Source organism: Dreissena polymorpha, chromosome 3 (assembly GCF_020536995.1).
Source record: "Dreissena polymorpha isolate Duluth1 chromosome 3, UMN_Dpol_1.0, whole genome shotgun sequence".
NCBI lineage: Eukaryota > Metazoa > Mollusca > Bivalvia > Myida > Dreissenidae > Dreissena > Dreissena polymorpha.
The window spans coordinates 30,871,667-31,015,845 of NC_068357.1; the positions used below are offsets into that span (position 1 = coordinate 30,871,667).

The 144,179-nt window shown below is 33.6% G+C and overlaps 5 protein-coding genes, 1 long non-coding RNA gene and 1 other non-coding gene across 7 annotated transcripts; 4 read left to right on the forward strand and 3 right to left on the reverse strand.

Moving 5' to 3' along the window:
- Positions 1–7,118: 7,118 nt before the first annotated feature.
- LOC127872122 (scavenger receptor cysteine-rich type 1 protein M130-like) lies at positions 7,119–15,823 on the forward strand. Its single transcript, XM_052415449.1, has 14 exons — positions 7,119–7,206; positions 7,481–7,513; positions 8,088–8,141; positions 8,971–9,133; positions 9,291–9,451; positions 9,692–9,865; positions 10,297–10,459; positions 11,049–11,203; positions 13,112–13,268; positions 13,407–13,576; positions 13,733–13,879; positions 14,173–14,332; positions 15,502–15,662; positions 15,819–15,823. The coding sequence occupies exons 7-14, from the start codon at positions 10,446–10,448 to the stop codon at positions 15,821–15,823; spliced, it is 969 nt and encodes a 322-aa protein (XP_052271409.1). The 5' UTR covers positions 7,119–7,206; positions 7,481–7,513; positions 8,088–8,141; positions 8,971–9,133; positions 9,291–9,451; positions 9,692–9,865; positions 10,297–10,445.
- A 168-nt stretch (positions 15,824–15,991) lies between these two features.
- Positions 15,992–16,979, forward strand: LOC127872952 (uncharacterized). Its single transcript, XR_008045853.1, has 3 exons — positions 15,992–16,133; positions 16,516–16,679; positions 16,830–16,979. It is a non-coding gene; the product is annotated as an uncharacterized LOC127872952 (long non-coding RNA).
- Positions 16,980–21,485: 4,506 nt separating this feature from the next.
- On the forward strand, positions 21,486–24,423 carry LOC127872123 (CUB and sushi domain-containing protein 1-like). Its single transcript, XM_052415450.1, has 8 exons — positions 21,486–21,576; positions 21,792–21,959; positions 22,201–22,368; positions 22,693–22,869; positions 23,243–23,410; positions 23,558–23,725; positions 23,859–24,035; positions 24,248–24,423. Exons 1-8 carry the CDS (start codon positions 21,486–21,488, stop codon positions 24,421–24,423), a joined length of 1,293 nt encoding a protein of 430 aa, XP_052271410.1.
- A 4,214-nt stretch (positions 24,424–28,637) lies between these two features.
- LOC127872125 (tyrosine-protein kinase CSK-like) lies at positions 28,638–32,216 on the reverse strand. The gene is made up of 6 exons (XM_052415451.1): positions 32,145–32,216; positions 30,395–30,581; positions 29,998–30,117; positions 29,593–29,747; positions 29,039–29,161; positions 28,638–28,796 (listed from the first exon to the last, which is right to left on the reverse strand). The coding sequence occupies exons 1-6, from the start codon at positions 32,214–32,216 to the stop codon at positions 28,638–28,640; spliced, it is 816 nt and encodes a 271-aa protein (XP_052271411.1).
- Positions 30,837–104,760, reverse strand: LOC127873517 (uncharacterized). Its single transcript, XM_052417399.1, has 22 exons — positions 104,520–104,760; positions 44,911–44,979; positions 43,590–43,690; positions 43,259–43,354; positions 43,001–43,111; positions 41,871–42,009; positions 41,009–41,163; positions 40,047–40,185; positions 39,552–39,666; positions 37,579–37,686; positions 36,974–37,182; positions 36,273–36,439; positions 35,698–35,839; positions 35,042–35,226; positions 34,466–34,637; positions 34,160–34,283; positions 33,593–33,772; positions 33,354–33,390; positions 32,955–33,079; positions 32,437–32,602; positions 32,145–32,198; positions 30,837–30,927 (listed from the first exon to the last, which is right to left on the reverse strand). Exons 1-20 carry the CDS (start codon positions 104,591–104,593, stop codon positions 32,489–32,491), a joined length of 2,562 nt encoding a protein of 853 aa, XP_052273359.1. The 5' UTR covers positions 104,594–104,760; the 3' UTR covers positions 30,837–30,927; positions 32,145–32,198; positions 32,437–32,488.
- On the forward strand, positions 31,282–31,363 carry Trnas-aga (transfer RNA serine (anticodon AGA)). Its single transcript has one exon. It is a non-coding gene; the product is annotated as a tRNA-Ser (tRNA).
- Positions 104,761–122,548: 17,788 nt separating the features above from the next.
- Positions 122,549–140,472, reverse strand: LOC127872126 (uncharacterized). Its single transcript, XM_052415452.1, has 9 exons — positions 140,386–140,472; positions 135,489–135,588; positions 134,800–134,982; positions 133,027–133,322; positions 131,653–131,864; positions 130,355–130,457; positions 129,888–129,987; positions 128,194–128,310; positions 122,549–126,436 (listed from the first exon to the last, which is right to left on the reverse strand). The coding sequence occupies exons 1-9, from the start codon at positions 140,470–140,472 to the stop codon at positions 126,360–126,362; spliced, it is 1,275 nt and encodes a 424-aa protein (XP_052271412.1). The 3' UTR covers positions 122,549–126,359.
- Between the last annotated feature and the right edge of the window lie 3,707 nt (positions 140,473–144,179).

Sequence of the window (144,179 nt, forward strand, 5' to 3'; positions counted from 1 at the left end):
AAATAAGAAATGATCATCAGCCACTTCAATGCCCTGGGACCATCCACAGCGGTCCACCACATGCTCGACGACGACGAGTCTTGAACGATGAACGACTGATATGGTTGAAATGTAACATTAAATTGAATTGTGTCGTACATGTATCTCATTTGTATTAGAAATGTAATTAAATTAAATCAGCATGCGGAAAATCTGAATGATAATAATGTGTCGTATTAATATTGTAGTGTGTCAAAAATGTGTTATATTAATATGTGATTACTCCCTCATTATTGTTTTAAATGACATGAAATATTCAAATATATATATTGCATCCATGTTATACTTGTTGCTAAATAAAACGGATTACAAAGTAAATCAGTTATTATTTTTTATTGAACCGATTTGTTTAGGCAAAAAATGATATCAGTTATTTTGGCCGTAAAACCCATTGTTCCATTTTTTTTTAAATAGCATTAAACTTAATTGAAGAGCTTACATTGATTCCGCCATAAATCATTACTTCTTATTACTATTATGTTATTTTAATAAAAGCACCAATTAAAAAAACAACAGTATTGCGTTATTTAAATCGTAAAATTAACCAAAAATTTCCTAACAGAATTCGTTTTTCAGAGGTAGCTCATTCATTTCCCTTAATTCTTTACCTTAGGCATAGCATTAATTACTCAACTCAAAATTAATCCACAGTTTGCAAATAAATGCCTCTAATGTTATTGTAAGCCGATAAAAGGTGTCATTAACACCTCGTTGTAGGTATACCTCCTCTATAAAATTAATTTACCGAAACCTCCACGGCTTTTACTATATAAATCAATTTACCGAACTTGTCATTGTCCGAAACCTCCAGCACCCTTCCACAGAAATGATGCTGATGATTATTCTACACGATGATGAATTATTAGATATATTTCTAAATTCCATTTCCACCAACAATTCGGTTATTCAACTACCAGTTCACATGCTTCATACACAGTTGAAAATAACACTATTTCACTCAACAACCGTGACACATGTACTCAATTTTTCAACTTTTCGCAATTAAAATAGTCTTCTACTGTTATTGTTGTTGTTGTACTTTTGAAAGTAGTTCGAAACATGGCGACCATTAACCCAGAGATTGATTTATGAAATAAATCGTCTGCTGATCCAGAGTGGTCTAGCATAGACCACTTTACGGTACAATTGGATTGGAAAAATATACAAACTAAAAACGATTCGTGGTTCAATTTAAACACAGGAAGCCTACTTTTGCAAAGAATAAGCCTAACCGTTAAAACACGACCGCACTAATCCCTACTTCTAGACACCATTGTGGTGTTTATTTCGGTTAGCTCTTCAGTGGGTTTTGCCTGCAATTTCAGCAACTAATAAAAACGACACTTGACTAATACACACTCACATGAGCATCGACTGTAAACCTTGTCAGGATGGCACGGTCGTCCTCGGCAGTACACTCTTCGAGGGAAACGCTCGTCCGCTATCGTCGACGGCTGCACACCACCGATCCTCCTGGGAATACCTACCCTACGCACAGGCTAAACCTCCCGGGCAAGACACTAAGTCACAGGCTAATACTTACGCCACAGGCTAAAACACATACACAGGCTCAGATCCACAGGCTTATACATACCGGCACACACCTAGGCTCCTGGAAATACTCACCTCAGGTAACACATCTGCACACGTCCGCGGACACGGTAGCAAGAGAGCAATGGTCATCCCATCAGGCATCTGCGTCCATCCCATTGGCTCCACATCATGCAGCATGGCCCCGTCACATGAACGACGCAAGCCGGGTACCACTCTGCAGGGGGCGTGGCACTGGCACTACACGATTATGATTGTTCATAACTAGACATTAAACGTGTAGCAGTTTATTCTAGGATGAATATATTAGTACATACTGAGGTTTATTAGGTATTTTGTAAGTAACGATGTACAAACTTACGCCTGATGCCCAGTTTCTATTTATTTCTAGGCAATTAGATACCTAAAATCAACACTTTCAATCGGAGCATTTACTTTATATTTCAGCTAATGCACATGTATAAATAATGCAATTGTCATCATAATTCTCTAGAAGCAACGTTATAATATTTATATTGCAGCTTTGGTAAGAACGGATTTTTTTAAAATTAATATTATATATGAATTTCGAAAAGTTATTCACCCCCTTAACATTAACAGTCAGACAGACAGACAGACAAACGGACGGACGGACGGACGGACTTACAGACAGACAGACAGACGGACTTACAGATATACAAACAGACAGACAGACATATATACAGACAGACAGACAGACAGTTTATTTAAGACTTATACAACAGTACATCGTCGTCATACTCAAATATACAAAATATTTTCTTAAAATTTACATGGTAGAAATATTATGTCAACATCAGCCAGATTTATTTTAAAAACGCGCTTCGCCTCCTACCATTGGTCGCGTTTATCCAATCTCTATATCACGATAGGTAAATGGGATAGCAGTTAATTGGCGAAAAGTTATACCTGTATCGGCAGTCTTTGTGTTGGCATAGAAAGAAGAGAGACGTTTTATAGAAATATTAAACACTTCTTTTTGTATTGGAAGTATATAAAAATAGTGAGTCAAAACTGTTTGAACTTTTGGTATTTATCAGCGACATTTTTCAGCATTAATGTTGGGGCTTCTTTCGTTTTGGACATGTATTTTTATTACATTGAATGTCAGATATCATGCCGTTAGGCATAATACTATATTATGTACTTCAGATTAAGATATTAGGATTGTATTATCAAATATTTTGGACTGATATAAAATAACAAAATCATATTGTATAGATTCTTATTAAATTAAAATACACTTATGAGTATGGTATGTTTTATTGTCAATGTATGTAGAAAGCAATGTTTATAAAATACATCATATGATGACGAAGGGATCAAATAATTGCCGAAAACTAAGTTATGTACAGTAAACGAAAGCTCGAGCGACAATATAATAATTGTGCAACACCGTTGGGCAAGTTGAAGAGTATCCAGCGTCACATGGTTTTCTTACAATTTATTAGGCATATATTATGGTTCTGTTCACTAGTTATATACTAAAAATCATCGGGGCTTTCATGGTAGTAAACTTTCTTTGAATTAAAATCAGATCACATGTTCTTGATATGTACAACCTCCAAAAGGTTTAACCTTATTTCCGCGCTAATAATGATATGAATGATGTTTGCTGTGTACCTGTGAACAATCCTCTGACATAAAAATTCATGACGTAAGTTAATTTATTTTTTTATTCAGTGTTATTTATGTATAGTTTTTTCTTTGTTTTATGACATTTGTTTTAACAAATTCCTTTCCTTTTGACATGTACATTATTCAATTGGTATTAGCAAAGGACCGCAATTCTTTCATTTTATTATGATATAGGTGCTTTCCATGGTTTTATATGTGCACATGATTGGCAGTCCGTTAAGAACAATATAACATAGTTTATACCAGACAAAGGCAATATGGATCATATAAATGCAAAGATTGTGCAGAAAAGGAAGAAGATTTTTTGGTGCAAGGAACATCAAACAACAAAAACTACTCATAATGGAATTGTTAAGAAAATGGCCGTTGTTATTTTAAAAATTAGTGGGACATGTAGAAACATTTCAGGGTGTTCATTTTGTTTAAAATGTGTATTGCCGAAAAGAACAATATCGAACTCAACATCGCTAATAATTCTGGAGATATTTTACATTTATGCACATAGTATGACGTTAAAATGAAGACATATGAAAACAATGTGATAATTCGATTCAATATCTAAACATGGGAATAGAGGAGAGTCTATGTTTTTCGCGTAAAGGTTTTAATTCAGCCTCCTTCAATTTAGACCTCAACCGCCTATGCAGTAGTTGGAGAAAACGGTTTCTTATATAAAATAACTGTGTTATTTTTTTATCAAACTCATTTTAAGCTTGGATTAAAATATATTCAATGATTCACTAGTTTTACCTCTTCTGATTAGATATTCCATTTTTGAGGGATGATCACGATTCGAATGTGCGTAAGTCATTCGCATTCTGGAGATACCTAGTTGAAGCTCCGACATTTTCAGGTACCATGTACGTCAGGTACTGAGCAGTAAGGGAATTATGCATTGTGTAAAACAGTATCAGATTTTGTGTGTCGCGTTGATCTTAAAGTGGTTCCCGGTTAATTTTTGTTGTAGCCAAGTTTAATGAAGTAATTTTGATGTTCGTTAAGCAATTTGCGCTGCTTCAGCGTGAAGTCTGTCAAGCTCATGTTTTTCTGCTAGAGTGCATGTTAAATATTGTATTAATGATCGAATACATAGCGAATAATTTGATTCACTTGATTTGCAGTCAAATGTTTGCGCATAATATTTATTCGACTCCATGCGTAATCTGTTATATATTTATAATGAATATGCCAATTACAATCATTCGAAAGTAAATCATATCATATGATTTTGCTCACCACACTCGCCAGTGTAAACATTTTACGTTAGAAACTCAAGCTTGGCGTAATGATAATATCCAAACATACCAATATATACAGATTGTATTTGGTTTGGCGTTAAGAAACGCGAAATATCACATACTTGTTTGCATTATTTTTGACACGTTTACACAACACTTCTCTTTTATTTGAATGTAAATGTCGTAATTATGCACCGTGATTTGACAAAACATTCATTCCGGCTCTATAAAGAAGACCTCCAAGTAAATCTGAGTATTCTATACTGTCGAATTAGAATACTGTTGCATTACATGGTAGATCGTTTAATTTGATGCCAGTTTTAACCAAGAGTTAGTTAATGCAAGCATAAATGTCGGATTATGACAAAAGCAACGAATGTTTAGCTGTCTTTAGGAGAGTGAGACATATAATGAGTGATAATAAATCGGAATTATTTAATATTATTATGAAAAACTTTATCTTTTATTTAAGATAAATTTTAACTTTAATCATTTAAACGCATATTTTGCATTTTGGTCAGATTTTAAATGAATATCTAAATACGGCGTGTTCTTTGCAGCTCATAACTGCTTTAACTAGAAAATACTACAAGAATACTTGTTACATATACAATGAATGCTCTTTTATTAAAATAACTAATCGGGTTGTGTTTAATCAAGCTTTAACAAACAATAACAGACGCATATATTTTATTAGAAACTTTTAGATAATATGACTGTATTTTATTGAAGAGTAATCAATATTGTACATGTGTCAATATGATATGCTTTTGGTTGTTCTGTTAATCAGTTTATGGTCCCATGACACTTTAACTGCAAATATGATATGTGTTGTCTTTTTAACCACCGTCATACTGTTAATCAGTGGAACATCACACAATGGGCTTAATAAATACCATAAACATTGTTTTAATATGGTACGTACATTGTGTTTTACATGACTTATCTCTGTTTTATATACAGCTTAATTTAGTTTTATCTTTATAACGTTCGAATGGTTAAACTTTAGTTAAACTCGAAAAAAAACTTCACCAAAACACGATTGTATCGATAGCTTTAGGCTTATTGAAACGCTATCGAGTCCTATTCGTGGGTAGAGCCAGTACTTAGTGTCTTTGGGTGAGATCTAAAGACCGCCCCACAGGGCGAATGCAAACCGTGTCCTCCCGGTTACTTAGGGGACATCGTATGCACTACGCTATTAATATCTTTATATATAAGATAACAAATAACCTTATTCCAAACAATCATATTTGCGCCGTCTCTTCTATGAAAAAAAGAAACACAAAGTAACAAATACAATATCGCAAAACTAAAATGCGCAACAAACAAGCATCCTATAAGACATCATAGTCTATTCAATATCAAGATTGGCAAGAATCCATAAATAGCATTGTATGATAAACGTGATTGTAATTGGTAAATTATTTATTTATTCCAGTCATATCACAAACGCGATCGAAACTTTGCCGTATTGGGACCAAAACCAGATCCTAAGTTCAATTACAAAAAGCAAGCGTGAACACCCTTGCTTAGATTACGAAACCTGCTTTGAAAATGTGACTTTATTATACTCGCCTTAGATCACATAGAAGGTCCGGTCCATTAACAAACACGGGAAACAAGGCTCTATACAGTTTTCCGATATGGCTGTATGGATATCCTTTTGAATACCCTTGAAGTCACTTTAATTCCCAATCAACACAACACTTGCTCAGAACGTTTGAACAATACACATCTCGACCGACATCGAAAAGGGTTCCGGTTTGTTGAAAAACATGGCCGTCAGAGGGCGGGGCATTATTCCAAATATACACGTGGTGTAACATTGTGAACACTCTCGAAATCACATTGTTTATCCAATCATTATGACACCTTCTAGGAAGAGTCTTCTAATGATAGTTTAGCCTAGTTTTAAAAATAGTTTCTTACTTTTTATAAACAATGACCTTCAGAGGTGGGGCAGTTTTCCTCATATTGCTATCTTAACATATTGAGGAAACTTTCCAAGAAAAGAAAGTACATGTTTATAACCATATTTTGAGAAACCTACCTCTCTTTTGGTCTTGTCATAAGGCAACCGGCAAGGCGACTTTATCATTGGAGGTGTTTTATCTATTTTGGCACCGTATGTCACAATATTGTATATGGCTATTACATGATGTTTGATTGCATGCATTTAGAAAGTATACAGCATTTAAATCGTTCATTGTTTCATGCATTTGCATGGAGATGAAAACCATATTACATAGGTAAGATAAGGTCACAATTAGTGTGCTTCCTTGTAGATACTGATAGTATAATGCTATAATCATAAATGTGTTTCTTTTTATAGATGTTTGGAATGTTTGTCGATGTTTAAAACAACATAATATAATTGTTCAAGGAAATTAATCAATCGAATTAAGTACAAATTACGTCGATGAAAAAGAAAAGTTGATTTTTCCTTATTATATGAGTATTTATCATTCAAAATGATGTTTTCAGTAATTAATATCATAACCACACGCTAACCACCTGTGATAAATAGTCGCCTTTAAGAATGCATATTATAAACACCCCAAATGGTATGTGTATACACAACTTTCTTATTTAACGGACTTTTAACCACGTATGTTTTGTTATTTTAAACTAGTTACATACATCAACCGACAATTTGTTAAAACAACAATGAAAAACCGAGAGTCAAGATGGCAGCGTTAATTATTAACCTTCGCGTTTGGTAAGTATTTACTTTATGTTTTATCGTTAATGCTAATTATGTATTTCTATTAAGGAGGGATTTGATATTAAATTTCCGGTGCAAGTATGTCAAAGTTATGTCCAAGTTATTCTAACTTTTATCTTTCATTTTATAATAGTTGAGTAGTGTGTAACGCTTTAATCATTTACATAAACAATAACAAGTTTAACAAATCAATTATTTCAATCGAATTGCATTACATCAATAATAAAATATTGATGCATGCATAATTGTATTTTCCTTCTCCCGTCAGCTATGCTGTGGAAGCATCAGATTGTTTTTGCTGGTATGTATGTAGGTAGTCTAATTTATATGCATTTAAATGTGTGTGTGTGTGTGTGTGTGTGTGTGTGTGTGTGTGTGTGTGTGTGTGTGTGTGTGTGTGCGTGCGTGCGTGCGTGCGTGTGTGCGTGCGTGCGTGCGTGTGTGTGTGTGTGTGTGTGTGTGTGTGTATTGGTTTTTATCCAAGAAATGTTACATACCAACGTATCAATATAAATGAACATTGGTTGCAATTATAATGCAATTCAAAAAGCATTTATCACAGTAATCCATTTTATACACGCAACCACAATACACTTACAATTACAATATTTTCGCAAACAGGCAATGTGGTCGTAATATGAAACAGTGTTTTTTAAGATAAAATATACATATATCCAATAATAAAATAAGTTTTACATTTTGCAGATGATATCACTGTTATTATATGTGTGATCGTCAATTCGGTAGTAGTTAAGTACTGTGTATTGTAACAATTATTATTCAAAAAATATCAGTATAAGGAGTTAATTACCTCAATCGAAATGTATTACATCAATAAACAATACTAATGTGTGCATGATTGTTTTTTATGTCAGCTTTGATGGTGGATTGGACTGTTTTTTCCGAAGAATCTGGAACAGTAAGGCTATGTAGGTATTCTAAACTTGATACATTTTAAATAGTGCGTCTTTTTTATCTGAAACAAAAAGCAACGCCACGAATCAATATAAATGAGCATTGACTGCAGTCATTACTCAGTGCAATGTCGCTGGTGTAGGGGGGGGGGGGGGGGGTGGGGGGGGACACATGATAACTCAACTTAATGTTGTTTTACATCCATTTTATTGCAGACGTAGACCAATATAGTCAATGACGGAAAAGACCTAAACAAAACAATGACAATAATTTACAAACATAATAAAACAACCGATACTACGAAATATGAATGGACAAATGAACATCACATTAATTAAAACAATTCACACACATTTCATATTTCAATAATACACCATGTTTAATAAATGAAAACAGTTGAACAACTCACCAGGTTGGAATACAATGAAGACAACGCGGATGGACTTGCGTCCACTAGACGGTCTTGGCAAATGCAAGCGTGGTCAGTAATTTCATAATGAAATCAACAGTTACATTTGAATGATCAATGACAATCTTGCATCGGATCAATTCATTATTATGATTGGGCATAACAACTATTGTATCAGCCTGCATGGGTGTACAAACACTATAGAGAGGACAGAATGTCCACAAACAAGTAAAATGTGTATTATATGAAAAGGGAGATAACAAATTGACCTGTACTACATCAAAAAGCAAAATCGCAATACGCCATTTATACTCGTAAATACATAACTATAACAATGGCCTAAAATTTCACCATGCAGTTTGCTTATAATATGGAACTTGCTTTAACATGAATTATATATGTTCTTATAATACAAATTAGTTATACTTTTGTAGATAATTTCACTGGCAAAGACATCAGATTGGTTGGTGGAAACAGCGAATTGGAAGGACGAGTAGAAATAAGTATTAATGGCGTTTGGGGAACGATTTGTTGGGACGGCTGGTTTGACTTTAATGACGCAGATGTCCTTTGCAGAATGCTTCATACAAATCTGAGGTTAATTTGTTACTTATTACTAACGATCGTTCAAATACAATATAGATGTTCCATCTAATAAAAGTGATTGTTTTACAAATGTTTACATTAACATATGTACTTACTTTTTAATTTTAATGACATAATAATTTATTGTAAATGGTGTATCTCCTAAAAGTGCTCTAGACTACTACACAGATGGACGATACGGATACGGTAATGGTCAAGTATTTTACCGTACTTTGTCATGTAATGGATTAGAAAAAACAATCCACAACTGCTCTAGTTCAACAGGTGAATCGTGTTCCCATTCGAGCGACGTGGGCTTGATATGTACAGGTACACAACACTTTATTCGTAAATCGTCATTATGTGTGCTAGTCATCATAATTCAACGTAGGTTTCATTTTAATAATAGGGATTATTCTGCAGGAATGGCCGTTGAAGGATTTTCATAAACACTTGTCACAAAAGTAAAGGTCATTAAAGCCGAAAGAAGGCCATTGTCATAACCATTTGGAATTTCTATTTTTACTTTAGACATTTTTATAATAAATATTAACTTCATGTCAACTGAAGGTTGTTCACGTCTGACACAACGTCATTATGGATTGCTCGAACAAGTCAATGTCACAAGCAGTGGTGACGTATGCACTGGCAGATGCAGCAACGGGTCCTCTTATTTTCAATTCTTATATCGATGTTCACTCAACGGCACGTGGGAAGAGTATGGTACACGATGTGGACCTTTAGGTATTTCGTCTTTGAAACTGAATCATATATATATATATATATATATATATATATATATACATATGTTATTATCCTCAATGCCAACATTTTTCAAGTTTTCGATTAATATTGTGTGCGAATGCTCAACCTAACGATACAAGATATGCATGTTGATGTTTTGTCGAAAAATAATTATTTAAATTAACCACAAAAGTTGTGTCCACATGTCCACAATGCTTTTTGTTTATATTTTTAAACAGACATTTAAATATATGTGTTAATAATGTTCCAATGTTGATAAAGACTATGCAAACTTAACTTAATTTGCAATCCTTATTTAACATAAATGTCAAAGCGTATTCAACAACTTTGGCAGGTTTTTCTTAAACTCTTAAAACAGTCAATAAACATTCCGAGTTCATTCATTTAAAATGTGGCTTATCAATTTACAGCCGTAAAAGACGTTCGATTTGTTGGTGGAGTCGGCCTGTATGATGGAGGAGTGGAAGTGCTTGTTGGGGATACCTGGGGTCCGGTGTGTGGAAGATCGTACAACAACAACCAATAGTATTACTCTCTCGAAGGCCGTGTGTTTTGTAAGATGAAGGGGCTGCAGTAAGTTGATTTTTTAAAAGTTTGATTTGTTAAAATTGTAATAGAATCGATGACTGTCAAGCGTGTTATGTATATGCAAAATGGTTATTGGCATGGTGCAAACTCAATTACTATTGTATCTACAACTTGTTTTATTCATATTGTATACACAATCATTGAAGCTTAACATGTAAATTATTGTTATAATGCACACAAGTGCATATTTCTAATATCAATGTCACCATTACATTTACACAGAACACCATAAACATAAGTTCATTAGTGGTTTAAGGACTAAGCTCATACAAAAAATAACTGTATGTCTGTTAAGTTCTGTATCGAAGTTGACCAATTATTTTATTTGTTTACAAAAAAAATGATAACGAATCAAAACATAATCGATTGCCTGTTTAAAATGTATGCAATGGCAATAGAAGATTTGGTATTATCTTTAGTGAGGTATAATACTATTTTAGCTTTTAAGGTCATTTTGATGAATCCACCATGCCTATGTCTATTTCAAATGTTCTTTTCCTTACAAGCTTAATAACATATTCGATATTCTTAAAAAGATATTAATAAAAATTATGCATATCCAATATCAATTTAGATTTGCATCTTATAAATACTATTGGCGCTACAATAGTACAATGTCAAACGGATTTATTGGAAACCTCCAGTGTTCTGCAAGTGCATCCGACGTCAACTTGTGCAGCTATACAACAATCTATTCATGCCAATATCAACTAGGGGTTGGCTGTGATGGTAAGTTTAAATAAATGATTTTAATATAACAATTTAACACGAGGTATCCCTCGGTTTTCTATATAAACTATTATTTCATTGCATGCGTTTTAAATAAATACTGTTTGTGGTATGGCATATATGATTGTAGGTAAGCTTGATAGGAAATTCGTGAAACAAATGCTAAATCCTACATTTTGTGGACAATTATGTGTCTTCTCTCGAATTTGACGTGTTCAATGTTATGGGAGTTATTGTGAAATATTTGAACAATTATATGTTCCCGTGTTTGTACATTTTTGAATCAGGCAAACAAAAGACTTTAAAACATCAGATATATTTGTATTTAAACTAGGGATGTCAACGAATATCCGAATATCCGAATATTCGGTCACGGACCGAATATTCGGATACAGTTTTCCGAATCGAATATTCGGAAGAAAAAATCGAGTAATTTCAAAGACTTTGTATTCGTAAAATTTGCCTCAAACATTGTCAAAAAAGTTGTTCCTCGTGTCATAATGTTTATTCCGGTTGGCACGATAATGCGTCGCTATGTTGATGACAGTATACCGGTCATAAATCCCGCTAACAAAGCCAGACACTTTGTGTCAAAATTATGATAGGTGCAAATCGCGTCGGCAATCAAAACACCGACCTGCACTTGATCCAATGACTCGAATTACATTTAAAATTATCAAAGATTAAATGAGTAAAGGAAAAGCCAACTTTGTGTAAAAATCAAATAAGACCGTATGGCAATTAAAACACCGACCCGTCTTGATCTAATAACTCGAATTACATTTAAAATGATGAAAGATTAAATGAGTAAAGAAAGAGCCGACTTGGTGTGAAAAACAAAACAGATCGTGTGGTTATAATCACGTTGTCCAATCAAAAAAGCTTTTACAAAATAATTTACTCAACCTCTAATGAGTATTTGCGTATCGTATGGTCAAAACATTCATTAATTACTCAATATTCAATCAGGTATTATACTTAAAGAAATGTTTTTGGTATTGCACCCTCATTTAATTGAAAATATTATTTATGCTACACGCATAAAGTAAATATCTGTTCAAGCAAAATGCCACCTACGCCTTCCGCTGCTTGGAAGTATTTCACGACATCATCCGATAAGAAGTCACCGATCCAAGTGTCTTTTAAACGTGGCAACTTTGAAAGACTGAATGTTTAGCCTGTTAAACAGGTTTAAAGTGTGTTGTGGCTATGTACATAATTCGTTTAAGTTCAGCTTTAATTATATGTAGATCTAACTGTTTTGTCATGCAATTATTTTGTCGTCATGTAATATTATGTTTCTCGTTCTATTGCTGATGTACGATATTAATAGTTTAAAAACAGTTTTTGTCATTCAATTTTAACAATAAAAAGTAATCAACAAAATCAACTTCGAATTAGCGACGGCAACGCTGTGTCAATATTTAGTCACTTCCGGTAAAACGAAAGTAGAATTCATGGAGTAATGGTACGGTAAACAAAGTTGACTTTTTTCTAACAGATGTTGACCGAATATCCGAATATTCGTTCGGAAGGGTGACCGAATATTCGAATACCGAAATCGGTATTCGTTGCCATCCCTAATTTAAACGTATTAGATTTTTTGTTATAATATCTTTACTGACAACTCCACAAAACTTATAAATATTTAAGATTGCAAGACTACAATAATTATTGTGAACATTATTCAAGAGTATATTGTTGATCTAATGTTTACAGTCAATTGTCGTATTAATTATCATAGTATTTGATGTTTTTTTACATTAGAAATGTATCATCTCATATCAGCACATGTGTTTTTTGTGGTGTTGTATACAGATTCGTAAAACTATTTCGGTATGAATATTTAAACAATGTGATGGCGAATTGAAGACTGTTAGGTTATATTGATAATTATTATTATTTCAGGCTTTCCTTTGAAAATAAGCTCAATTAGTTTGGTTGGTGGATCAAGTGCACGTGATGGTCTTGTAGAAGTGCGAATTGAAAACACTGTTGGCACAATCTGCCAAGATAATTTCGATTATAACGATGCACAGGTCCTCTGCAAAATGATCGGATCGCAGTAAGCTTTGAATGCACATGGCGTATCATTAAATATATATTCGTTCTGATTAAAATAGTTTCAATTATTTATCCAACATCGAATGCAAAATGCAATTTGTTTTCTTTCAAAATTAATTATAAGCACTATGAATTACAGTGCCGCTTCTAATTTCTACGTTGACTATCATTATAACACCACCGGCCGCCTTCCAATGATACGAGACATTCAGTGTACTGGACAAGAAAGTCACATAAGTAATTGCACATACAGAACTACCCACTATGACAACAAATGTGTCGATGGTGCAGTAGCACTTGTTTGTACAGGTATAGTACATGAAAAGTGTAAATCGTACGTGTATACATGCGAATACGCATGCTATTTAATAACTGACAATGCCACTTTCATGGTTATAAATAACTGACTTTAAGTAATAAAATGTCAAAATGAAATGTGTTTAAAACTAACTGTATACAATTCAGACTGCGGTCAAGTAAACGTTTCAAATGGGCAAATAACTTCATACAATGACACGTCGAGAACGTTAACAATTCGATGTCATACTGATGACCCAGCCTATGTTCAATACATATGTGGAAACAACGGAATATGGAATAAAACTGCCGAATGTAAGCAAAATATTCACAATTATTTCAAGCAACGCTTTGGTATGTAAACGGTTAACACGTTTGCAATTTACTGTTACGAATGATAATAATAATAATACAGAATCGATCTTGAACAAAGTTAAATGCATAATAAGTTAAACCATTCGTAGTATATCCCAATAAAAATTGTATTGTATCAATGACAAATATTTACATCATTGTTTCGCAAGAAATGTCGTCATTCGGTTATTTCTCGCAAAAATTGGTTATCGTTTGAAATGTTATCAATACACATTACAATATTTATTTTAAAGGTATGCCAGTAAATATCCAAGACATTCGCCTAATGAACCAAGCATTATATCTGTATCAAGGCACAGTAGAGCTTAAAATCAACGGTACATGGGGCACCATCTGTGACGGCATGTTTGCGAAAGAAGAAGCAACCGTTTTATGCAGAATGCTAAATGCTAGGTAATTCCCAATTTAACAGGTTGATGAGACTTGTTAATGATGTGATAATTTCGTTCAAAAACGTATGGACCTGGAACATAACGAATACCCTTTCAAAAGAATGGCATCTATGGATCAATATGTAAAATACGTCGAATCCGGATATATAAAATTTTCTCTCGCCACTTTCGTTGGCACTCTTCAACTTTTAAAGTTTCAGGTCACTGACGTTTCGGTAGCTTTTTAAATCATTTTTGCATGTGAAGGTTTACCACTACAAATGGTGGTCATGTCGGTATTCCCAAGTACAAAATAAAAGCTAGGCAAAACATAAGTCATTTTCATCATTTCGCTTGCTTTTCTCGCCATTAGAACTTCTGTTCTTAAATTTGTTCGAGTTATCTACAGTTAAGCGTTTCTAATGAAATTATATGTTATGTGCGCTGTTTGATTATTACTTTCTGATCATTGTACCAACGGGTTTCCTTTAAAAATTAATGTTTAATTAATTTTCAATGGGTATTTCTGCAAAGTTCATTTTTACTGTGTGTATGAATTACCGATCAGACATTTTAGATGCTCATGGTAAGAAGTGACGTATACAAATGTTGAGACCACTATGATGTACAGAATCGGTTGACATTTCGCCAGCTTAATGCCAATGTCATTCTTAAATGTTCAATATTTGAGTTTCTATTTGCCTTGCAGTTGTGTTTTTTTTTTCATCCGCTCCATATATCAATAGTATTTCAAGGATTTTAATAACGCTTTGCTGTTTGAGCCCGTCTGAAGCCGGTCACGCCAACACTTAGTCCGTATTACACTCAGAAATTGGATGCTTGTGTCTGTATTTTCATGCCCTGATAATAATTTAAAAAAAGAAACGATAGTAATTCATTGCAGTCCATAGCTTTTTCATGTTCCATGGTTGTGAAGAAGCAGATTTAAAAATGAAACTTAACTGAAATAGAAACGGTTATATAAAATTCTCAGAAAAAAAGTCGCGACACATTTTAAGGTCACACTGACTACGGCTGTGGATATAGCTGTCCTTAAGTTTGGCGTGTGATAAAAGTTCAAATTGAATATTCATTATAAATAGTGTTGTGTTATTAATAAATGATGAAAATAAAGTTATTAATACAATTGCCTTTACATAAATATATTATTTTACTATATTGCTTCTGCAGTTACTATTCATACACGCCAAATGGAGGGTACGGTCGAGGATCTGGTACGATCCATATGGCCAGCTTACAATGTTCGGGTTCTGAGATGGACGTCGGCAGCTGTTCGTTTCACTCGCAACACAACTGCTCGCATTCAAACGATGTTGGCATTCAATGTACCTGTATGTATTTGTTTGTCGTTAAGGTCCATATTACACAGGCGGTTCTGTAATATTATTTATTAACACTCAATTGTATGCAAAACTGATATTTGGTTAATATAGCTATATTCGGCCTAATAGCATACACTTCATTTAAGTATGTTTGTGTATTTAAAGATTGATAATGTTCTTTCTTTATGTTCTTTAATTAATGGTAATTGTTTGTATATAAAAATTATGTATTAAAACATGTACTTGATAACATAACATCCAGTAATTATCATCATGAGCTAAACATTGTATACTTTATATAAAAAATATATTTGTCATTTTAGTTTCCAGCCTGAATGTCACCGATATAAGATTGTCTGGTGGTTCAAGCAGGTTCGACGGCCGGGTGGAACTGTTTGCAAAAGGAGTTTGGGGCTCGGTTTGTGCCAACAATTTTTCTCCAGCATATGGCAAGATGCTTTGTCAAATGATGAATTTAACGTAAGTGTGATAAAAAAATGTGTTTAATTCAAAAATAATGTTTCTCCGAATAATTAAAATCATATTTTGACGTTCTAACTGTGTTAAAGCCATAAAACATGAAATAGTAGATAGATGAAATTGTTCTTACTTAAATCATCATTTATAATGATACATGTCCACACACATAAATCGAAAACCACAGTATCAAGTATATTTAAAACAAAAACTAAAACGCGGGTAGTCCGCAAGCATACGTATATTTTTAAAACAAAAGGTCACACGAATAAAAGTTTGCGTAAAATGGATACTGTTTAAACAGTTCCAGTCATAAATAGTGTTTTGATTGATGGTTTTAATTATTAATTATAATCTTCAGTGTAAAATTAGCGTTTCGTTACAGATATATTAATCATTACTGCTGTTCACTAAACGGAAATGGGGCGTTACTTCTGCATATAACAAGTTGCCCTAATACATCAAATCATATCAACAAGTGTGTGTATAAACCGCTACCATCGTATTGGCTTTGTTCGCCTTCAAACACGACGTCTTTGGTTTGCTCGGGTATTTATCGTTGTTTTATATAGCTCATAAATTTAAAAATGCAAAACATCGGTTTATGCCGATTATCAATCAACTCTTAATTTATATTATAGCGATAGTTTAGCTATTCAAAACCAAATAACTTTATGCAACACGTTTTTCTTTTATCAGAATGCCCCGCTCTGCTTGTGTCTGGTGGTTCGTTGTCATACAACACAAATGGCACCATTGCCACACTGACCTGCAATGCCGGATTAACTTCAAATATCACCACATTTGTTTGCAAGGCAGGTCAGTGGTCACAACAGGCAGCAATCTGCCATCTATGTAAGTACATATGTACAGTTCACCTTTTTTTCTTTGTAAACGCACATTTTCTTATCAATATGATATTTCGCCATGATGCAAGTTCAGTTTTCATTTCATCGTAATCAAGAGGAATGAATTATTCTATATTATCAGACTATAATAAAATATTCCTCAACATTATCTACATAAACATCATCTTCATCAACAGTATCACCATCAGTCAGTTCCTTATAAATAATAACACATAGAAAAACTAGGAGTGGCTGTTTGTATTTGACAAGGCTTTTACAAATAAATGCAAACAACAATTATTCTGACGACCGTATGTCTTCAATGTGCATCAGAGATCGACCTCAATGGCACCACAACGTTGAAGAGTCTTGAGAAGGCCAAAATCTTTCTCATCGATCTAAGAAATAAAACAATACTAAATCAATTATGTAGAACACGTCCTTGTACGCATCATTAAACATGCATATGTGTTGCATGCAAAAAGTACACTGTTATTTACACATCAGACGTCAAGCCTAGACTTAAAATCATTCAAGTACAAAATTTACCTTCACCATTTAAAAGCACAAGCCCACGGACGCTACGGCCCAAACAACACACACGCCCGTCGCCAATGCCTAAAGCGCACACAGGATGCCTCGAATGTCCAGTCATCACATCAAATGCAAAGAAATCTGCAAAAGAATCAGCTATTACAATATTGTGAAAATTAAATTATTTTCTAGAAAACCATGTAACTAACACCTGGGTACATTCATTTCGCACATCAACACAGTAAACAAACATCAAATGCGTCCCGCACGCATCCCGGACATCAACGGAAAACAAATAAATTACCCAAGCCACAACATCCACAAACCCATACCATAACATAGTGAAGTTAATTCAGAAGTATTCGAATATAATATATATGCATAAGACGAACATTTACAACAACTGCATTAAACCGACATCTGCATTAAACCAGTCACACAAAAACGAAAAGATAAGAATATCAGTTTTAAATTGTAGAAAATAAGAATAACTTGTTGCCTATAACTTTCAGTATATAACAACAATTATAACAATATGAAAAAATACAATAAGACGGATATTTAAACATTCTAAATATTTAATAAAATTACACGAAGGAGTATCTCCAGGACGCGTGAGTCTAAAGTATGATACACATCACTTATTATTGCAAATCGCATTAATGCAAAATAAGGAGAAAAGAATTGAACAGATAATTAAGAAACCATAGCTGCTTTCGACTTAGTTAAACATTCATCCATTTACCTCATCAGTTAAGGAATCGGTTCGTGTTAGGATCCCATCTCACATTAACTAATACACTTGTATCATTCAATATAACAAGTTAAGTAATGTAACCGATTATTTTAACACACATATATTCATTAAGGTGTTGGGGCGGGTTAATAACCTTTTTTCTGCTTCTGCCCCTCAAATACACACCTCGAATAGTAAATCAGTAGGTTTGAACCTCATAGAAAACCCCAAAAACGATAAAACTCTCGCTTTTGCGCGCAAACATCATTACTGCTTTTTCTCTACTAAATAACCTGTAAAAAAAACAATACGTTAACGTATTTATCAATCCGATAAAATTTTCTTTCTATCTCCCTTGTTCACAAGTCATTAAACCTACAAATCTAAACACATCTGTGAAATTTGCTTACAGCAAGCTAGTCCTGTCATACAACCGACAGTCATCGATATGTAACAAAAAATTAAAAGCTGTCTGCACCTGTCCCATGATTGAACTCGGTAAATTAGTTCATGGTTATTAAAACTATACAATGTCAACAGGGTTGTGTATTATTTAATGAGTTTCTTTATTCAATACTGATTATCATAAATGTCAAAGGTAAACAAATTGCAAAATAAAGCAACTGGTACTTGACATGCACGTTAACAACATTTCGCAGATTAGAGATCTTTGCCATCTTGGCAAGTTACTACTTTCAACCACTGCCGATAATATCCGGTTGTTTAGAAGAATATTCAGATTATTGTATTGATTGCTGTACACGCGGACAACTCATATTGCCAAACATGGTAAATATTCCAGACCAATTTGCAGGCAAAATAGAAATTCTCAATATTTCAATATTGAAAACCTCTTCAGACGCTAAAAAATATTTCCAGCATTATCCGTACTCCAAACCGAAATGCACGCTGTAACTGTATATTTTCATTTCCGTTCGTTGTACCACCAAGCAATCACTATATTTGATTTAATCACACAAACGCACTGAAGATTATAAATTATCATATTTTGTTACTCTAATTGCCCATAAAATAAAAATTAAAGTGTTCTTTGTGTTTAAATATCATTGCAGACCCTCCGCTAAATGTAACAGGTGTACGCCTTGTAAATGGTCCAAGTATTAAACTAGGTCGCGTGGAAATAGCTGTAGACGGCATATATGGAACCATTTGCGACAATAATTTTGACTATGCAAACGCTGAAGTTTTATGTAAATTGATGAATTCCAGGTAGTATTAGTTATTATTTTAGTTTTACAATTTTTATTTGTATTATATTCAGTTTAGATTTTACTTTCGTCATCTACACACAATACGTTAACCACATGTTTCTGATTTACATCAAATATTCAAACTTAAGCGAATGGGACCTCATATTTCATCATATGATTTCTTAATCCGTTTCATAATAAACAACAAACGCTTTACTCCATGTTGGCAAAATCTGAATAACGTGTTAATTGCATTGGAACATTACATGTTGAAATTAAAACATGTAGTATGCCATTTATTTTTATGGAATACATGACCCCAAAAAAACAATTATGAACTGACTTCATTAGTTAAAACTACATTTTATCAGTTAAATTGACAAATAGTAATCTGCATAATGTACTTTGCAACTTAGCTTGACTGATGGTTCCATCTTTTTATCATCAATATATTTAAGAATTCGTAAAACTATCAATAATTGAAATAATTGAAAACTTACTAACGATGATATTTTTATAGTTATAGAGCAGCGGTGTTTTTCACGGGTGCAAGGTATGGTGAAGGCTCCGGTCCCGTTCACGTAGATCAACTTCATTGTGATGGCAATGAAACCTCTCTCAGCCAGTGCAAATACATAAAGAATGGCCAATGCACTCACAGACAGGATGTGTCCTTACTTTGCAACGGCATGTTACATTGTTTCACATGACCTTGCAGTTATTGTACATTGTTTGACCTAAAAAGTTAACATATTGACGAGTCGGATGAATAATCAATGCGTTTGAATGATGGTGAATAATTATATTACGTATGTATGTATGATTTAATCAATTTCCAGAATGTGGGCAACCTGATATCGCATTTTGGGGCGTTGGGTACTTCAATTACAACGGGACAAGCTTGTATGCAAACTGCGAATATTACAGAACGTACGTCGGGTTGCTGCGCATGACATGTACCGAAAAAGTATGGACGACAATTGGTGAATGTCTGGAATACCGTAAGTCACGATTAAACATATATAAGCCAACTTGCAAATATGTTGAAATCCGTATTGAAAACGAATTTGTTTTTAGTTCTTGTTCTGGGGTATTGTAGTCTATGTACTGTACTGCACCATGCTGTGGGAACAATGAAGCATGTCCTTATTCAATCATATCAATGTACAGCCGAGATTTAAAACGATATTTTAACCATGACCTAGTCAGCAAATTAAAATTATATAAGTGTTAACATTAGTGTTTTAAAGCATGTTGTTGCACTGTGATTGTTTCCCCGTTTACTATTTAATCCGACCTTACCCTATTTAATCTGAAAATCAAGCCGATAAAACTACGATAAAGACAACATGTAAACTTTATAACTCATAAAAAAGTAGAGTAAACTTTATAAACTTTATAACTCATATTTTATGGAGGATATTTAATTGTGTTCATTACTTGGAGTAAATTATGCAACAAAGAGTTCATATTTCTTTTGTATATACATCTATCTTTAATATTAAAGAACCAAGTACCGTTTGTTTTTCTCCTCTGCGAGTATAGCATATGACTATGTCATCAAATATCAATAAGGCGTGATTGTGTATATAATTAACAAACAACCGAATGGTTTCAGGTCGGCCACTTTCAGTACAGGACATTCGACTTGCAAATGGAAGTAAATCTACTAGTGGTAGAGTTGAGATCAAAGTATTAGACACCTGGGGTACAGTATGCAGTGACAGCTTTGGAAAAGAGGAAGCTGACGTTATATGCAGAATGATGGGCTATCCGTAGGTTTAAGTTATTTTTTAAGTACATATGTTTTCGGTTACATTGTTATAAATGCTTAGGCAATACTTTTCACTATTTCTAGTACGGGAAAGTCATTTGTATTAAGTTTAAACAAAATAAGCGTAAATCATAATTATGAAGCATTCGCTGTTAGGTAATGCATGATAAGGTTTTATCGTTTCTTCCCAGTCCTGCTAAGGCATTCCAAACATCATTGCACGAGGGAACTGGGCCGATTTTTATAGATAATATGGTATGTGGCGTGAACAATTCCAACATCAATGAGTGCCACTATGACACGTTCGACAACTGTAACCACAGCAAGGATATGGCTGTTACATGTACAGGTCCGTTAGACATTATGTATTGATATATCAAAAGACAAAAAATGCAAATGTTTGTTACAATTAATTAACATTGCAGTTTATTAGAAAGGCATGCATGTAGTATAACAATTGTATTGAAACACACCACACCATTATTAATTATTAACATGAAAAACAAGAAGCAAAGCCTGATATAAGTTGAAGATTCCACTGGTATAATTATGTTCCAGACTGTGGGGACCCAACGGTTTCATTTGGTGAGGTCAACCACACCTCTTCAAGCGTTGGATCTGTTGTAAGCGTCGTGTGTGAATATGGTCGAAAACTAGTCGGGGACTCAGTTATTGTTTGCCAAGAAAACGGAAATTGGACTAATACCCCATTTTGTTCTTTGATAGGTATTACTATCCAGTTTTGTATTTATCATATTTAAAGAAGTTTCAGTTAAAACATAATGAATTTCATTATTATATTGCGGTGATGTGTATACACCATTTAAAGCATTGCTTTATGAATAGTTTTCCTTAAAAATGTATGTTTTCTTACAGCCTTATGTCCTAAACATTCCGTTTCACACAATTCTTATTTATTTAAAAAAATGTATATACTAATCGAATTCAAACTCTTTAAATACTGCAGATTGCGGTAATCCTACGCCAATTAATGGCGCCACCAACGGGACATCGCACTACCTCGATGCCGTTCTCCACGTGTCGTGTAAAACTGGTTTTGCTTTATCTGGAAATTCCATCATACGATGTCAGAGTAACAGTACTTGGACTGATTATCCAGTATGCACCGTTGTGGGTAAGATGTTATCTTATTAGTAAACAAGGAAAACGCATATGCGAATTTCGTATTTAACCCACGCATAATAAAATAACACAACCACTGATAAGTGCGCCCTTAACAAGCCATCAAGGTGACGCAATGACAATTTCTCAGTATCGTTTTTGAAAGGCTTTTCTTTATTATTTGGATATCCCGTTAAGAGGAGACCACGTTGCAACAGTTGCAATATTATCCGCTGTATATATCATTGATAAAAAAGTAATACGAAAATGGATGAATTAAAATACACAAATTTAAAGGGAAATGTAGATGCTGAATTTAAAATTTTCTTTTTTACAGACTGCAAAGAACTTAATATTGTCAATATGACGATAGACGTCGGTAACAAAACTACCTACGGAGAGATAGCACTTGTCAGCTGCAAACCTGACTTCACTCCACGTGGTTTATGGACTGTGAGATGTGAAGCTAGCGGCGTTTGGAATTACACGCACGTCCCTCAATGTGAACTCATTCGTAAGATATTATTACATTATTACATTTTAAATAAACATGTTGATCCAAAAAGTTTTCTATGAGTTTGATAAATATTTTTTCATAAAAAAAAACATGATCGTTATTTTACCAGCCGTCCATCTACCAATAAAAGTAGTTATACACTTGTTTATCAGCTTATCTTGGTAATCAATGAACTAAATTAAAATTGATGATTCTGTACTAGCGTGCATATATGAGCTTCCTTTCGTAATGAAGTTAATGCATTTGTAATACAAATACACCTGTTGTTATATCCTAATACTTTTATAATCAACAATATTTGAATGGCATCTTTGACGATTGTATTATTACAAGTATTAACTTAAAATAATTATATTTTTATATGTAACAGACTGTGGTGTCGCTGCGATATCTAATGGAAGTGTTAACGACACAACATCGACAGTTGGAACTGTGGTTCAGGTGGAATGTAACTATGGTCGACAACTGATTGGCGATTCGTTACGTGTTTGCCAACTGAATGGAGAGTGGACAGGTTCTCCCTCGTGTATTTTAATAGGTAATACTTAGTTATTCATTTTTTAAAGAAATAATGTTAGTAAACGGCATTATTTTTATATTCAAGTATGTATCAATTATTATATGTAGCATTGACGTTCGGAAAACATAATTACATTCATTCCACAATCTTCTACTAACAATGCAGAGTGTGATGATCCAACCCCAGATAACGGCATCGTAAACGGGACATCACGGTTCTTAGACGATGTTCTTTCGGTGTCGTGTAATACAGGTTTCACGTTAACTGGCAATTCCGTCATACACTGCCAGAGTGACAGAACTTGGAGTGACAACCCGAATTGCATTATTGTTGGTAAGATATAATAATACTTATAACAAATATAACACCTTTCTTTAAACACCTACCTTTTAATGTATTTCGAATCGTACCAATATGATAAATTGCTGAAGACCTCTTGTTTGTTTTTAAATGGTCTACATTACAGACTGTGGCGTCCTGTTCATTTCAAATATGACCATAAACATTGCAAATGTGACCACATATGGGCATATGGCAGATGTCAGATGCAAACCAGATTTCACTCCACTTGGTGTTTGGACCGTGAAATGTGAGGCTTCTGGGGTTTGGAATCAAACGCATGTACCGAAATGTGAACTGATTGGTAAGTTGAATTGTACATGATTTAAGCGTAAAAATCAAAGTGCATAATTTGCACATTAAAACTGATGACCATGAAACTATATGGTTAAGCTAACTGCCCGGTTAGCAGCATAAACTGAAAAACGTTCGGTAACTTTAATTCATTTCGATTTAATGAGCCTACACTAGACTAAAGTTCAAATTATGGCGATATAATGTCCCGTTATTTTACAGATTGTGGGGACCCGACGCCCATGAAAGGCTTAGTAAATTCATCAGTAACATCTGTCAATACAGTTGTTAGTGTGTCGTGTGAAAATGGTTATATTATGTCTGGCGATTCAGTCATCACTTGTCTTAGAAACGGCTTGTGGTCCGGCAACCCGATATGCGACCCTTCGGGTAAGTGACATGGTCAGAATTCCATATCGGTAGGAATTGAATGTTATGTTCGTAGCATTATTGGACCAAGCTTAGTTTATTTTATGTGCAGGAATTATTCATATCTCGGCAAAAACATCTGAACAGAAAACATGGTTCAAGATTTTTTATTTTAGCATATGTAAATGAGGTGAACGTTTTTAGTCTTTTTTGTTTAACGAAACACCCGAACTTACGGAAAAAAACAAATACGATATAAACAAAAGGTGGCAAACTTGCAATTAATTTATAATTTTCAAGGCGACTTGGTATATTATTTATAGAACGTGTACTTATGAGAACGTAAAAAGGTTTTGACAGTAATGTTAATGATGAAATTCACTTGTAAATATTCCTATGTAAATAAATTCAAACATAGTTATAATTGAATTTAAAACTTGATTATTTGCATGAACATTTGTATCATAAACTGAAACAAATGTTATTGTATTTATTTTGAAATAAAAAAAGCTTTCTTCGAAATAAATGAGTAGTTTTGTCAATCGGTGTTAAACGTGATTTATTTTGTTTCGCTCTTCCATCGCCTCAGTTTAAAAATCACAAAACTCAAATTATAAATATTTTTAATAAACTAAGGATTTTCCTTGTTTTATTTTGTCATTCCGAACAGATTGCGGCAGACCAGCCATACCAAATGCGAATGTGACGATAAGTACTTCAACGTCCCTAAATTCTACAGCTGTTATCAGTTGTGACGTGGGTTTCAACTTAAAAGGACAAGTGTCATCACGTGTACTACAACTGGATGGAGTGATAATGTTACATGTTCACAGATTGGTAAGCAATATATATATATATATATATATATATATATATATATGTGGTGTTTTTATATAATTAATTTTGCTTAATTAAACAATTGTTTTTGACACAAAAATAAAATACATATGACTTTGTTACAACCACATCTAAAAACATGTTTAAAAGTATGATACCGACTGGCACATATCCATACATGCAACTAAAATACATTACAAAAAATCTGAAGAAAAGCACTGACCTCATTAAATTTACGTATGCAATTATTTTTTTATATGTATGCGAACATGTTATATCCCTTTACTGATTTTCTTAGATTGTGGAAAGATGGATGTTTCAAAAGGAAGAGTAATCGGCACATATACAAATTATGGGGCTGTAATTGAAGTGGAGTGTAGTACCGGATATTTTATTCAGGGTGATAACAAACTAACATGCCAAGGCAAAGGTCAATGGAGCGATAACCCAATATGTGTCATTCAAAGTAAGCATTATATGTTCAATTTGAAAACTTCAAAAATATGAGCGGAATTAAGTTGTATTTTTCGAATTAAACGAGTCCATAAATGGCAAAATAAAATGCAACTTTAACAATGCAAAAAAAGATACCATCTACCAATTAAATTTTAATTCGGTTGTATTAATATTGTAAACCTTTTTATTGCTTTTGAATTACACTTAACCTTTTATATTTTGTGTCACAATATATATATATATATATATATATATATATATATATATATATATATATATATATATATATATATATATATGTTATAAGATAATGTCTAGAGAATTGATAATCGACCCTGAGCCTCTCAGATTAGTTGGCGTCGTACTTCAACACGACTGAATTATTGCACATCGCCACATCGTCAACGCAACAAAGTTAGATATTGGGCTTCTGGAATATGATCTCGTAAATGCTTCTCAAAGCCACGACATTCAGAAATTTAGACACAACACTGGGCTAGCAATTACATAAAAACCAAAATGAGTCATCACAACTTAAAGCGTAGACACTCATGTCTGGAACAAAATTATTTACAGTACACACAGCGCAGACACTGTATTGTGGTAGGGCAGTAGTAGTTAAAACGTCGAGATCGCAGTTTAGTCGAGAATACAGGAAGAGGGAACTCCGTGACGTAACGCAACGTGAGCACCGAGGATTATGAAAACAATGAAAACTCTTAGAACGGGGTGAAAACGCCGCGTTGACGCGAAAAAACCCCTCAGATATCATGAACCCGGTTCGATGTTTGACGTTGTTTTGATTTCTTTGAGAACATTAACATGCTTACTACGACAATCGGCATGTTCTAGAAACTTACTTTATGGCTTAGGCAAGTATACCAGTACAGTGTATCGGGGGCTGAACGTAGATGTATGTCGCCGTTTATATGTGTTCACGATAGTGATAGCGCCTATGGCTGCACATGTACCTGATTTTCATCGTTATGTTTTATTTATTAAGAAATAGAAATAGAGAACGACAACTTCATGATTATGTTATATATTTTATTATAGTATTATAGCTAAAAATGAAGTGATTACACAATGAGAACGTGCTACAAACTGCGAAGCTGAATAAAACACAACTTAAGCCAGCAGGTTACGAAGACGATTGTGAAGTAAACTGAGAAATAAACTCATAAAATGGTTAATTACGCGTGTGCAGAAAAACAAACATATCAGACGTCTCGCTAAACGCAGTCCAATTAATATTTGTAAATAGTCTTGCATGCGTGTTGCATTGTAAGATAATGTTGTAGAGTAACATACTCGTTTTAGTGTAACATGAATGTTAGTGCATTTGTTACGTATGACATTACTATTACTGCTAGGTATAAATATTCAGTCTTACATAACAATTACTGCGAAGCTTTAATGATTTAGCGTAACATAAATGGTTTATTGTAATATAGATTTAGTACAAACACACACTTAAGTGTAAACTTAGCAATAATGTGTAACAATAATATTTAGTTCTACATCAGGTGCTATGTTTTAGATGTATTCTCAATATTAACGGTTACGGTTAAAACAATTATTTGTCTTGTTTTTTTTTCATTCCTTTAAAAAACATTCCCTACAACACACAACCACACTTGGCCTCTCAAATGCATAAAATACTAATCACTTTTATATTAAATAAAATGCCATAATAATCAAACTGAATACTATAATTTTATAATCCAAAAGAACAATTTTTTTTATCAAAACAAGTTCTTCTTAAATGAGTAATAAAGGATTTCTTCAAAAATGCCGAGATGTTAGCGCAATTTACCCCCATAAGTAAAATTATGTAACAAAACAATGTAAACGTATATTTAAACATCATCAGATAGCATATAACCAAAAAGAATGAACAAATTTCAAATATGAAGCCATGCTGTAACAAAATCTTCACGTTCACACTCGTTTCATTTGAACATTAGTTACATAGTTACCGACAACGCATGCACAAACAAGGCTATATCATATATTAGTATGAAATTATATGAAAGGCATATATTTTCAAACAACGTTTCTTCTATACTTTCTTTTCTAATTCCGGTAGTTCATATCATGAGTGTTAATATAAATGATTGAGTCTGTAGAAATACTCTTGCACCAATACAATCACTCTGTTAGCGCTTATAGTAGTAGTAGTCATCGCCAGGGGAGGCAACAAACATGGTGTCCAACTCGTTTCTGATTTTACCAAATGTTGGTCTCTTCTTTGGTTGATAAGCCCAGCATTTGGTCATCACGCCGTACCACCTGAATAACCAAGAAATCACCTTAACGTATCGTCAATGTTCTTCTCATACCATGCTTTCTTATCAGAACCCAAACTGAATACTTACAGTAGTGGTCATAATATATTATTATAAATTCCTACCGCATGTGTAAGCAAAATACCAATGATAACTATTTTTATCATTACGCAACTCAATATTCAATCAGATATAAAAATGTACGCCTATCATGAAATCTCCCTGAGCACACAACATAAAGAAACATTATGTTTAATATGAGATAATAAGCAAAAATGTTAACACCACATAAATAAAGGAACAAATAACACAAACAATGACGATGTACGAACACTTCATCGCAATGCTCCGGTTTCTGCAGAAGAATACCCTTTTTCAGTCTGTCTGGAAGATCTCGGCTTCTCACGTTCTCGTAAGGGGTCTCTCCTGATGATGAAAGTACACTCACGACATTGGCGAGGTAAATATTGACATAAAACAGTCTTGTATACAATGTGTTTTTGTAATCATTAAACGTTCGCATGTGATAGTGCATGAGTTTTTATTTGACTATATACCTTGAAAGTATTGATTTGATTCGTGTTATCATTTAGGTGAATAAAATATGTGCGCAATGCATTAATGTTTCTACAACCAAATTTAATTCTACACACAATTTACAGTTAACTTGGTTTTATCCGCATAATAGGCAAGTTAGTTGCCTTACCCATAGAAAACACTTCCCAGAGGACCACACCAAACGACCACACGTCACTTTTCTCGTCTGCATCTTTCGTTACCGCCATGCACTCGGGCGCCATCCACTTGATTGGAATTCTCTCCTTTGATGAAAGCACAAATATTGTTTTTAATACCAATGGAACTAAAATTACAAATCAGAAATACAAATTAACAAATGTATGTCAATAAAAAAAGCAAAATCCACTTAAGAGTCATACATAGAATAAATAGCAAACCCATAATTTAGGATAACATGCTATGTGGACATTAGAGTATCTTGTATTACAAACGACTGTTGTTCGAAATAGTGTTGCTCATGACGATCCCCCGTTGTTTTGCTCACCTTTTTGCCGTTCTCTGCATCCCCGTCATACTCTTCTTCCGGTTGCGGGCCAAATCCATAGATCTTCACTTCGTTCAAGTAGGTCAGCAGGATGTTTCGTGCCGCCAGACGTCGGTGAGTAATCTTGAAACAATAAGCGCAATTAGTAATTAAATGTTCGATTTCGATTAATTGGGTCACATTAAGAAGCGACAATGTTAAGAGACAATACATTTACTGGTTGTGTACGTCCTCACACATCGTATACCACTTTGGAACAAATACATAATATTTTATGACAATAATGCATATAGATTTCATAATAAAATCATTTAAAAAATGGTTTCCAAACAACGGAACGACACATCAAATTAAGAGATGCGTCAATATAATACCGATAATTCCCTAGATCGCATATATAAGGCTCCATATAATAAAATGATTTGAGTTACCATCAACTTCATATCAGTTTTGCTCTGGACCGTAATATTGTATGTAATAAACAAGTATTATATAAACTTTTCTTGATCTTATTGTTTACTGCATATCCCGTTAGCTATATTTCTTTGCAATACCCCTTTTCCAGCCAGGTACTCCATGCCCTTGGCGATGTCGAGTCCTATACGGAAGAGCGTTTCCTCGATCGCTGTGGTAACGTTGGACTTTTGTTGGACCAGATACTCTTTCAATGTACCGTTCTCACAGTACTCGTAGAGGATAAAAGGTCCCACTTAAACGCATGAATACCTATGTTACGCACACGACATTAAGTGTTCATGTGAGAACATGTCATCGAATGTGTAGATCAATCTTTGGAGAAATAACTATCAATCAGTCTGCTTTACAAAAGAAAAACTCGATTATTTTAACTCAATTGCAAGAATTAATTATATAATTGACCTTACAAGAGTAGACTGCAGTTCTAACCATGGCGGTGTGTACATCCAAACAAGCAGGCGAAATGTTTTAACATTACTTACTGTTCTTGTCATCGAGGACAGATCCCAGATACTTCAACACATTTGGATGGTCTCCAATCTTTTCGGATGAAAAGTTGATCTTCGCCTTCATGAGGAACTCATCTTTTGTGGCGTAGTTTTCTATATCAACATATAAGATACATACATAACATTATTGTTACAATACAAATTATTACTATTTTAACAATTTAAATAATAACCTTTCATTATGTAATTACGTCATGGTTTCTACGCTTAGAGATTTGGAAAGATTTATTTTGTTCCGGTTCATGAGCTACTTATAACAAGAACACTTGCAACGCCACTAAAACCACTTATGCTTCAGTTCATTTGTAAAGCGGTTCTGATTATTTGACTAAAAATTAAACTTCAAACATTAATGAAATAATAGGCACACCTTTGAGTGTTTTTGCCACAACAGTATTTCCCTGATACTTGGCTTTGTAGATGTGAGCAAAGTGCCCGGACTTGATTACCGACTCGAACACAATATCCTTGCGACTAAGGACCGACTTGGATGCATACAAGTCCATACCACCGTACAGGTACAGTTCTTCGGCGGCCATTGACTTTGCTCGATGGTTCTGATATAATAATTGGTATCAGTCAGATGCAGTATCAGTTTTAAACCTATTAATAATTACAACACCACATGCCACCAAAGGAAAACACATGATACATATTGTTGAACATCATTGTTGACAATAAAAAAGCAACATGCATTCGTAATTCTACTGTATTTACTTTATAGACATATACCCACATTATAAGATGGGTTACTGTGTTCCTGGCCTCCGAACATACGGCTTTGTCGAACTCTCTGCGTCATCCTTCTACCAATCTTTCGCGCGCGTTCAGCAGGTCGGATCACTCCGCGGCGGATGAGTATCACCATCACCACAGCAACGATGACAACAACAACCAATACCACTGTGTGATAAGTTCATACCATTTAAATCACGCATGTACATATTAATACAATTAAAACAAGATGACTAACATATGTTTCGTATAATTTCTGGTAATACCCTGGCACTATTTATAAAACTTCCTAATTCATATATAGAATGCATTAGTAGCCTTGCAATGATGTATTAAGTCGACAAGTACGTTACGTTATACAGACTTAACAAGCTAAATAGCTAACCACTGTTAATTAAAGTCATGAGAAAAGTTAACTTTCGACATTATCGGATAGAGATTGGCAAAACAACGGGTTCATTAAGGTAGCGCACCTCTAATGATTTCCCGCGATTTCTTCGAAGGTTGAAGAGCCTACTATTAGGTGCCGTAGCCTAGTGGTTAAGGCGATAGACTAGAAATCTTTTGGGATATTCCCGCGCAGGTTCGAATCCTGCCGGCGACGTATACTTTTTTGCGACGCGTTTTATTTATTTCCTAACGTAATTTGATTTAATATGGCATATAAGCTATATTTATTGTTAAATATGTTGCAATTTTTATGCACATTCTTCAATTATTAAAATTAAAACAACGTTATGGCGAAATTGGGTGATTTACTGTTGAAAATACGAACCATGCATGTTGCATTTTTATTTTTATTTCAAAAAGTAAACGGTAAATCTTTCTATTTCTTGGTATTTTTGCTGTATATAGTGTTTCTATAAAAACTAAGTTTAAAATATGACTTAAATGATACTATTTTGAATTTTATGACACTTTGCTTTTAACCGACCCCATTTTTACTTGGCTGAAATCACTTACATTTCATGGCGCTCTTCCATAGATAAAAATTTGTAAAAAATAAATGTCTGTAAAAGAATGCTTATGTCATCTTGTTTAAACGTTAAACACCTTTACAGCATCTGTACACACCAACTGCATGTCCATATTTGGAAATTTGAATGAATTATGGAACTTTTATATACCCCAGGGGTGAAAATAAACTGGACAAAAGCCGAGCGTGGGGGTGGTTTTGAAAAAATCGGTATATTTTTTTAAAAAGCATGGAAAGCCTACCTACAAATTTGCATGTAGTTCAGTGAAATGATGCTGATTAAGAAAATAATTAATTAGATTATATTTGGATATGTGCCCATTAGAGGTGCGCTACCTTAAATTAAACACTAAATATGCTTTCAGAATAGCGAATTCTTATCACGGAATTGGTAAAACGCCATTCTTACCAACAACAGCTCCAACAATCCCACCAGTTGAGGCACCAGCGCTCGCTTGCTTCTCTGAAATACGAAAATCATTCCTGTTAAAAAAACGTGTTTGTTTCGGGGTAAAATACTCTCATATAGGTATTATGAGGCATTCCTTCCTTCATGCATTTTGCTTGGCGTAGATTATTTTGGTAAGTAAACAATGACTACAATAAAAGACACGTTATTTGAAAACACGTTCAAATCTAATTTGAAGACCCATTTCCTACAATTTTAAACCTTCATTGAGTTAATTGTCTGATGTACACACCTGTCCGTGTGACAACTGCAAGATCCGTTTCCTGAGCACTGCCTCCCCGTGATTAAATGTTCAAGCCCAGAGTGTACTCAGTCTCCGGGTCGAGTCCCAGAATGTCGAAAAACGTGCTGGTACCTGGCGTATAGAACGTGTGTAGTACTTCCTGACCGATCGCGTTCTGTAATACATGTTCACGTTGCTATGCCATTATTGAAGTTATATTTTTGCCACTGCAGGTGTATCATGCAAAACGTTGTTGTGGTAACAGCCAAACTATTAAATGCGTCGCCTTGTCTTGAATTTTTAATATAAATAAGATATACTAAATATATAAATATCCACATGTTTTGTTGGTTGATTTAAAAACATTCAGGAAATATAACACATATAACACGCAAATGCCTTTGTAAAGCACAGTCGTAAAACAGAAACATATAAAAACAATATAAAAAATATAAACATATTCCTGACACATTGGAACAATCTTTGCTGCCTTGTATTTAAATATTGTAAATGGTGTATCAACTGACCTTCCGCGATAGGATGATCAGAATGTCCGCCCTTCCATAGCAGGATTCTCTTGTAGGCAGGTCCCATTCCAGTCTGAAACCAGTCGGTGACTTGTTCACCACTCGCAAGTTCTGAGGGCCGTTGTCTAAAGAAATAAATTTCAGTAAAATAAATTAGCAAATGAAAGCATGTTATCACTTAAGATTCAGTATTAATAAAAATATAATTATGATTGAATAGCTTTCAAACTTGTTTTTTAATATCAATGTGTAAGCATATCGACAAAATCTTCCCTTCAACGTTCAACGTGTATCTTTAGGCATATATCGTATTTAAAGATCAAGTAATCGATTTATTATCGTTCGATATTGCACCGAATGAAACTTAACATTGGGGGATTGAGCTAAGCAGGCACTCACATTTCTCCAGACCTTGAAGGCTGTTTATTCTACCAATCTGTAATACCAAATATACTTTGATTTAAAATCAACGAACTATCATTTTTGAAATGTAGTTGGCTTATTAGGTTATACATTTTGAAGATCCAAAATTTAAATGCAAATATTTATCACAAAATTGTGCAATGTATCTGTCAATAGGTTGGCAAAAACATTGTTTAGAGTATTCCATTGTAGAACTTGATTAATTTTATACATACATTGAAGGATGTCGTTGTTGAGAGCATGGCCTGGTTAAAGGCAGAGACCTCCACCATGGCGGTGGCCGTGTCAAGTTCAGACTTGGCGACGGTCAGCCAGCAGTTGTCCAAGTAGAGGGTCTGGTCTGGCAGGAAACACACATCGTCAACAGGCTTACAGAACGGGTTCGTAAGGTCCGTCTGAAAGATACGTGTACTAAAGGGGTGCATGGAATATTAAACGTGTTTTCTGTGTAAATTCCATAACATGACACTGATTGAAAGGACTACACAGCAGTAATTTCATACACATATAACAAATTAATACACATAACTGCAATATGTCATATGTTATATGAAGATATTCATAGCAAAATACAGTTGTAGGCACTTATTATGTGTACGTTCGAAGCCTTAACTGTTCAATATGTGTTATTTATGGATTTGCCGCCGTTTTTACAGTACATGTGTAGACATATTACTTCTTTAAGTAACCGCGCATCTTCTAATGCAACTTTATCCGACATCAGCAGTTTTAGGTAAAAACTAACAACAGGTGTAAACAATTTTAAAATATTACCCGCTTACCTGCATGCTTGCGGCTGTAAAATTACTGTACATTTCCTTGGTAGCTCCAGTCTGCGGCTTCACAATAACCTTAAAACCAATCTTATAAACTCCACTGCTACTGTCCGAGGCTGCAAATGTTATCCTGAACACAAAATACATTTTATGTTTTAATCATCTTGATCGTGTATATTCGACACAATAATATGCTTATGCATCAATAAACCAATATATACAAGCGGATTTATTCGAACAATTAAAGTGTTTGGTTCACAGTTTATTATGCGAATACCCAATTAATGCCTGCTAATTGGAATAATAACGCACTTAGAGCTGAAATTGTACGGTCCGTCAGCAACATTTCGTTTCAATCCATAGTCTTTTCCTGTAAGGTTCGTCTGTAGTATTGGCGGAGTGCCGTCTATTTTTACCACGGTGCTGTCGGCCTTTGTGTTACCCATGATATCTGTTGCCCGAATCCAAACACGTAGCTTGTCCCCTATCACCGACAAGAAGGTCACATATAGTGAAACAATGAACAATATTGCTGTTTAAACAATATTATACATTTTATGTCCAACACTTTAACACATACACATGACCAATAACATTCAGGTAGAAATTACAGTTTTGTTCACACATTATACTTGATATATTTACAGCAAGTAATCTGAGTTTATAAATCAGAATTTCTCTTAGCAATCAAAACATGGAATAATTGCCAAACATAATTTAAGTATAATATTGCTATTAGCTCTTTGTACTTTTACTCATTGTGTTAACATTACATATGCTATACCAAAAAATGGCTTCCTAATACATTGTAAAATAAATAAATCTTAAGAACCGTTTTATAAATGATTACATATTACTTTAAAATATACTACATTGTATAGCCACTACCGTCTTCTAGTGCCCTTTGGGCACTATAAGATTCCTTCAGTGGTATTAGTTGCCAACCGGAAGTGGGTTCGTTCTTATCTACTGTAGGCTGCCACACGATCTCATACTTGACGATACCGTGGAAGTTGGGGATCGCCTTCCTTGTTCGGGGCTCCACGTTGTCATCCAGAGCGTCTGCTACATACCTGTGGAATTTATGTTTAAGATACGTGAATGTATCACTGTTATTCTGATTACTATTCATATGTGTAGAACATTCCATGACAATTTAATGCAACAAAAAAGACATCAGTTGTAACACGTGTCATTTGAAAATCTACAATGCAAATATTCTATTACCATTAGGCATCATAAACTCAACGATCAAGGTTAAGAGTGTGCTGCTATATATTTAAGGTATCCAATCTTTGTCTTTCTACACTATCTATATCCTAAGTCCGTAATCAAGTAAGTCAAGTAATCAACAAATTGCCGTTAAATAATAACCTTGCATTTTCTATATCCCTTTTTTCATCAAACAATTTAAACTCTATCTAACTACAAAATTTTATTTTACGTCTTAAATTTTCATCCGAATAAATGTTGTTTTGTTCATCAAATAAATGATTTTTATTTAAATTTTGCCAACCAAAATATATAATTGATTTATGTATTACTTTTGACTGTATAGAACGCCGTCGTCTTGTATTTCTTTGAACTGAATCGGATACTGCTCGATTTCCCCGAGGAAAAGTCCGTCTTCATGCACGTGGTTTACAAAATAATTCGGCCAAGCAACACTAACTGTCACTTGATTACCTAGAATTGTAAATATGATCTTAACAATGCTCGCATTTAAATAATATGTAAGATATATATATATACATGTATATATATACCAATCCGGTTTCTCATATGCATCATCAGCATTCATACGTCTAAAATATAACTTATATACACTTATAAGTACTATCGCGAATAAATCATCTTTGATGACTTTATATTTATTCATATAATATCCATGATTTATTTTCATGAATTATAATTCTGCATGACTAAGTTTTTATCATATGCTTTTTCCACATTATCACCACAATATTGTTATCAGTGTGGTATGCGAAAGATATTAACTTGATTTTGACATTAAATAGATAAAATATTGTTTTGCCCTTCCCTGAAAAAATAATCTTGTTCAAATCGTAATATTCAATTACCTTTATTATGCCTTATTATATCATTACAAATTACTAACCTGTAACCGCGGGTGTCTGCCATGTGTATCCTGTCTCTTGAACAGCAGACGACACGTACAGTTTGGCGGTCTCATTGTTCAGTGATACAGAGGAGGTGGCGTCGTACAACACAAACTGGCGGGCAACACGAGAATTGTTGGAGAAGTCACGTACCTCCAAGAGTACACTACAAAAATAGTTTTGAAATTTGAAACTTTAAATGCTGAATTTCAAATGTTTGTTGTATTATTACAAAGTGTGCGTATTTAAGACCAATATCAGTGGTGCATATACAGACACACGCAGCAGTGAATAATACTCTTATTATCATAGATTGTTTGTTACTACATAAGTGCACTTAACTTTATGTAATGCTCGATCGCAATGTTAACAGAAGTAAGATCCCTACTTTGAATTGATCGTAAAGTTATCGATACCATATACACTTCTGTTTGGTATAGAATGGATAACGTTCCAAAGGCATAATGAATGGGCATGAATTGATAAGTGTATACATAACTATTAAATTAGTAGTTGTGTTGCAAAATACATCACTGTATTGATAAATGTCTCAACTGATGCCTTTAACGAAACTACTTATTTATTGCAAGGCATATACAATATCGTTAAAACCAATTTCACGTGATCAGCTTTAACTTGCATATAATCAACAACAACACGTACTTTTTTCTCGTGCTGTTAATTCCAAATGTGGCCTCACCTGAACATTCCAGGAGACGTGGGCCTATATTCCGGATATTGAATGGTACCGTTAGTGTTCAGCACTGTGGCATTGAACTCGGGGTTTAAAGGGGTGGTCTCTATCAGGCGTTCGTCCCTGTTCGGCCGAAGTTTAAACACTTCCATATAGTATTCTTGAACCCCAGAGAGTTCGTCAGTCCATCCGAGCCAACGTGATTTAATAGAGTTCTAGAATAATCACATATCATAATAAGCTAATACACTCTGTATATTTTTGTCTTACATGTTTGTATAACGTGTATGTAACATGTTTGAGAAGTTTATTGCCTAAGTTCTATTGTTTAGAAACTAATACAAAAATTAAAAAAAGGTGTATGAAAGTCATGCTAATTGAATTAATATGGTTGTTAGAAATTATAAAGTGTGCGATTAATTCCTCTTGTATCTATATCTCATAATTAAAGTTCGAAACTCGACTTAACTAATTTTACTTTTGCTTAATTGAATTGTTAATTTCCATTAAACAGCAAGCTAGTCAGTCAGATTTCATTGTGCATATATGTTTATAGCAAAGAACAGACGACTTGTAACATAAGCAACAAGTACCAATGATAATGACGTTACCTGAGTGTACACTTCTAGTATGTCTAATATTGTAGAACCATTTGGGCAGAGGCTATTGTCCAGTTCTGAGCAATGCTTTGGGGCTATGAAGTCAAATCGGAACTCAACCTATTTGAGGATATCAATAAACCATCAATAAAACACGTGCGTCGTTGTTAATGCAGACATTTGAAATAAACTTGTTTATAAGAATGTGGCCATCTAGGAAGATTTATAATACTATTGTTTCTTTTTTTTCCCGGTTTTTTCATTCGTGTATTCTATATATGCATTTAAGTGTTTATCCAATATTCAATATTTATCTAATGTTAACTCAACGTTATAAAGTGGTTGGTTTAGTTGCAGAATATTTTTGCCCTGTGTTTAATTATTCGAGTATCTCCATTACATTGATTAAAACTATTGAACGCAGTATGTGTTTTACGAACAAAATGACATAATCTCAAAATCATGATTTACTATGATGTTCAACTGTAACACATTATATGTATAAAGTTTTATTATTACAATATTTAAAGAGCATGTAAATTGATAATACATGTACAGATCTCACATGTACATGTGTTTAAGGTGGAAAACCAATACAACATGAAACTATTCCATTTATTCTGGATTTGGAATAACCAAATGATTAATTCAGAAGTTGTGTTATGCCAAAAAGACTACTAATCAATTCATATTGACAAAAGAGGATAACTACGATTTCAAATTGTCTGGACGGAATACTTTGAAATATGCCCTATTAGTTTCTGCTTTGACCTCAGTTCAAATCTATACTGCTTTACTAACATGCTATGCAAGGGGATGTGTGCGTCAAATGACCAGTACATGTTCATATTACATGTGACAGTTCCTAAAACTATATACAACTATATACTTGGTGATAATAAATGTGGATGAGTTTCGTAAGAAATTTGAAACTTTGTGTTTTATCACAAACATGACGAAACCGATGATCTGCATCATATTAAAAAATATTAATGTAATTTCAAGTCTTCTTCCATACTTTATGAATTGTGTAACTTTAATTTTCCGACATGCAATATGAGGACATTGTCTACTATAATCCCTTCTCAGACATACGCTTTAATTTGATCCATACTCGATTTATTGCTTTTTTTTGTTATATCTTTTTAACATCAAGAACGTGTTCTGTTAATGAAGGAAACGGAGTCGATAGCGTATCCATAACCCTTGGGCGTTTAATGCAATCGAGTTAAAATAAATTGGTTTATATTAATTGTTAACTGTACTTATGTGTATGTATATTGGCTTTACATGGAATATTGTAATCGAGTAATTAATTGTATACACATGGATTATAGCAATGTTGTAAGAACTACGTAAATATTACTCTGATATGTGAACGTTGTAAATGTAATAGTTATATGCAGTATTCAATAACATAAACTAGAGCATGATGTCCATACTGTTACCGAATACACAAAAAAATCTTATTACACTCATATGATATACGCACGGCTGTATATCAAATCAAAAATCCTTATTCAGTATCATACATGACATAAGTGAGTTGACGCTGCATTGATTGTTGAGCATGTGGCAGGCTTCAAAGAATCTTGGTGATATTTGGTCAGACATTATAATCAAAGACATGTTGTCTTTATCGTAGTTTTATCGGCTTGATTTTCAGATTAAATAGGGTAAGGTCGGATTAAATAGTAAACGGGGAAACAATCACAGTGCAACAACATGCTTTAAAACACTAATGTTAACACTTATATAATTTTAATTTGCAATAATATATCTAAAGGTCGTTGAGTTGAATAAAATTATTATTGCAAATTTTCTAATATTACACATATTGAATACTTGTTTTTGCAAAGACTTTTATCACTTCATATTAACCACACAAAATCGAACTCAAATTGAGCTACATTAAAAAAAGCAGTCTATACGTACGATCTGACGTGACGTTATAATGGCACTAAAGTCTTAATTAAAATACGTACAGTCTTGATGACTGACAGCCCCTTGTAGTACTTGATTGCGTAAGGTATGCTGCCCTGGTCAATGTTCAAGAGCTTCTGGAAACCACCGCTTGTAGACCGGAACTGGACAGTTAGCCTGTCGCAAAACATGTGATATCATGAAACAATCCAAACTAACGCTCCGCCCTTTTTAACTTGTAAAAGAGGCATTCATATAGGATGTGTATTATATCAGCTTTAGTATTTCAGTTTTGTTAATCCGATCACCTGTAAGCATATACGTACAACTGATATATTGTTTCGGGTCGTTCATATAATTGATACTGTATACGTCTTAATGCATTTACTGATACTCGAGTGAAACGTATCACGCTACAAAGGTTTGTTCGTTCAACATATAATCTCTTTCAGTGTTTCAACTCGAAACATTATAAAACATTCTACGCAAAATATGTCAACGATCGTTGATATTGCAAAACGCATGTTTTTAGACTATGAGATTTACTTAGTAGTTACCAATCGCCGTGCTCAATGAGGGTCAGGAACTGGTCATCATCCATAACACATATAGCGGATTCCTCTTGCGGACTGTCTCTGGACCCACCCCCTTGGCACGCGTATTCCTTAAACGAGCCGTAGTCCCGGACGTGGCCGCCTTAAAAGACAGTTTCTACGTCGTTGCCTGTGTCTATTTATGTCGTATTAGGGACAAAATATATGTTATAAATGGTTTTGAACTTGTATCGATGTCTTTTCACTAAAATTTACAATGAGGTCAATTATGCAAATAAACGATTCAATTATTATGCACACATGTGTTATTGCAGTATGTATCCGCCTGCAAACATAATGTATGTAAACATAATTCCGTGGCGCATCTAGTAGTTTGCCAGAGTCTGTGCACATTTCCCCATAAACCATTTGAAAGCTAAACAATAGTTATTCGTTCTAGTTTTTCACGGCATGACATTTTAAGAAATTGAGAAGTTCATGCAACATTAAGACAATCACCAAGCTCAATTGGTAAGTTATTTAAAGACATCGTATAATATTAAAATATGTATGTATGTATGTATGAATGTATTTCTGTTGACCTTACAGTCAAGGATAACCCATGAAAGTGCAAGCACTTATTTCAAATGGGGTCCTTTGGTTTTGCTGAAGAGACAGCAAGCAGAAGAGACAGTATTGTGATACAAGGAATCTGGTTGCGATACCCTAGCTCTTTGCGAATAGATCCCTTGGTTCTTTTACGTGCTCAGTGTATAGCACCGATACACGCGAGAATTACCTGGGTTACATACCAGCACATTTCTAGTTGGATGGGAAAGACTTGAAGCATATCTGAAATTTCCAGTGCCCCGGCCAGGAATTGAACCGGGGACCTCTGGAATGGTAGACCAGTGTGTTACCACTCGACCATTGCACCACCCAAACACCTAAACATCAATAATTTTGTAAAGTTCAAAACAACATACCAGCTCTCGGGATTTTGCTCACATTGGCGGTGATGATATTCTGTACGATGCCTATTGCTGTTTCATGAACGTAGGTGGGACGCTCTGGGAGGTTCTCAAGACCGTCAAATATGGCTTTCATTTCAAACCGCAAGTTGTTAAACCTTTGCTGGTTGCTTTTAGCAAAAATGATACGCGAACGTAAAATGATGGTACAACTAGGCATTGACAATCACTAGAACATGAAACAACTGCTTAGTATGCTGTATACAAGATGATATCAGATGATTTAATAAATATACAATATAATACAAGTTGACAAATTGTAGTGCTAATAAAATAATCATTTGCAGATGCAAATACGGTTTTATATTATTTTTGCATCTTATTGTATATAGACAAATTAAAATGAAATAACCAATCGTCGAATGCATGACAACCTTTGTAATAGCATCAAATATGGCGTGTTTATGTACTATAAAATGGAGACTGTTATTGTAAATACAGAATTGATATTAAAGTCATTAAGGTATAAGAATTGAAGTCGGAGCTACTGCTATAAGAATGTTTAAACCTGCCAGAAAGCAGAATAGCGAATAGAGCACTACTCGTTCTAATTAAATTGACTAATGCTTATTTCTACACTGGTCTCAGCTAAGCTAAGCAAGCTGGGACCAGTGTAGAAATCGATATTTGATAATTTTTACATATGATCAATTATGAACCATTCCGCAGCGCCGACAATTGAAGTGATAAGCCCAGTGCACTGTAGTGTTGATACTTTCTCGTTGGAGTTTGAAAACATTTATTTTAAAATTACGGACTTTGGTTGAAAGTTTAAGGGTTCGTTATATTCCAACAAAAATAGGTGTTGCGTAGTTACCTCCAAACGAGCGAAGAGTTTACATCCAGGACTTCTAAGGCAAACATGAAGTTGATTCTTTTGTCGAATCTACGAATATTTTGAATGGTGACGTTCGATTGGATAATTTGTGGCCGAAGACGCTCTTCGCTTTCCTTGACTGAAATTAATGTGAAATGACTACTAACCGAAAATACTCGAACTTATTATGAAACTGATTTTGGATTTTGTGGTAAGATATAGTCTACATTGACAAAAACAGACACATTTGATTAATTATGTTTCCGTATATTTAGCTAAAAAGCTTACTGACTAGGTTGTGAAACTTTTGCATTCTCAAAATAATGCTTTGCGAAATGGATGAAAAAAAAATATGATTGTATAGCTTTAATCGAATATTCTTTGATACGATAAACAAACGTTATTCAGTGGTTAAAGGTATGGAGGCAAACTGTTTCTTTATCCTTACAAACAAGAACGTTCTTTTTTTACCGCTTACGTTCGTAACATACGCGGCAATATCATCTTCGTGGTTTTACAAGTGTTATTAAATGTAAAGACAATAAATAAATCTTTATTTAACAAATGTATTTAATTGCATTAATAGGCAATAATCGCAAAAAGAATTTCTGAGCTTGCATAATTGCCTTTTAAACGGGTGAGAAAGAGGACCCTTTATAAAAAGGAACTACTTTCGAATGGAATTTGGACGGATACATATCCATTTAAAATAATGTAACTAATATTTTTGGTGGTTGCCTTTCCAAATTGGCTAAGTGGTTGATACACGCTCTTCTCACATAGGAGACCCTTGTTCAATCCATGCTTCCGTGACTGTAGCTTGTAAGCCAACGTATTTATGCAAGAGCTGGTTACTTTTATGTGAAGTATGTTAACTAACCATTTTGTCCGTTTGTTTACTAAAATGCAGACATATTTCCTAAACTTCCTAGTATTATTGATTAATTTAATAATAATAGTAGTGTGTATTTCTGTCAAACGCTTTCAACCGAAATTAAGTGTTTAAGTGTATTACCTCCGTTAGAAAACGTGTCTACCCAGAGTAGTAAACATAGTTTTGAAAATTCATATCTTATGGTGTTTTACTCTGAACCGATATGTGAACTGCTTTGCATTGCAGTAGATCTTACAGTTGATGCAGCCGTCGTTTATATTGACGGATGAGAATCCCGAGGAACAGTTGCAGGTGGCGCCATCCAAGCATTGTCCTGGGTAACACGGGCGTTGGTAGGAGCACGTCACTGGAGCAAAGTTGATATAATTAACGTCGTTAGAAGTTCGCCATAAACAATACATACAATTACATCATTGCTTTGAGGTCAAAAGTACATGTTTGTTAAACAGCAGAAAATAGATTTGACATAATCAAGTCATAATCAATTTCTTACATGTTCTACAGTATGGGCCGCTGGAGGTTGTAGGACAGCTGCATGTATACGGGCTGGAGCATTTCCCACCGTTTTCGCAGTTAGGATTGCAGATGGCTGAAGCATGAAAATAATGATAATGTTAGTGCTTTTCCGATCTAAAACAATATTATTTACCACTGCTATTCTATATAATTTCAGATACGTTACGTTTTCATCAGTATATCATAGTCGCGTGTTTGAGTGCAAATATGTTCGTACCATCTTGGGCGTAACTGAGCTTTTACAACAAAGAGCACACTCATTTATATTTATAAATTTGTTATTCATCATTAGTCGCGTTCTGACTTACGAATGCTGCAATCTTCGTTTCCATTATGCGTATAGCCGGGCCGGCATCTGTTGATGTAGTCGGTGTAATAATCTGTATAGTATCGCCAATGAGAACATCCCCTATAAAATATGTTCTTTTAAACTTGGACGCAAAAGTGTGAATCCATTAAATGTTACTGTTATTTTGTAACATTATATAAGGTAATTCCCTTGCGCTTATGATGTCGCACGTCGTTATCTTGTGAGAACAATGTTGTTTAGATATCGGAAATAGTTTTCCGTTTTAAATATAAACATAAAACCTGCAGTATTGGACTTCAAAGATAAAGAAACAATGCAACCAGGTACATATTTCGTTTTATATTATTGATACTGTTTATTATTGAATTATTTGCGTTTTGCTCATAAACAATTTCTGCATAATGTGACCTAAAATAAATTTTCAATGACAAGATTCAAAGAGCTGTTACTTTTAATTGTAATTTCTTTTCAAATATAGTTGAACAGTAACAATTATAAACATATACAGTACGTTTGTGACTTTTGATAATCAATTTTGAAATGTCTTTCATAAATTAAAATTAGTTAAATCATTTGCTAAGAACCAACACTAAGTTAACAACTGACATATCATGGAAAATGTATTTTTGCAGTTGTTCAACAGTTTAAAAATGTATACAGTTGTCAATTGTATTTTTCAATATCTTAGTATTTCCCTTTTAACGTAATACATGTATTGTCAATATTAAACATATTATGTACTTTGATAAACTTATAATTAATAACTGATTTCATTTTAAAAAGGTATACACATGGTTTCTGAAATCACATAACGTATGAATATTTTCTTGCTTACAAACCTTGCCACCTTTTTATCAACTTCCAACAAGCAATAAGAATACCACTGTCTATGTCAAAAAGCACACAGTGCCACAATCACCCTCACATAAATTAAAAACAGTCAAATAAACACACTTTCTTGTTTTGAAGACATCAATCATAGATTAAAAAAGACACAGTTTCAGTCTCAGCTAATGTTGTAATGCTAGTTTCGTAAACAATTAACAATTGGCGTAGTGCCGTTATAAAGTAAAGTTAAACATTAGGCAATTGGCATTTAGCATTACGCGATTTGCAAATTAAAGACGATATGTGATAAACAAAAACGCGATCAAAAAAACAAATTGTAATAAAACATTTCTAAACACGAATTTACAATATAAACATGGATTTATTACCAGTATTATTAACAAACGACTATAATTACAATAAAACATTATTTGAAATAACAACGATTTAAAACTTTATACCGCTCCATAAACAAAACCTTGTCAACTTACCACCACCAAAAGGAACATACGCAGTATCTACGCTCTATGGGTCGACGCACTGCAACTGTCTCGTAGTGTCTGAAAAAGCACATAGGTCATTTAAACAATTCTGTTGCTGTATTAAGACAATCGATACCCGGATACAATTCGATGAACAACAGCACAACACGTTCCTTTGCCAACGGGAATGGGCAATAGATGATGGTACTTAAAGACTGACTAAACTTCATATTGACTATTGATTGCAAGAATGTTGAAAAACTATTAATGTGTTTGATAGTGATTTTTTCATTAACTTTGTTAAGTTTTTAACGAAAAATGTAATGTATGAAACTCAGTGCAGACGACAGCCATCAATGTGTCTTAATACAGCAACCGTATTTTTTAAATTACCTATGTGCTATTTCAGACACTAAATGCATTTGGGTGAAACACTATATATTAAAACCGCTACGCCACAGATGGTGAATCAAATATAAACAAGGCTAACATACTTGTTTTCACTCTAAAGATTACAAAACTCATGAAATGCAGTCTATCAAGCATCATTTTACAGTCATACAGATATTATCGGACTAAATAACTTTTTTTTGATAAAGCCATTACACAGATAGACTAGGACTTATTGGTATGTGATAGGATAATTGTTATTGTTCGTTTGTATGTGCACACTTATGTGTTCACAAAGTCACTTTTAATTAAAATACATCATAGTTGTATAATGTGATTTGCATATAGATATGAAGATTACATTACAAGATTGTTTGAAATATTTTCATTTCAATGTTTTATTTCTTCATGACATAATTATGATTCCTATACAAAGTTTTTGTGTTTAATTCTTTATATACATAAGTCGAACTTAGATGATAATACACGGCTGAGCCGGGCCGGGCAGTAATAATCGGCCCGCAGGGAGCATAACGGCCCGAGGGATTTAGCTTGAGGGCCGTTTGCAACCTGGTGCCGATTATCACTGCCCGGCCCGGCTCAGCCGTGTATTAACGTCTGTAATATATATCTTACTTTGTTTTGTTTATCTTTGTTTTGTTCTTTCTCTAAAATTTATTACAGAACCAGCTTTCCGTACTTTTATTTTCATTCAATTGATTACGCAGTTTATGACGTTTTTCAGTGACGTAATTTCTGAGACGAAAAACAATAGTTTTAGCTATTTGGACGTGAAAGGTTAATATCGAATATTTTTGAAGCATCGAACGAAAACAAAAGCGAATTTCAGATTTTGAAATTGTCGTGCATAATTGGACGCTTTGATAAAATTCTTCTAATCGCTCCGACAAGTCATTTTGTAAATCGTGTTTTGGTGACAGTGGTTAGCATTTCAATCGTTTACAAAAAGTGATTCAAAATAAATATAGATAAACGGATAGAATAACAGAAAACGGAGTGCACATCGTTGATATTTTATTATTATAAGCATCGTATTAAAGTTGCTATACAGGTTAGTGTGTCTTTTACTTTTTAAACTTTGCTGGCTCAAATAGAGGCATCAATCTAATGTGAAGCAGCAGAGTTTCAGTTTCAATCGATATTTGTATTATCCAAATTGCGTGCTACCTGTCATTAAATAATCTAATTATGACTGATAATTTCGTTGATTTGTGGCTAAGATTTAATGTGGACGCAATTTTTTCCAGTTTCGCGTGAGGGCTGATTATTTATAATGACCCCGCAATGGGGATAAAAGCATGAAAAACTGAACAAATTTGTTACCATATATAGAACGGTATGTATTATAGTAGATTAACATGTTAAGGGGATTTAAAAAATTAGCATATATGTACTATGTTTATCAGTAAAACATAATTTAATAACTTAACCATTTTATATTGTTTAATAATGGACAAACAAACTATGCGTGCGCTAAAGTCATTTATCATTTATTCAGCTATAAATTTTCTGTATCGATCCAGCGCAGGACGTGGCTCGGCCGCCGTATCACATGTTCGAAACTATTAATCAACGATTTTCAGACCACTAAATAAGGTAAATATATTCAGTAATAGATAACGCTGACATCACATTGCTTGCTGGGTTATGTATAGACTTTTTCATTCAAACATTAGAAACTTAAAACATCATTATTTCCGTTTTCTGCATTTAAGTAAACAGGTCAACAGTGCAGATTTTCAAAATCAAATATACGTGTATCAAATCTATTAACTAATATACTAAATAATCTAAATTTATATATTGTTTGTATATGCTCAATAAAAAAAACTTTTTTTTTTTAAAGTGTGCATGTCAAATAATACGGGGAATAGTATCAATAGAACGGAAACAAACAAAAAAGTTAAAAAAAATAATTGCTAAGCTAAGCATAACAAGCATATTTAAAAGATCGAAAAGGCCATGCACTTTTTTTAAATATTTATTGGTACACACAATAGATCACCTTCAAAAACGAAAATCAAATGGGAAAATAGAAAACAAAATCCAAATGGAAAGCCAGCTATGTGCATACATTTAATAATAAAACAATGCAATTATGTGTATGTAAATAATATCAATATTTGATAAAAAATAAGCATCTTAATGCATACTTTTTATTCTCAAGGAAAAACTTGAATTCGAGGCATTTGGTCTTACTTAATAAATAAACTTTGCGATCTTTGTTACATAATACACGTATTTAATGATTAATACTTTGAATGTGCAAATGTATGTGGAAGAACGAAAGAACGGTTTTCGAGAGTGACGATAAATAAATACTGTGAATCATGTCAGGTGACATTTGGTCTGAAAAAATATGGCTTATTGAAGTACATGGAGTATTATTAGTTACGGTTATGGCATGAAATTACTGAAGTTGTATATCCCAAACACCATCCGTTACTTACAGTGTAACGATTATATCTCACCGGCTTAGTTCTTATTATGTTGTATAAACATTTATGTATAGACTTGTGTTAGCGTTTGTATTACATTTAATCCTACTTTGTTTCTTCCTTGAATATATTACCAAACCAGCTTTCCGTATTTTTATTTACATAAACTTAATTGCGCAATTTATTATGTATCTCGTGTGACGTCATTTTTGTAACGAAACATACTAGTTTAACATGTTTTATATTTAACATATTTTAAACGCAGTTGCATTTAAATAGTACGTGTTTGTGTGTTTATCACTTTATGAGTGATTATTTAAATAAAATGTGAATAACAGTGTTGGAATAAAAAGTCGAGTGAAACCGGTGATTTTGCATTGTCGATTTCTTTCATAATATAACCTGTACTCGAATAACGCGATGTTTTAATTCCATGTTTTTGTGAAAAAATGACAGATTATGAACAGTGTTAGTGACTTTAAAAAGAGCTTTAAATCTCGTCATTGCGGTTCATTGTTCTTTTACTTTTGATTGGAAATTGACGTAGAATTTAAATCCTAATTTCTTTAATAAATATGTCGTTCCTTTGTAAGTTGACCAAAGAATGTCTATCCACAAAGAATTTGCAAGTTACAACAACTGTTGTAACATGAAAAATTGGGATCGCGATGATAGCAAACAAAACTATACGAAAATAAACAAGGTAATATTAATCCATGCAACAACTTTCGTGAGTACAATAAAAGCCAGTAGAGCTGTAGAGGGTTGACTTTTGTTATTTAGATGCCAGCTGGTGAAAAGTATGTTAATAGAAGAGATGTCGGCAAAAAATAACAATATCGGCGAGGGTATATGCTGCATCATAACGGACGTAGAGGTACATTTTGTAACTTAACAATAATTTTGACATCACTACGCAAAGTAAGATTCAGTTAATTTAATCTGTTTTAGGCTATTGATTTTAACACTTAAACGGTAGTTTAAAAAAAATGTTTTAAAAGAAATAGAAAACCATGTTAATGTCAGTGTGAAATAACAAGACTTATCAAACAGTTTCCATTGTTTTACGTTGATAGGTGCATTGAAATTACTCGGGGTGTATGGAAAATACACCATGTATACGTCAACGCTCTAAGCGAATCGGATTAGGTAATTTTTGTATGGAATGAGTGATGTATTGGACGTCATCATTGATGACGTTCAATCGAACGAATGATAAAGGGGGCTAAGTTTCGTTAAGCTGGCGCATATAGTCGCGATTTGGGGCGCTTGAAAACTGGTCGGTAAATTTTGCTGAAATTTGACATGTATATGGAGAAGAATGCGATCTACCTGTTGGCGTAGGCGTTATACCTGGGAAAAATATAGTTTTTGATTAAATCACGAAAACGTTTCGCAAGTTTGACAAAACCGGAATTACAAAATGCGGTGTGGATATACCGAATTCCCTACCGAAATCCCCGAAATCAAACTTTGATAAAAACAATGTTTCATTAGTGATTTCCGTGTATTTCGCAACAGTCTATATTAAAATACGCAGTTTTTCGATAAATAATCAATATTAATGGGGATTTCGTGGGATCTCGTGGATTTCTGGGGATTTTGGTAATTACGGGAAATTCGGTATTTCTTCACACCCGTCAAAATGGTCGACTTCGTCAGAATGAACGCTTAGAAAGTATTTACAAAAAAACATCATCTCAAACAATGTAAAGTGAACGCTACTTATCTGTTTTGTAGATAAGTATACGATCCATTGGAAAACACTAACATTTGACATAAAAAAACGCCAGTGGATATGGAAATCTTCATCGTTCGAAATAGCAGACGGCGTCGACCAAAGGCGAAAAGAACGCGAGAAAGTATTAACAAAATAACATAATTAAAAATGATGTCAAGTGAACGTTAATTCGCTGTTTTGTAGATAAGTATACGATCTATTGAAAAACCATAACATTTGACATAAAACACCCGTGGATATGCAAATCTTCTGCGTACCAAATAGCAGAAATCATGCGGCGTCTAATCTGAGTCTACGCTGTTTGCCAAGGCCGATAGTATAATGAATGGAAATGCACAAACTCAGCAACTGGCAAGCATATATGCATTAGTAGGTTGTTTCGTGATTATTTAGAAACGACTACATAATTCTTTTGGTTCAGCCAGTGCAACTTAACAGAAATAAGTATAAAAAGTTTCTACACCTGACAACAATGTGCCAACTTAATACAAGGTAAGTTGTTTACATTATTTAAAATATTGCAAGCTTACAGTACTCAACAATAAACAGCTGGTACAATGTAATATCATCGTTTTAATTTTAATAAGCCCTTGGTTAATTACCCTTTTTAATGTTATGGATCAATGCATCTCTAACACCTTCAATTGACTTGTCCATGAAAAATATACACCCTCAGTGCATGTTATCCCATACACCATCAATCACTTACTAAGGCTCGATTGGTCATTCTCGGCTCGGGTACTACTTACCGGTACATGTACCCTGGGTACTCTTAACTTTACTTACATGTTCCCCGGGTACGGTAAATAAACTTAAACATACCCGCAAATATTAGATTGTATCCGAGTTGTATATCCGCCAAAAATCTGATGTCGTTAAACATGCTACCGATAACGTAAAACAATTGTGTTTACCTTAAACAACCTTCTCTTTTAAAAAATCTGCATCAACATGCTTTTTAGTTTGAGTGTTGAGAGGACGCCGTAGGAATAAGCAAGTAATCAAGAATATGTCTCTGTTTCTGCTTTTATTTCCTTCATGTATAATGACGATAAGGATTGACGACTAACATTGACGACAATGATCACAAGCATTTACGACTAACACTGACGACAAGCATTGGCGCCTAGATGTAACATTGACGATTATCTACAATAAATGAAATTAACAATAAAAAATGAATAATAAGATTATAGTACAACAGATATGCTTTTCAAAGTATAATATAATAGCATACACTCATTAGAATAAGAGGTTTCATAAATAACAATTTGAAACATTTTCAATCAATATCGAAATATCTTATACAATATTTATTACACAGCATGACTTAATTGTTAAAACATAATATAAATACCGAATATGGTGTTCCCCATTTAACGGACCTTGCAAACCAAATAATGTTTTTTTTTTTAAATCTATGACGGTAAAAAGTGAGCGTGCGATGTCGCGGAAAATATTATACTTGACGACGTCATACAATGACGCGACTTTAAACAATTTAACATTTAAAATTAAATCACATCATTGATTTTAACAATGAGTTTTGATAATATAAATGCCATTGAACAGAAAATTGACATAAATGTAAACATAATTAATTTTTACAAAATACCCGACAACAACCGATTTAGTGTTAAAATTTCTGGGTACGTTTTAGTATATTTACCGTACCCAGGGTACGAGCCTTACTAACTGTATTATTATTATATCTCACCGACTACAAGGTACATTTACCTTGTTGTGTTTATCAACCTGGAATTTATGTAAACACCGGCTTTCTTTACTTTTTTTTTTCATTCATTTGATTACGCAATTGTTGACGTACCTCGTGGAAAATTATTTGAATCTTTGGATTTTAATGGCGACAAGCTGGAAGTGTCAATTTATTTTAAAAACGAATCTAAGATTTTAAGTTTTGTGTGTTTGTCATGCATAATTCAGTGTTTTCCAGAAAATTGAGTACCAGTTATATGGCCGGCAACTATGCAGTAAAACAAAAGCATTTATGACATTTACTTGATATATTTGGGAAAAGAAGCCGTCATGTAAATGTAAGAGTAAATGTAACCGGCAGAATCGCTGGCTGACGGTATTTAAAGAGAACACTGATAATAGTAAACTAAATCTCTACGATACGATTACAGCGTTGTAAAATTGTGTTTTGGGTGATAATGGTTAGTAATTCATACAAATGTTATTAAAAAGTATTGTGCTTTAAAATTAATTTTGAGAATGGGATGGAAGATCAGAAAATGAAGAGCATACAGGGATGGAAATATGTGGTTTCCCGTGAGCCTGGGGCAAGTAGATTTTGGCCTGGGCAACTCAATTTCAAAAGTTGGTAAACTTCTTTTTTTAAATCTTAAAACAATTCAGTGCAATAAAAATTGAAAAACAATTGATCACCATGGATCAATACTAGTTAAATAACATTCATTATTTAGGAATAGGACATGACTCAATTCAGGCTCATAATAATACATCATGCATTGAACATGTGTATTGTCAGCAAATGTATATAATTATCTATTATTTTATTAAAAAAATGTATAATAATATTCACATGTTCATATTTCTGGGCTCGTTATTCTTTATCTGGGCAACCAAAATACTAAAGATGGTTGCCCACAATAGCAAAAAGTTAGTTTCAATCCCTGGCATATCATTGTAACTTTATTAACCAGGTTTTCCGAAGGAAAAAACTGGTTATTAGATTGGCGAATGCGGGCGGGCTGGCTGGCTGGCTGGCGGGCTGGCGGAATAAGCTTGTCCGGGCCATAACTATGTCGTTCATTGTCAGATTTTAAAATCATTTGGCACATTTGTTCACCATCATTGGACGGTGTGTCGCGCGAAATAATTACGTCGATATCTCCAAGGTCAAGGTCACACTTTGAGTTCAAAGGTCAAAAATGGCCATAAATGAGCTTGTCCTGGCCATAACTATGTCATTCATTGTGAGATTTTAAAATCATTTGGCACATTTGTTCACCATCATGGGACGGTGTGTCCCACGAAAGAATCACGTCAATATCTCCAATGTCAAGGTCGCCACGACTAAAAATAGATTTAAAAAAAAAAAAAAACTTACAAAGGGGGTTAATTTTTTTTGGTCATTTCAAAAGTTCAGTTTGAGTTTTCTCCCTTTATCAGATTTTTTTTTCACAATGAAAACCTGGTTTTGTGACAATTTTGTCCCTTGTTGTTTAACTGTATTGCATTAAAATTGTGATTGAGGTAAGCTTGTTGTTTATAGTATATTTACTTTTTAGCTCGACTATTATATATGAAATATATATAGTGGACCTATCCTACTCACCCCGGCGTAGGTGCGCGCATTGGAATGTTTGCGTACTACCTCGAATATATTTCCTATGTCCATTGACATATTGCTTTCATACATGTATTTTGCTTCTTAACCAACATGACCCCAATGTATAAACAAAAGCAGATAACTGTATCAAGCATTTTGTAACAATAATGGCCTTTTTTCACTAAGAATAAGCATATAATTGATAAATCTATTTTAAAGTTTGCGTACCACTTTTAAATTGCCACAACTTTTTTATTATGCTCTCCCCAAATTTTTTAAGGGGGGAGCATATAGTCGCCGCTTCGTCTGTCCGTCCGTGCACAATTTTTGTCCGGGCTATTTCTCAGCAACTAATGACTGGAATTCAATTAAACTTAATGGGAAGCTTCACTACCAAGAGGAGACATGCTTATTATCAGCCGGTTCTGGTCAGATGATTTTTCACAGAGTTACAATGTATGGCCCTATGAAATTTTCCATTAACTGTACATATAACGCGATCTACCTGTTGGCGTATTCGTTATTACTGTGAAAAATCTAGTTTTTGATTAAATCACGAAAAAGTGGTGTTTTTTATTGCGCAATCGCTATAAACACGTGGCTTGGCCGGAAGTACATGTAGCCTTAATAGCAACCCCAAGACAATTCACCCCCAGGAGACAATTCACGGGCTAGACAATTCAAATTAGATTTTTCATAACCCAATTTTTCGATTTTCGTAATCATTTTTTTCGTACCCCTTTTTTTTCGTGCCCAATTTTTTTCGTACCCATTTTTTTCGTACCTAAATTTTTGTTCGTACCAAATTTTTTTTCGTAACAATTTTTTTTTTCGTACCCATTTTTTCGTACCCAAATGTTTTTTGTTCCCAATTGTTTTCGTACCCAATTTGTTTTTTGTACCCATTTTTTTCGTACCCAAATGTTTTTCGTACCCAAATTTGTTCGTACCCATTTATTTTTTCGTACCAATCTTTTTCGTACCCAAATTTGTTCGTACCCATTTTTTTTTCATACCCATTTTTTTCGTACCCAAATAAAAAAATTCGTACCCATTTTTTTAGTACCCAAATTTGTTTCGTACCCAGATTTTTTCGTACCCAAATTTTTATTTGTACCCATTTTTTAAGTACCCAAATAGTTTTCGTACCCTAATTTTTTTTGTTTCCTTTATTTTTTCGTACTCTAATTTGTTTTCGTAACCAAATTAGTTTTTTTTCCTGCCCATATTATGTTCGTAACCATTATTTCTTCGTACACAAATTTGTTCGTACCCAAATTTTTTCGTACCCATTTGTTCGTACTCAAATTTTTTTCGTACACAAATTTGTTCGTACCTAATTTTTTATTTGTACCCATTTTTTTCGTACCCAAATAGTTTTTCGTACCTTTATTTTGTTCGTACCCTTTTTTTTTCGTACTCAAATTTGTTTTCTTACCCAAATTTTTTTTTTTCGTACCCACTGCCCACATATTTTTTCGTACCAATTTTTTATTTTGAAATAATCGATTTTCAATTTGATTTGAACTCTCCACTCATTCCATCCCGCGAAACCCTTAAGGTGTCGCAACTCTAGTAAGAGGGGATATATGAAATGAGTGATGTATTGGACGTCATCATTGATGACGTTCAATCGAACGAATGATAAAGGGGGCTAAAATTCGTTAAGCTCCAGCGTATAGCAGCGATTTGGGAGTCTTGAAAACTGGCCCAACACTTGTGCTGAAATTTGACATGTATATGGACCAGAACTCGATCTACACGATGGCGTATTCGTCATATCTGGGAAAAGTCCAGTTTTTGATAAAATTACGAAAAAGTGGTGTTTTTTATTGCGCAATCGCTATAAAATGAGTTCTCGCCGGAAGCGTTAATAGCGTTAATAGCAACCCAAACACAATTCAACCCAAGGAGACAATTCACGCGATAGAAACTTCAAATTTGATTTTAATTAATACATATTGCGATTTTATTCCCAAATTAATAAATAAGTTCATATTGCGTTTAACATACGAAGCTGAACCCGTTTAGAAAATATTAACAAAACAAACAAAAACAAACAACAGTTAAATGTCATTGATGTAAATATGGTAACCTGATTACATATCCACTAGCGTACACATGAAAAATAGTTCGCAAGTAAACAACAAACAATCAAATTTAAACGCAAATAAGTTAACAAAATATATAAAATAAATCCGAGAAATCGATACTTAAAACTACAATTTCTGCACTAAAAACATTTTTGAGAGTCATTAAAACACATAATTTCGGAAGTATACAACCAACAATCAAAATGGCTGCCAATGAACGTTCGAAAAGAACGCGAGAAAGTATTTACAAAATAACATCATCAAAATAATTAAAGTGAACGCTACTTCGCCGTTTTTTAGATAAGTATACGATCTATTGAAAAACACTAGCATTTGACATAAACACACCCGTGGATATGGAAATAGACATCACGCGGCTCCCGCATTTTGCGCTATGTACGGTTGTTCAGAAAACTTGGTAAGTGTCATTGTGTTCTTGACTTTGTCCGATGAGTTGAATTTTATATACCATTACCATGCGAGAAAGTTTTCAAACACATTTATTTATTACGAAACTTACCTTGAAAAATAAACAACACACATATTAGTGGCACGAACTGGTAGTGGCACGAAACGACAATCAACCGTAAAAGTTCAAGGACAAGGGCATAATTTGAATGGAAATACATGTGTTGAATATTGGATAAATTAATTGTTTTGCCGTTAAAAGGGTAAGTTTTTTTGGTTTGCTTTGATTATTTTTTTTATCAAAACACAAGTTTTATAGTTTGATTTCTGTACAACAGTTCAGTTTACGTTATATCTTGAATTTATAAATATCGAAATAGATGTCGGAGTTTGCACATTTCGGACGTTGCTATGCAAGTTAGTTCTCGATAGAATATACTGTTTTACCTTTTCGCATACAGTTGTGCAGCTGTTTTCCATGAAATGATGCAATGTTTTACGTCTGGAATACCCCCCTCGATGATTATAAATCATTAACTTCTCAAATTATAAGCATCGTCAACTTGACAAGGTTCTGTCAAGATTTAATTTTTTAATTTAATTAATAATTAGTAGAATATGTAAAGCTGAGTAACATTAATTCAGACTGATTTCTGATTAGGGCAGTGGTTCACCTGATTCTCTCATAGGTTGACCACACCACAATTTATAGCAGAACAAAAACAAATAGCTTGTAATTATAATTGATAAATGTGAATGTTTAATTTATTTGTTTGCAACAATTTGGAACCTTTTGGTTTAAGCATTGTAAGCCTAGTGTATAATTGCCCCTTTGTTCAGCACACATGAATTGATATGAAATACAGCTATATCTCGTGTGGCGTATTTTCATTTAAACTCTGGATTTTAATGACTACAAGTCAGTCGTGCAGTTAAATATGTTTTAAAGCATAGAATTTTGAAAGAATCCAAAATTATTTTGGATTTTGTGTTTGCCATGCATAATTTAAATTTTCATAGGAATAAAATAACTTACAGCGACAGGATTACGGCTTTGTTATGTTAAGCATTTGATACAAATGTAATTAAGAATTAGTGTGGTTGTAAATAAATTTTGAGAAATGGAACGCAAAAAAATCACAGAAAATGGAAGTGCATGCATGTTACTGTATCTTGCAACTTTATTGTTTTAAGAATTGGATTAAAGTTTAAATTTAGGAAAGCGTGTTGCTTATACCTCATTAAGTTCTTTATGTCTCCTTTGCTCTAATATGGTATGAAATGCGTATCTCGTGTAACGTAATTTCATTAAAACTCTGGATTTTAATGACGACAAGTCAGACGTGTTATTTTATTTAACAGTAAAATATTTTTTAAAGCATCAAAAGATTGTAAAAATATTTCCGATTGTATTTTTGTCATGCATAATTTAATCTTCCATAAGAATAAATAACTCGCTGCATAAAGATTTCGGTTTCCTTAAAGGGATCTTTTCACGCTTTGGTAAATTGACAAAATTGAAAAAAGTTGTTTCAGATTCGCAAATTTTCGTTTTAGTTATGATATTTGTGAGGAAACAGTAATACTGAACATTTACCATGGTCTAATATAGCCATTATATGCATCTTTTGACGATTTTAAAACCTAAAAATTATAAAGCGTTGCAACGCGAAACGATTGAATAATTTGGAGAGTTCTGTTTTTGTCGTTAAATTTTGTGAAACTACGAAGATTTTTTATATAAGGTATAAAATACGTCAACTATGTGTACTCGGCGGAATAGCTCAGTAGGCTAAAGCGTTTTTACTTCAGGACTCTGGCAGGACTCCAGGGGTCACAGGTTCGAAACCTGCTCCGGGCAATGTTCTTTTCCTTTTTTTAATTTTATTCTTGATTTTTTACTGGAGCTTTTACGATCCAATGTTTACAATTATCAATTTAAAGCATTTAATGAATAAGTTAAAAAATGCCAAAATCTGTGAAAAGGCCCCTTTAACCCTTTGCATGCTGGGAAATTTGTCATCTGCTAAAATGTCGTCTGCTGAATTTCTAAAATTAGCATTTTCTTCGAATTTTTTTCAAAGAATATTATCAGAATAGCAAACAGTTTGGACCCTGATGAGACGCAACGTTCTGTGGCGTCTCATCTGGATCCAAACTGTTTGCAAAGGCCTTCAAAATTCGGTTCCCGCACTGAAAGGGTTAATCATGTTTTAGGTAAGAATGGTTAGAATTGATACACAAATTAAAAAAAAAATAGTGTGGTTTTTAATAAATTTTGAGAAAGAGAAGGATGACCAAAATTGGAGGTTCATATCTTTGTAACTTTATTGTTTTAAGCAAAAGATTAAAGTTAAAATTGATGTACATGTAAGCGTGTCGTTAATACTAAATTTAGTTTTTTTATGACTCCTTCGCTTCTGTATATACAATGTATACACTACGAGACCCGTGATTGTTGCCTAATTTGCGGAGTCAAGGCGGACAGTTTGCTTTTTGAGTGGAAAATCACCGCGATTTCACGTGATTCGTCACTCTGCCGTCGTGCGAGAGCAAGATAATCTTCGCCCTGATTCCCCTCAGTTTGCGGTGATTCGCCATGATCGCAGTGGATATCGGTGACATCGATGATTCAGCAATTCATGCATATAAACCAAATTGTATCGATAACTGTATACATAACGCTTTTCTAATGTTCACAATTATCAAATAATCCAACATAATTACAACATCACTTACGAAAAAATAATCTTAAACATTTATATCGGTAAATATGTTTGAGAATTTCATTAACACAACCATATGACTACGCCATTTTTCAGAAGTGTAAAGAGTACAGTGCATAATGCGGGACAAGCGTATTTAAAAAGCTTATATCATATTTCTCGTAAATTACCAAATTATTAGTTTTGTCTAAATCAAATACCATGTATAGAGAAACAAGGTATTTATAACCGACCAATGACAAAACACTATGCAACTTTCAATTTAGACAGTGCTACATGTATATGGCAACAATATGGAATTTGAAAAGTGGTAGTGTATTCGGGCCTGGAATATAATTAAATAATGTTTACATGACGTTATGTTCAATAATTATTGCATGATCATTCTGCGCTGTTATATTAATTTAGAGCCGTTAAAGCTTCCGACATTACTTCATCGAATTCATGTCGGAACGGGAGTATTTTAGCTAATACGCCCATTGTATACAACAACAACAAAAGCTTTATTATTGCAATGTATAATGTAAGTGTAAACATATATGTTACATGTACATGCGGTGATGCGAGAATCGCGACAAAAATCACGGGTCGCGTAGTGTAGTATGAAATACATATCTCGTGTAACATAATTTCATGTAAACTCTGGACTTTAATGACGACAAGTTGGATGTACGGTTTCCTATATTGTGTTTAAGGTCAGAATGGTTAGCATTTTATACTTTTATAATTAAAAAATAGTGTGGTTTTAAATAAAATTTGAGAAAGGGAAGGAAGAACAGAAAATGGAAGTTCATATCATTGTAACTTTATTGTTTAAAGCATTGGGTTTAAGTTAAAATTGAGGTAAGCGTGTTGCTAATAATAAATTAAGTTTTTTTATGACTCCTTCGCTCTTGTAAAGTATGAAATACGTATCTCGTGTATCGTAAATTCTTTTAAACTCTGGATTTTGTGATCGCCTTTTGTGTGTCGTCTGTTGTTAGTCGTAACATTTACCTTGTTAACACTTAAGAATGTAATGTATTGCAGATTCAGAGATGTCTGTTCTGTTTTGAAGGTCATGTGAAAAATAAACTTATGGGATGTTTGCATATTTTAATAACATATAAATATTGTTCAAATCTATTTGTTGATAGATTTAAAATAGCTAACTTTCCTCTTACATGCCCTTGTATTTCAAGATAGAATACTTTCCTTCACAGAGGAAAGAGGTCTGAGTTTGAATCTCAGTGGGGGCTACAGAGGATGATTTATTTGTAGAAAAATGATCATTATATTTGCTCAACTTTGTAAATGACTTAAAGCCACACACCTAAAAATTAACTGCATGGCATAGTAAATTTATGTATAAATAATAAACATATTTTTATCTTTGCCATTTAGAATATATCTGGTGATTACAAGGTAGAAATCAGTCTTTTTTGCGCTTTAAAACTTAAAAATAATTGCATTTGTCGAAATAGACATATATGTCTACAAATCCTACTTTTGGTTTAAAAGCGGTACCATTTAAACAATAATATATTATTTTCTAACTAGGCTATAGATTTAATTTTATCTATGCCAATTAGAATATACACATGTAAGGCTATAGATTTAATGACAATTTTGCACACTTTCAAATTGCATCTTTATATATTGATTAACATGTATTTCATTTCAAAATGTGTGGCTTTAACCAAATAACTTTGAAAATTTCTTTTAAAGAATGAGGTTTCTGAAAATTCAATTATTGAAGAAACATTTATAATTTGAGGGTACAATAAGACAGCAAACTAAGAATAGACATCTATTTGAGTTTTTTTATTAATTGAATATGCAAAGAAGAAATTAAATATCTGCAATACAAAAGCCTGTAATATGTGCAGCGTGTGGTTTTTCTATCTATCTATATATGCTCAGTCAAAGGTGTTTATGATATAAAATGATAAAATTATTGAATAGCTATTTATTTTAAGGTCACACATTTGTATCTGACGTTAAATAATAATACACGCCATACATGGTACTAGTTTTGTTTAGCAATTTTTATGTCCCCCACTATAGTAGTGGGGGACATATTGTTTTTGCCCTGTCTGTCTGTTGGTCTGTTGGTCTGTCTGTCTGTTTGCGCCAACTTTAACATTTTGCAATAACTTTTGCTATATTGAAGATAGCAACTTCATATTTGGCATGCATGTGTATCTCATGAAGCTGCACATTTTGAGTGGTGAAAGGTCAAGGTCAAGGTCATCCTTCAAGGTCAGAGGTCAAATATATGTGGCCAAAATCGCTCATTTTATGAATACTTTTGCAATATTGAAGATAGCAACTTGATATTTGGCATGCATGTGTATCTCATGGAGCTGCACATTTTGAGTGGTGAAAGGTCAAGGTCAAGGTCATCCTTCAAGGTCAGAGATCAATTATATGTGACCAAAATCGCTCATTTTATGAATACTTTTGCAATATTGAAGATAGCAACTTGATATTTGGCATGCATGTGTATCTCATGGAGCTGCACATTTTGAGTGGTGAAAGGTCAAGGTCATCCTTCACAAGGTCAAGGTCATCCTACAATGTCAAACATCATATAGGGGGACATTGTGTTTCACAAACACATCTTGTTTTTATACGCCCGTCTATGACGGGACGTATTATGGTATACCCCGCGTCCGTCTGTCCGTCCGTCTGTCCGTCCGTCTGTCCGTCCGTCTGTCCGTCCGTCCGTCCGTCCGTCCGTCTGTTAATGTCGTACGCTACGTCAAATATCCTTTGACAGATTTTCTTCAAATTTTAACACAATCTTAATATTGATAAACCCTGATCCCCTTTCGTTTTTGACGGAATTCTGAATTGTCGTTCCAGAGTTATGGGACTTTGTTCGTCAAAATTTCGTGATTTCATTGAATGTCCTACTGTAGCTCAAATATCCTTCGATGGATTTTTTTCAAATTTCAACACAATCTTAATATTGATAAACCCTGATCCCCTTTCGTTTTTGACGGAATTCTGAATTGTCGTTCCAGAGTTATGGGACTTTGTTCGTCAAAATTTCGTGATTTCCATGCTCATGTACTTATAAAATAAACCATGTATTCAAATACAAATAAACTAAAGTAAAAAAATGATTCAAAGGGTTATTTATTACCTTACTACTTCATTGGCGAACGACGGGCGTATCATGCGCTCATGGCGCAGCTTTTATTTTTTAATGCTGAACGCATGTTAACAGTGAATATAAACAGGAATCGCTTCTTTGTAATATCTTAAGAACAATTTCCAAAACAAAAGTACTTTATACTTTTTTAACTAGTCTAAGCTATGCTTAGCGCGCATGTCAGGTATGAGTCTGGTCAATACAGCCTAAACTTACAACGGCCTCGATAAATGACAACCGGCCTGTTTCACGCATGGACATTGATAGCCAAGATAATAACGGTTTGAATGACAATGATCATTATTATACATTACTATTGCTATTAAAACCACACAAATTGATATCTGCATCATTTAAATTGTAATAATCAGATTTATGATTATCTTGTTAAGCGACTAGGCCGTCATGGATTTGGACCGTCCTGACCCGCATTTGTAAGATGCACATAAATAGACCAATCAGGTGCCCTCGGAAAATTCCGTCAGCAGAAAGAGCGTTGGTACGGAAAAGCACGTGTATAAAGACGCTATTGCTTTTTTTGCACCTCAGAAAACTTTCAGAGCCATTAACAAACCTATACAAACCTATGAATTTGTTTTTGTTTTTTTTACCGGACAATCAGTCCTGTAAATTTGACAGACAGGCCAGACCTTACACAATTTTACAGGACGTGTCCGTCAGTCCGGCCATGTTTGGCCAAGACTGTATACTGTCTAACTCCCCTTTCGGGTATTATTGACAGGTAATAGACAGGGGTGGCGAAATCTCAAAAAACTATACTTGTCCACGGACAACCATTTAGGAAATTTAACTTGCCCGTTGCTGAACTACACTTGTCCGTTAATGTTTATATAAATTATAAACGCATTTATTGATTAATGTTAAATAATGTGGAATACATCAAAATGAGTATGATTTGCTTGTTTTGTTTATAATTGTATTTCAATGGTACGTTCATTATAGCAGTATATTATAAACAATATAAAGACTTTCTCAAACTTTAAATCTTGCGAAGCTAGTGTTATTAAAACATGTGCTGAACATAAGTACATTGTAATCTTAACAAATAAAACTAGTCCAATATGTGGACCTCATCAGACTGAGGCTCCGCTACTGGTAGCAATTTGATTATATAAACTGGTAGTCATAAAAATCGGTTAGCCAAGTTTCTTGAAAAGTTCTGGTTCGTTCACTTAGATCATATTTTTATCATAATCTTTCTTAGTTTTTTGGGAGGTGGGCTGCTCAAAGCATCGGGTTTCTGCTCCGTTGTTGAAGATTAAAAAAAAAGTTTCATCTTTACCATTAAAGTCGTCTTAAATAACAAGGTAGACCGTGTTTTGATTATCTTAGATTGATACTTTTTATTTCCGTCTGATTGTAAAAATAAAGATACCAGTCTGTACACTGTCTAACAATCGGGCCGAATGTTGAAAATGCGGCATGCTCCCGGTCTCATATAGAATAAGGGAGATCACTGCGCAGGAAAGTGCACGTATTTTAGCTTGATTGCTCCGCAAATAGCACTTAACAATGTAATCGCGTGTCAACATCCGGTTTTGTAAAACTTAATTACGGCTTTAATACAATGTATTTTTGTAAACCTGGACGCGACTTTTAAAAAACTTGTTGTCCACGGACAACTTAATTGAAAAAAGTCAGTTGCCCAGACAAGCAAATGTACGACTCGGGCAACTCGGACATTTGATTTCGCCACCCCTGATAGATATGACAGATTACTCTGTAAATATAATTGTGCACTCAAATTTTTTATGACAAGTTGAATTATTAGTATTGTATATACCATTTCCATGCGATAAATTTTAGAAACCCATTTATTTCTCACAAACTGGGGTTGAAAAGTAAACAACAACGGGGTTTGATTTTACATTCATGAGTTTTTTGGGGTGTTTAATACATGTATAGTCATTCAAATTACTAATGTTTGATAAGGTTTTATTAATTCTGGGTATAGTTAAAAATGTTCTGTCGGTTTAAAACCATGGCCGTTGAGGGCATAGCAGTTTTCTTTATATGGGCCAATGGGTATAGTAAAATCTTGTTACCACTCTAGAAATCACATTTACTGTGCATCCTTCAAGAAACTTGGTCAGGTCATTTGTTCTAATGATGTCTTGGCTGAATTTGAAAAACTGTTTCGCTTTCTTTAATCTATTCGCAAATCTTAATGAAGTTTGGTCAGAAGATGTACAATGTATAAATTAAATCTCAGCCAAGTTTGACACTGGGTCATTTGAGCTAACAAAATTGGTTAATATATTAAACAAACAAAAAGCATGTTTATACCACAGAAGTCACACTACACTGTTAGTCTAATCTTCATCAACATCGGTATGCATATTTAACTTCAAAACAAATATTGGACCAGCGATTTCAATAGAAGCAGAATCCTGCGATTTGACGCGAGCAAATTAAAAATGACTCATTTTTGACGCAGCCCTTTTTTCTGCCGTGCGTCATTTTGACGCATTGAAAATTTAACCCGTGTGTCAGTCAGTTAACATCTCCAGTTCCATGGTAATAAATCGGCCTGTGCTCCTAATCAAAATTAATGTTTCAGTATTTGAAACTCGGTCTATAATCGAGGGAATAGAGGTCTAACCCGGGCGTTGTTTTTTTATACTCACAAGTCATAATACTACACATAAACATTAAGAAAACACATTTTCTCAATTAGATATAAATTATCTGAGTAGAATTAAATTGCTACGTCTTGACCTTTGACATTGTAATTAGCGGACGTATTGTAAATTAACATTAAACCCGCGTTCAATTAAAAAATGGCGATTCAAACAACAACAACAATTCAAATTACAAGTAATGGTGATTCAATAATGGAGATAGCATTAACTGGATTTAACGAACATTAAATAAGGTTTGTTAAACCAGATAACAACAAGGAAATTTTGGATTATTAAAGTTAAACTACTACTGGTAAGGCATTCTTAAATGTATATATTTCCAACTTGTATAGTATTCGGATAAACAGTAATAGATATACTAGATGTTCCATGCATTTAGATTGTGTTTTTGTACAAAAGCTATCATAGGGATGATGATAAAATAACAAGGATAAATATGTAATGAAAAGGTGCTACAGGTACATATCTTAAATTACTTAAATGTGTTATGATGAAGTAGATTTTAATGAGCATTTATTGTTTTAACAAATAAACATAGTATAGTGATAGAAATAATAAAAGTTGTAAAATGAACATGTTTTGTTTTTGAAAAACTTAAAGTTGATATTGTTCGCACAAATTATTGATATTTTGTCCTTATCTTTGTGTACCAATTCATTAAAATATGTTGTGTTATGTATCATGGTATTTTTATTTAATAACGCAGTATAACTTTTTTTAGATGTTGTGTAACTCTTGGAGCATGTTTTTATCTAAAAAAATTGAATAATACAGACAAAAACACAATTAACCAATTCAAAGTTGACCCCAGAATTTTTCAATTTGACTCCTCAAAATTTCAGTGCAGGGTCATTGACTCCTGGTTTTTATGGAATGAGTGCTATATTGACGTCATCATTTGATGACGTTCAATTGAACAAATGATAATGGCGACTAAAATTCGATAAGCTCCAGCGTATAGCAGCGATTTGAGAGTGTTGAAACTGGCCCGACACTTGTGCTGAAATTTCTCATGTATATGGCGTTTTTCGTCATATCTGGGAAAAATCCAGTTTTTGATAAAATGACGAAAAAGTGGTGTTTTTTATTTGCGCAATCGCTTTAAACACATGGATAAGCCGGATGTACATGTAGTGTTAATAGCAACCCCAAGACAATTCACCCCCACAAGACGATTCACCCGCTAGACAATTCAAAATTGATTTTTAATATAAACAAATTCGTACCCATAATATTTCGTAACCATATTTTTTTCGTACCTATTTTTTTTGTACCCATTGTTTCGTCCTTAAATTTTTTTTCGTACCCAATTTTTTTTTTCGTACCCATTTTTGTTCGTACCCAAATGTTTTTTGTACCCTAATTTGTTCGTACCCAATTCTTTTTTTCGTCCCCTTTTTTTTCGAACCCAAATGTTTTTCGTACCCAATTTTTTTTCGTACCCAATTTTTTTTTGTACCCAAATTTTTTTTGTACCCAATTTTTTTTCGTACCCATTTTTTTCATACCCAAATGTTTTTTGTACCCAAATTTGTTCGTACCCAAAATTTTTTTCGTACCCATTTTTTTCGTACCCAAATTTTTTTCGTACCCATTTTTTCGTTCCAAATGTGTCCGTTCCCAATTTTTGTCTTACCCAATTTTTTTTTTCGTACCATTTTTTTCGTACCCAAATGGTTTTCGTACCTAAAAAAAATTTCGTACCCATCTTTTTGGTACCCAAATGTTTTTTGTACCCAAATTTTTTCGTACCCAAATTTTGTTTCGTACCCATTTTTTTCATACCCAAATTTGTTTCGTACCAAAACTTTTATTCGTACCCATTTTTTTTGTTCCCAAATAGTTTTTTCGTACCCTAATTTTTTTCGTTCCCTATATTTTTCGTATTCTAATTTGTTTTCGTAACCAAATTGTTTTTTTTCCTACCCACATTTTTTTCATACCCATTTTTTTTTCGTACACAAAGTTGTTCGTACCCAAATTTTTTTTTCGTACCCATTTGTTCGTAGTCATTTTTTTTTCGTACCCGAATTTTTTCGTACCTAATTTTTTAATTGGTACCCATTTTTTTCGTACCCAAATAGTTTTTCGTACCCTTATTTTGTTCGTACCCTTTTTTTTCGTACTCAAATTTGTTTTCATGCCCAAATTTGTTTTTTTTCGTACCCACATATTTTTTCGTACCAATTTTTTTTTTTATTTGATTTGATATCTCCACTCATTCCATCACGCGAAACCCTTAAGGTGTCGCAACTCTAGTATTTATGGAATGAGTGATGTATTGGACGTCATCATTGATGACGTTCATTCGAACGAATGATAAAGGGGGCTAAGTTTCGTTAAGCTGAGGCAAATCACTGCGATTTGGGAGTCTTGAAAACTGGCCGAACACGTTTGCTGAAATTTGACATGTATATGGACCAGAATGCGATCTACCTGTTGGCGTAGGCGTTATACCTGGGAAAAATCAAGTTTTCGAGTATTTTGCGTTTAAATATTTTTATGGGAAAGGGCACGCGCGCGTGACGTCATGAAAAGCGCTTAGGCTAGCTTCCATCTTGCTACGAAACAAAGAAACTGACGTTACGCGTTATTAGTTCAGTAAGGCGTTTAATCGATAAACAAAGGCGTAATAATTGTGTTTGAATATCAATCGGTAGTACACATGCATGTCTTTTGTGCACATTGTGGTTTTTTAATGAACATGACATAAATCTATGTGTTATTCAACGTATTGAGTGCGACGAGTTAAAGAAAGGTTTACACGGCTAGGCTTTCCGAGATAAATGTAAGTACACACTGGTATTATAATGGTATTCTGTTTATCCGATAATATCTTGAATATAAATGATATTCAGACAATTACATTATTAGGGTTTAATAATTTATTATTTAATCAATAAAAAAACGCAAGCAGCAAATCAATTAATTTCGTTTGTAGTGGAAACCGAAAGTTAACAAACCAACCGTCAAAATGGCTGACGACATAGCAACGTAGGAATTAACACTCAGAAATTATTTACAAAATAAGATCATCAGAAATGATGTAAAGTGAATGCTCATTCGCTGTTTTGAAGATAAGTATACGATCTATTGAAAAACCATAACATTTGACATAAAAACACCCGCGGATATGAAAATCTTCAGTGTAACGAAATAGCAGACATCACACGGCGTCTCTGATTCTACGCTGTTTGCCAAGGCCGATAATGAATGGAAATGCACAAACTCAGTAACTGGCAAGCATATATGCATTAGTAGGTTGTTTCGTGATTATTTAGAAACGACTACATAATTCTTTTGGTTCAGCCAGTGCAACTAAACAGAAATAAGTATAAAAAGTTTCTACACCTGACAACAATGTGCCAACTTAATACAAGGTAAGTTGTTTACATTATTTAAAATATTGCAAGCTTACAGTATACAACAATAAACAGCCGGTACAATGTAATGTCATCATTTTAATTTTAATAAGCCCGTGGTTAATTACCCTTTTAATCTTATGGATCAATGCATCTCTAACACCTTCAATTGACTTGTTCGTGAAAAATATACACCCTCAGTGCATGTTATCCCATACACCATCACTCACTTACTAAGGCTCGATTGATCATTCTCGGCTCGGGTACTACTTACCGGTACATGTACCCCGGGTACTCTTAATTTTACTTACATGTACCCTGGGTACGGTAAATAAACTTAAACATACCCGCAAATATTAGATTGTATCCGAGTTGTATATCCGCCAAAAATCCGATGTTGTTAAACATGCTACCGATTAACGTAAAACAATATTGTTTACCTTAAACAAACTTCTCTTTTAAAAAATCTGCATCAACATGCTTTTTAGTATGAGTGTTGAGAGGACGCCGTAGGAATAAGCAAGTAATCAAGAATACGTCTCTGTTTCTGCTTTTATTTCCTTCATGTACATGTATAATGACGATAAGGATTGACGACTAACATCGACGACAATGATCACAAGCATTTAAGACTAACACTGACAACAAGCATTGGCGACTAGATGTAACATTGACGATTCTCTACAATAAATGAAATTAACAGTAATAAATGAATAATAAGATTATAGTACAACAGATATGCTTTTCAAAGTATAATATAATAGCATACACTCATTAGAATAAGAGGTTTCATAAATAACATTTTGAAACATTTTCAATAAATATCGAAATATCTTAAACAATATTTATTACACAGCATTAATTAATTGTTAAAACATAATATAAATACCGAATATGGTGTTCCCCATTTAACGGACCTTGGTAACCAAATAATGTTTCTTTAAAAAAATCTATGACGGTAAAAAGTTAACGTGCGATGTCGCGGAAAATATTATACTTGACGACGTCATACAATGACGCGACTTTAAACAATTTAAGATTTAAAATTAAATCACATTATTGATTTTAACTATGAGTTTTGATAATATAAATGCCATTTAACAGAAAATTTACATAAATGTAAACATAATTAATTTTTACAAAATAGCCGACAACAACCGATTTAGTGTTAAAATTTCCGCGTACGTTTTAGTATATTTACCGTACCCAGGGTACGAGCCTTACTAACTGTATTATTATTATATCTGACCGACTACAAGGTACCTTTACCTAATGTTGTGTTTATCAACCTGGAATTTATGTAAAATCCGGCTAATTAGTAACAGATGTGATACACTGAGATAAAGATATTGCCTTAGTCCTTATGTATTTGAGGCTGTTTCCATAAATAATTAAGAAGTAACTTTTTACAGCTTTAAAGATTTTTTTAAAAATAAATAACTCAGAAAAAAGTTTATCAATTACAGAATAATTATTGATTTTATATAAAATGGCTCCTTTGTAATGTTTAAATGCTACAATTTTTAATCGACCAGTAATGACCAGTATTGACCGGTTTTAACCAGGTATTGACCGCCGGCCCGGTCAATACTCAATTGACCGGTCAATATGCCAACCCTGCATTGAAGCCTAATATGCATTTATCTATTATTATTTGGGCACAAATAATTTTACTGTGTGAAGACCCTACATAAAAATGCTGATTTTTTTCTTACTTGGTACCTGGCGACACACATTTTCAAGTCTATTTCATTAAATTTGGCATAGATATTTATAAAATTGGCATCGTATGAACCAGTAGTCATAGTATAAGCAACATTGAAGCCTAATATGCATTCATCTATTATTAATTGGGCACAAATAATTTTACTGTGTGAAGACCCTACATAAAAATGCTGATTTTTTTCTTACTTGGTACCTGGCGACACACATTTTCAAGTCTTTTTCATTAAATTTGGCATAGATATTTTAAAAAATGGCATCGTATGAACCAGTAGTCATAGTATAAGCAACATTGAAGCCTACTATGCATTCATCTACATGTATTATTATTTGGGCACAAACAATTTTACCGTGTGAAGATCCTACATAAAAATGCTGATTTTTTTCTTATTTGGTACCTGGCGACACACATTTTCAAGTCTATTTCATTACATTTGGCATAGATATTTATAAAACTGGCATCGTATGAACCAGTAGTCATAGTATAAGCAACATTGAAGCCTAATATGCATTCATCTATTATTATTTGGGCACAAATAATTTTACTGTGTGAAGACCCTACATAAAAATGCTGATTTTTTCTTACTTGGTACCTGGCGACACACATTTTCAAGTCTATTTCATTAAATTTGGCATAGATATTTGTAAAAATGGCATTGTATGAACATGTAGTCATAGTATAAGCAACATTGAAGCCTAATATGCATTCATCTGTTATTATTTTTGGCACAAATAATTTTACCATGTGAAGACCCTACATAAAAATGCTGATTTTTTTCTTACTTGGTACCTGGCGACACACATTTTTAATTCTATTTCATTAAATTTGGCATAAATAATTTTTAAAATGGCATTGTATGAACATATCGTCATAGTATAAGCAACATTGAAGCCTAATATGCATTCATCTATTATTATTTGGGAACAAATAATTTTACCGTGTGAAGACCCTACATAAAAATACGGATTTTTTTCTTCCTTGGTACCTGGCGACACACATTTTCAAGTCTTTTTCATTAAATTTGGCATAGATATTTATAAAATTGGCATCGTATGAACCAATAGTCATAGTATAAGCAACATTGAAGCCTAATATGCATTCATCTATTATTATTTGGGCACAAATAATTTAACTGTGTGAAGACCCTACATAAAAATGCTGATTTTTTTCTTACTTGGTACCTGGCGACACACATTTTCAAGTCTATTTCATTAAATTTGGCATAGATATTTATAAAATTGGCATCGTATGAACCAGTAGTCATAGTTTAAGCAACATTGAAGCCTAATATGCATTCATCTATTATTACTTGGGCACAAATAATTTTACTGTGTGAAGACCCTACATAAAAATGCTGATTCTTTTCTTATTTGGTACCTGGCGACACATATTTTCAATTCTATTTCATTAAATTTTCATATATATTAATAAAAATGGCATTGTATGAACATGTCGTCATAGTATAAGCAACATTGAAGCCTAATATGCATTCATCTGTTATTATTTGTGCACAAATAATTTAACCGTGTGAAGACCCTAGATAAAAATGCTGATTTTTTTCTTACTTGGTACCTGGCGACACACATTTTCAAGTCTATTTCATTAAATTCGGCATAGATATTTATAAAAATGGCATCATATGAACCAGTAGTCATTATAAGTATAAGTAACATTGAAGCCTAATATGCATTCATCTATTATTATTTTGGGCACAAATAATTTTACCGTGTGAAAACTCAACATAAAAATGCTGATTTTTTTCTTACTTGGTACCTGGCGACACACATTTTCAAGTCTATTTCATTAAATTTGGCATACATATTTTTAAAAACGCATTGTATGAACCAGTAGTCATAGTATAAGCTTCATTGAAGCCTAATATGCATTCATCTATTATTATTTTTGGCACAAATAATTTTACCATGTGAAGATCCTACATAAAAATGCTGATTTTTTTCTTACTTGGTACCTGGCGACACACATTTTCAATTCTATTTCATTAAATTTGGCATATATATTAATAAAAATGGCATTGTATGAACATATCGTTATAGTATAAGCAACATTGAAGCCTAATATGCATTCATCTATCATTATTTGGGAACAAATAATTTTATCGTGTGAAGACCCTACATAAAAATGGTGATTTTTTCTTACTTGGTACCTGGCGACACACATTTTCAAGTCTATTTCATTAAATTTGGCATAGATATTTATAAAAATGGTATCGTATGAACCATTAGTCATAGTATAAGCAACATTGAAGCCTAATATGCATTCATCTATTATTATTTGGGCACAAATAATTTTACTGTGTGAAGACCCTACATAAAAATGCTGATTTTTTTCTTACTTGGTACCTGGCGACACACATTTTCAAGTCTATTTCATTAAATTTGGCATCGATATTTATAAAATTGGCATCATATGAACCAGTAGTCATAGTTTAAGCAACATTGAAGCCTAATATGCATTCATCTATTATTATTGGGGCACAAATAATTTTACTGTGTGAAGACCCTACATAAAAATGCTGATTTTTTTCTTACTTGGTACCTGGGGATACACATTTTCAAGTCTATTTCATTAAATTTGGCATAGATATTTATAAAATTGGCATCGTATGAACCAGTAGTCATAGTATAAGCAACATTGAAGCCTAATATGCATTCATCTATTATTACTTGGGCACAAATAATTTTACTGTGTGAAGATCCTACATCAAAATGCTGATTTTTTTCTGATTTGGTACCTGGCGACACACATTTTCAAGGCTATTTCATTAAATTTGGCATAGATATTTATAAAAATGGTATCGTATGAACCATTAGTCATAGTATAAGCAACATTGAAGCCTAATATGCATTCATCTATTATTATTTGGGCACAAATAATTTAACCGTGTGAAGACCCTAGATAAAAATGCTGATTTTTTTCTTACTTGGTACCTGGCGACACACATTTTCAAGTCTATTTCATTAAATTTGGCATAGATATTTATAAAATTGGCATCATATGAACCAGTAGTCATAGTTTAAGCAACATTGAAGCCTAATATGCATTCATCTATTATTATTGGGGCACAAATAATTTTACTGTGTGAAGACCCTACATAAAAATGCAGATTTTTTTCTTACTTGGTACCTGGGGATACACATTTTCAAGTCTATTTCATTAAATTTGGCATAGATATTTATAAAATTGGCATCGTATGAACCAGTAGTCATAGTATAAGCAACATTAAAGCCTAATATGCATTCATCTATTATTACTTGGGCACAAATAATTTAACCGTGTGAAGACCCTAGATAAAAATGCTGATTTTTTTCTTACTTGGTACCTGGCGACACACATTTTCAAGTCTTTTTCATAAAATTTGGCATAGATATTTATAAAATTGGCCTCGTATGAACCAGTAGTCATAGTATAAGCAACATTGAAGCCTAATATGCATTCATCTATTATTATTTGGGCACAAATAATTTAACTGTGTGAAGACCCTACATAAAAATGCTGATTTTTTTCTTACTTGGTACCTGGCGACACACATTTTCAAGTCTATTTCATTAAATTTGGCATAGATATTTATAAAATTGGCATCGTATGAACCAGTAGTCATAGTTTAAGCAACATTGAAGCCTAATATGCATTCATCTATTATTACTTGGGCACAAATAATTTTACTGTGTGAAGACCCTACATAAAAATGCTGATTTTTTTCTTACTTGGTACCTGGGGATACACATTTTCAAGTCTATTTCATTAAATTTGGCATAGATATTTATAAAATTGGCATCGTATGAACCAGTAGTCATAGTATAAGCAACATTAAAGCCTAATATGCATTCATCTATTATTACTTGGGCACAAATAATTTAACCGTGTGAAGACCCTAGATAAAAATGCTGATTTTTTTCTTACTTGGTACCTGGCGACACACATTTTCAAGTCTTTTTCATAAAATTTGGCATAGATATTTATAAAATTGGCCTCGTATGAACCAGTAGTCATAGTATAAGCAACATTGAAGCCTAATATGCATTCATCTATTATTATTTGGGCACAAATAATTTAACTGTGTGAAGACCCTACATAAAAATGCTGATTTTTTTCTTACTTGGTACCTGGCGACACACATTTTCAAGTCTATTTCATTAAATTTGGCATAGATATTTATAAAATTGGCATCGTATGAACCAGTAGTCATAGTTTAAGCAACATTGAAGCCTAATATGCATTCATCTATTATTACTTGGGCACAAATAATTTTACTGTGTGAAGACCCTACATAAAAATGCTGATTCTTTTCTTATTTGGTACCTGGCGACACATATTTTCAATTCTATTTCATTAAATTTGGCATATATATTAATAAAAATGGCATTGTATGAACATTTCGTCATAGTATAAGCAACATTGAAGCCTAATATGCATTCATCTATTATTATTTGTGCACAAATAATTTTACCGTGTGAAGACCCTAGATAAAAATGCTGATTTTTTTCTTACTTGGTACCTGGCGACACACATTTTCAAGTCTATTTCATTAAATTCGGCATTGATATTTATAAAAATGGCATCATATGAACCAGTAGTCATTATAAGTATAAGTAACATTGAAGCCTAATATGCATTCATCTATTATTATTTTGGGCACAAATAATTTTACCGTGTGAAGACTCAACATAAAAATGCTGATTTTTTTCTTACTTGGTACCTGGCGACACACATTTTCAAGTCTATTTCATTAAATTTGGCATACATATTTTTAAAAATGGCATTGTATGAACCAGTAGTCATAGTATAAGCTTCATTGAAGCCTAATATGCATTCATCTATTATTATTTTTGGCACAAATAATTTTACCATGTGAAGATCCTACATAAAAATGCTGATTTTTTTCTTACTTGGTACCTGGCGACACACATTTTCAAGTCTATTTCATTAAATTTGGCATATATATTAATAAAAATGGCATTGTATGAACATATCGTCATAGTATAAGCAACATTGAAGCCTAATATGCATTCATCTATCATTATTTGGGAACAAATAATTTTACCGTGTGAAGACCCTACATAAAATGGTGATTTTTTCTTACTTGGTACCTGGCGACACACATTTTCAAGTCTATTTCATTAAATTTGGCATAGATATTTATAAAAATGGTATCGTATGAACCATTAGTCATAGTATAAGCAACATTGAAGCCTAATATGCATTCATCTATTATTATTTGGGCACAAATAATTTTACTGTGTGAAGACCCTACATAAAAATGCTGATTTTTTTCTTACTTGGTACCTGGCGACACACATTTTCAAGTCTATTTCATTAAATTTGGCATAGATATTTATAAAATTGGCATCATATGAACCAGTAGTCATAGTTTAAGCAACATTGAAGCCTAATATGCATTCATCTATTATTATTGGGGCACAAATAATTTTACTGTGTGAAGACCCTACATAAAAATGCTGATTTTTTTCTTACTTGGTACCTGGGGATACACATTTTCAAGTCTATTTCATTAAATTTGGCATAGATATTTATAAAATTGGCATCGTATGAACCAGTAGTCATAGTATAAGCAACATTGAAGCCTAATATGCATTCATCTATTATTACTTGGGCACAAATAATTTTACTGTGTGAAGATCCTACATAAAAATGCTGATTTTTTTCTGATTTGGTACCTGGCGACACACATTTTCAAGGCTATTTCATTAAATTTGGCATAGATATATTTATAAAAATGGTATCGTATGAACCATTAGTCATAGTATAAGCAACATTGAAGCCTAATATGCATTCATCTATTATTATTTGGGCACAAATAATTTAACCGTGTGAAGACCCTAGATAAAAATCCTGATTTTTTTCTTACTTGGTACCTGGCGACACACATTTTCAAGTCTATTTCATTAAATTTGGCATAGATATTTATAAAATTGGCATCATATGAACCAGTAGTCATAGTTTAAGCAACATTGAAGCCTAATATGCATTCATCTATTATTATTGGGGCACAAATAATTTTACTGTGTGAAGACCCTACATAAAAATGCTGATTTTTTTCTTACTTGGTACCTGGGGATACACATTTTCAAGTCTATTTCATTAAATTTGGCATAGATATTTATAAAATTGGCATCGTATGAACCAGTAGTCATAGTATAAGCAACATTGAAGCCTAATATGCATTCATCTATTATTACTTGGGCACAAATAATTTTACTGTGTGAAGATCCTACATAAAAATGCTGATTTTTTTCTGATTTGGTACCTGGCGACACACATTTTCAAGGCTATTTCATTAAATTTGGCATAGATATTTATAAAAATGGCATCGTATGAACCAGTAGTCATAGTATAAGCAACATTGAAGCCTAATATGCATTCATCTATTATTATTTTTGCACAAATAATTTAACCGTGTGAAGACCCTAGATAAAAATGCTGATTTTTTTCTTACTTGGTACCTGGCGACACACATTTTCAAGTCTATTTCATTAAATTTGGCATAGATATTTATAAAAATGGCATCGTATGAACCAGTAGTCATAGTATAAGCAACATTGAAGCCTAATATGCATTCATCTTTTATTATTTTGGGCACAAATAATTTTACCGTGTGAAGACCCTACATAAAAATGCTGATTTTTTTCTTACTTGGTATCTTGCGACACACATTTTCAAGTCTTTTTCAATAAATTTGGCATATACATGTATATTAATAAAAATGGCATTGTATGAACATGTTGTCATAGTATAAGCAGAGAAGCATAATACGCATTCATCTATTATAATTTGGGCTCATACAATTTTACCGTGTTAGCACCATATATCAAGTTGCAGATTTTTAAAATATTCGCCACATACCCAAAGGCATTTTCATTAATATCTCAGAAAAATAGACCTATATATTAATACACATGGCATCTAAAGAACATTTTATCATAGTTAAACATGGTTCCCAGCCAACCTGGAAATCAGGGAAAACCTGGAAAAAGACTTTCACTTTCACTAACGCCCAGTACAAATATATGGACAGAATGATTTTTTCATTTACCGGTATGTGGGTGTATGTTGGCTCCACTTCACAAGATACAGTCATTGTAGTTTAATTGAAAAACGCATCTTACAATGTGAGATGAGTTCTGGGTTTAAGCCCCAGCAGTGCCCTATCATGTGTGATATACAGAGCCATTATGATTAAATATACAGTAACACAGTTATCTTTTTAAACAAAACAATTAAATATAAGGAATAATGTTAAAGGGGCATTGCTGCTTAGCCATTTTTGGGATTGTATTGTGATTTTTGGCCAAATTTGACACTGAATAACAGGGTTTATACATCCCAAGCATAGATGCTTCTAAATTTGTAAAAAAAAAACAAGTCGAAGTGTGCAGAATATTAAAAATTTGCAACTTTCTGATGTCTAAAGGTCATTAAATGCCACTCAAAGTTTACATTTTTTGTACAAAATTACCCATTTTGTGCTGTCCATTATTGGTTGATGTTTTACGCTGTCTGGTCCAAAAACGCTCATTCTGTAGCTTGTTAATTTGGACTATAATCTATAATGTGGCCAAGTTTCAGCATATTCGACCCAGTGGTTCTGATTTTATACACCGTGCGTAGCTTTTATTAGTCCACATCCGGTTTCACCGGAGGGGATTTATGGTTTGTGCTCTGTGTCCGTCAGTCAGTCAGTCTGTCACACTTTTCTGAATCCTGCGATAACTTTTAAAGTTCTTAATATTTTTTCATGAAACTTGAAACATGGATAGATGGCAATAAGGACATTATGCACGTGATTTCATTTTGTTCCTACGTCAAAAAATCTGGTTTCTATGGCAATAAAACGGTAGGGGACAAATTTGCTTGACAATAGTCTTGTTGAGTATTACTCACTGACTTATGCATATGCGCTCGGCTGTTTTCGGAGAATACCTGAGGTATTGTCATAGCCAGCTCATCGTGTCGTGTCGTGCCTTTTCGTTCCCACATTTTCTTTCCCAAAATTTTCGAACCCACATTTTTTTAGTTCCCACTCATTCCATCCCGCGAAACCCTTAAGGTGTCGCAACTCTAGTACATATGCACAAAGCAATCATATGGAATGAGTGATGTATTGGACGTCATCATTGATGACGTTCATTCGAACGAATGATAAAGGGGGCTAAGTTTCGTTAAGTTGAGGCATATAGTCGCGATTTGTGCTTCTTGAAAACTGGCCCAGCACGTTTGCTGAAATTTGACATGTATATGTACCAGAATGCGATCTACCTGTTGGCGTAGGCGTTATACCTGGGAAAAATCAAGTTTTTTGATTAAATCACGAAAAAGTTTCGCAAGTTTTACATAACCGGAATTACAAAATGCTCTATGTGGATATACCGAAACCCTACCGAAATCCCCGAAATCAAACTTTGATAAAAACAATGTTTCATTAGTGATTTCAGCGTATTTCGCAACGATCTATATTAAAATACGCAGTTTTTCAATACACAATCAATATTAATGGGGATTTCGTGGGATCTCGTGGATTTCTGAGGATTTTGGTAATTACGGGAAATTCGGTATTTCTTCACACCCGTCAAAATGGTCGACTTCGTCAGAATGAACGCTTAGAAAGTATTTACAAAAAAACATCATCTCAAACGATGTAAAGTGAACGCTACTTATCTGTTTTGTAGATAAGTATACGATCCATTGGAAAACACTAACATTTGACATAAAAAAATGCCAGTGGATATGGAAATCTTCATCGTTGGAAATAGCAGACGGCGTCGACCAATGGCGAAAAGAACGCGAGAAAGTATTAACAAAATAACATAATTAAAAATGATGTAAAGTGAACGCTAATTCGCTGTTTTGTAGATAAGTATACGATCTATTGAAAACCATAACATTTGACATAAAACACCCGTGGATATGCAAATCTTCTGCGTACCAAATACGAAATAGCAGACATCATGCGGCGTCTAATCTGAGTCTACGCTGTTTGCCAAGGCCGATAGTATAATGAATGGAAATGCACAAACTCAGCAACTGGCAAGCATATATGCATTAGTAGATTGTTTCGTGATTATTTAGAAACGACTACATAATTCTTTTGGTTCAGCCAGTGCAACTTAACAGAAATAAGTATAATAGTTTCTACACCTGACAACAATGTGCCAACTTTATACAAGGTAAGTTGTTTACATTATTTAAAATATTTCAAGCTTACAGTATACAACAATAAACAGCTGGTACAATGTAATGTCATCGTTTTAATTTTAATAAGCCCGTGGTTAATTACCCTTTTTAATCTTATGGTTCAATGCATCTCTAACACCTTCAATTGACATTCTCGGCTCGGGTACTACTTACGGGTACATGTACCCCGGGTACTCTTAACTTTACTTACATGTAGCCCGGGTACGGTAAAGAAACTTAAACATACCCGCAAATATTAGATTGTATCCGAGTTGTATATCTGCCAAAAATCCGATGTCGTTAAACATGCTAGCGATTAAAGTAAAACAATATTGTTTACCTTAAAGAAACTTCTCTTTAAAAAAAATCTGCATCAACATGCTTTTTAGTATGAGTGTTGAGAGGACGCTGTAGGAATAATCAAGTAATCAAGAATACGTCTCTGTTTCTGCTTTTATTTCCTTCATGTATAATGACGATAAGGATTGACGACTAACATTGACGGCAATGATAACAAGCATTGAAAACTAACACTAACGACAAGGATTGGCGTCTAGATGTAACATTGACGATTCTCTACAATAAATGAAATTAACAATAAAGAATGAATAATACGATTATAGTACAACAGATCTGCTATTCGAAGTATAATATGATAGCATACACTCATTAGAATAAAAGGTTTCATAAATAACAATTTGAAACATTTTCAATAAATATCGAAATATCTTATACAATATTTATTACACAGCATGAATTATTTGTTAAAACATAATATAAATACCAAATATGGTGTTCCCCATTTAACGGACCTCGCAAACCAAAAAATGTTTCTTTAAAAAAATCTATGACGGTAAAAAGTGAACGTGCGACATCGCGGAAAATATACTTGACAACGTCATACAATGACGCGACTTTAAACAATTTAAGATTTTAAATTGAATCACATTAATGATTGTAAAAATGAGTTTTGATAATACATTGTATAAATGCCATTTAACAGAAAATTGACATAAATGTAAACATAATTAATTTTTACAAAATAGCCGACAACAACCGATTTAGTGTTAAAATTCCCGGGTATGTTTTAGTATATTTACCGTACCCAGGGTACGAGCCTTACTAACTGTATTATTATTATATCTCACCGACTACCTTTACCTTGTTGTGTTTCAACCTGAAATTTATGTAAAATCCGGCTTTCTTTACTTTTATTTTTCATTCATTTGATTACGCAATTGTTGACGTATCTCGTGGAAAATTATTTGAATCTTTGGATTTTAGTGACGACAAGCTGGAAGTGTCAATTTATTTTTTACAATGAATCTAAGATGTATTTAATTTTTGTGTGTTTGTCATGCATAGTTCAGTGTTTTCCAGAAAAATTTGAGTAGCCAGTTATATGGCCGGCAACTATGCAGTAAAACCAAAGCATTTGTGACATTTACTTGATATATTTGGGAAAAGTAGCCGGCATCAAGAGTTAATGTAACCGGCAAGATCGCTAGCAGCCGGTATTTAAAGAGAACACTGATAATAGTAAACTAAATCTCTACGACGGGATTACAGCTTTGTAAAATTGTTTTTTGGGTGATAATGGTTAGTAATTCATACTAATGTTAATAAAAAATATCGGCTTTAAATTTAATTTTGAGAATGGGATGGAAGAACAGGAAATGAAGAGCATACAGGGATGGAAATAAGTGGTTTACCGTGAACCCGGGGCAAGTAGATTTTGGCCTGGGCAACTCAATTTCAAAAGTTGGTAAACTTCTTTTTTTAAAGCTTAAAACAATTCACTGCAATAAAAATTGAAAAACAATTGATCACCATGGATCAATACTAGTTAAATAACATTCATTATTTAGGAATAGGACATGATTCAATTCAGGCTCATAATAAAACATCATGCATTGAACATGTGTTGTCACCAAATGTATTTAATTATCTATTATTTTATTAAAAGAATGTATAATATTCACATGTTCATATTTCTGGGCTCGTTATTCTTTATCTGGGCAACCAAAATACTAAAGATGGTTGCCCACAATAGTAAACAGTTAGTTTCAATCCCTGGCATATCATTGTATCTCTATTGTTATAAGCATTGCATTAAAGTTGTGATTGAGGTTAGCCTGTTGTTTATGGTATATTTACATTTTAGCTTGACTGTTATATATGAAATATATATAGTCGAGCTATCCTACTCAACCCGGCGTCGGCGTGCGCATTGGAATGTTTGCGTACCACCTCAAATATATTTCCTATGTCCATTGACATATTGCTTTTATATTTTGCATACTTCATTACCGACATAACCCCAATCTATAAACAAGAGCAGACAACTCATTTACTGTATCAAGCATTTTAACAGAATTAGGCCCTTTTTCACTAAGATTAATATGCATATTATTGATAAATCTATGTTAAAGTTTGCATATGACCTCAAATATTTTTTATGTCACTTGACATATTGCGTTCATACACCATGTATTTTGCTTATTAACCAACATGACCCCAATGTATAAACAAGAGCAGATAACTGTATCAAGCATTTTGTAACAATTATGGCCTTTTTTTCACTTAGAATAAGCATATAATTGATAAATGTATTATTAAGTTTGCGTACCACCTTTAAATTGCCATAACTTGTTTATTATGCTCCCCCCCCAAATTTTTTAGGGGGAGCATATAGTCGCCGCTTCGTCTGTCCGTCGGTGCATAAATTTGTTTCGTACCCAATTTTTTTTGTACCCAAATTTATATATGTACCCTTTTTTTTTCGTACCCAAATAGTTTTTTGTACCCTAATTTTTTCGTTCCCTATAGGTTTTCATAACCAAATTTTTTTTCGTACCCAATTTTTTTTTACACAAATTTGTTAGAACCCAAATTTCTTTGAACCCATTTGTTCGTACTCAAATTTTTTTCGTACCCAAATTCGTTTTGTTCCCAATTTTTTTTGTACCCAAATTTTTATTTGAACCTTTTTTTTCGTACCCAAATAGTTTTTCGTACCCTAATTTTTTTTATAACCAATTTTTTTTTCGTACCCACATTTTTTTGTACCCAATTTTTTCGTACACAAATTTGTTCGTACCCAAATTTCTTCGTACCCATTTGTTCGTACTCATTTTTTTTTCGTACACAAATTTTTTCGTACCTTATTTTTTATTTGTACCCATTTTTTTCGTACCAAAATAGTTTTTTCGTTCCCTTATTTTGTTTGTACCCTTTTTATCGTACTCAAATTTGTTTTCGTACCCAAATTTGTTTTTTTTTCCTACCCACATATTTTTTCGTACCATTTTTTTATAGAAATAATCGATTTTCAATTTGATTTCATCTCTCCACTCATTCCATCACGCGAAACCCTTAAGGTGTCGCAACTCTAGTAATGTGTATGGGTCAGTATGGAATGAGTGCTGTATTGGACGTCATCATTGATGACGTTCAATTGAACGAAAGATAATGGCGACTAAAATTCATTAAGCTCCAGCGTATAGCAGCGATTTGGGTCTCTTGGAAACTGGCCCAACACTTGTGCTGAAATTTGACATGTATACGGACCAGAACTCGATCTACACGATGGCGTATTCGTCATATCTGGGAAAAGTCCAGTTTTTGATAAAATTACGAAAAAGTGGTGTTTTTTATTGCGCAATCGCTATAAAATGAGTTCTCGCCGGAAGCGTTAATAGCGTTAATAGCAACCCAAACACAATTCGCCCCAAGGAGACAATTCACGCGATAGACACTTCAAATTTGATTTTAATTAATACATATTGCGATTTTATTCCCAAATTAATAAATAAATTCATATTGCGTTTAACATACGAAGCTGAACCCGTTTAGAAAATATTAACAAAACTAACAAAAACGAACAACAGTTAAATTTCATTGATGTAGATATGGTAACCTGATTACATATCCACTAGCGTACACATGAAAAATAGTTCGCAAGTAAACAACAAACAATGAAATTTAAACGCAAATAAGTTAACAAAATATAAACAATAAATCCGAGAAATCGATACTTAAAATTACAATTTCTGCACTAAAAACATTTTTGAGAGTCATTAAAACACATAATTTCGGAAGTATACAACCAACAATCAAAATGGCTGCCAATGAATGTTCGAAAAGAACGCGAGAAAGTTTTTACAAAATAACATCATCAAAAATGATTAAAGTGAACGCTACTTCGCCGTTTTTTAGATAAGTATACGATCTATTGAAAAACACTGGCATTTGACTTAAACACACCCGTGGATATGGAAATAGACATCACGCATTTTGCGCTGTGTACGGTTGTTCAGAAAACTTGGTAAGTGTCATTATGTTCTTGAATTTGTCCGATGAGTTGAATTTTATATACCATTACAATGCGAGAAAGATTTCAAACACATTTATTTCTCACGAAACTTACCTTGAAAAATAAACAACACAAATATTCGTGGCACGAACTGGTATTGGCACGAAACGACAATCAACCGTTTAAGTTCAATGGCATAATTTGAAGGGAAATACATGTGTTGAATATTGGATAAATTAATTGTTTTGCCGTTAAAAGGGTAAGTGTTTTTGGTTTGCTTTGCAATTTTTTTTTATCAAAACACAAGTTTTATAGTTTGATTTCTGTACACCAGTTCAGTTAACGTTATATCTTGAATTTATAAATATCGAAATAGATGTCGGAGTTTGCACATTTCGGACGTTGCTATGCAAGTTGGTTCTCGATAGAATATACTGTTTTACCTTTTCGCATACAGTTGTGCAGCTGTTTTCCATGTAATGATGCAATGTTTTACGTCTGGAATACCCTCCTCGATTATTATAAATCATTAACTTCTCAAATTATAAGCATCGTCAACTTGACAAGGTTCTGTCAAGATTTAATTTTTTATTTAATTAATAATTAGTAGAATATGTAAAGCTGAGTAACATTCATTCAGACTGATGTCTGATTAGGGCAGTGGTTCACCTGATTCTCTTATAGGTTGACCACACCACAATTTATATCAGTACAAAAACAAATAGCTTGGTATTATAATTGATAAATGTGAATGTTTAATTTATTTGTTTGCAACAATTTGGAACCTTTTGGTTTGAGCATTGTAAGCCTAGTGTATAAATGCCCCTTTGTTCAGCACACATGAATTGATATGAAATACAGCTATATCTCGTGTGGCGTATTTTCATTTAAACTCTGGATTTTAATGACTACAAGTCAGTCGTGCAGTTAAATATGTTTTAAAGCATAGAAAGAATCCAAAGTTATTTTGGATTTTGTGTTTGCCATGCATAATTTAAATTTTCATAGGAATAAAATAACTTACAGCGACAGGATTATGGCTTTGTTATGGCAAGCATTTGATACAAATGTTATTAAGAATTAGTGTGGTTGTAAATAAATTTTGAGAAATGAAACGCAAAAAAATCACAGAAAATGGAAGTGCGTGCATGTTACTGTATCTTGCAACTTTATTGTTTTAAGAATTGGATTAAAGTTTAAATTTAGGTAAGCGTGTCGCTTATACTAAATTTAGTTCTTTATGTCTCCTTTGCTCTTATACATGTATGGTATGAAATGCGACTCTCGTGTAACGTAATTTCATTCAAACTCTGGATTTTAATGACGACAAGTCAGACGTGTTATTTTATTTAACAGTAAATTTTTTTTTAAAGCATCAAAAGATTGTAAAAATATTTCCGATTGTATTTTTGTCATGTGTAATTTAATCTTCCATAAGAATAAAATAACTCGCTGCATCAAGATTTCGGTTTCCTTAATCATGTTTTAGGTAAGAATGTTTAGCATTTGATACACAAATTAAAAAAAAATAGAGTGGTTTTTAATAAATTTTGAGAAAGAGAAGGATGACCAAAATTGGAGGTTCATATCTTTGTAACTTTATTGTTTTAAGCAAAGGATTAAAGTTAAAATTGATGTACATGTAAGCGTGTCGTTAATACTAAATTAATTTTTTTTATGACTCCTTCGCTTCTGTATATACAATGTATACACTAAGCGACCCGTGATTGTTGCCTAAATTGCGGAGTCAAGGCGGACAGTTTGCTTTTTGAGTGGAAAATCACTGCGATTTCACGTGATTCGTCACTCTGCCGTCGCGCGAGAGCAAGATAATCTTCGCCCTGATTCCCCTCAGTTTTGTGGTGATTTGTCGCGATTCGCTGTGATCGCAGTGGATATCGGTGACATCTATGATTCAGCAATTCATGCATATAAACCGAATTGTATCGATAACTGTATACATAACGCTTTTCTAATGTTCACAATTATCAAATAATCCAACATAATTACAACATCACTTACGAAAAAATAATCTTAAACATTTATATCGGTAAATATGTTTTAGAATTTCATGAACACAACCATATGACTACGCCATTTTTCAGAAGTGTAGAGTACAGTGCATAATGTGGGACGAGCATATTTAAAAAGCTTTTATCATATTTCTCGTAAATTACCAAATTATTAGTTTTGTCTAAATCAAATACCATGTATAGAGAAACAAGGTATTTATAACCGACCAATGACGAAACACTATGCAACTTTCAATTTAGACAGTGCTACATGTACATGTATATGGCAACAATATGGAATTTGAAAAGTGGTAGTGTATTTGGGCCTGGAATATAATTAAATAATGTTTACATGTTATGTTCAATAATTATTGCATGATCATTCTGCCCTTGTCAAAAAATAACCCACTTCCATACCAAAACACACTTAAACCAACATAAAACTGTGTTTTTTCTGAGTTTTTCTTAGCGGAAGTTGGTTTTTGCTAATAAAAGTGAGTTTTATGTGCGCTAAACTGTGCTCAACTGAGTTTAAAGTTGGTTATTTTAAGAAGATGTGTGTTTAGGTGAGTTTTTTTCTGTAAGAAGTCGGTTTTTTGTGTGTCAAAAGTGAGCCTTTTTATTTATGAGTTGGTTTATGTGTGTTAAAGTGTGTCTTTTTGTTTTATAAGCGAGTCTTTTACAACAGAAGTTGGTCTTTTTTTAAACAGAAGTGGGTTTAAACGAGTTTAACTTGGTCTTTTTGTAAATAAGTTGAGAGCTGCAACGAGGCTTAAAGACTCACTTTAACACACTTTTCAACAAGTTGGTCTTTTGTTTATTAATATAACTCATCAATGAAACAATAATTCTTCAACTGGGTCTTTGTTTGATGTTTATAGCCATAAATAAAACAAGTCAATTGTAAATGGGCTTTTTTTTACAGCTTGTTTGCCATTGTCCCTATTGTACATTTGTGTGCTCCCCATAATTTTTTAGGGAATATTGGATGAAAATGGCTCTTTCAGAACATCACAGGTTCACAGATGGACAACAAGTATCACTGACAAAAACTATAACAATGGTCAAGCTTAGTTTTATACATGAAAATGAAATAGTTTGTGTTTCACTTTAATTTTTTTCTTTTTGTTCGTTTTTATTATAAACAATATCTTATGATTGTTTTATGTCTTTATTTTTTTATTTTTTTTAAACAATCTCATATGATTGTTTATATTTGTTTAAAACAGTATTTACTTGTTTAATCTGCATATTTAAATAATTATGGTATTGGAAACATTATTTTGGAAATAATCTATTTATTTTTGTACATAAGTTATGCAAGATTTTGATATTTGCATATGATACTATCATATCTATTTTCTTAATTTGCAATAAAATAATAAAATGCCAAACATGACCTGTGTTACATAAACTGTCAACAAAATAACAAGACAATACCTAAAAACACCCTTATTTCACACCACTAACAATAAACAGATAACAATCTTTCTGGCATTCAGAGCTAAACAGGGTACTGATTATCTAGGGGTAGATAAGGCTACTGATGGGGTTTGCCTAAAGATAAGGCTGTGTGGAATAAGATATAAGGCTTTTGATTGGCTATTGCACTGAGGAAGTTATCTTTTTGAAAACAACAACTTTTGAAAAACAAGCTGGTGTCAGCAATTTAATATTGAGCTAAATTTAATTCAGCAACATTAATATAAAGAAGTGTAAAATGTCTTGAAATTCTTTCAGCATGAAGTATTGTGTGATGAAAACAATGTGTTTTTTACTGCAATGTGGAAATCAATAATAAGTTGGTTGGAAAGGAGGTTGAACTGCCTGTTGTTTTTTTTGGAATACTGAAGAACAGTTTTAACAGGTTTGTATTGTCATTTCTTCATCCCTTTTTTATTTAGTTTATTGAATTAATTATGATCATTATCATATTTATGTATTGTCACTGGGAAATGTAAATGGATAAGTTATTGTATTGCAATTTAAAGGATAAACAACACATTTTGAAGCAAAAATAGATAAACTTACACATGAAAAAGTGTAAATGTTGTGTACAGTGAATAATTATGGTTGTGTTTCATGGTTATTGTCATCTAAAATTTTATTTATATCTATTTCTGGTTATTACTGAACGGATTTCTTTCCCTCATACTTAATTAGAACTTATATATTTTAATTTTGAAGGTTAAACTCTTGCCACAAGGCAAAATTGACATCGATGGGAAGATCCTTTGGAAAGAATGTGCATCATCGCCTGCCTGATGTATGGACTTTTAAACCTGGTTTTTACCCTGCACAAGCTGGCAAACTTGAGGGGAACAAGAGTGGGAAAACCTCGCCCTGTCCTTGACCAAGAAAGCTCGATTTGTTGAGAGGTAAACTATACAGGTTATTGCATTTACAATGCCACCAGACCACACAGCCAAATGAGACCACGCATCTTGGTACATTTTCAAACTGCATTTTCTACCAAACGCAATTTCTTTTAATAATTGATGAAAAGTGCTAAGTCACATGTGATCACGGGATTAAAATTTCAAAAATAAACAAACAAAAACAACAAGCAAATAACTTAAATTTATTATTATTAAAGCAACAAGATTACCATAACAGCAATGTTTCATAGTTAAGTGGAACGAAAACATAACCAATCAACATGTTTGAAGAATGCCTTGCCCTTTTGAAAGTGATATGGTATTAATCCTTTGCAGATCAACTGGCGTAAGAGATGCTCAAGAGGAGAAGGACACAAGCAGCATCAATGGTACAACTACATGTCGCTCCAGCGCCCGCTTTCCAGGTCTCTACCAGCTGCTTTCCAGGTCCCTCCATCCGCCAAGATCAGGTCTAGGTCCCTGCACTGGCTGCTTTCCAGGTCCCCTAGCGGTCAAGGTCTCTCCAGTAGCTGCTGTGCAGGTCCCAATACCGTATGCCGTCAAGGTCCCTCCATAAGCTGAAATCCAGGTTCCTCATTCCACTGCGGTTCAGGTACCTCCAACAGCTGAGATCCAGGTCTCTGCAGCAGCTGCGGTCTAAATACTCCACCCGCAGTGGTCCATTGCGGTCAACCTTTTGCTTTAAAATCTTCCATAAATGTCTATTATTGTATAATGTATTGTAAAAATATTCTGTTTGTATTAATTTACGGTGTACTATTTTTGTCATATAAACATAATTTTCGTACACATTGTGTTTTTTTCCCTTTTAACCACATGGGGCTTATAATGAACTGTTGTAATTGCTTCACAAAAAACATTTTTTCTAGAACATATCAGTCCAAAATTATTTTTTTTCACACTGCAAAATCCCACAAAAGGCTCACAAAAAACCTACTTTCTTAAAAAAAACTCACTAAAACACTGTTAAAACCCACAAAAATCAACTTACCCAAACCCACAAATTGCTTTTGTTTTTTTCACAGATAAAATACTGTTAATAACTAGGTTTAAAGCGAGTTAAAAGCATGTTTTCACTGTGAAAAAAACTAACAAAGGCGTGCTTTCAGCTCACTTTTCGCTCACTTAAAAACCGTGTTTAGCCTGCTTATAGCTCACATAAAAAACACACTTTTTACCCACTTAAAACCAACTCCACAGACAGAAGTTGGTCTAAGCATGTTTAAAAAACCTCAAAAAACCAACTTGTAGAAAATCATACTCACTTTAAACCCACTTAAGATGGTTAAAAAACCCACTATGTTGGTTTAAAGCGAGTTAAACCAAGATTTAACTCAGAAAAAACCAAGTCGGTAAGCTAAAAATCCCAGTCGGTAAGCTAAAAGCGTGTCTGAAAAACCCGCTTTTAGCACAGTGCAAATACCGCAGAGTTAAACACAGATGCCTGAAAAAAACTCACTTTAAACCCACTTAAGACGGTTAAAAAAAACACTATGTTGGCTTTAAGCGAGTTAAACCAAGATTCAATTCAGATAAAACCAAGTCGGTAAGCAAAAAGTGTGTTTAAAAGACTCGCTTTTAGCTCGGTGCCAATACCGCAGGGTTAAACCCAGTTTAAAACTGGGTTATAACCGGACTTTGCTCACTTTTTTGACAAGGGTGGGCTGTTATATTAATTTGGAGCCGTTAAAGCTTCCGACATTACTTCATCAAATTCATGTCGGAACGGGAGTATTTTGGCAAATACGCCCATTGTATACAATAACAACAAAAGCTTTATTATTGCAATGTATAATGTAAGTGTATACATATATGTTACATGTACATGTGGTGATGCGAGAATCGCGGCAAAAATCACGGGTCGTGTATAGTGTAGTACAAAATGTATGAAATGCATATCTTGTGTAACATAATTTCATGTAAACTCTGGACTTTAATGACGACAAGTTGGATGTACAGTTTCCTATATTGTGGTTAAGGTCAGAATGGTTAGCATTTTATACTTTTATTATTAAATAATAGTGTGGTTTTAAATAAATTTTGAGAAAGGGAAGGAAGAACAGAAAATGGAAGTTCATATCATTGTAACTTTATTGTTTAAAGCATTGGGTTTAAGTTAAAATTGAGGTAAGCGTGTTGTTAACAATAAATTAAGTTTTTTATGACTCCTTCGCTCTTGTAAAGTATGAAATACGTATCTCGTGTATCGTAAATTCTTTTAAACTCTGGATTTTGTGATCGCCTTTTGTCTGTCGTCTGTTGTTAGTCGTCAACATTTATCTTGTTAACACTTAAGAATGTAATGTATTGCAGATTCAGAGATGTCTGTTCTGTTTTGAAGGTCATGTGAAAAATAAACTTATGGGATGTTTGCATATATTAATAACATATAAATATTGTTCAAATCTATTTGTTGATAGATTTAAAATAGCTAACTTTCCTCTTACATGCCCTTGTATTTCAAGATAGAATACTTTCCTTCACTGAGGAAAGAGGTCTGAGTTTGAATCTCAGTGGGGGCTTCAGAGGATGATTTATTTTTAGAAAAATGATTATATTTGCTCAACTTTGTAAATGACTTAAAGCCACACACCTAAAAATTAACTGCATGGCATAGTAAATTTATGAATAAATAATAAACATATTTTTAGCTTTGCCATTTACAATATATCTGGTGATTACAAGGTAGAAATCAGTCTTTTTTGCGCTTTTAAACTTAAAAATAATTGCATTTGTCGAAATAGACGTATATGTCTACAAATCCTACTTTCGGTTTAAAACCGGTACCATTTAAACAATAATATATTACTTTCTAACTAGGCTATAGATTTAATTTTATCTATGCCAATTAGAATATACACATGTAAGGCTATAGATTTAATGACAATTTTGCACACTTTCAAATTGCATCTTTATGTATTGATTAACATGTATTTCATTTCAAAGTGTGTGGCTTTAACCAAATAACTTTGAAAATTTCTTTTAAAGAATGAGGTTTCTGAAAATTTAATTATTGAAGAAACATTTATAATTTGAGGGTACAATAAGACAGCAAACTAAGAATAGACATCCATTTGAGTTTTTTTATCAATTGAATATGCAAAGAAGAAATTAAATATCAGCAATACAAAAGCCTGTAATATGTGCAGCGTGTGGTTTTTCTATCTATCTATATATGCTCAGTCAAATCCAAACTAGGCAAATATTTACTGGACAGTAGGTCCTGTAAAATGGGAAAAAAATACAGGACCACCTCTTTTTTTATAGGACCTACTGGCTACAGAATATAATAGTAAAATAACTTGGTTTCATTGCTGGGATCAAGGTGTATATGATATAAAATGATAAAATTATTGAATAGCTATTAATTTTAAGGTCACACATTTGTATCTGACGTTAAATAATAATACACGCCATACATGGTACTAGTCTTGTTTAGAAAAAAAAATAATTAAATGCTGAACGCATGTTAACAGTAAATATAAACAGGAATCGCATCTTTGTAATATCTTAAGAACAATTTCCAAAACAAAAGTACTTTATACTTTTTTAACTAAGCTATGCTAAGCGCGCATGTCAGGTATGAGTCTGGTCAATACAGCCTAAACTTACAACGGCCTCGATAAATGACAACCGGCCTGTTTCACGCATGGACATTGATAGCCAAGATAAAAACGGTTTGAATGACAATGATCATTATTATACATTACTATTGCTATTAAAACCACACAAACTGATATCTGCATCATTTAAATTGTAATAATCAGATTTATGATTATCTTGTTAAGCGACTAGGCCGTCATGGATTTGGACCGTCCTGACCCGCATTTGTAAGATGCACATAAATAGACCAATCAGGTGCCCTCGGAAATTTCCGTCAACAGAAAGAGCGTTGGTACGGAAAAGCACATGTATAAAGACACTATTGCTATTTTTGCACCTCAGAAAACTTTCAGAGCCATAAACAAACCTATACAAACCTATGAATATGTTTTTGTTCTTTTTACCGGACAATCAGTCCTGTAAATTTGACAGACAGGCCGGACCTTACACAATTTTACAAGACGTGTCCGTCAGTCCAGCCATGTGTGGCCAAGACTGTATACTGTCTAACTCCCCTTTCGGGTATTATTGACAGGTAATAGATATGACAGAATACTCTGTAAGTATAATTGTGCACTCAAATTTTTTATGACAAGTTGAATTATTAGTATTGTATATACCACTTCCATGCGATAAATTTTAGAAACCCATTTATTTCTCTTTTTTGGTTTGAACATGACATATCTTTTTTTATTGCTTAAATCGATTCAGCTAAGAATGCCCGTCTAGAAAAGGTATGGTTATGGGGGTCTCTATGTGCAAAATGTTGTATTTATTTTCGCTCAAAGTTGTCGCTTTTACATCGAAACATATAAGGAAACTATTTAGTATATTTTGACCTAAACATTTACTTCAGCAGCAACTTCCCTGTATCTTGCAACTATGCTTTCAGCGCAATCGGCGCTCTCGTCCTTATATGGGCCAATGGCTATAGTAAAATCTTGTTACCACTCTAGAAATCACATTTACTGTGCATCCTTCAAGAAACTTGGTCAGGTCATTTGTTCTTATGATGTCTTGGCTGAATTTGAAAAACTGTTTTGCTTTCTTTAATTTATTCGCAAATCTTAATGAAGTTGGTCAGAAGATTTGTATAAATTAAATCTCAGCCAAGTTTAACACTGGGTCATTTGAGCTAACAAAATTGGTTAATATATTAAATCAACAAAAAGCATGTTTATACCACAGAAGTCACACTGTTAGTCTAATCTTCATCAACATCGGTATGCATATTTAACTTCAAAACAAATATTGGACCAGGGATTTCAATAGAAGCAGAATCCTGCGTTTTGACGCGAGCAAATTAAAAATGACTCATTTTTGACGCAACCCTTTTTTCTGCCGTGCGTCATTTTGACGCATCTAAAATTTAACCCGTGTGTCAGTCAGTTAACATCTCCAGTTCCATGGTAATAAATCCCTCTGTGTTCCTAATCAAAATTAATGTTTCAGTATTTGAAACTCGGTCTATAATCGAGGCAATAGAGGTCTACCCCGGGCGTTGTTTTTTTATACTCACAAGTCATTTACTACACATAAACATTAAGAAAACACATTTTCTCAATTAGATAGAAATTATCCGAGTAGAATTAAATTGCTACGCCTTGACCTTTGACATTGTAAATGGCGGACATATTGTAAATAAACATTAAACCCGATTTCAATTAAAAAATGGCGATTCAAACAACAACAACAATTCAAATGACAAGTAATGGTGATTCAATAATGGAGATAGCATTAACTGGATTTAACAAACATTAAATAAGGTTTGTTAAACGATTTCCAGTCATTACACCCCCTGGACGTTACACCCCTAGTCTTTACACCCACTAAGCCTGGACATTATACACCCACCAAGATGTAAACATAATTGATTAGGTTACTAAGGTGTGATCACACCTACCATGGGGCACACTTCACTTGATTAATGATGTTCCTGCTTTAATATGTGTCCAATGGGGGTCTGTCCAAGTGTTTTTTATGTTTGTTTGTCTGTATGTCTGTCTTATTGATGTGCAGTGTTAATTAGGAAATAACAATTTTTTGATGTGAAAAACATTGTTCTGTGATATTTTCAAATAATTTGTAATTATCAAAGTGTAATAATAACACCTAAAATTAAAGGAGTTTGTTCACACCATTGTTATCAAATGGTCTTGTAACTGATAAATAATTTAAAACACCAACTTGGTTTAATCTTATTAGCTGCACCATTCTTGACCAATATATTTTTGTAAATACTCATTTATAAACTTTAACCTACACAATTATATAACTTATATAATTATTAGTCTCTATAAAAACATATCCATTAATTATTAATAATCAGAAACTATTTGTTACATATTAACCAACTACATCATGGTGAAAGTTTGAAATCCTAATAATACTTTCTTATTTTTACATAAATGAAATTCAATTTAATGGTCTTATGGACAATACTGGGTATAACTTGGTATCTGTGTTTTATCTGATTTACATTTTATTAACAAAAACATTATTTTTCAAAAAATATGATATGATATGAAACAGAATGGTATTTATGCAGGAAAATGGAAATGGGTAGAGACATGAGGGATTATACATGCAATATATATTTTTGGTATCATTCAAATAATTAAGTGATCTTATGTTGCATTAAGACTCATGCCCCAATTTAGTGTTTTAAATCATTGACACAGTTTTGTGTCATCATTTATGAAACTAACATAATGTAAAACTAACAGTAACACTGGGCCACTTAGATAAACATTGGACCTATTTGGGCCACATTAGGGCCAGGCAAAGACCCTCTAACTGTTTATTAGGGGCCATAAAAGATACACAGACTAGTGCCAAATTAGGGCCCTCCCATAAACTGTGAAAACATGCTTTGATTGCTACAGTAAGTGACAGATTCCTGTTAATTGTGTTTCAATATAAAAAAGTATTTCTTCAATGATCCCTCATTATCAATTCTGACTTTAAAGTTTAATGATATTGTAATTAATAAAACAAATGTCACTTTGAAGTCTGCAGTAAAATTATATATATCATACAGTGACAATATGTTACTTCTATTTCAATATCTAACAAACTCACTGAAACCAAAAGATAGGATATTTTTACTTTATTAATACTTGCTTTAAATTAATAGCAAGTTACCTCCTTTTGTTTGAGTGATATGAAATAGCCTAAGGGCAGAATGATTTGCTTCATTGTCAATATCAGAGACATAACACTGCATGCATTTTATGCACTGATTATCAAATAGATATATAAATAGATAAGTGAAATACTATGGTAACTACAATAGTAATAAAACTTAAGTATTAAACAGATGTGATACACTGAGATTAAAATATTGCCTTAGTCCTTATGTATTTGAGGCCGTTTCCATAAATAATAAAGAATTTTTTCTTATAGCTTTAAAATAAAAAGAAATGTATAAATTTAAGATTGTGTTTTGTATATTCTAAATATTTTTTTTATTTATCATTATTTTTATTTTTAAAGTTATTTCTGTCTGTATATTCCTGAAAAAAGTATTAATGATTTAGATGCATATTATTACATTTTGGTGAAATAAAAAGAAATGTATAAATTTAAGATTGTGTTTTGTTTATTCTAAATATATTTTTTTTATTTATCATTATTTTTATTTTCAAAGTTTTTTCTGTCTGTATATTCTTGAAAAAATTTATGATTGATTTAGATGCTTATTATTACATTATGGTGAAATACAAATAAATGTATATGAATTAAGATTGTGTTTTGTTTATTCTAAATATTTATTTTATTTATCATTATTTTTATTTCTCAAGTTTCTTTTGTCTGTATATTCTTGAAAAAAAAGTATTTATGATTTAGATGCATATTGTTACAGTCATTTCGGTGAAATAAAAATTAATGTTTTAAATGATGGCTGCTCAATTAAATAATTTGAGCAACCATTAATCTCATCAGTGTCATCTTACATGACAAATCCAATTAGTGGTTCATAAGTTGATTGCACCTTTCTAATCTAATCAATATCTTGGTGGGTGTAATGTCCAGGCTTAGAGGGTGTAAAGACCAGGGGTGTAACGTCCAGGGGGTGTAATGACTGGACACCTGTTAAACCAGATAACAACAAGGAAATTTTGGATTATTAAAGTTAAACTACTACTGGTAAGGCATTCTTAAGTGTATATATTGATTATTTCCGACATGTATAGTATTCAGATAATCAGTAATAGATATACTAGATGTTCCATGCATTTAGATTGTGTTTTTGTACAAAAGCTATTATAGGGATGATGATAAAATAACAAGGATAAATATGTGATGAAAAGGTGCTACAGGTACATATCTTAAATTACTTAAATGTGTTATGATGAAGTAGATTTTAATGAGCATTTATTGTTTTAACAAATAAACATAGTATAGTGATAGAAATAATAAAAGTTGTAAAATGAACATGTTTTGTTATTGAAAAACTTAAAGTCGATATTGTTCGCACAAATTATTGATATTTTGTCCTTATCTTTGTGTACCAATTCATTAAAATATGTTGTGTTATGTATCATGGTATTTTTATTTAATAACGCAGTATAACTTTTTTTAGATATTGTGTAACTCTTGGAGCATGTTTTTATCTAAAAAAAATGAATAATACTGTTGTGACGTATCCAGTACGGTACGGGCGGGTATGGTAAGTACGGGTTTTACCCTCACTCTTGCGGAAGTGGGGTATACAAATTGCTTTTCACGGTCTCTTACGATCCAGCACTAGACGAAGCAAGACGTGTCCTCAGGAATAGGTATATCCCAAGCCCTGGCCTGTTTCTACAGTGTTATAGTTATAATACCACTAGGTTTACTTTATTGGCGACGAGGTACAATTGGAAGTTACTGTGTACAGTCGGTTTTAATAATTATTTTTCACTTTTTTCCAGAACATCCGGTTAGGTACGTTTTGAAAAGTGGGTGGGGAAATTGTGGGTTTGAAAATAATTAGTTGATTTTACAGCAGTTTCAAGGTGGGGGTTAAGGTTTAACACTGTAGTAAGGAGTATCGGTGTAATTAATTAATTAATTACACGGATTTAAGTAGCCAGGGAGTCTGTCAACAGTATTAAAGGGACAGTGTTGGGAAAATTGTAGAGAAATAAGTAAAGCCAAGATATTTAAATATTTGGTCTATTTGTTTAAGCTGTGTCTTTTAGTCACGCTGAAACCATTTAACTGTCAAGCTGTGTCTTATAGTCACGCTTGGTCAGTGTATTTGTGAGGTCTTAGTCTGTCTAGCAAACCGTTTAATTGTCAAGCTGTGTCTTATAGTCACGCTTGGTCAGAGTATTGGTGACTGATAGTGCAAAGGTAAAAACCTTAGTGTCCGTAAAGGTGACCGGAGGCTGTGAAGTCCTACATCCTAATATCCTTTTACGTATCCTTTCTCAAAAAACATTGTTTGGGTAATATTAATTTTTTAAGTGCAATTAAAGTAATTTACACTCTATTGAATATTTTGGTTTGGTAGTTCAATAAATAAAACAGTAGTTACATTGTTTTTGTGTGTTGGTTACATTCAATTGGCCCTGCACTTGTTTCTTCAATAGAAATGTCTATCAACGTGAATACGGCATCTGTGCTAGAATTAATGCAAATTCCGGGAGTCGGTGAGAAAATTGCTACCCTTATTGTGGAATTGCGCTCCTCGTATGGGTACGTCACCAAAGAAGTGCTGCATTTAGCCTTGCGAGGCAAGATGACGTCAGAAGTGTTAGCCATGTTGGACTTTTCTGAGCCAAAGCCTGCATCTCGAAATTTGATGGATTTTGAAGGCTGGTCTACGCATGAAGATCTGAATGCAATGGCTGCAGCACTCCCTTCATGTCCGGTGCGCTTGAACCCCATACCTGTGTCTACGAGTACAAGACTATCGGTAGCATACACACAGTCGTCATGGATAACCACGACTGCCCCAATAATGTCCTCGTGGGCGAACCCGCCATACAGTAAGGTATCATGGCCTGGTTTGTTGACACAGACTAAACCAATGGTTCGTCATTACAGTCCTGTGAAGTTTGAAGATGACCAGGGTCAACGTTCGTGTACGGGTAGTTCAAGAACCAGCTCATGTTCTCCGGTTCGGACAAGTATACAGGTTTCAAAGACACGGAAATCAATTTGTAAGGAGGAGTCATCGGACCATGAATATGGGAAATTAGGGAAGTCTAGCTCTCGCAGTGCTGAACAGTACCCAACACCAAGTTCTAGAAAACATCGGGACAGTGAACAAAGTGATGCGGGTGGACCACGGAAGCGGACAACCGGAAGTGAAAGTAAAAATACTGAAGGTGGTAGGTCTTATAGATCACCATCTCCAAGTAGATCACATTCATCAAGGGGCAGCAGAGAGTCTAAAAGCCACCGGAAGGGGACAACCGGAAGTGCAAGTAAAACTACTGCAGGGGGTAGGTTGTATCGATCACCATCCCACAGTAGGTCAAGGTCACCAGAAGACAGAAAAGGTTCTTCAAGCAACCGGAAGCGGACAACCGGAAGTGCACGCAGAAGTACTGCAGGTGGTTGGTCTTCTAGATCCCCATCTTTCAGTAGGTCAAGGTCACAGGAAGAGAGAAGAGAATTTTCATGTAACCGGAAACGGACAACCGGAAGTAGGAAAAGAACAACTGCAGGTGGTAGGTCTTTTAGATCACCATCATCCAGTGGATCACAGTCACCAGAAGATAAAAGAAGGTCTTCACGTAGTATTCGGAAGTCTAAGACTTATAGCGACAAAGAGCACCGGAAGTCACCAACAAGAGATGGAAGCAAAGATAATGGAAGGACTTACAGTTCTCCATTATTATCATCTAAAAACCGGTCGACAGTTACACCCAGGACAAACAGACGACAATCAAGAAGTAAAAAAGTAAAAGGGCATAGATCGTCTTCCAGTTCTGATTCAGATGGAAGTGTAATACCACAAAGATGTCCCTCAGTACACATGAAAAGTAAAAAGAACACAAGAAGGGCACATTCACGTCGGTCATCAAGCTCAGACTCCGAATCAAGGTCAAGGTCACATAAAGAAAGAGGTTATTCTCACAAACGTAGCTCTCGAAGACAGGGTGATCCTCGAAAACATCCGAAGGCGTTGCGTTATGATGGGAAAACCAGTTGGCTATCCTTTAAGCGAAAGTTTGAAAGTTTTCAAAGGGTGATGAATTGGTCGGAAGACGAATGTAAAGATTATCTGTTGTGGAGTTTAGAGGGCAAGGCTCTTGACTTCTTCACTATTACTACAACAGATATTGAACGCTATTCATTTCGTCGTTTAATGAAGTCCTTGGAGTCTCGTTTCGGTACCAAGGAACTTCGTGAGACGTCGAAGGCTAAGTTCCGTCAGGCTGTTCAAGGGCATGAGGAGTCGCTGGAAGACTGGGCTGACCGTGTGCTTACTTTAGCCACACCAGCGTTTACGGACCTTCCAGAAGACCATATGCGGTTAGAAGCGATTTCCCGGTTTTGCCAGGGTTGTAATGACAGAGAGGCAGCCAAGCATGCTTGTTTAGAAAATCCTTTAAGCATGGAAGAAGCTCTCGACCTGGTTAAACAGCACCAATACATATCGCTGGCTGTAGATGGCAAAAAGAACAGACGGGGCCGAGAAGACGTTTCAGTAAATGTGGTGCAGGCATCTTCAGAAGCAAAGACAGAAGAGCTTATAGCATCTGCTTTGAAAGAATTTGCCAAGAAAATGAACATTACCCCGCCTTCAGCCGTGGTAAGAGAGACACAGCCTGGTTGGAAGCCACAAAGATGGGGGCCTTCAGCCGTGGTAAAGGAGACACAGCCTGGTGGGAAGCCACAAAGATGGGGGCCATGTTTTCACTGTGGAAGGATGGGTCACCGGAAGAGAGATTGTATACAATTTCAGGAATTGTTGAAGAAAAAAGGATATAAGACCGAACGTTTAAACGACAAGGGGCTGGACGGGAAGACCACACGTCCGAGCCCACAAAAGTGAAGACTGATGGTCTACCAGAAAGGTCGGTTGGGAAGAGAGAGATAGGGGCGACTTCTAATGGCAGGGTCTGTGACTCGCCAAAGGTTTTCAAGAAATCCCAACAGATGATATCTCAGCAAAAACACCAACAACATCAAAGTATAAAGAGCGTTGATGTTCCTAAATGACCAGTTAACTGTGGACCACAAGTGAATCAATCAGCTGTTACAGATTCATGCGGTAGGGTCTTTGACTCGCCAAACATGTTAGAAGTACCAAAACAGGCTGAGGAGGGGAGTAGTCAGAATAGCACACAGTATACTCCGCCAGTTTCAGTAAGAAGTCCTGTAGGTGGGGCCTGTGGCTCGCCTACATGGAAAAAGCAAATGCAGAAGGATCCAGTGAGTCAACAGGAAATACAGTCCAGTTTGCGTCAAAGTGATGACGGTAAAGATAAGGAGTCCACTGAGCAGGGGACAAGCTCTGGAGGGCCAAGTGACTCAATAAAGATATGCCGGGTACAGGCAGGTTCTTCTGTAGTGCAAATCACGGTTGGTGATTTATTACTGAATGCAAAGTTGGATTCGGGGGCAGAAATTACGATTCTTTCTTCAAGAATGTATGATAAGTTGAAGAAAGCTCCGAAAAAGGTCCAAGATGTAGTAATGCAGATGGCTGACGCAGAAACGGCTCTTAAAGGGTTCATAACAGCACCTATAAGTATGAAATTGGGCAGCCGTTGCTTCATAGAAAGGATTTATGTGGCTCCAATCGTCGATGAAATGCTTTTAGGGCATGACATTTTGCATCATCTAGGAGTATTGTTAGATATGCAATCAGACACGTTGATACTGGATGGGGAAAGAATACCAGTTAGCTCTAGTTTCAAAGAAGGGAAGCCGACGGTGGCTAGAGTGATGTTGAAAAAGAGAGTGGTGGTGCCACCTTATTCGGTGGTACGCTTGCCTTGTAAGTTAGATGCACCCATGCCCAGTGACTACGTTGTCGAATCGTTGGGGACACTTAAAGTTCTGATGCCAAGGACAGTTATGGCAGCCAACAGGGATCCATTGGTGTGTTTCATCAATGTTAAAGAGACTTTTGCAACATTGAGGAAGAACACGTTGATTGCAATGGCTTGTGAGGTATTTAGTTACCTTGAAGGGTCACAAGAACCTGATGTTTCTTATAGTAACTCAGGGTTAAATGTCTCCGCAGTAAATGAGAACCAGTTAGGGGAGATGAAGACATCTTGTTATCAGCTCCCAACACCAGAAACAGATGGGAAATCTAAAACTAGCCTTCCAGAACATCTTAAAGGCCTTTATGAGTCATCCATTACATGCCTCAATGAAGAACAAAGCCAGAAATTGTATGCATGCTTATCGGAATATCAAGATGTCTTTGCACAAGATGATTTCGATTTGGGAACTTTTACGGGAATCGACCACAAAATCGATACCGGAGATGCAAAGCCAATTAAGCAGCGCATGAGACGAACACCGGCTTGTTTTATAAATGAGGAAGAAGGGCATTTAAGAAAAATGCTAGATGCAGGCGTTATTCAAGAATCTGTTTCTGATTGGGCGTCATCACCAGTTCTCATACGGAAAAGAGATGGTTCGGTCCGGTGGTGTATCGACTACAGAGCCTTGAATGATGTGACTGTTAAAGATACATTTCCATTACCGTTGATTGAGGATTGCCTAGACACCCTTGCGGGTAACCTGTGGTTTTCAAAATTGGATGCAAATTCCGCTTATTGGCAGGTTCTGGTCAATCCTGAAGATCGAAAGAAGACTGCGTTTGTGACCAAATATGGGTTGTTTGAACATGTGCGTATGGGTTTTGGAATGAGCAATTCTCCCGCCACATTTTCCCGGGTTATCAACCTGGTATTGCGTGGGCTTACATGGAAGACGGTGCTTGCGTTCTTAGATGATGTCCTGGTCCTAGGTCAAGATTTTGATAGTCATTTGAGAAACTTGATAGACACTTTACGTCGATTCAGACAACACGGTTTAAAGTTGAAGCCCCGGAAATGTATTCTCTTTCAACGGGAAGTGGAGTTTTTGGGCCGGACAGTTACCAGTAACCAGCTGAAGATGACTTCAAAAGATATACAGACAGTTGCGGAGTGGCCCGTTCCAGTTTCATCGAAAGATGTAGAAAGGTTCCTTGGATTGGCTAATTACCATCGTTCATTTGTTAAGGACTTTGCACAATTGGCTCAACCTTTATACAATTTAACAGGAAAGAATAAATTTCGGTGGAATGAGGAAGAACAAGAGTCTTTTGAGGCATTAAAGAAGGCACTTACTCATCCGCCAGTATTGAGCCTTCCAAACAGTAAAGATCCATTTATTTTGGATACAGATGCTTCAGACGTGGCCATTGGTGCTGAACTTATCCAGTTGCAAAACGGGGAAGAAAGAGTTATTGCTTATAGCAGTCTGTCTTTAACCCCAGAACAGCGAAAGTATTGCACAACCAGAAAGGAACTATTGAGCATTGTAAGATTTACCAGTCATTTTCGGTATTATTTGCTGGGGCAAATGTTTACAGTGCGAACAGATCATTCCAGTCTGACGTGGTTACTGAAGTTCAAGGATCCTCAAGGACAGTTAGCTAGATGGATTGAAGTGTTGTCCCAATACCACATGGTTATTCAACATCGGCCGGGTAAGAAACACGGCAATGCAGACAGTTTATCCCGAAGGCCTGATGATCTGGTTCCCTGTTCGTTTTACGTAGCGGGTATTCGTCCAGAGCACTTGCCATGTGGGGGTTGTCATTACTGCAAACGTGCGGATGAGCAATGGGGTAGTTTCACTGAAAATGTGGATGATGCAGTTAATTTGTCAAATTTCACAAATAACCAGGTGAAGAAGGTTTTGGTGGAAACTGTATCAAGTACAAGTTCCAGTTTCAGTGCGCAAGTAAATGACAATGGTTTAGTCCATAATGAGGATTTAGGATTGAGTGAGGCTCATTTTGATATCATCAACGTGAGTGATCAGTGCATTAAAGTGTGTAATGTAAAGGTGATGCAAGAAAGTACTGCAGAAATACCTACGTGTTGGGGTTTTACCCTGGAAGAACTACAGGTTGAGCAGAGTAAGGATAAAGATTTGACCATTATTATCGAGTGGCTGTTAAAGGGCAATGAGCCTGATGAAGGAATTTTATTCCTAGCCAGTCCAGAAGCCAAGTACTACTGGGTGAATAAAGAACTGTTCCAGTTATCGGATGGTGTGTTGTTTAAACAGAAACTGAGCAGTAAAGATCTGGAACTAGTGGTACCCAACAGCCTTCAAGAACAAACGTTGGTGTGGCATCACGATATACCATCATCAGGTCATCAAGGTGTGGCTAGAACTAAAGCAAAGTTGAAGGAAAAGTTCTTTTGGGTAAGATTGTCCAAGGACACTGAAACCTTTGTGCTAACCTGTCCCGTGTGCAATAAGAATAAGAAGAACAAACACTACGGGAGGGTCCCAATGACTATGTATCAGGCTGGAGCCCCGATGGAGAGAGTGCACATTGATTTCATTGGCCCATTACCCAAGACCAAGCGAGGAAATGAACACTGCCTGATGATGGTAGATCAATTCACGAAATGGGTGGAATGCATACCATTACCCTCACAGAAAGCGGAAATAACTGCTCGGGCAGCAGTCGACGAGTTTTTCTCTCGATTTGGGTTCCCTTTACAGTTGTTCTCTGATCAGGGGCGTAATTTCGAAAGTAAACTGTTTGAAGCATTGTGTAAAACACTTCATCTATTGGTTTCCAGCTGGGTTTATAACTCGCCGGATACTTACAGAGTGAAGAATTAAGCCTTCTCCAAGAAAACACTTCATCTATTGGTTTCCAGCTGGGTTTATAACTCGCTGGGTATTTATCAAATCCAGTAAAGTAGAAGTCATTGGGTCTGTGGCTCATGACTGAAAAGCAACAGAATCCAAGCAGTTGCGACAAAGAAGATGGCCAGAAGTAGGGCTAATAGCTCTAATTGGGAAAATCCTGACCACGGACTAAGGTAGTGAAAAACAGTACTTGAGAGAAACCCGCATCTGGTAGAGGGACCATCTCTGTGGAGCGACTTGTAGTTGCTGACCCCCTCATGCAGATAACCCCCAGTCTTGGTAAGGTCCTGTTTTCATAAAGTTGGGGGGAGTGTTGTGACGTATCCAGTACGGTACGGGCGGGTATGGTAAGTACGGGTTTTACCCTCACTCTTGCGGAAGTGGGGTATACAAATTGCTTTTCACGGTCTCTTACGATCCAGCACTAGACGAAGCAAGACGTGTCCTCAGGAATAGGTATATCCCAAGCCCTGGCCTGTTTCTACAGTGTAATAGTTATAATACCACTAGGTTTACTTTAATACAGACAAAAACACAATTAACGCGCTTCAAAATTGACCCTAGAAATTTTCAATTTGACTCCTCAAAATTTCAGTCCAGGGGTCATTGACTCCTGGTTTTTATGGAATGAGTGCTATATTAACGTCATCATTTGATGACGTTCAATTGAACAAATGATAATGGCGACTAAAATTCGATAAGCTCCAGCGTATAGCACCGATTTGAGAGTGTTGAAACTGGCCCGACACTCGTGCTGAAATTTCTCATGTATATGGCGTTTTCGTCATGTCTGGAAAAAATCCAGTTTTTGACAAAATGACGAAAAAGTGGTGTTTTTTATTGCGCAATCGCTATAAACACGTGGATAAGCCGGAAGTACATGTAGTGTTAATAGCAACCCCAAGACAATTCACCCCCACAAGACGATTAACCCGCTAGACAATTCAAAATTGATTTTAAATATAAACAAATTCGTACCCATAATATTTCGTACCCATATTTTTTTCGTACCTATTTTTTTTGTACCCATTTTTTTCGTCCTCAAATTTTTTTCGTACCCAAATTTTTTTGCACCCCAATTTTGTTTTCGTACCCATTTTGTTTGTACCCAAATGTTTTTTGTACCCTAATTTGTTCGTACCCAATTCTTTTTTGTCCCCCTTTTTTTCGAACCCAAATGTTCGTACCCAATTTTTTTCGTACCCAAATTTTTATTGTACCCAATTTTTTTGTACCAAATTTTTTTCGTACACATTTTTTCATACCTAAATGTTTTTCGTACCCAAATTTGCTCGTACACTAATTTTTTTTCGTACCCATTTTTTTCGTACCCAAATTTTTTTCGTACCCATTTTTTCTTACCAAATGTTTTCCGTTCCCAATTTTTGTCGTACCCATTTTTTTTTTCGTACCTATTTTTTTCGGACCCAAATGTTTTTCGGACCCAAATTTGTTCGTACCCAATTTTTTGTTCGTATCCATCTTTTTCGTACCCAAATGTTTTTTGTACCCATTTTTTTTCGTACCCAAATTTTGTTTCGTACCCATTTTTTTCGTACCCAAATTTGTTTCGTACCCAAACTTTTATTCGTACCCATTTTTTTCGTACCCAAATAGTTTTTTCGTAACCTAATTTTTTTCGTTCCCTATATTTTTCATATTCTAATTTGTTTTCGTAACCAAATTGTTTTTTTTTCCTACCCACATTTTTTTCATACCCATTTTTTTTTCGTACACAAAGTTGTTCGTACCCACATTTTTTTCGTACACATTTGTTCGTAGTCAAATTTTTTTCGTACCCGAATTTTTTCATACCTAATTTTTTAATTGGTACCCATTTTTTTCGTACCAAAATAGTTTTACGTACCCAGATTTTGTTTGTACCCTTTTTTTTGTACTCCAATTTGTTTTCGTGCCCAAATTTGTTTTTTTTCGTACCCACATATTTTTTCGTACCAATTTTTTTTTTAAATTTGATTTGATATCTCCACTCATTCCATTACGCGAAACCCTTAAGGTGTCGCAACTCTATTAATAATTGAACAAATTACTCGGAAACAAACAATGCTAAGCATTTTGTTTTTATGTCCATGAAATGTGGAAAATCAAGTAATAAAAAAGATATACATTAATAAGATAATTTTTATTAAAAACAACGATACACATTTTCATTTTTTTTATACAATTTGGAATTAGGAAGGAAAATGGATCTTACCCTTGCCAGGCTTCGGTGGACACGATAAACACACACGTCACCAGGAGCATAACACATGCAATGTATCGCACCATGGCCGTCTGCAGGACAATGCAAAATCAATGCGAAATCAATTTACTATCAAAGACAAATCATTTAACTTATTGTAAATATTAGAAACTATTTAACATGTCCATCCCTAATGGTAAAGCAATGTTATATGTTCTCCTGACTTTTGCGTTGTACTATTCCGCCGGGTGGAAGATTCCGGATTTATATTTGAGAACAAGGAAGTTTTGAACAGCACAGCCTTTGCACTCAGTTTTATCACAAGGCTGTCCATATTTGTTACGCTCATATCAGTTTAGTCGCATGAGTTATCATTTAGATTGTTCACCCTTTTCAGACTGTTGATATCTTTGCACGTGTAATGACCATGTGTGTGTTTTATTTGCGGCGTGGTGTAGCGTATTTACAACTGACTTGCTTACTCATGTGATTTTAGGCTGCAGAAGCGTCTTAAAAAAACAAAACTCTAACATTTGTTTTTTTCTATTTTAAAACAAAACATGCAATGAAGTGGTTAGAGAACATGCACATTTAGTATTTAACTTTGATATGCATTTAATGTTTATATGTTAAAACTTTAATGTTTACAATATACGGTTTATGTATGATCTTTGTGTTTGTGAGAATTTGTCCATAATGACTGATATCATAATCTTTTACACATACAACAGCCGTGGTAAAACACTTAAGTCGTTTAATAGTGTACATGCAATAAAGACTACATGATATGACCTAAACATATGCAACTAAGCTGGAGATTTAAAAGTATAGATGTTTCCTAAACAATGAAAAAAGTGAATATATTGTAAATAAGTTTGTGCTTAATAAACAATTTCTTTTATTGGTTTCATTTTTTTGTAGATTGAATCTCAAACAAAATCGTTGCTATCTAAAGATATCAGGTAGGATCGAATTTAGATAGTTTTTCACAATTCTCTTCCAACCAAAATGTAAACGTTTGAATGTTTTACGAGCTATAAGATCATAACTTATGAAAACGCTGTCATTTTTACCAGCACAAATAATAAAGCATATTTGTTTAATATATGTTTGAATATGGAATAGCCCCATTCAAATTACTTATAAAGTTTTTTTCATGTGCACTTTACCAGTTTTACTTCAAAAAAGGAATCATTTAAATATCCTGTTTTATATTCAAAGACGATTCACGATACCACTGAAATGGTCTGCAGCGACCAATCGACAATTTCTAAATTTAAGCTACGTAATTTACAAAAAGATAACGAACTCCCAGCTTAACCACTACACGATTAAGTACTTACACAATTTGAAAGTTATTATCTTAATTTAACCTTAATTTGATAATTTAAATATCGGTACAAAATAGCTGCGTTCATGATCTCAATTCAATTCAAATTTGAAAATGAATTTCATTAAATTAAAACGTGCATGAGCAGGGTAAACAAAAGAAAAACTGTCATTCTGGAAAACTATGAAAAATTTCTTTTAATTAAGTCTCTTGAGTAAATTGTGGTGACAGTACAGTAATAACATACTCTCTGCAACCATGCACACATTATGAACATAAAGTTGACCCGTTGCACAACACATGTATATTTAATTTAATTCTATTGACACTGTAAACAAATTTATCAATTTTTGTTGGCCGAGCTGGCAGTTCAGTTTATAATTTCTTCCCGTTTGGCAACAGACAAAGATAATATTAGTTTAGATTTGAATACAGACAAGATTAGCTGAAGCTTCCCTGTGCTGATATCATCCTTGTCCGATATTCAATCTGTTATCAAATTAAACCATGTATTATCTATAAGACATTTGCAACGTGTGCATGTATTGAATCCGAATCCAATTCAGCAGTAATTTTACGGATCGTCTGAAAATGTAAAATCAAACGCGTTGCAATAGTATTCTGCTATCGATTCAAAAGCTTAGTGTGAGAACGTTCAATGCTGCTGTTTGAGTTATTTGATATAACGGCCACCAGAAAAAACTTTGCGAAACAGAGATTTTGCACTGTAAAGTACATTTTTCTTTTAGAGCATTTTAAATCATAACTTAAGAAATATATAATCGTTTTGTGCATGATAAACCATATCTAATTAAGTACTAAGCAAATCCCATTTTTAAAAGTGGGAAAATATCCCTCGTTTCTTATTTTAAGAGATATATTCATATAACTTCCAGAAACAGTATATGTTTAACTGACGGGGCCTTTTATTGATTATGCACTAAGCAGCAAATAACAATCAACCTTACTAACTCATTGAGGACTGTGAGGTATGTGTATACTATTAGATATTGACAAGCTTATTGTTTTAAGAAATATATGCTTAATCATTATCAAGAGCAACAACATCATCTTTTACCCCATCATCAGACGTGCATTGTCGAAATAACCCACTGTGGCATATATTTTTCTTTTTTTCGGCAATGTTGAAATATAGATGTAACGCGCGTGGGATTCTTATATCAGTCATGTGTGGAGGGTGGTCATATTACTCGGAATCAACTATAAAGTAATCATTTTAGTAAAATCGAATCAGATTCAACAAAACAAACAATTTGATACCAAGATGTAATATATTTTAAACACAAAAAGCAACACAAACAGCAAAACAAACCTTTTTTTACAAATATTAAGTGCGCGTGCTCATGACGTCATTATTAACACGTCAAAAGACAAAAGTCCTATTCTTTCCCGCTTAAGCTGCAGTTTTTTTTGTATTGTTTTTAGGTATTTATTTAAAATCAGGGACGTAGATGTATGATAAACAGAAAAACAGGTTAGTGCCAGATCTTTGTGTAATATATCAGGCTCGGCACGAATAAAATAATAAAACAATGTTTTCTTAAAATAAATTTGGGATTTTCCGTGTAGTTCCATTTTCCTATTCTATTGTTAAAGACATAATTGACGACTAAGAAAATAGATGTGATAAATCGAATACTAGGTCGGTGCCGAATAAAGCAAAAACTCGTGGTTCAGATTTTCTAAGCCTCGCAAAATAAACTTCGCTTTATTCGGCACCGACCTAATATTCTCTATCTATCCTTTTGGTTATAATTAATATCAAATTCACATTAAACTTGGGCGTTAGGATTTCGCATTCTACTAAATTGTAGTTCAACTACAGCAACAACAGCAAATTTTAACAACTTCAACAATCGAGGTGTCGAAAAGCTATTGTTTACTAATAATTCAGATTGACCTCTTTTCTAACAGGACACACATCGAATATACATGACAGTTAATTTAAATATAGCTTCCTGCTGAGTACCCACATGATCTAAAAGATCAAAACTGCGAACAAATTAATTCTATCAGGAACACAAATTGTATTCGATTCAATCAATCCGACTTCAACGATCCTAGTTTTAGGGAAATTATCTGACACATGTTAATTTAACATTCATATTCAATTTGTCGTTCTTTATATTAATGACCATAAGTGTTATCAATTACCATGGGAACGGTATCAATTTATTTGCCATATTTGGATAGCAATGGTGTACTTATCTTTACCTGGACGTAATGAAGTTTTAATTGTTCAGGTTTTCTGTAAATTACTACAGCACATACAATATACAAAACTAATGATTACTATATAATCTAATAAATAAATGTATTGATGAATAAATTTAAAAAAATGGCTACTCTTTGAAATGAATAAATAAAACACCAATTTGAATACATATTACTGCCTTGATAGGATGTTAGCCATCAACACCCTTCATGACTTAAAGATTCATCAATTAAGTGTAAAAAAATCCACCTTTTCAATATTAAATTAACTGAACTCAAGAAAGCCTGTAGTACCGGAATTTGATGACTTCATAAACCTAGTCTTCATAAACCATAGGAACAAAAAATGTTCTTCAAATACTTAAATCAGTACTTACATTCAAGAATATCGTGTACTTTTTGAAGCATGTTTGATAAGACTAAGAACTATTTTAAATTTGTTTCTTGGCCCTGTTTTAATTCGGTCAAGAACATCGTTTACTTTATTGATAACTTTGCATGGACCCGTCCAAGATCTAAGAAATTTGCTACTAAGTCACTTCTTTCTCACTGGATTGAAACACCACCCATTCATTGTCTTTATAATTTTTGCAAGTGGTATGCATATCATAGTTTACTTTCATACTTTTCTTAGCAAAATGCATAATATCTCTAGCCATCTCATACACCTTGTGTAATATATTTTCTAAATCTATGATATATTGTGCTTTTGAAGGTTCTGTTTCAGCTTCATCTGTTTTCGTGCTACCATCCCATCAGCCAGACACACTTCATGCGCGTGTGGGCACGGTACATGTCCCACATCATCATTTTTAAGGTAAAGTAAAAGAATCATGTGTTGTCTAAACATTTACACAAGTACTCATTTTAAACAAATATCCAGAAAACAAAAATACCTCTTTAGTTTGACTTCGGTTATTTTAATTCAACTTTTTTTTGCATTTTTACAATCTCTTTTTTTATCCAGTGTACTTTTTTGCAGTTGGAAGGTTGGTTTTCTTCCAATCACCTGTGCATGTATTGCAGCGATCCAGATTTTCAGCATGCGCGTACATCGCACGCTATTTTACACAATGGCGACTTTTGATGTACTTGCTAAAATAAAAACTCCTAGAAATTATCGGTAACCAGCAGAAACCAAAGTTACGAATTGTATTGTCTAAACTTTAGAATTTTGAACATTTTAAGATGTTTCCATGTTATTTTTATCCTAAAAATGATGAAATTAAAGCATATTCTTATGTCAAAAGATGAAAAAATCGACGTTACGCGTAAAAAAACACATCGGAGGCCCTTGTTTTCGAAGATAATTTTGTCAATTTTTTCATTATTTCATCAATAAAAAGAAGCAGACGACGTTAAAATTTGCCGCTTTTTTCAACGTGCTCTTGTTTGACGTCATTTCCGTTTTCATGCAGCGTAAACAACAACAAAACAGACGTTGATACCGATGTTACGTTCATCATCCGGGTGTTTTTTTTCCTCTATTTTTTTAAACTGAAATAATTAGCAAATCTTATACTATGTAAACGTGCATGGACATGCAAACATGTATTTATTTATAATAAATACTTTACATTAACGCGCACAGCAGATTGAAACATTACAAACAGAAAAAAGTTACGTAGCCTCAGTGTACCAACTCTAGAACAATTCTTTGCCGATTTTATTTATTTTGTCAAACTTTTTCAAGTTTTTAAAAATACTTTAAGTTGATATTTCAGGTAAAAGACTACGCTTTATGAAACTATAAAATGCAAAGAAAACAAGCGTTAATAACCGGACCTTTTTTCATTAGTAAAATGAAGTTGGTTCTGTTTACATTTTGTTACTGGTTTGGAACCAATTATTGAACGTTCACTCAAGCAAGCCATCAGACATTTGCAACACACACATACACTGGTAAAAGAAAATTATTTACATTGCAACTGACGTGAATAATCATTGCTAATATGTTTTGTTCATTTAATCAAAAGACAATGCCTAATATTTACAATTACGTCCTAGTTTTAATCACATTGAATGTTTCTTCTACTGTCTTATGCGTAATTATCAATGTGTAATTTCTATTCTTCATTGCGGAAACCACATGACCACTGATCCCCTGTGACGATACTTAAGTCAACAAGGGTCTGGTTCTCCGAGTTCAGGCATTGATCATGGATCTAGTACGAATACCCTAAAACAACTTAGTTGTTTGCAACCTAATGTATTAAAATAAAAATAGAAAACAGTTGTAAACAAAGTGAAAGGTAGTAAAAAGCCTTAAAGGTGAATGAAAACATCGCTCAAACTGTATATAGTGTACGATTGAACGGCGTAACGTTTTAAATAAAAAGACGTTATGATATCTAGAAAAAAGTGTTTTTTTTTATTTACAGGCACATTGTTACAAGTAAACACCTTTTCCCCGAGTACAAATCAATGAAGCGGTAGAAGATCGAAAGTCGAATATGAATAGTTCGTCGCTGGTAAGTTCCTTGTTATAAGCAACCTATAACTAATTGATTGCATAATACACGTACATGCTTTCAATTTTAAAGCTATTTGGTCCTTATACACTAAAGGTTAAAACTTTTTTATGTGCCTTTTATGTAGACTTAAGACTACAGTGCTTTATTTCATAAAATTAATTTACCTTACCGAAGCAAGGCATTGAACATTGTTCTGCATATTATTAAGTATAGAAGGTCAAACAAATGCACAAGGGCCTTTAGTACGTGAATTCCTGACATTGCGCACATGTAGCTATAGCTATAGTATGCCTCCGTAGATCAGTGGTTAGCGCACTTAGCGCCGTCTAATCTGAAGACCCGGGTTCGAATATTTGCGAAGTACACGCGTTTGTCCGCCATGTTTCAGCAGAAAGCTTTGTCCGGCATAAAACAAATATGTTCATGCGAAACTCTTATGGAGTACACGTTTTAAATATGTTAAACAGTTCAAAATATTTGAAATATTTTGTTATAATTGATGTAGTAATTATCACAAAAACAAACATATATGTGTACTAAAAACGAAATTAGGTCTCTATTTGCTCTCGAACGATTTACCTGATTTATAGGAACTAAAATTAATTACAATGTATTACAGAGGTCCAGGAGCCGTATTCACCAATAATAAACTCAAAGTTTAACTCAAGCTCAGACTTTGACTCAGACTTAGACTTACAAAAGACAGACTCATGATTCTTAATTACGAACGAGTTTTGCAATAGACTTCAGTAAGATTGTTTTTTATGACGTCACCACTAAGCGCACTTTCTATAAGAGAAAACGCGTAAAATAGCGTCACAAATAGAAGAAGTCATTACTCAATTTACTGACCAAGATGGATGAAAAAGAATTGAAAAGACAGAAGGCTCCAGATTGGACCGAGCCAGCAGAGATTGCCCTAACAGAGGGAGTGGATTCCAATGGTAACCATTTATGACTGAAAATGTCTTTAATGAATACATATATACCGTAATTATTTAAATGGTCTCCGCATAAGTGTCAAATCCATTTTAGGCTACAAGCGCTGATTGTGTATTAACTCTTGAGGTATTTTAAACAAGAAATATCTTTAAAAAAGATATACGGCGTTGATTGTGGTCGATGTTTATGAACGATCAAAAGTTATCTCTATGAGATAAAAAGTTGCGGATGCCTTTTTTCTGCGCAGTTCTTAGCTACATCACAAGCAAATCAATTACGGGGTGTTGCGCCAGATTTCGTGGCTTATTTTGCTTTATGTGATATTATTACTCAGATATCTATATTTACAGAATAGAAAAACACAAGAAACATGAAAAAAACGAGTGCATATAGGTCAGCCGGCAATACTCGAATCTTATTTAATTGCATAATTATAGTATAGTGAATTATTGTGCTCATGCTTAATAAACTGGTCTAAATGGATAAATATTTCTAATTAATTTTATCAAAATTGGTCCTTATCATGCAAATGTTGAAAACATATTAAAAATCGATGATTGACATACCACAATAATATCGTCGAATATCTTTATTTAGTATCTTTCTAATCAAAACAGACTTCAAGTGCACAAAGTTTACGAGACGGCGTTTATATAGAGATTTCTGCAACTGACCGAAAACTGACCTTGATACCTTGCGGATTGGAATGCAATGCATTAAAGTTAGGTATCAATTCTGCTGCTGAAACGACGGCTTGTTTACGCCAACTGTACACGACCAAGGCAACAGCTGTGCCTAAAATATTGATATATCGATAAAGCGACTAAACGAACTATTTACTCCTTCAGACAAAAATAGCATAGATTCCAATTTTTTCCTTCAATGAAAAGATCGCAACCCCTTCTGCGAACTCCGGTGATGAACTGTATATAAACTCTGACTTTCACACACTGGCCGCGAATTGACCCGAAACCTCGCGGGTTGAAATGCAATGCAAGTAAGTACTAAATATGAGAATATAGCCTTTAGTATAAACGCTTTTGCGCTGGTAATTCTCTGAAAATAAAAGGTGAACGCACAAACTGTATTTATGTCGAAAATTGATTGTAAAACTGTTCAATCTATTGAGCCTTTTCATTAGAGATAAAATTGTTTCATGCAGTAAAACAGTGTTACAAAGACGCGGATATGTTTCCAATATTCTGGTGTTATACTCAAATCAGCCAATGGAATAAATGAAGTGTATTCATTCGTACCTAGCCGCGGGAAATTTTATTTGAATATTATTGGACACTTACAAAGGTCAAGTCAGGGTGAAAAGCTGGCTTAATACAGCTTACGCCGAAAAAGTATTTGCTTTTTATGTAATAGTATATTTTCTGGATATAAATTTACAAAGCCTTCAACAAGTAGATTCTATATATTTTATATATTAAAATACCTCTTTGTATGACTGTATTAAAATGACGTATATTTGTCAAACATAATTTATAATGTAACATTTTATTTCTTTTGAGTTTGTGTGATGTAGTCAGTACAATATAACATAACCACTGAAATGACTTATATTTATAGTGACGCTTTAAAACAAGTAATCCACTTGTTTGTAACAAAATGCATTAAACACCACGCCCAAAGTAACAATGCAAATGAACATCATTTTCAACTTATAACATACTTTCATTGATCATATAATTTGTTTTCATTTCTTTCATCACATTTTAACATCTTTTCATGTCCATGGCAAACACAAGCAGAGCGGATTAGATATTTACATATTTAATTAACCATGTACCTGACAATACATGCACATCACATTAATCGCATACTACACTTGTATTAAAGTTTGTGCATTGACTAATAATATACACACACTGTGATAAAATGAAGTTATTATTGTTTGTGTTATGAATTGTAAGAACTTGAAATCAAATTAAAAAACAACGCAACAATAATACAATAAAAATCATATTGTTCAAATGAAAAATTACGATAATAAACAGCAAATAACATACTACTTTACAATAAATGTTATCTTCATCAACAAATAATATTTTTTTCCATTTTTAATAAACTTAAAATTTACATATGTTACTGATGCATCAAATATGGGTATATTTGTTACGTGTAAATATATTGTTAAGAAACATAAATGTATGTGCATACATGTTTTACAGCCTTATTTATTTAAATAAATGTTCCATGTTTTTTGCAGCTCCTGCATATAATAGAAGTGAGTTTGCCAGCAATGAAGAACTAACTGGTACATAAATAGATTATCATATATATGGAAACCATATGTACACATCACATTACCCACAAGATACAATATAATAGAGATTTACCCTTGTATGCACAAAAACAAAACAAAAAAAGCATGAATCAAATTATCAGTAAACATTGTCTTTGAAAATTAACGTTGTCAATGCATTGAAAACATCACTGGATTAAATCAATTTTGATTTTTTAAGTGACAATCTAATTTTCGTTGTTATTTCAGAGTATACAAGTCATGGAAGTAGAGGCATGAAGCGGAAAGAATGTGAGTTATGGATATATTTAAAATTATATTTCAAATTGTCCGGAGCAAATCTTGAAAATTTAAATATTTGTCAACTTAACACTTAATTAGCTCTAATTGGAGGATAGTGCAGTGCATAAAATTTGTCGCTGATGGACAGTGATTGCACTTTGTAATATTTTTTTTTCTGGAGCATATATCGGACACTAAACGATTTATCAACTTGAATCTTAATGGGTTGATATATATTTCATCGAAGGGATGTGCAGTGAACAATAACCGTTCCGGTTATGTGTTGATTGATTGATTTGATTTATTTCGGTATGGAATACACATACATGGACATTTAAAACAACATGTATAATACAGAATAGTAAAACACATGAGAATAAATAAACCATGACATGCACACCAAACACCAAGGATAACACAAAAAAGAGCGACTCTTATTTCCATTGTTGTCCTTTGTGCTGGTGGCATGACATAGAGAGCTTTTAACTAACGAAAAGTAGTTATTAAACATTGACCTTATAATAAAGTTCATATGAATACACTTTGTTAAATGAAATGATATCACAGATAATTGGCCAAATTATATTATCACAGTATAAATCTATGTTTGGCATTTTGTATTCACAGTAGGGAATAGACTATAAAGGAATATAAAGAAATATATTTATGGATTACAAAAAAGCTAAAAAATACTTGAAATTAATACACAAACTTTCACATAACGCAATGTCCTTAAAACCTAAGAAAAAGAATTTAATATCAATTAAAGGAAAGCTGATAAAAACAATATCACATCTTCAGCAATTAAAATAATATTTAATGACTAGATCTAGATGAACTGATTAAAATATTCCTATCCCGAAACAAAAACGATACATAGATAATAATGATATAAACATAAAAATTAACAATAACAATAAAATTATAAACTGTCCATCAGGTATTTCTTAACTGCTATTTTGAATGAAGGTAATCTTCTTATACTGGATATGTCAGCAGGTAGGCTGTTCCACAAGGAGCAACCAAGAGAGCAGAAAGACTTGGAACCAAAACTTTTGACCTTTGGAATTACAAAAGCACCCCTACTACATGACCTTGTATTATATGAATGGACAGAATCCTGGGGGATAAACGACTCTCCCATATAATCAGGAGCTAAACCATTTTTTGACCTTGAAAACATGACAAAGGATAATCTGGTCAACACGTTTACTGACAGGTAACCAATTAAGAGAGCGAAAGTGTTGTGGACCAACATGTGACCTGGCGTCAAGAATAAGAGCAAACCTAATTAGCTTATTTTGAGTAACCTGAAGCTTATGTTTAAGCAACTGTGTTCGACCGGGGTACAATATTGAACAGCAATAATCAAAGTGACATTGAATCAAGGACATAATAAGGAGTTTCTTGGTATGTTGGGTAAGGAAGTCCTTTTTACGATACACGTATTTCAACCAGGCATTAGCCTTCTGCAAAACAGACCGTGCCATAGTATCGAAAGACAGAGATTGATCTATGGTAGCTCCAAGATATTTGACCGAAGAAGTTGGATTAATCACAGTGCCATTACAAGTAATTTCAAGGGATGATTTTGACTTAAGTCTGTGTTTAGACTCAAATAAGATTGACTCAGTCTTACCTAAATGAACTATATACTGTGTAAACTATACAAGATGTGTTTATTATGATTTTTTTAAAGGGCATACATAGTTCATCTATAATAAGAGTTATTAAGATGACACTTTAAAAGTATGAAGCTTGCATTGATGGAATACCAGTTCTTAAAACTATACTGACAGTACCATCTGACAAAGCAAGCACTGTATAATATGTTGTTATTTAGTACGCAGCACATGCATAGATTGAAATATAATTAGAATCAAATACGTCAAAACTAAGTATGGGGTATGTATTGATTTTAACCTTTGAAAATCATAACATGAGTACAAGTCCATTTATAAAAATCACAATGTTTATCCATTTTTTCAGCGCTCACAAAGAAGACCGACAAGAGATTACATGGCGATACCTTAACCAAACTTACGTCAACAAACATGGAAAAAGACATTTAAAAATTAGAATAAGAAATACAAAAGTTGACTGTAGAAATCGAAAAAATACATTTGGAGAACAAATTAAACTTCATAATTAAAAATGAAGAACAATATTCTCAATATTAGCAGGCAAAAACATTATATTACAATGGCAAAGTTTTAAACATCTTGTAGATATAGATGTTGAATTTGTGGATTGTTAGCTACTGCAAAAAATATTTTGAAACAATAGCAAATTTCAGAAAAGATACAAATTCAGCATCTTCAATAGTCCAAGCTATACAGCTAACCAAAACAGGTTTGGCATACCGACGAAAATAAGGACCGATCCTCATGTGCTTATACTACAGGTATTCACTTGAAACTTTCCATGTGTATTTAGGGTCAATATGGCACCAAGTGCTATAACTTTGAATTATCTTTCAAAATATACCCTGGTAATGTAATCCCTCATCGCCCTCCCATCTATGTTATCATCATCATTGCCTTGATTGTTGTAAACAGGCAAGATATGATTTTCTTCTGGAATATCATTCAGTTCATTGTAAATTATTGCAATGTTGTGTAGTCCAATGCATGAACATATGATCTTTTGTTTGAATTTTTTTTTCAATTTGCACTTCCTTGCGGCTTTGTTTTATTATTTCATGTGCATTTTTCTGTTCAGAAAGCCATTCTGAAGTTTTGTTGAGTGAAAATGGTATGTACGATTCTAATGTTATTATATTTATATTTGGTTTCATTGATAGCAGATGGTCCACATATTAAAAAACGCGTTCAGGTAATGTGTTGCGTTTATCAACACTATTCGTTTCAATCAGATTCGATAGTGACCTAGTTTTTGAGCCAGTATGACCCAGTTTCGAACTCAATCAAGGTATTACTGGGACAAATCTTCTGACCAAGTTTCATGAAGATCCGACAAAAAATGTTGCCTCTAGAGTGTTTACAAACCAAATGTGGACGACGGACGGACAGACGACGGACAAAGACCGATCACAAAAGCTCACCTGAGCAATCAGGTGAGTTAAAAAAGTATATGTGGGAAAATCTATGCTCATTTTGCGCTGCTTTTTGCATTGTTTTTCAATGTATATCTCGACACTTAAAAGTCCTCCGAAAATACTAATGGAAAACAATTTTGTATCAGTCATCACACTATTTTGTATGTATTTATTTGTTATTTATTTAAAAAAAAAATATTTGCTGTTGTAAGTCATTATAATTTAAAGTATCTAGATGTAATACAAGTCTGAATTTTTTTTCTTCAAATTTTTATCATGTTGTTTAAATTGGGCAACAAATTACTATTAAATAAAATATACTTCATAACATGACAAATTATAACTTTATTTTATTATAATTTGAATAAATATAATGCACCTATTGGTGAGCATGCACTTATATAACATAAAGTGCACTGAAACCTTATGATCCCGATATTTAATGTATAATCATTTTTGCACACGTTTGTTTTTATTTGGCAATGCAGAAATGTTAAGCTCTTCCAAAAAAGCGATGTGGGCGGAAGTAGAGTCTGTATTTAAATCAACTAGCATGGAACCAATGAGGACTTTTGCAGAGGTAAAAACATGGGAGAATCTTACCGCCAAACATAGGGGCATTTACAATGATCACCAGTGTCCGTGATCTATGACTGGAAAATCATGTTAATAATAACACTAAATAAACAACATATGAATTATATTTATAAATAAACAACATATGTAAATTATTTTGACAGTTGCAATAAATATTTAAGCAATTAATTCAAAATATCCATATCAACAAACAGGTAATGAGAAATGTATCATACCACCTTTGTAAGAACTATTTGTGTATCATTAAATTGTATATTTATTATACAGCCGCATTGCAGAAGTAGATGGATGGATGGATTTCCATATGAAATGACCAATAGCACAATAGCATAGCAAATTCACATTATTTGTGTGTGTGTGAATTTTCAGTAAATGTCAATCATATATACAGTTCCTATTTTCAGACGGATAAATTAATATGTATAATATATTTCTTTTAGAAACGCTAAAACAGTTCATATACACTATCTGGTTGAACAATGGAATTTTCTTCGGGTTACGAGGTCGTCAAGATCACCAAAATTTGAGGTGAGGTGACAGCGTTAAAAAAGACAAGTGATGGAAAAGAATATTTAGAGTTAAACGGTTCTTGATTTTAACATTGTGTGATTGTGTGACACATTGTAACAGAATCTTTTACTTTGTCAGTTCCATAATATTTTAAAAACTGCACCTTATGTATATAAAGAAAGGATTGTTAATTTTTTGCTAAATGGTGCACCAACACAGTTTAGGTGCCAAAGTATAATGAATGCAACAGTTTTGAGAAAATATTCACTTGTATTTATTAGCATTAATCCTTTGCATGTTGGGAATTTTGTCGTCTTATAAACTGTCATCTGCTGAATTATTAAACATATTATTTTCCTCATTTTTTTCCCCCAAAAAACACTCAGAATAGCAAACAGTTTGTATATGGCTTATTGTCTAGATCCAGAATGTTTGAAAAAAGTTTCGGCATAGTTTCTTTCACAATTGCACAGTTTTTTTTATAAATGCTGTATAAATGGTTTCCCAAACAGAAACACTCAAAATTAAAAATTGACTATTATGACTATTAAAGAAAATGTCAGAATAAAAAAAAATAGAAGAGTTACAGGTTTATCTCAAACATATATTATGGTTTGTTTCAGAAAGAAGAACAAAAACTAGGAGTGGGGCAAAGTCATCCGATATTAGAAAAGTTAAGCCGAAGGCTTTTGAGAAGCCTGACGACGCGACCATCGAAACTCATCTGCGAGGATAGTAGATTGTATTTGCAAAACATAAAATCTGCAAGTTCGGATGTCTGGTACAGCGCAACTGCTGCAGTGAATGACAAATAAGGTAAGATGATGAACGTGTTATCATAAGAGTGGGAGCTTGAAGGTCGCAAATTAAATCATTTTTGCAAAACAACTTTTGCAAACACATTAGTGCAATCAGGGAGACCTTAAACGGAACTTGCACATCTTGCTGGCTGGAAAAATAGTCAGACAGTGAATGAGTACTCTGTTCCCTCAATTGACCAACAGGAACAGGCATCTGACATCAATGCTGATGTAGTGCTGGCAAACCCAGGTTCAAATGAGAAAGAAACAAATATGATAGTATACCCTGAACAAAACAGGGAGAACAAATTGAATTACACCAACCGTCAAAATTTGAACCCGTATGCTATTTTGTTCGGTGCAAATATTTGTGGGGTCTGACAGTGAATATAAATGTGTTTTCTAGAAAACGTAAAAGCGTAGATTATGGACAAAGTTCTCAGAAATCAGATTTAATTTTTATTTGTTGTTTGAAGGTTCGCCTTCAGTAAACGAATATTCAGAAATTTGAATCCAAGAATAATAAATATGATTGACATATCATTTAAGTTTTATAAAATATGTAAATGGCTTCTACCAAAAATAGATCACGTTAATACATACATGAATAGGAATGATTGTCTTGTGTGAAATTCATTGAAAAAAGTTTCACAAATTACAATGTGCATCTACCTTTTTTGCATGCTCTGATCATAGATCCGGAGCAGATGCACCTCCAGTTTGTCCTAACTCCCTTTTTTTCTTTTGCCTTTTTAGCACTAATAAATACAACTTGTATTTCTAATAACGCGTAAATGTAGTTTTAACAGTAATTAAAGTGATGGGCATATTACAGTATATAGTATACATGCACTAGCTTTTCATTTTAAAACAAAATACCATTCCTGTCAAATCAAGCAATTCCATATTCGACAATTTATCCAAAACATCTGAGCGTTCACGAAAATTTCTTGTAGGTATTCTATAATAAAATTGACAAAAACTATCAAATAATATGTTTATAAAGAAAATACAAGTAAATGAAGTTACACCGAGTTGAACATTTCTATACAGACGGACACCCCACGGCTGATTTTCGAATAATGGGACTTAAAAAAAATTCAACGGGTCGGATGAGTACCGCAAGACCATTGAGCAATTGTGGAAGGAAAAACTAAGAACAAACCAACCATATGGCTTCAACGTACGGGAATAGACATTCATGAAAGTACGCGAAAACGACCTTGACGTCGGAAATGCACGACGTCACATCCGTATATTATGTAACGTCTTGAAATAGAAAATCGCCGATGATGAAGACCGTGAGGTCGAAAGCTTCGGCATAAAATAAATACAGCGTTTTTGTTTAGATAATACAAGGCTTATATATATATATATATATATATATATATATATATATATATATATGTATATATATATATATATATATATATATATATATATGTGTGTGTGTGTGTCACGTCGTGAGAAAACCTGCCTTATTGACATTTACAACGTCATCAAGAAAATGATGTTAAAGATTTCCGTGTAAATTTCGTACTGTTTTTACCAAAGCAAGTTTACTGTAAAGTGAATTCATAGGCAATATTTTTTTATTTTTCTCAATATGGACGTGGGATTAGAGGTAAGCATCTTTTACATTTACTTTCCTGATTTGGTTTTGAATTTGAAATGCAGTTGTAGTAAATAAACTTGAATTATTTGGCATATCATTAAGCACTGTTTAAATGTCGCGTGGTTTTCTCGAGAAATTCAAATTACTATTAATTTTAGTTCCATGTTCTCAGTTGTATCGTCTTGTTTGTGACATGTCCGTACTTTTGTCGTGACATTAATAAAGTAACTATTTCAATAGCGCCGGTATTAAGTAAACATCACGTGTACGACCGATGCATTTATAAACAGGACAGAAGAGCGACCGCTCGTCACTTTGTTCACTATTTGTATGAGTTTCATTTCGTCAATTTGAGTTTATGCATAAGATATAAAAGTAACAAATTTATATTTCAGCTGTGTATAAGTTGCTTGTTGAATATGTTGTGAAAACATGTTTGATATTAAAGTTTTGTCAAAATTGCGAAGTCATGATCGATATCAGTCTTGGTGTGAATACAGTACAGTACATTATTATACACATGACAATGTTACATAGGCGCGGAAATAGCTCAGTTGGTTCAGTGGCAGAGTTTGGAAACATATACTGATTTAAGTCGAGTTCGACACACTGTTTTTTTAATGTTAATGTCAAATGTTGGAATCCTTATGCATAGATAATACAACTTTCGTTTCTATTTAACAATATGTGTACTATCTAATAGTCCAAAGTTCTAGACTATACCCCATATTGCCTAGTTATGATGTTATCAAATTAAATGTACTTACACATGTTTTATTAACTCCAGATACCTGCTAACAATCCATTGTTTATCACAACACAGTCATTCCAATCCAAAAGTACGCCAAAAGTACGCTCCATGTTTATTATTCTTCTTCAAATTTGATGGTTTTCACTTGTATTATGAATCTTAGGATGCCTTTGTTGATTGCATTTGGTAAAGTTATGTTCCAGTTGCAAATGCTTTGGAATTATTTTGATACGCGTAGAAAGCCTATGCATCGTATAGTTTCGTGTTTTCACTGTATTAAATGCAGAACATTACTGCCTGATATGATGTATAAATTTAATGTGTTTTAATATGAATTGCTTCTAATGATATAACATATCATATTATTGACTTACTTTGAGAATGTAGGATTCCGAAATGCTGTTTAGGAAAATGGTTCTTGGTAAACTTCTTTCATTGGTTTAGGAATTCCTTAGTGCTCGTTGATTGGTCGAGGCGCCTAAGTTTCCGAATCCTAAAGCATCTTAACCATAAATAGCGCGCAGCATCACGGATTTGTTACCTCGGTCACTGACTCAAAAGACTCAAAATCTATGTTAAAGTCGGAAACCTACCAGCTTAAGCTGAAGTCGCTATAATGGTAAGGAATAGTTCCATGAACTCTTAAAATTGATTATATTTTAAAAAGGGATTTTCCACAGAATCCCTTTTAAAATGGTCATTTTAAAGGAAATTTCTTTAAAAAAAACCCCACATTTTTCTCACTTTTTTGAAGAAAGTACAAACAATTTTACGCTGGCAGTACAACCCATCTTACATTCAGACAGGAAAATTGAACTGAAACTTAAATGTTATGCTGGCGGTACAACCTCCCAAAGGTTCAAAATAAAAACTTAATATTCTTTGAAAATGTTACGCCGGCAGTACAAACTCCCTAAGGTTCATAATCACATAGACAAATAAATGTTTGAAAATGTTACGCCGGCAGTACCAACTTCCAGCAAGGTATAATCACACAGTAAAAATCACACTGAAAAAAAGGAAGATAAACCACTTTTAAATGTTTAAGTTCTTAGGTTCATAATCACAACAGATAATTCTTTGAAAACGTTACGCTAGCGGCAAAACTCTCAGAGGATCATAATCAAAATGTTACGCCGGCGGTACAAACTCCCTAAGGTTCCAATAGTAAAAAGCACACAAACCACTTTTAAATGTTTAAGTTCTTAATTTAATAGTAAATTATACAAGTAATGTAAATACAGAACACACAAAATGATATAACCCTTAAAATTTAACTGAAAATGTTACGCTGGCGGTACAACCTCCCAAAGGTTCATAATCACAACAGATAATTCTTTGAAAATGTTACGCTGGTGGTACAAACTCTCAGAAAATACACAATGACAGATAATTGTTTAAAAATGTTACGCCGGCGGTACAAACTTCCAAAATGCATAATCACACAGAAAAAATCACACTGAAAAAAAGGAAGATAAACCACTTTTAAATGTTTAAGTTCTTAGGTTCATAATCACAACAGATAATTCTTTGAAAATGTTACGCTGGCGGTACAAACTCTCAAGAGGATCATAATAACAACAGATAATTCTTGAAAGTGTTACGCCGGCGGTACAAACTCCCTAAGGTACCAATAGCAAAAATCACACAAACCACTTTTAAATGTTTAAGTTCTTAATTTAATAGTAAATTATACAAGTAATGTAAATAAAGAACACACAAAATGATATAACCCTTAAAATTTAACTGAAAATGTTACGCTGGCGGTACAACCTCCCAAAGGTTCATAATCACAACAGATAATTCTTTGAAAATGTTATGCTGGTGGTACAAACTCTCAGAAAATACACAATGACAGATAATTGTTTAAAAATGTTACGCCGGCGGTACAAACTTCCAAAATGCATAATCACACAGAAAAAATCACACTGAAAAAAGGAAGATAAACCACTTTTAAATGTTTAAGTTCTTAGGTTCATAATCACAACAGATAATTCTTTGAAAATGTTACGCTGGCGGTACAAACTCTCAAGAGGATCATAATAACAACAGATAATTCTTGAAAATGTTACGCCGGCGGTACAAACTCCCTAAGGTACCAATAGTAAAAATCACACAAACCACTTTTAAATGTTTAAGTTCTTAATTTAATAGTAAATTATACAAGTAATGTAAATACAGAACACACAAAATGATATAACCCTTAAAATTTAACTGAAAATGTTACGCTGGCGGTACAACCTCCCAAAGGTTCATAATCACAACAGATAATTCTTTGAAAATGTTACGCTGGCGGTACAAACTCTCAGAGGATCATAAACACAATGACAGATAATTGTTTAAAAATGTTACGCCGGCGGTACAAACTTCCAGAAATGCATAATCACGCAGAAAAAATCTCACTGAAAAAAAGGAAGGTAAACCACTTTTAAATGTATAAGTTCTTAAATTATTAGCAAATTATAAAACAAGTCATAACAAAGGCTGTTTGTAAAACATGCATGCCCCCCATATGGGCTCTCCGTTGTAGTGACAGCCATTGTGTGAATATATTTTTTGTAACTGTGACCTTGACCTTTGACCTAGTGACCTGAAAATCAATCAATGTACTTATGTAGATTCATGATCCTAGCCATAAGCGTTCTTGATTTATCATCCGGACACCATTTTACTATTTCGGGTCACCGTGAAATTGACCTTTGACCTAGTGACCTGAGAATCAGTAGGGGTCATCTGCGAGTCATGATCAATCTACCTATCAAGTTTCATGATCCTAGGAATAAGCGTTATTCAGTTATCATCCGGAAAACATTTTACTATTTCGCGTCACGGTGAACTTGACCTTTGACCTAGTGACCTCAAAATCGAACGGGGTCATCTGCGAGTGTTGATCAATGCACCTATGAAGTTTCATGATCCTAGGCATAAGCGTTCTTGAGTTATCATCCGGAAACTATTTTACTATTTCGGGTCACCATGACCTTTGACCTAGTGACCTCAAAATCAATAGGGGTCATCTGCAAGTCATGATCAATGTACCTATGAAGTTTCATGATCGTAGCCATTAGCGTTCTTGAGTTATCATCCGGACACCATTTTACTATTTCAGGTCACCGTGACCTTGACCTTTGATATAGTGACCTGAAAATCAATAAGGGTCAACTGCGAGTCATGATCAATCTACCTATCAAGTTTTATGATCCTAGGCATAAGCGTTCTTGAGTTATCATACGGAAACCATTTTCCTATTTCGGGTCACCGTGACCTTGACCTTTGACCTAGTGACCTGAAAATCAATAGGGGTCATCTGCCAGCCATTATCAATCTACCTACGAAGTTTCATGATCCTAGGCATAAGTGTTCTTGAGTTATCATACAGAAACCATTTTACTATTTCAGGTCACCGTGATCTTGACCTTTGACCTAGTGACCTCAAAATCAATAGGGGTCATCTGCGAGTCATGATCAATGTACCTATGAAGTTTCATGATCCTAGGCCCAAGCGTTCTTGAGTTATCATCCGGAAACCACCTGGTGGACGGACCGACCGACAGACCGACATGTGCAAAGCAATATACCCCCTCTTCTTCGAAGGGGGGCATAGTAAATACAGAACACACAAAATGATGTGTAAATTTTCAATCAGTGAAATTTCAAAAATAAAAAACAATACCAGTATACTAATATGTACTCAATCCACCAGTCAGCAGGTCAGAAAATATATATTAAATAGTGTGAATGATTCAATATTATTTATGTCACACTGAAATTAGTTCTCAAAATATACAAGTATTAAAAAATGCTAAACATTTTTTTTTAACATGTGAAGTCATTATGAAAAATTAAATATTTAAATAAAACAATCTTTACCGCTATTACATGTATAACCATTCAAAGTTCTTTAACAAGTGCAATTGCTGCAATTTGTATTTTCATTACTAAACAATTCTGCCACAATTTTAGTATGTATTGTAAGGGCAAAACTTTATTGTTTCTCTGAAATACTCAAACATCATATAGGACATACAAAATAAAACATTGGTAATCACAAATTAACAAAATCAATTTTAATTAAGCATTTTAAAATGAAGACAAGTTCATACAAAGCATTTCTAAACCGAAATCAAAAAAATGTTAGAATAATGCACATGAACACATTCACAGTTACAATGGCTTACAAAGGCTGACTGAATATGAATTGTTCACCATTAGAACTTATTTTTTGTCTAGTTTCTTAAAAGATCTCAGGTTATTTTAAGATATTAAATTGATTGCAACAGTAAGAAACGTGAAATCTCTTTAATTAACTTTTGATTATATAGCGAAAGAAATTCAAAAATAGTTTTATTTAAAATAATCTCATAAACTATTCAAACATTTAAACTGTTATATACAAGTCCCATATTCTACTGACCGAAATGACATAAGAAGAATATGACCACCACCACTGAACAAAACCAATAATGAAAAAAGCATATACCTAAGTGAAACCACAAGTTCTCATCAAGCATTTCAAAATGGAATTCAAACATTCTTTGGATAATGCACATAAACAAAAGTGCAGTAAAGAGAATCAAATTGTTGATTAGGGAATATTCAATTCCAACATTAAACTGAACAAAATCATGTAGAATAATGCATACACTTAATATGATCATCAGTGTGATGTAAAATTCATTTTTTTTTCTTTTACTTCAAAAAAAGGGCAATCATTTGCATGATTTTATAAAAAAAATGAAGCTATCAGTCTCACAATTTGATAAAAATTATCTATGCATTTTTTTATAAAACAGAAATTTCACACCATAAAATTTAAGTTAATTCCATAACTTGACAGGGAAATGTCTTAGTATGAGAAACCTGACTTCAATCATTCAGAAAAATAACATCAAGTGCCTTAATATGTACTCTGGTTGCAAATATTGATATCAACATTTATTTTAAGTTCACGACATTTTTAGTCTTGAGAAAATAGGTATAACTTCTAGATGTGCCAATAGGATGACCTTACATCTGTCCCACCTCTCTCACCCATGAGGACCTCACTCTACTAACTCCATCAGAGTACTGGACTGAACACTCTCCTGAAAAAACATCTTGAAATGTAAGAATTTGAATGCTGTTATACAGCCAGGCGATATGATAATCATATGGTTATTAATTATGTCTTTTAAATTATAGCATAAGTACTCATAGCAATTGATACTGCAAAGTCAAATGTACAATGTTTTGCTTGAAAACTATAGTTTGGCACTCACAATGGGATATATAAAGATACTGCATAAATATACCATTCATGTTTTCAGTGCCAGAAAAAACCAATATGATTGTCAATTTGAACATGGGCTGTATGTAAAACATGCATGCCCCCCGTATGGGCTGTCCGTTGTAGTGGGAGCCATTGTGTGAATACGATTTTTGTCACAGTGACCTTGACCTTTGACCTAGTGACCTGAAAATCAATAGGGGTCATCTGCGGGTCACGATCAATGTACCTATGAAGAGTCATGATCCTAGGCAAAAGCGTTCTTGAGTTATCATCCGAAAATCATTTAGTATTTCGGGTCACCGTGACCTTTGACCTTGTGACCTCAAAATCAATAGGGGTCATCTGCAAGTCATGATCAATCTACCCATGAAGTTTCATGATCCTAGGTGTATGCGTTCTTGAGTTATCATTCAAAAACCATTTTACTATTTCTGGTCACCTTGACCTTTGACCTAGTGACCTCAAAATCAATAGGGGTCATCTGCGAGTCATGATCAATGTACCTATGAAGTTTCATGATCCTAGGCCCAAGCGTTCTTGAGTTATCGTCTGACAATCACCTGGTGGACGGACCGACTGACAGACCGACCGACAGACCGACCGACATGAGCAAAGCAATATACCCCCTCTTCTTGGAAGGGGGGCATAAATATCAAACACAGTTGTTGTGTGATGTGAAATGTCTTTGCATGTTTAAATTGTCACTTACATAATTGAAGGGTGTCTGACAGACAAATCCCTGCTATAGGTTCAATGAGTGAACGGGAAAAAATTGCCAAAACAAGATGGACTACAGCAATTTATGAATATCTGTTTAAGTTGAAATGGTACCATTCACTGCTTATGAATAAATTGTACAGCAATATGGATAAGTAACATAAAATCTACACAAAATAATAACTCTCTTTAATTAATTTCAATCGCCAACCCTCACGATATGAGTGGCAGTTCTTGATGATAATCATTCTGTATTTTTATGTTTAATGAAGGAGAAATGAATAAGGAGTTGCACAACAAAAAAGTGTGACAGACATTACTGCAATACCAAACGCCTGTGGTGGGGTATAATAAAGCAGTTAGTAATTAATAAAGTTATGTAATATATATATATATATATATTACATAACTTTATTAATAACTAACTGCTTTATGAAATATATATATATTTCACTATGATTCTAGAAGTGTACCTTTTAAGCAAGGTGTTTTTAAAACTAACAGTCACTTTACTAGTTGAAAATATGCATGCTGTCAGCTTTTGACAAACAGACAAGAACAGAAAAAAGGGTTTATATGTTGAGTTTCACAATATAAACAAGATTATCATTGCATGCAATGCAAAATTCCCCTACTGGTCAAAATACCATTACAAAATTGTCAGCAACATTGTCAGTGTTGTTTTGATATATCACAAGTTCCCTCTGGGCATACCAGTTGGGAACTTACAACTGATTATTTATTCACAGTAATTAAAGCTTATTTTAGTACATGGTCAGTTTTATATGGGATTTTGTTCATCTCACTTGAAAATTGTACATTATTCGTAAAATATTTTATTATGTTTAAAATTACCGTTAGCATATTTTCGGATCAATTTGGCCGGCAACCATTCCTCTCGTCCGTCTTCAAATCTCCAGAATGCTTCAATTTCTTTGTCCTTTGATGAATTTTCCTTGGACTTCGAGCAATCTGTTTTCAGATATAATAAAAGACCCTGAACTGATTTGATGAACTACCGAGCATGAGCCATCTGCAGACATTGTCATCCACTTGTCCGAGTGTTAGGTAGAGAAGAGGAAGTCATTAGTATTAGTATTAAGGTTAACTGTCCATGTAAAGTAAATGTTACCAGTGACACTCCAACACTCAATGTTCAAAATGGGGCACACATTTAGAAAAATAATATCAAGGTTTATCTGCCATTGATAAATATGTTCACTTTGTGACAGTAAACAAGAATAATTGACTATGACCAAATATCTATTTCCATTTTTTAAAGAAATTGTCCTCAACAATAGGGTCAATAAACAATGAAAATTACAACATGAAAATGGGCCATAATTATGAGAAAAGGTTATAAAACTAAAACTTTAACCCATTCTCCCAAGTGTGTTCTTATCTTTATGAGCCCAGCTCAAGTTTTAGGGCCCATGGCTACTGGACTCTTGCTAATTCATAGCCCTAATGATTCAATTTAGGCTTATTTGCCCTTGAGAACTGAGATGCATTTTTAATTGGTAATCATGAATACCTAAGTTGAACAAAATGTCTTTGACAGTCTCTGAGAAATGGACCATTAAAAATGTTCATATTGATAGTACAACTATTCATGGTTTATTTGGGACAGGTGACAAGTTGAGCAGACCACCGTGTCGTCATCATTTTAGCACATTTTTCAAATTATACCCAAATTATGTATTTCAATGGGTGAACAAACAATAAACGGTAGATAAATTGCGAAAACTGTTGTTTATGTCTAAATCTTAGGATAATTGTGGAAAAGAATACTTCTATTAGCATTAACTTGACAATTCAATAAACAGAAAAAAATAATAGAAATATATTACAGAAGATGTAAAAACAAGTGCTGTTTGTAAAACACGCATGCTCTCCAAATGGGCAGTTCATTGTAGTGGCAGCCAGGCCATTGTGACCTTTAACTTTGACCTAGTGACCTGAAAATCAATACGGGTCATCTGCCAGTCATGATCAATGTACCAATGAAGTTTCATGATCAAGGCCTAAGCATTCCTGAGTTATCATCCCGAACCACTGTGACCTTGACCTAGTGACCTGAAAATCAATAGGGGTCCTCTGCCAGATGGACCGACAAACCGACCAACTAACGGACCGACCGACATGTGCAAAACAATATTCTCCCTCTTCTCGGAAGGGGTGCATAAAAATATTTATTACATATAAATCAGGATAACTCACTTATGATCAAGTGTCAATGTATGTCAACTTATATCTGATCAACTGTCACTGGTGTCTCAAACAGGGTCTTTATGAGGTTATTTGGTACTCGAAGCCTGGACATTTGTGTCTATGCCTAATAACTCAAACTGCATATTCAGGTTTAAAAACATTGAAATATTAGGCAAATTAATGGGGTTGGCATAAGAAGATGTGTGTTCACTCGAAGTGGTCTTAAACCAATGTTTGTGAATTTTTCTAAACTCTGTAAGTCAAGAAATAGTTATCATTTATAAAAAAGATCCATTCATTAAGTGTTCAAGAATATTATAAGAAATATATGCACTTACGCTCTGTCAGTTGACGCCTCAATTCTGAGTTTTCCGTTTCCAGTTTGGAACATTTGTCCTTCATCATTTGAAGCTCATCAACTACCTTGCTGTACTTCTCCTAGAAGTACAAGTTAATATATTGATCTATGAGCAGACCCTTTCTCTGCCGATTTTAATAGTAGTTTCATGTTCCCAAAAAAAAAAATTCTGAAGTTTTTTTTTTGCCATGCAAACTAACTTTTTTATTCTCACAAGGAAAATTGAAGCACAACTTCCCAATTTCACAGGTAATGTTCTCAAAATGCTTTTTCAGGCTATTTAAAAGATCAAATACTTTTTCATTTTAACATCATTTACCTGATTTCCAATCAAACACAAGGCCTTTCTTAATACTTGCAGTTCACCAGTGTAAATACATAAACCAAATACTATTTATTTAATTGCTCATGTTTCTGATATACAAAAAAGGAAATTAATTAACTTACAAGGAGTCCCTCAAAAGTGTTTGAACATTCCTCATTGGCATCATCTTCCAGGTCAGTTTGCTTTCTTTTTTTTGTAAGTGGTCTGGATCCCAAAAATTCCTTTCTAAAAAATAATCAAAAATTAACTTCAAATATATACAACACCAACATGTTTTACATTGTCTGTGGCTTCAGGGCTTTTTTTCTTTCTTTGGGACCTGCTGTAAAATGGCCCTTTCCCCTCGGATTTTTTTCCCCTCAGCTGGCAAATTTTCCCCCAGACTTGATTTTTTCCCTTAATTTTTTTTTTTTAACTTTAAATTCATAAGTTAACCTGATCCAGTGTAGAAATTATAACATATTGCATAATTAAATTATCTGTTGCCTTGAATTTGTTATAAAACAGCAAAATATGTTAAATTGATTATTTAAGACTTTCCTTATTTCCGCAAAAATCCGGTGTTTCACGTGATTTTTTCCCCAAATTTCAGCATTTCGCACGATTATTTATCCCCTCAAAAAAGGCCAGGCCCTTTCCCCAAAGTAAGATAAAAAACCCTGGGCTTTAAAAACGTCCCGCGACACAGGTGCCTCAACATGCTTGTGAAATTATAACAAGAGCACCGCTCATCTATTTTCTTTTTTTAAGGGAACGGACTCTCATTTTCAATCACAAAGGAGGGAGGGGTGGTGTGAAGAGGGGTGTATAGTGTGGGGGTGTGGACATTTATTACATTATTATTCCAAAAATGCGAAAAAAATGAAAAAAAAATCGGGGGGGGGGGGGGGAAGGGGGGGATTCTTGGGTGCGATGGTTGGACGGTATTTCAAACATAAAATAATAAAAATAAATATTTGTGTTTTTTAACCGTTTCAAAAAAAAAACTACTGCAATAACTAATGCCTACCAGTCTATTATTTCTTAAAAAAAAATAATATTCACATTTACAATCTTTCCTTTAATAATTCAAATAAGATGATACCCTTTAGCTAAAGACATACAGTTTAAATAACATGCAGTAAATTTGGTTGATTTTTGACAAAGCCACTGTCAAATTATTTGATATTGTGCCTACTAATGACAGAGTAGCTCTCTAGACAAGCATTGTCCGGATTAACAGCACAGAAAACATCAAACAATCATTGTGACAAATATGTCAAGATCACACAAGGCAGGTCTGACAAAATTATGCCTGAAAATCATCAATTGATAAATAAATAAGCTTGTTCCCATGACACCACTCCCACTTGCGTTATAAGAAATACAATGAAAATTTTAAAGTCTGTTACAGTTTTGTAAATTCACAATTAATTCTTACATTTTGTTGTTATATTCAGCTAATCCTTTGCTTCGCAGAATGTTCAGACACGACTCAATATCCTCGGTTGATTGAATTTTCAAGAGTGGTCTGAAGAATTTTTCAGAGATTTTCACAGCACCAGAGACTTCCTCCACAATGGCCCAAACTCTCTGTTCAAGCTGAGCCATCTTCATATGCAGTCCATACGAATTCTGGAATCTTCTGATGTCCTGTAAATCGTGAATAATGATAACCATTCAGTATACAAAACTATAAATAATAACGCTTTGAATAATCAACTTAGAGGACTGTCCAATGTAAAAAATTGGATATATTTTTTTTATAAACAACTGGTAGCAAGATGAGTTGCAGATAATTGGTCAGTAACCACATTTTAACTTAACTCTTTTGACCTGTTAATTCTTTCAACAGTGAACAATGCCCATTATATTACTCCAAATATTGTACATAATTGGATAGCAGAAAAGTCAAATTTGAACAAGAGTGCCAAACTGTCACAAGATACGCCCATTTGTAGGTTTTGGACACCATGCTTAATGCTTGAAATGCAGTAAGTGACCTCTAGACCTAGTTATTGACCCGGCATGACCCTTTTTTTAACTTGACCTAGATATCATTTAGATGTAACATCTGACTAAATTTGGTGAAGATCAGATGAAAACTACTTCAATTAGAGAGCGGACACCATACACATGAAATGCACTATGTGACCTTGTGACCTCATTTTTGACCCAGCATAACCCATATTCGAACTTTACTTGCATATCATCTAGACACAACTTCTGACCAAATTTGGTGAAGATCAGATGAAAACTACTTAAATTAGAGAGCGGACATCATGCTTAATCCTTGAAATGCACTAAGTGACCCAGTGACCTTTTTTTTGACCCGACATAACCCATATTCGTACTTGACCTAGATATTGTCTAGACACAACTTCTGACCAAGTTTGGTGAAGATCGGATGAAAACTATTTCAATTAGAGAGCGGACACTGCTGTGGATGCCGCCCGCCAAGGGTTAAACTATAATAAAGTCTCTCAACGTGCTTGCTTTAAACATAGGATTGGTATTGCTTTTTGCAGACAATTTTAATGTGCACCAACTATGTTAAGATTATAATATTGTCAATGCCTACATAAGTACTTTTCATCAAAATGGTGTTTATTTATATTTATTAAATGTCAAATCATTCAACAGCCATTCATGAGTTAGCAGGTAGTCAAATGCCAATCCAACTGATCCCTCTGTTCATTGATTTAAATCTAAATAATTCAAAGAAAAACTGTTTAAAAGTGTCTTGGTCAAACCATACTATATAAGCATGAGAATGCACGTTTCAGACCCTTCCATTATATAAGTGTAACTATACCTTCACATGAAAGATGGAAGAAAGAGCTTCTTTCCAAGCCTTCATATCCGTTGGTGACATGTGCATTGATGGGCGAATCTGTCTCATAAGCCTCACCTTGTCAATGAAGCTTAGAGGCTTTTGCTTCTCCTGCAAGCAAACATTGTGCTGCCAACCCACCGTTAAGGCTGTGCATGTTGACAGGGCTGAATAAATATTCATTTTGACTGTGGTTATAGTTGCGAGACCACGCCTTAGAAGACCCTGAAGGGCTTCCCTTGTGTGGTTCCCTCCAAGGGTCTCAACCTGTCCGGCACCTGCAGTTCCATGATATCATTATAAGTTGACAAAATGCAATGTACTAGTTTAACAGAATAAGATCACCAAGCAGCATTTAGAATATAAAAAAAATCATTATTTCACCGGTCTCTAATAGTAAATTACTGTCTTAAATCTGCTCATCATAAGTATTTCTCTTTTTATATTAAACCCTCTATAACGCTCAAAATCAACAAAAATTAGTAAAGTATTTTTTTTAAATAAAGTCAACACCAAAACAATCAGTGTTCCTTTAAGCAAAAGCCAAAATTCAACTCTAGATGTGGTATAATTACATAGATCTTTGAAGAAACAAAATGCTCGTTTTTATTTATTTGTGACACAATGTATTCCATTTTTATTTTTACTGCAAATAGATCTATTCATAGGAAACAGAAACATTAAAATGGTACCCTGTTAGTGTTTATGTGTCGTATGAATAATATATATTGTTGTGGGAAATGAAGATGGCATTATATATGCAAATTAATAATAAAAACGAGCATCTATTTTACCAGACCACATCTGGCGTTGAAAATTCGGCAATTGTCTAATGTAAAAATGAACACTATGTTTCGTTGTTTATTATACGTTATTTTACGAAATATTATACAAAATGTTCGTTTTATTTCAGTAGTAATGGGACTGTAAGTCCATGGAAGTTACTAATCTACTCTTCAATTTTGATAAATTAAGGGGGCAAAACTCTGGAAGTACCAAGGCTATCCCAACATAATTGTATGTGCACTATTGCAGTATATCACATATCATTACTATAAATAGTAACAAAATGACTTTGCGACAGGGCCGTTATTCATCTCTAGCGGGCCAATATAAATTATATCAGCCCGCTGAGCCGGGCCGATTTTTCATATCAGAAAAGAATGGAAACACGCGACTTTTACTGAACAAAATGGCGTCCACATTCAGCCTTAGCCAACAGTGATCAATAAAATTGAGATTCAACAAAGCTGTTATGTCGGCAGCGGGCAGATTATAGACGTCCAGCCCAGCTCTGTCGTGTGTTATTGTCTAAATAATACACATTTATTTTAAGTTTCGTAAAATTACATCCAATATTTAAACAGAAACAGCTCTGGACACCAAAAAAAGGTTTTCAAAATTTATTGATTATATTGATTAAAGTCACAGAAGAGGGCATAACGCTGAAGTTATCAGGACAATCTTAACAAACTTTACACATGCAAAACTGCAGTACAATGTATGATGATAGACATTGATTTAAAAGCTTAAGGAAATTGGATGCAATATTATAGTTATTGAAAAATCAGCTCTGGACGGCAAAAAGTTGACAAAAATAGATTAGTTTCAGTAAAAATATGGGGCATAACTCTGGAATTACTAGGTAAATCCCAAAACACATCTGATGAAAGACAAAGACTTGTCACAATAACTCACACTGTACACTTTGTACTGTGGTGAGCTAAATATATAAAATAGTGCTGGAATATATACCTTTCATCTTTAAAATCGACGGGTCACAATCGTCAGGGACCAGTCCTACCAGGATTGTAAGTTGTTGAAAAACTCCGCTTTGAAAAGAGTCCATTAAAAACTTCACGTGTTCAAGGTCCAGCAGTCTTGATGCTCTTTTTGGCGAAGGTGGGATGAGATTTTCAATGTGGACATCAAATATTCCTAAAAAAATGTTGATGAACAGTAAATTCAAACAAGACATTCATGATTGCATTGTCACTTGCCTGTAGTGGTGCAACATTAAATTGATTTATCGATATATCATGATCTTAATTCCTGAGATAACAATGCATCTATAGCAAACGCCTTATTTCACAATTTTCTCAAATTCAAGGGGAGTTAATTCTGGACTTTTTACTCTGATGTAACCCATTTTCGATAGGGTTAGAGTCCTCATTAATATCAACACACTGGACAAGTTTGAAAAGAATCTGGTGAAAAATGTGGACTTTATCGGATAAACAAGAGAAAGTCTAACGCGCACACAGACAGACAGAAACCATGCCATCCCATAACCTCTTCTGGCCTATGGCCAGTAGAGCTAAAAATACAAAATAACGTTTTATTGCACAATTTTTTAATGTTACTGTAACCAAGAAGCCATTTATATGATTAATAGGCTGATAGCTCTGTAAACTTTTGTTTGAAAAGAATGAAAAATATTTTACCATAGCTGGACCATCTTTTTAAGAAAGCCGAACAAGTTTTCTTTCCTTCATTGGTGTTATCTTCCAAAGAGAGCAGAAAGCAAGCTGTTCCTACTTTCACCTGAAATAGAATTCAGTCAAAATCTTTTTTTTCTTACAATTTTGGCGACATGTTATACCAATGAACTTTATGCTTGAATATCCTATTTCATATGCATTTTTTTATATAGGTATTTCTATGGTTCAAAAGTTGAATCAAAGATGAATGTATGTGTCTTTTATTTTCTCCTCGTGTTAAGTAGCAATAACTTTACTCTTGACTTGTTCTTTTTTGTCACAAGATTCATAAGGCATTTTAAATGAAAATTTTGTACAATGTTAAGTTAAGAAAGGAAGTTGTTAACTCTTGGCAAATCTTAAGGTTCGTTTTCCTTCTGAAACATACATATCAGGGATGGAAATTAGTGGTTGCCTGTGAGCCCAGGGCCAGTACATTTTGTCCTGGGCAACACAAATTCAAAAGTTAGTAGTCTGGATGGGCAACTTGCTTTTTTAAGCTTTAAACAATTCAGTGCAATTAAACATTTAATGCAATTGGCTACTGTGAGTTAATCATTAATTTGTCAATTAAGCAAAGTTGTTGTTTAGTTATCTTTTATTATATTTCAAAGAAGTCCTACATACATATGACACTACATAAACATCATACTGGGCTTGTGAGTCTTTGCTTGGCAACCTAAATACTAAAGATGGTTGCCAATGTTGGCAATCAATTGTTTAAAGTAAGTTTCCATCCCTGCACATTGAATCATTACATTATCACAAAAATATGCACTAATAAGATTGTACTCATAATTATGCAAAACACTATTATTCATTTAATCAAAGTCAACAATTTGTATACATGTAAATATCAATAGAAAGCCCATGTTGCATTGTTTTTGGATATATAAATATATATATTATGTTTTCATCTGATTTGGGCAGCCCGGCGAGTTATAACTTCAACTTTCGAAAATATCATACCGTATTACAATCTAGATTTACGGTTGACATGTCAGGCTTTTACCGCTCCATTTTGGGAATACACCACACTGGAATTTTGGGAATTTTGCGTCGTGAAAACCCCCATTTTGGGAAAAAAAAATATTCGCAAAATTGGCTCAATTGGGAAAAATAATCGCATGTAAATAGTGTTCCTTATATTTCAAAGAAGCCGTTAACTGGTAAATAACGACTATTTTGATAACTTATAATTAAAATGTTTAAAGTATTATGAACATGTGAGATAAGTGCAGGTTTTTTAATCTGAACTTTGGGAAAAGGCCTGGCCTTTTTTGAGGTGAAAAAAATCGTGCGAAGCGCCGGATTTTGAGGAAAATAAGGAAAGTCTTAAATAATCATTAACATATTTTTACAGTTTTTAAAACAAATTCGAGGCAACAGATAATTTAATTATGCAACACTTTCTATTTTCTACACCGGATCAGGTTAACTTATATATTTTAAGGTAAAAAAAAAAAATTTTTTTTTTGGAATTGGGAATTTTTTTCAATTTGGAAAAAAACAACCAGATTTGCATTGGGAATGGGGCCGGACCCGTGGCATAGGGCGGAAAAAGCCTGCATGTTCATACTTTATACCAATTTGTAGCGTTTATATTTGGAGTTCAGTTTTATAAATTACATCTTGCTTAGGAGAATAGAATTGATGTAAGCTTATCAATTGCCAACGGTCACGTGACTCAGTAACGACACTGTTTAAAGGGCTGGGGTAAAATGTGTCTGTTTGTGTTTAACTCGCTATAAATCCATTAATAACAACGAAAATATACTAAAAGTTATATTTTTGAAATAGAAATAAATAAGCAACAAGATTATGTATAAACAAATAAAATCGAATGATTAGCAGGGGTGTAAAATAACTGTCGCCCGCTCGCATTGGCGACCGTATTTTAGCCTCGGGCGAATGGAATCTCCGCATAACTAGATAGGCCAGTGCTTTGATTAGGTAACAGGTGCTAGTCTTGTTGTCATTTTAATAGACTGTGCGGTCGTTTAATAGCGATAGAAATGCTGCGCTATATGCTGGAACTGAAACCAGTCTGCAGTGCGCATAAAGTAATGTTTATTCGGACACCGTTTATATTCCCACATTATGTCGTCGTCGAAACAAATCGACATAAGTAACTTTTTAGGAGCGAATAATTGAAAGGATAATAAAGATAGTGAATAACAACTTTGTAGCGCAGAGGTCCAGGGGTGGCGAAATCTTAAAAAATTGTACTTGTCCACGAACAACAATTTAGGAAATTAATCTTGTCCGTTGCTGAACTACACATGTCCATTAATGTTAATTTAAATTCTAAACACATTTATTGTTATACCTACACCAGTCTTGGCATTATTTTTTTGAGGCACTATCCCGATCGGGCTACCAGCTGGGAAATGTCACTAGCCCGAATCAATTTTAACTAGCCCGAATTAAAGTTATTATTTTGTAACATTTGTAACTATGTCAGTCTTGGACCTAACCCACTCCATCCCGTAATATAACAAGTTATAGAGTCTAGAATGATCAACTTACTACACTGTTCAATGAGTGCCCAAATGACCGAATTTGACAATCAGGCAAAAATATCGATTCAGTTCTGAATAAGCTTCTATAGCAGGGGGGTCGATTGTCCCAAATGTGAAATCCGGAAAATTAGACTGAGGGTCTGGGGCCCGCACGTCCCCAACCACGATAAAGGGCAGAGCTACCCCCAGCCCTAAGTTGTTTTAGATTCGCAAATTTTCGTTTAAGTTATGATATTTGTGAGGAAACAGTATTACCAAACATTTACCATGGTCTAATATAGCCATTATATGCATCTTTTGACGATTTAAAAACCTGAAAATTATAAAGCGTTGCAACGCGAAACGATTTCATATTAAATTTGGAGAGTTCTTTTGTTGTCGTTTAATTTTGTGAAACTACGAAGATTGCTTATATAGGGCATAAAATACGAAATACCTATATGCTTGGCAGAATAGTCGAGCGGGCTAATGCGTTTTTACTTCAGGTCTCCGGGGGGTCAGTGGTTCGAGCCCTGCTGTGGGCTACTTTTTAAAGTTTTCATCTTGATTTCTCACTGGAGCTTTTTAGATCCAATGCTTACATTTATTTAATTACTTACTTCAAAACATGCCAAAATGTGTGATAAGGCCCCTTTATGCTATTAGTGTCTGATATCCGGGCTTGAATGTTGCTCACAATATCTTATTTGCGCAACAAAATAGAAAACCAGAAAACTCTCCACCATTGTTTGATTGCCTCCCCGGTTGTATGCTCTTAATATTACCAATATTAAAATTAGCTTAATATTTGAGAGCGTCAATAAATATCCTATGAAAATTCATCATCTAATCCATTCGCAGCACAAGTTTCTAAAGCTTATACAACAGCCAGGACAGATTTTGAGGGCGCGCAAAGAATTTAGATGGATTTTTTTAAGGCTATATTCTAAGGAACCAAATATTACCAATATTAAAAGTAGCTTTATTATTTATATTTTTAAACATGTTGGACTAGAGTCTAGACAGACTCAGACTGTCAGAGACGAGCAAAATTCTCTAAATCTTCCACCGTTTTGTTTTAGTCTTTCCCCGGTTGAACGCCCCAGTGTAAAAAGTTCCTCAAATATGCATCAAGCGAAAACGTGTTATATTTAGCGTTACCTTTCCTTCGATTTTTATCCATTATAAATGTTATGTTTTATTAAACAAGTTCATGATTGCCCTTTTTTAAATGGCGTCCCAAAGATATTGATTGGTCGCTTAAAGGTTACTCAACACCAATAGTTAAACGAAACCCCTGACCATTCTCCTAGCAGATTTGTCGTTCGTCCCCTAATTAACCGCTGTGAAAGAGAGTCCCCTGGCATTACGTTCTACACTTAAGCTTATAATTTTTAGTAACAAACCACTTGATAATAAGTTATCACTATAGAAAAATATATTCTCATATTAAATACTACATATTTAAGTAATATACGAAAATTAAGCTGGCATACAATAATAAACAAACTGACATGCTAAATACAAGAGATAAAGAGATTATCATGCATTTTTAAAAGTAAACCATGCGTGTTTAAGTCAAAGAAAGTAAGATATAGAAGGAAAATATAATTACTAATTTAAGTAATACAATTTAAAAGATTATTCAACCATGTATATTTCACACATAAAAAATTATAATGAAAGTATATTTTACTTAATAATGATATAAGTTACATATTAAATAATTTCCTTAGATGGCAAAAATAGCAGGATAAAAACTTATTCAATTGGGACCGGGAGGGTGCAGGACATTATGCACAAATGTCTTAATGAGCTCCCTCTTCATTGTTTCACTTTTGGAACGTTGTGCGCACATGTTTGGTACATTGTGCGAAATGCAAGGAAATGTGTGAAGCGGTGGTTTGGGGTGTTAAATACATGTATATTTTAATAAGCAGCGTTATCTGTGGTTAATTAACCTAAGCGGACACATGTCACACTACACCCAATACCCAAACTGTGATTTATACTGGTATGATTTATCAAGCAAATTCAATTTTGATTTTTAAATATTTTTTTATTCATACTAAGAAAACGTAATTATATCGTTGAAAACAATAGAGGAATATCACTGTATTATAATAACATGTCAATATATTTCTTGAACAAATAAAAATTTAATTAGTTCAGCATTGTATAATTTAATTTCTAGAACAAATTAAAACTGAATTTGATCAGCCAGCAAGTATATAATTTTATTACAGTTACAAATGTGGCCCAATAGAACGTAGTTTACTCACTTTAATCATCCATTTACTTTTGTTTGGCAAAGGTGACAGAACTTTTTTGTTATAAGGAGATCAAGCTTTACAACATACCTTCAGCTGTGAAATACTGTTCCTTGCAGCCTTCAGTCCAGATATGATTCCTTTCACTTCCTCGTTGACTATCAACAGCAAAGTCATCGCACTCAAGCGAACAGACCACTCCATATTTACCAATTATAATAGCAATGCTTTTAAGTTATTTTATAACAGCACGAACTGAAATTGTAATTAAGATACTAGTATGTTGGATTTATAATGTGTTGTGACGATTATGTATTATATCATATCAGTTGACGAGTGATGTAACGCGCACCTGCAAAAGTTTATACTCCGCCCACTGGTTGGCAAAAATAGATGGAATTCGTATAAGCTCCGCCCATATAAAGACGGTGAACATAATCCTCGATCTTATTGATAATCATGCACTATATCAAATATAATTTTTATAAATTATGTCTGAATAAAACATAAGCTTGCAAGTAAATGCATTTTAGTAACGAATATACTGTAGTAATAATTTGTTATTATTACTTAAAACGAACTCGGGAGTAGAATTCAATCTAACGGCTCGGTATATGTGGTAACCACAAAGATCTCCTAACTTAATTAGCACATCATTTGAGATATAAAAAAAATCTCAGAAATGCAAATTCTTTCAGAATTAATTTAATCTAATAAAAAAATCACTATTAAGGTTGTCAACAAACAACATATATATATTATATATATATATAACCCATATATATATAATATATATATATATATAGATTATATAGATATATAATATATATAGATATATATATATATATATATATATATATATATATATATATATTATAATATATATATGTATATATATTATATATATATAGTATATATATATCTATATATATATATATATATATATATATATATATAATATATCGAATTTATTTACGCAACAAATAGTTCTGATTTGAACCTTAATATGTCTTTTAAAAACTTACAATGTAACACATTAAATAAATTTCTCTCGCTAAAAGCTATTGTTTTTATTTGAAAATATAAGTTTTGCAACGGTCAAGCTATAGAAAACGAGTACCACTTTCTTCTTGTTTGCCCCCTATATTGAGAAATTAGAAAGGAACATTAAAACCATAGATGACGTTAAATAAATTTGACATTCTAATGCAGTCGGTAAATACAAAAATACATTATAAACCTTGCTTATATATTTTAACTGCTAATGTAATGCGTATTAATATGGACAATCAGTTATAATTAATAACAAGATGATAGCCATGTTAAATGATATTTGTCATTGAATATGTTTGTATAATTTAATAAAATCTATAATTTCCACGAGTTACAGTTGAAGATATAATTATATTGATTACTGCTGTTATACTGTTGGTGTTTTTAACATAATTAATTCTCTTATTGAATCAATATATTGATATAATTATACACACTGCGTAACTTTCTGTTTTGTTGCAAAAAAGCATTGTGTTATCATATATGCTAATAAAGGTTGTTGTTGGTATTTAATTGTTCACACCAATTGTGAGACTGTTTGTTTCATCATGTTTAACCCGGTGTTAAATTGCACATTATAATTATGTTCGTTCATCTCAAACCGATTATCATGTTATGATCGTTTATTGTCCAGACAGCTACAAAGTAAACATGGTGTCATAAAATTAGGGACCTATACTTGGGGCGCCTGCATAAACCACATGTGGCAGATGATTATATGGCCATTAAACACAATTTATGATAACCCCTATGTCATCTCTTGGCATATTGAGCAGTCATTTAAGCCAAACTTTAAAGCCAAAATAGAAAACAGTTGTTTAAATAATATACGTCACATATTTAAAAAAAGAACATATTAGTCCGAAATGGAGTAGCAGGATTAAGTGTATATATATTAGCCAGTTTTATTATAATATACAATGTCTAATAATTATTAATAAAAAATGTTGTTGAATTTAACTGCTACACAATTAATGTATTTAACGTTTAGCGGCAAATATATAATCGGCTATTACGTGTTACCATTGTACGTTACAGCAGTGCACAAAACATCATCATGAAAACAAGCAATCCAAAATACTTGCGTAAAACATATTAAATATATAGTTTTATTATTCATAAAATGCTTGATTGTTACAAATATCAATCGATCCTTGTCTCTAGTAAAGAGATTTGAATATACACGCAAAGACAGTTAAATTTGCACGATAAATAAATAAATAAATAAATAAATAAATAAATAAATGAATGAATGAATGAATGAATGGATGGATGGATGGATGAATGAATGAATGAATGAATTAATGAATAAATGAATTAATAAATGGATGGATGGATGGAAGGATGGATGGATGAGTGAGTGAGTGAGTGAGTGAGTGAGTGAGGGAGGGAGGGAGTGAGGGAGTGAGGGAGTGGGGGAGTGAGGGAGTGAGTGAGGGAGTGAGTGAGTGAGTGAGTGAAGAAAATTAACAACATTTAACAATTGTTATGTATTCCGCTTTTGAGGGCTTTGTTTTATAATTGGTTGCATGAACCTCAAGCTTACACTTTCGATCGCTGATGAACAATAACAACATCCACACCACTTATAATTATGATCAAATAAATAAATGTGTTATTATTGTTTAATTATCATTTATATAAGAAAAAAAACGGCTTATTTATGTGTTTTGTTTTGTGGGATTTTCAGTATCAGAGACGTAGATAGATATATAACGTGTTATCTACGTCTCTGTCAGTATATATATGTAGTCTTCCGATCACGTTTACTCTGATGCTAATAACTTATTTGTATTTATATAAAGAGGAAAATATATTTATGAATAAAAAAAATATTGATACTAAAAATGATATATTTGTGCTATTATTTAAGAGATTTGATGTTTATTGCGGATTATTTTATCGTTTTATTGACTAAACAAAAGTCCTTTATACATGTTTTAAGTTAATTACTGTAACCATGGCAGTATTTTTTGCCATTTAGTCAGTGAAAAGATTGGTCAGCCACAAATGGGCGTGAACCTTATAGGACAAGCGCAATATGCCCTGTTTTTTGGTTTATCGTTTTGCGCCAAAATCTGTCATTGGTTGATGTAAAATCCCCACAGCGTGATAACAGAAGAATTTACAGAAAGCACGTCGCTAACGATAATACAGATTATATGTGTTGATCCAAGCTGTTCCTATCGAGCTCAACTGCAGCAATGGGGTTGCTGTCAACTACTCAAGTTTTCTTCTTATTTGTGAGTATTAGTGAGGAATGTTTGTGAAATAACAATATAAATAGGTTTAGATTATTATGAAACTATAATTTCAAACTTGAAGGTCACCCCTTTTTAGTCGTTGGCATAAAATATCATTAGGCGAATAAAGTGTTTTATTCCCAATAACTCGACCAAGCCCATTTAATATGGTGACCAATAACAAATATTCTTTGCTATATTTGATACTATTTTATACAATAAGAGTTTTTTTTTCATGTGTCTCAACGTTGGCTGTCTTTTTTTTTTATGAAATAAGGGTTCAAGTAAATACCGTAACATATTCTTTTTAATTATCAACATTAACAAATCACATTCAAATTTGTGTATATTTGTTTCACTTTAAATTGTTGTTTCCAAAAGTCACTTTAGAAAAGATGACAATTATCAAAATAATCTATTCGAAGCTGGTGATAAAGATTTGTCGGGGACAGCATGTTCATATTATCATAATGATTAAGATAATTCAACATCTTTAGATTTAGTGAATTTAGTAGTAGTAGTAGTAGTAGTAGTAGTAGTAGTAGTAGTAGTAGAAGTAGTAGTAGTAGTAGTAGTAGTAGTAGTAGT

Coding starts and splice junctions, on each gene's coding strand:
- LOC127872123 (XM_052415450.1), top strand. CDS start 21,486: ATGGTATGTGGCGTGAACAATTCCAACATCAATGAGTGCCACTATGAC. Junction 21,577..21,791: donor CAAGGATATGGCTGTTACAT/GTACAGGTCCGT, acceptor ATTATGTTCCAG/ACTGTGGGGACCCAACGGTT. Junction 24,036..24,247: donor ACCGAAATGTGAACTGATTG/GTAAGTTGAATT, acceptor GTTATTTTACAG/ATTGTGGGGACCCGACGCCC.
- LOC127872125 (XM_052415451.1), bottom strand. CDS start 32,216: ATGATTTTCGTATTTCAGAGAAGCAAGCGAGCGCTGGTGCCTCAACTG. Junction 30,118..30,394: donor TGTGGCAAAAACACTCAAAG/GTGTGCCTATTA, acceptor ATGTTGATATAG/AAAACTACGCCACAAAAGAT. Junction 28,797..29,038: donor ATGCAGAGAACGGCAAAAAG/GTGAGCAAAACA, acceptor CTTTCATCAAAG/GAGAGAATTCCAATCAAGTG.
- LOC127872122 (XM_052415449.1), top strand. Junction 11,204..13,111: donor ACTAGGGGTTGGCTGTGATG/GTAAGTTTAAAT, acceptor TTATTATTTCAG/GCTTTCCTTTGAAAATAAGC. Junction 13,269..13,406: donor TGCAAAATGATCGGATCGCA/GTAAGCTTTGAA, acceptor TATGAATTACAG/TGCCGCTTCTAATTTCTACG.
- LOC127873517 (XM_052417399.1), bottom strand. CDS start 104,593: ATGGTGCGATACATTGCATGTGTTATGCTCCTGGTGACGTGTGTGTTT. Junction 33,773..34,159: donor TTACAGCCGCAAGCATGCAG/GTAAGCGGGTAA, acceptor CGTATCTTTCAG/ACGGACCTTACGAACCCGTT. Junction 32,603..32,954: donor TGATCATCCTATCGCGGAAG/GTCAGTTGATAC, acceptor CATGTATTACAG/AACGCGATCGGTCAGGAAGT.
- LOC127872126 (XM_052415452.1), bottom strand. CDS start 140,472: ATGACTTTGCTGTTGATAGTCAACGAGGAAGTGAAAGGAATCATATCT. Junction 134,983..135,488: donor AAAAAGATGGTCCAGCTATG/GTAAAATATTTT, acceptor ACATTTTTTTAG/GAATATTTGATGTCCACATT. Junction 130,458..131,652: donor GCTGAATATAACAACAAAAT/GTAAGAATTAAT, acceptor ATTATTTTTTAG/AAAGGAATTTTTGGGATCCA.